Genomic DNA, 144,179 nt, shown 5'->3' on the forward strand with positions numbered 1-144,179 from the left:
CAGTCTGTACAGACTGTATCAACCACAGTATCAACCGACTTCAAATTTATATAGAGTCCTTTCATACGTTAAAGCAGACTCACTAATTTTTATACTCATTCATGAAAATAGAAGACATTCCTTACTGGATAAGGTAATCAATACAATCACAGCTGTAAGTGAATGTAAATAAGATAAAATTTTATCTACTATTTGAAAAAGCTTTCTTCTAGTAACAAAAATGCTTATTATAGTCCACTCATTTTTTTTCTTTGAATAGTGATAATTTAGTTTAACTTTATCAATGGTATTGGCCTCTGGAAAAAGGTATGGAAGGATATACCAAAATTGTTCCAATATAGTCTCTTAAAATAACTTTTTCGTTTTGAAATCGATATATAGTCGCTGTTAGCAACAAGCGTTTGCTGAGCTCTTTGATGGCAGCAAATGGATCCCAGAAACACTAGTGTGCAAGAAGGGCAGGCGTCGCTTTGGTTTGTGGTGCAGAGGAAGGGGAAGGCAGATGGGGAGCTGCGTTCAGTGCCCAGGCTGGAGCAGGCAGCAGAGCCGAGAGCAGCAGGCAATATTCTGCAGCGGTACCTCATCATTTCTCCTGGCCACATGGCCTTATTTTTTCTGGCAGGCACAACGGGTCATGTGCCCAGGGCTCCAGCGCTCACTTGCAACTGCCCCAGGGTATCACATCAGACTAACCAGTAACAACACGTATGGAAAGTAATCCGCCCATGTAGTGCTGGAACTCCATATTGGTTTATTTCTGACTATTCCAAGACACCTTCACTGTATAGCTTCTGTCTACTGACACCAAGAAGTGCTTTAGGCATTTTTCTAAAAAGAGAAGTCAATTTTGTCACAAATATATTGACTATAAAGCAGCTCTGAAAAAGTCCAAGTATCTGTATTCTGTACGTGGAATGGAAAACAAATTAGGAGAACTTTGACTAGAGAACTCAATATTATGTAAAACATATCAAAAATGACACATTCCTGCTTTTTTTTTCTTTCTCCAGTATTGCAGAACAGTAACCTGTTATAACTATAATGTATTTAAAATCAGTCCTATTAAGTCACTTTTTAAACTGTAGATTCCACTGTCTAGGATGCAGAAAGAGAAATAAGTTAGATCATTCCATATATGAGATTTGAGCCAGACAATCTTTCATAACCACTCCTTGTCTGAGAAGATAACAGTATAAATTGTCAAGGTCTTTTGGTTGGTTATCTGGTTGTGTTCCTTTTTGTACTTGAAAACCTCATGCCCCAAAACTCAAGTTATGCAGATAAATATCTACATTAAATACAGTATCTTTATAGAGGGAAATATTTGGACTTCCGTAATCACAGATGCTTCATGTTTTATACAAAATATTCAGTGTATCAGTATTTAATAGGCCTTAGTGCATAATCTGTTGTGCCCACTGGGCCTGTCCGGCAGTCCAAACCATGGAGAGGTACCGTGTAGAGATGATCACCCCTGCTGATGAGTTAAGCAAACACTTAGTACAAAACCGTTGTTCATTTCTTTGTACAACAGACAGGACCAGAGACAAACTTTGCATGTGTCCATTGCCTATACCATGTTGGCCTATTTTTGACAATATCCTTGTTCTCCACTCCAGTTTTAGGGTTTAACGTCTGTAGCGTTAGCTACAGGCTTGTCTGTAATAGCTCAAAAAAGTCTCCCTTCCTTTAAGTCCAAACTCCAGTCAGTTAGTTTATAAAATAAATTGTTTATTTTGTTTTTGGGATCACTTCCTGTTGCAAATACATCACTAAAATGCTTTTAAGTGCAATGTTTTACATATTTTAAACTATTCCTTCCATAAAATGACATGGAAATAACAATAAAATCACATTATGACTTTGATTTCATTAGTAGTACTTTACTATCAAGGACTGAAAAATTGTCACAGTGTTGAAACAGCGTAAGACAGGGCTAAAGGGGGGTAGGATGTAAGGACGTACACTGTTCCCTTGTCAAGAGGGAACACGCCTGGGTACCACAGAATACCAGCGGACAACCAGAAAGAAATACCATACCTCAACTGAGCAGTTGAAAATGCTGTGTTTAGTTTTCATGGAAATCGGCATCTCTTTCTGTGGTGCATAAAAACAGCAGCTGACTTTGAGAAACGTGTTAAAGCATGCTGTTGAGACGTCACTGTTATCATTATAAAACTAATTGATAAAGATGAACTGATTTGCAAAGTCAGGATCAAACGTCACTGTGCTACCTATCTAACGGTCTCATAATGCTCCTCTAATTTTTTACTTGTAACAATTGTTTTATCTTTGTTAAGAAAAAGCTTTCCTAATAAGAATCTTGCAATGGCTCACATCTGTTGGTAAAATGGAGCTCCAAATCAAATTAATTCAAAGCAAGATTTTACATTAGAAATGCAATCATAGGACAGCTGAACAGCAAGACGCCTTGCAATTCACTTGAATTTGTTCCCACTTCTCCTCAAAAGCAAGGAAAATTTGTTCCTGCTTCTCCTTTCCTGCTCCTATTTTTAGAACTAGAATGACAAAGACCTGATCAGGCAGCCTGCGCCCCATTTAAATTAAGGAATATCAGGTTCAGAAGTATTTACTAGATGGAATTGAACGGTTATAAATGACATTTTTATTCCATTTTTATTGTCTTTTTAATTTAAACTTCAAGAATGTCAGTTACCTGTTCTTTGTGCTAGACAAGCAACCATTTGTGCTATTGTAAAAAATGGTTATATAAGTAATTACAAGTAATAGTATAAGTAATCTCTAGTTTAAGGCCTAGCTTTTCAAAACATTCATTTGACGTTTTGTAATGTTAATAAACCATAATGGAGACTCAGTTAAGCAAGTCAAAATGATTCAATAACATTATTCCTGTTTGGTTAAAAAGTTGTCTCTGATGACAACTTGTTGCAACCTAATTTGATTGCGTACTTTATCTTTGTGCATGTAAAAATGGTGATGTCTTTCAGTATAAATTAAAATATCCTCAATAGTGTTTTTACAAAACGCCACATCATCTGTTTCTGCTCAGTATTTAACAACTTGTAACAGTTCCTTTTAACAAATGATCCTGGAAGAGCAACACTGTGTGAGCTTTGCAACTGTAACGTTTTAAAATCAAAATCTTTGTAATCAGCATAAACTTAACTGCCTTTCTATTTGCCATGTCTGGACCAGGCCACAGTTCAGAAAGCCTCTCTGCACGGGAAAACCGGTTAAGTAAGTGTTTGAATGATTTCCTGACTCAAGGCTAAAAATCTCTCTCAATGATTTATACCCTGTAGCAGTAAGAATCATTCTTGTCTTCTGCTGTCAAATCAATCACTGACAGTCCTCACCAGACAAAAACTGTCTTGGAGAAGAGTGAACTCCGCTGGCTTCTTGCTGGCTGACTCTTGAAGCTGCATACACATTTAAAAAAAAATATCCTTTAAATCTGGTATTTATCTCCATGGGCTTTTTCTGCATCTCACACTACAATGCTCTTCCAAACTTTTCAGTCACCCTAAGAAAATGAACCCGTTACCAATTTTCTCCAGGGAGAAGAGCAGCCCTTTTGAGCAGCATCCTCGTCTCTCATATCAGCCTCTGCTTCCTTGGGATTCCACCCTTCTGCAATTTTCCTCCCCAACAGACGTAAGGTTCTAAAGAAGGTACTCCAAATCTCTTCCTCGTTCTTTTAGAATTTTTGTGAAATACTCTTGAATAAACGGGGACTATTCTTGTTATTGGCAGCAATTTGGTAAACAGGTAGGATCGGTGTATCCTACTGTTTTAGTGATTTGCATTGGGCTGTAGCTTGCTGCTTCAAAAAAATCTGAAAGAAGAGGAAGCGGAATTGTTATTTTTTCCCAAAAATAACTTTAAAATTTTGCTAAATATAGGCAAGGAAGATTCTTAGCAAACCAAATGCTTATAAGTACAGATTCATTTGATTTAGTTTTATTAAAAAATTTAAAATACTTCCATCCTTAGGCATAGTAAATTCAGACAGGAAATTGCATTGGCAGGGAGCTATGAAAATGGCACATGTTGCAAATGAAAATCAGTGCTCACATCAAACTCTTTCAACTACGATCATATCAGGAGGGAAAGCCCAGAACGGCTGAAAAATTATATAAGGGCTTTAAACAACTACTTACGTGACCTGTGGAATGCAGAAAAATCAGGCTGGAAACTGCAATGTTTGATTGATAGCCAGATCTAGGCTGAGTTTCTACAGGGATTAAAATCTGTGGCTGTATCACGGGCTAAAAAAATTCAAGTTGGGCAATCCAAAGTTTCTTGAGTTGTTCTAAATGAGCTGTGTACCAGCATAAGGCAGAAACTTGGGGAAATGCATTTGTGCTCCAACCAAACTTGCTTCGTTTGCGTCTGAACACAGACCGGATCTGTTTCACATCTCTGAAGCCCCTAAAGATGCAGAAGGTTAATTTTGGCATCTCTAAGCCTTCCTTTTGTTGCTGGGAATTTGTTGAAATAAAAATCCAAACGTTTTTGGCTAGTGACAATTACACGTTTAGAGAGAACTGTGTAAACAGATTGGTTAACAGTGAGAACCCAGTGTTAGATGTGCCAAGGGGTTTTAACAGCTACAGCTTTCTGTGGGAGGAGATATTTCAGCTACAGCCCCACAGGATGATCTCAAAGGTCTTTTTCAACCTAAATGATTCTGTGATTCTATGACTCTATGTAAGGATAACTTTCTCTTTTCATAAGAACCTCAGAGCTCTGGACATACGCAGTCACAAACCACGCCATGTGTATTAGGTACCAACCCTCTCCTAACGTCAGAGGGTACCCATACATTAACGTCTCAGTTCAGATCAGGACTCTACCTTTGAAGTGAACCTCTGTTCCTTAATTTCAGATTGCTTTTTTTACATTGCAGGGTTTTTTACATTGCACTTCTCAGTGAGCCTCCCTGCGAGCCCTCACATGATACCTTCTGCATGGCCTGTGCCTGGGACACGGGACATTTGTCTTCTGCCTATTCTGTCTGCTCACAAGCTTCAAGACTGAGAATGTCAGGAACCCCATCCTGCAGAATATGAATAGAAGAAGGAGCCCCATCTCGTCACCGTCTCAAATCCTTCTGTCCCTGCAGACTTCAGCATATGGCAGAGTCTCCTGTGGGGAAATCTGTGTCCCTAGCCAGATCAGATCAAACAGGGAGTAAGGGAATAGCGGGGTGACAGCAGAGAAGAAAGAGGCCACACATCTGCTCTCTGCAGTCATCTGTTGGCTCCTAGTCCAACAGATGTAGTGCTAGTGTGGCATGTAGTAACTCCACAACCACTTTTTGGCACCAGTGTTGCAAAAGATTGAAATCTTGTGTCCCTGCAGTATTCAATAATAAATTATTTTGCAAACATAATTCTAAAACTAAGGCCCTAGATGTGTTGGCTTACATTCTTTTCTGTCCTCCAGTTAGAAGAGATTATGAAATACCTAAAAACCTAGTCCCGCTACAATGGACATACTTTCCAGCAGGGGACCTCTGTTTCTCTTTTGAGACATGCCAACACATTTCTGAAGTTAAGAAATAATCATAATATCTGGTTCTGTTAATAACAATCTCTTGCAGAGAGCGTGAGAAAATTAAGCTTTTCCCCCTCAAGTCTGTAACTTTATGTTTTATTTGCATGTCATCTTGTAAATACAAGAGGAAACTTACACAAAATGCTGGGCAAACCTAACTTCCCCATGGGACTTCTGCAGGTATCGGGCTGACTGGACCTACCCCTTAACTGCAGACTAGGCAGGAACAGGGACTGCTTTTACCTTCACACCCTACTCACATTTTAAAGCACTGTATCTATGCGCAGACATATTCAGTAGTTCTGACCATGCAAATAGTGGTTCCTTCCACTACATCAATATTGTGATAAAATAAGCATCTTTTTATATTGAAATTTTGAGTCAAGATTTGCCTACTGGATATACTTTCTCTTCATTAAAATCAGCAGAGGTTTATCAGGGCCATAATGGGAGGTGACCTAGGTCAAAGCTGAGTGTCTTATGAAAACCCAATCCATTTTTATATTCGGGAGCCAATAAAAAAAAAGCCAAAACAAACAGAAACACCTACTGCAAACGTCACTATTTATTCAAAATATGCACATTACTTGCTATCAGTGTAATGGTTTGAACGTCTACAAACTTCTGTGCTTAGATGATTAAATGGAATGCTTTTCTCATGGCAAGGTAAAAATGCACTTAAAACCAGTAATCTTATTTGTTAGTACACATTTGCTTATATTGGCAAGGATAGAATCAAACTCTCAGTCTCATACCTAATGACAATAATCATTACATTGTCATTGACTTCAGAAGTTACTGTTTTTTTTAACTACCTTCAACATTTCATTTCAGTTCTTTCCTACTCTTTTCTGATAGAGAAACTTGGAAAGTTATTTCTTGACATGTAAAGTATAACTGCAATGCTCTTAAAATTGTTCATACCATTTCAGATTGGCCCGTAATCCATGTGAAACAGCTTCCAGATGAGATGAAGTTGCATTTTTATGAAATGTACCTTATTAGCCCAAAGTAAGGAGCTAATTATTTCAGATGAGCTTAAGAGGAGGTGAACTCGTCTGTACTCAGGTAGGCAAAACCTTTTTTCTTAATTTCAGAACGTTATCAGCAAAATGAACTTTTGTAACAGCTCAAAAAATATGTTTTTATCAAGAAATTTGTTGTGCTGAGATACTATGCAACTCTTTATAAAAACCAGATAAAACAAAAAAATACACCATGAAAAAAGAGGAACTATTCACCTTCTCAAAATGCATTAAGAGTATATATCTGTCTATTACAACTAGAAGAGGCAGGTTGCTGTCCCGAAGAATTAAAAATGAGAAATAGATACGAAATGCAGCTTACATGAACAACTTATCTTTACTGAACAAATTGATAAATATTGAAAAATATTTAATTCACTGTCTCTTCTCGATATACATTAGAGACATATTTGTGCTTACCTGTCTTCTAGTGTCTAGTACCTGCTTCTAAATACTCCGTCTAGAAAGACAAGTTACAATATCGCGCTAGGGATGGATAGACATGGGCTATTGCTACTTTGCCCATATTTTGATATTATCTTTTGTACTGTTGCTAGCCAAGTGCTAGCAAATAAACTGCAAATGTTTATTAGTAATTTATTCATGGATGATCCCACTAATCTCAGAGGAGCTACTTAAATTGTAGGAAGTTAGATACAGTGGACCTGAAAAGCTTAGGTTTTCTTATTAAGATTTTATATACTTCTATACATCTTCAGGGAATCAGGGTTCTTTTTGAGAAGGATAGCTTAGGCTGAGAAAGTCAAACCGTTCATCTCACTACAGACAAACTGCACCTTGCTTATGGGGAACGTTGCCTGGTGCTGCTGAACGCCATCTCTACTATTTTGTTATAAATTTACCATTGTAGCTGCAGTGAGAGACACTGGAGTGGGCTGAGTTTTGAAACAAAGCATTTCAAAATGATAAGTATTTTTTTTTTAACTTTCAAAAGTTACAGTAGAAGGATCCTTTTTAGACAAATTTTGAGGCTTGTATTATTTATATAAGATTGATTATAAAACATCAAGGAATAGAAACTTGCTTTTAATGTACGTTTTTGAGAATTACTTACGTCCAGTTGGGCATACCATAGAGATTCGTGCACGTTCTGCGTGACAAATTGTAGATAAAACCACATGATTTAAATATTATGTACCTCATATTCATGGGACAAGATTTTTAAAAAATTTGTGTTCTGTGAAACAGGCTTATGTCTGCAGACTAAACTGCAACCTCACAGTAGATTTTCTGAGTATCATACCTCTGGAAAAGTTTGTAGAAGTTAATATTACAGTAACTTCCTTGTGCTGCTGTAATGACTGGAAGGATACATGAGATTCACCCTTCCCCCATCTGTCACAACTCAAAGCACAGACCAGGTAAACTGTGTCATCTCTGCGGATATTCAGAAAAGGCTAGCAGATTTGGTTTAGAAAGTTATTGCCTCCAACCTGTACGTTTTGGTGAGTCATTTGTTCCCTTTGAATTCACTTTCGTGAGGGCAGCCAAGTGCGTAAGTATTTCTGGCACCGATGGAAATAATCATCTGCAGTATCACTTTTTTCCCACGTGGGAAGTACATTTACTCTCTAACGGGGCACTGAAACAAGACTGTCACCACCCTGACTAATGGCAACACAGAACAAACAGGAAACACTTCAAGGGAAATATTTGCAAAAATAGCATACCCAGAAGACATAAGAAGCTTTCGTATTATGAACAATTACTTGAAAGTAATAATCTATTTCTTACCAACATTCATGAGCAGGGAGGGAGTCAAAATTAGTTGGATTAGGAAACACTTGTTAAGAATTTGTCACTAAGCTGCACTTAATGCAGGTAGTTGTGTATGGCGACTATAATTATGAACTGTCTATTTATTTTATATGCAGAATCTATGTCTGGTAACATAGGTGACAATAACTGTTAGTGAAATTTTTCACAGGAATTAATGTCTGAAACAACATTGACTCATACTGGAAGTCTAAAATACACAGTACTTTCTGCATCCACTGGTTATTTCAGCATCACTTACTATCTCACTCACCTACTGCACAGCAACGTTGTCGCAGGGCTTTTCAGGTTAGAAACTGGGTACTTCACATCTCCCAGTTGAATATTGTTGCTGAAGATAGCTGGTGAAAAGAATTTCTTAATTTAAGGAAGAATTAAAAAAAAAACCCAAACCAAAAATCTTGATGCCTTGATTGCTCATGGCAAATAAAGAATTCCCATTTACAGACATAAAATATGGGAAAAGGACTGGAAAAAGCAAGAAGTTACCACAAGTTCCATTTTTCTCTTCTTTTTTCATAGTTCTCTCAATAGGAAAAAAAAGCCCATATAATGGGCTTAATTTTCAGTGCCATTTATTTTAAAGTATGCACTCTGACAGTTGTGTCGTGGCACTGCAGATCACCATTATATCACAACTGAACCCTTTCTGTATACGTAGCTGTATCTGTTTACTGCATATAAGCTTTATACAACACAGCAAATGTTTGTACCAAGAAAAAGTCATTCTGTTTAGTGCTCGTCCACAACCAGGACAGGATCAGATATGATATCCAACAGTGAAGGTGTTTAAATTCCAACACAGCGCTTCATATCCCACTTTTTGTAAAATGAAAATCTGTGTTCAGGTTTTGGCAGTCTGACTCTCTTGTTTCTGAAATCACAGACTTTAATGGAAACATAAAGTTGATACACAAAACAACATCTGAAAACAGCTAAACTGGATCGTAAGTGACAGGAGCAAGCTTTGGTAGAATTGGATTATTTAGAATAACCATCACAACGCTAACAACGAGTCACTTGGGATTTACGTCCCAACATTTGTAGCAAACAAAAAGTTATCTTTAACCATATTAGATTACAAATAAAGACAAAAGTAGCGCTGATCATTTACTCTTCCACATAGAACACAACCCACAGTCTGATCGTTTTCCCAAATATAAGTCAGTGTTGTAAGCACAACATTTTTATATTTCACCTTAACAAATTCCGATGAGATCTTCCTTGTATAGTTTCATTACCACTAGAGTTTTGGACCAATTTTGCTGTGCAAGTGTTGTTTACTCATGACTTTCAAGGTAGTAGGTTTACTTGGAGTTATGTCATGGCAGTGTCCTGTGCATGGCAGTGTATCCAATTCGGAGCTGAGAGGAGGACTCCAACCCACTGAACATGACTGCAAACAAAATCTCTTTACTCGAATCCAATCTAAAAATGCTGTACAGTCTATTTTGAACTCAGAAGAGGAATTACAATTGTACAAGGTTGTACATTTTAAAATTAGTAAGATGTAGGTGATGGAAAGTAAATAGTGTCAGATGAACACTCTTGATTGCCATACAGCTTATCTTGTATCAAATTTATCTCCATTGTGCTAAAGGTACGAGAAGTTAAGACTAATAAGACAAACTCTCTTCTCATTAAGACAAGACAACACATTTTACAAGACTTCAAATCTTGAATCTCAAGTCCTCTCTTGAGTTAATGTTTGCTTCCAACCCAAGATACAGGCTTTGTTAGTGCCAAGATCATTGTAACACTTGTCATTTGACAGTCAGCTCAGTAACTTGGGCGCCTATTTCCCCCCTCCCTTCCATATATTGTTTGTGCTTCCTACTTAGATCAAGTGGTCGTACGCTAACAGCCACTATAAAGTAGCAGTTCAAGTACATTTTCCCATCCAAGAAAGCTGTAACACAGGATGGTTAGTCTAAAAACCAGCGAGAATGAAGTGAGAGGCCATTTGCAGTAAGAAGGTGCCAAATGGAACCATATGCAAAATGGCAATCTAGAAAGAAGTACTGGAACTACAACTCTTATCCCGCTTGACGTGTTTTCTGAAAGGGGAAATCACCAATTATAGTCTTCAGCATGAACAACACACTTTAGAAACTACCAATAAAAGGGTTTGCCAATTTAAAAGTTAGTTGTTGATTGTACAAAGAACGAGCCAATGGACTTTCCATTCTTTGCATCTCTGTTCCCCTCAGGAATCCATTACCTTTCACAAAGAAAATTCTAGCTATCAAACTTGTCCATAAATTTTGCCGCTGAGTGTGAAACCATCCAGTTAGCATATACACTATCATTTGCATATCTTGAAAACACAGAGTTAGTGCCATCGAATCTTGTGAGTGGAACGGGGCTCTCCTCAGGCCAGTTCGGGTATGACATGCCTAAAAATGAAAACAGATAATTTTTTCTGCACTGAAGAACCATAACTTCATGTGCAGACAGTAAGGCCCTTGGCAAAACTCCCTTCAATATTTTAAGCCAGTCCACTGGATTTTGTCCCAAATCAATTCATATAAATGATGTTTTGAAATCCCTGAAGCACAAATTCAGATGTAGGCAAAAACCCTGAAAAAATAAAGTGCTTACTTGATAAAAAATTGTGTGCGCGCACGCACATGTGCATAATAAAAAACTAGTAATTTTTCTTCTGATGAGCCTCCAACTTTCCATAATTTTCTTTTCTAACAATCACGTAGCAATATATTGCTTTGCAAGAGGAAGTTCTTGCTGTACAGGAAGTGCTCCAAGAATTAATAAACCTATTTGGGACAGGATCCAAAGTCCATTACAATGACTGAGAGTATTTCCATTTACTTAAATGGGCGCCTTTCCTTTGGCTTCAGTGAGGTTTTGGGGACACTCTCACACCCTCACCAGCGTTCCCTGCTTAATTTTAGGAAATCCCAGGAGCACAACTGAGTAAAGTCCAACACAGTCCTGAGCACTCTTGTCTCGATTCAGCGTTTAAACGTGTATTTCAGGCATGTAATTATTTGCATTGAGTCCAGTAACTGCTGCTCAGTTTAGGCACAAGCGAACACCAAAATGGAAGCAGAGCGCTCAGCACCATGTTGATCCAGCTGTACAAGCAGAGAATCATACCAGGGGCAAGATTTTCAAAACCAGAAATCTGATTTTGTTGCTTATTAAGCATTCGGCATCTGCCATCAACCTCGGTGGCAACTTTTTCTGTTACTGCATTCTTTTAACAATCTGGCCACTAAGTGCCCCAAAGCGAACGTGAGTTGGGGGAACCTATTAAAGAAAATGATAGCTAAGGTATAGATCAAAAATAGACCAAAGCCATGTTTTAATGGCAACTTTTAAGTTAAAAGATCCAACTTTTCAAAAGTCATACTGCTTGAAGAATGAAAAAAATATCTGTGATGTTAGTAAATGTCTAAAACCATGTAGAATATTTAATCAGGAGACAAAATGTAGGAGTTTTGGCAAGAACCATTTTTACTGTCCATCTCACCATCACAATATGAAAGCATATGTTCTTTTTAAAAACACTTGCTACATAATTCAATCAAGGCTTAGTACTGACATTTTTCATAATAAATCAAAGGACGTGAAAACAGCTGAGTGTATTTTCAAAATGCCCATTGTTAAGTCAATTTTCAAAGGACTTCACATGTTGATTTAGTTTGTATATAATACTTATATACAGTATTTCTACCCTCTGTATATAATACTCTGGTTTCATTCTATGATACATTAAATAGACATTTCAGCTCATGGATCCAGAATGCATTAACAGCAGCTGAAATTTAGAAATCCATCTTGACAAATGAAAAATGTTGCAGATGGGTCCTATCATTGAGCTATAGCAAAAAAACCAGTATTTAAAAAAAAAAAAAGTCTATTGCTTAAATTAGAGGTGCAGAATCTAACATACTTTAAATGTTCCTAGCCTCCCCCAACAGGATAGTTAAATTAGATACTCATTAGCATTTTATATTTCCCCTGAGAATACTTCCCTGATCTTTTTTGTTTCTTTTACTGTATGATATCTAGTCATTTTACTTATTTTCACATCCTTTTAAAAACATTTATTTTAAACACAGCTGCAAAATGACTAAAGGATGATCCTGATGCAAACTTTGACGTTTACCAAAAGAAAAAACAAACAAACAAACAAAAAAACCCAAAAGAAGCTTCCAAGCAAATTTTGATCGGCTTCATTCAGACAAGAAACACTGTAATGGGGTTACAGAGTCTGAGAACAGTGCAGAAGAAAAATCATTTTTTTTTTTTTGTGTTGCTAGAATCTAGTAAATGCATGTGAAATTCTACCATAGAGTTTGTTTTCAATCCATGTGGAAGGGAGGGTTCGAGGGAGGGGAGCATTATTACAGTCCACGAGTGGTGTCTCCTCTTCTGAGAGCCCATCATCATAAAGTAAGGAATCAGAAGGTGTGGAAGCCGCAAGATCTAAGTAGTCCTAAGAAGTGAACACAGAAAAAGCCGGGTTAACCTACATGGCAGTGTTGCTGCTTAGACATAAAGGCTAAACAAGCATCTGCTTTCTTGAAAACAAGCAACTACAGACCCCACGGCATTTGTCCTTTGATAGTACCTCTGGCACCTGAGGAGGCTCTCCCTGCCTGCCGCCATAGCATCTTGGGGAGTATCTGATTTGCCAGAACACGAGACGTGCTAGAGACATATTAATACTTCCCTTAATTCTGCACCTCAGTAAAATAACCAAGAAGTTAAAGGGCTGTGCTAACTGATTTATTTGACCTTCAATTTTTGTTATGCCTGATACATATGCATGCCTGAAATATATAGATACATAAGCGCGCTCAAAGGAGAAGGTACTCAGATCTTCTCATCATTTTACAAAAACTATTACATAAGCATGTATAAAATTAGCTGTGTAAATATTGCCAAAAAAAGCTTTTGCTGCTGCTGTTCGGCAGCTAAATATTTAGGTCAACCATAAGAATTCGTAGGTTTTCATCTACGCTGATGAACTGCTTTGATGCAAAAAACCAAATATGAAGCATTTTCAACTAATCTAAAACATACTTTTTACTTTCAAAATGGCTTTTCCTTTGGAAATTTACTGAAATTAAACTTTAAAGAGGTAAAGTTACCCAGTTTTATATGTTGAAAAATCTTCAGAATTTTTCATTCAGAAAGGCAAGAAGAAAAATTAGTAATTTCTCCAGCTCTATTTTGGATTGGCTTTGGTTTTAATTATGATGAAAATTTCAGAAAACTTGCCAACCTCTGTATGCCAAGTCTGGCACTGGACATGCAGATCATCTGCATACTGATTCCCAGCAGGTCTAAGTTAGTGGTTTAAGAGTCAGAGTGATTTAATGTACAGTCTAGACCTTTCACTTTGCCATTTTTAATTTAGAACTCATTTTTACATTCACATTCGGAATAAAATTGTTCCCATTTGTTTATTAGTCTTTTCTGCACCCAATGCAAATGCCATCACATTCTCAAATCTGGTAACAGTCGCCGTATTTCCTCTGTTTTTCATTTGTAACTGTCCCCTTCCCCTAACTAGTAGATTAAAAAACAAAAAGTTTATGTGCAAGTAGGTACGTATACATTTTATAAATATATGCAACTTGGACTTATTTTAGACCTCAGCATCCATTCTTTCAAATAAAGTCTATATGGAATTATAATAGTTTAAAAGTAACTCAGAATGGTGGAATCATATAGCTTTCGTATCTCTGTTGCTATCATGCTCTGTTGCTGATGCTAGCAGCATCATCTGCTGCTAAATCAGATTCAAGGAAATACTAGTTCTAGGCTTCCTAGGGTTATTTATTCAGGAGTGCAATTTAGGAGTAACTTTTCACAGTAATTTTTCTAATTTCTTTTTTTTTTTAATTTAAGGAAGCTAGACAGATCTGCATTTAGGCATCTGCATTTAGGATTGAAGTGACCAAAGCCACTATATAAAGTAGCACCGCTTTCAAAAACCTGAATGCATTTGGCAGAAATTAGATATTTAAGTGCTTCAAAATTTGATTAAAAGTAAATTACCTTTTATAAAAAAAATTTTAAAAATCATTACTTTTGTATATTCAAACTCAGATGATCACAAAACTCATGCTTTCCCACACTTACCCTACTCTTCACCATCATCTTCTCTAGTTCCTTGCTGATCTCAGCAAATGTTGGTCTTTTATCGGGTTCTTGCTTCCAACAGCGCAACATCAGGTTGTACCTGTGACCCGATGCAAGGTGGAAAAAAAAAATTATTAGAAGTGGGTCATGCTCCTGCTCAAATAATTTATAGCACTGAAGTTGAACTGTGGCATAAAGGCCATCCGCGAGTACATCAATCTCTGTTGTGTGTTCTGGTAAAATTCCCTTGAATCAACAACCGACATTAACAAAACGGGCTTTTATTTTTGTGAGTCTTTATGAGTTTAAATGATGCTGCACTTGGCTGTCCTTAAAGGACTGTAGTCTTAGGTTTCTTTCGTTATTTTCACTTTCTCAAAGGACCACCTCATGTGTAGGCAGCACACCAGATTTCTAACTGATTTTGTTTGCATATGACTTTGAATAAACTTGTATATCATCACTGATGTGCGTCTCCCAATCTGAAAAACTCTGATGTTATATCAGAAAGTAGAATTTTGTTCTTCATTTGTTTAAATTCTGAAAAGCTTCAGTAAACTTTTCTTCAAAGTAAAGCCTAACCTAAGACTACTTGCACAAACTAACATTCTTTTCATTACTTCTATTATTGTTATTTTGATTATAACTATTCTTATTTGGTCTTTAACTGCCTTCTATAGCACACAGCGTGGAAATGAAAGGGAGCAGAATTAAAAGCTTTATAGTCGAGCGAGTCTCAGACAGACATTGGCCAAGTTCTGGACGTGTAACTCTCTAACCTGCGCCGTTCATGTGAGTTTGCTAGCTCAAGTGTTCTCAGGATTAAGTAATCTAGTCACAAAAGTGCTCTAATTATGGAGATAGTTGGCTACAAGGACTACAGCGAGCTATTGAAAAGCACTGCATTTTTTTCCCTCATCCATGATCTCTCACTCTCTTACTTGAGGGGAGAATGCAATTTAAGAAAAATGGTCCTTAAAGTGGGCTCTCAAAGGTTGTCAGAAAAATTTCTGAGTAAAACAGAAAAAATCTAAACCAGTCAGAAAATCATGATGTGGCTTGAATAAGAAAAAAGAAACTCAGACATGGCCAACTTGCTTAACCTAATAATTATCAATGATATATGTTTCAGAAATTAAGTCTTATTCCCTTTTGAGATGAAACAAACAAAAAAATTAAATATTAAGTATTTTCTAGAGGATCTTTGCCAGTGACTCTTATAAAATTCTACCCTGCCCTAAATTCAGAAATCCTTAACGTTATTTCTCTGTATATGGTATTTAAAAAAAAATTATATTATTTATACTATATTTTCTCAGCCCAGATGTGGCCAAAGCATCCTTCATATTGAAAATCAGTCAAAAGAGATGTCATAGTGATTATAGCCTGGTAACTTCTTAAAAAAACCCTGACCATAACCAGATTTGCAGGCTGAACATCAAATCATGCCTCATCTCCAAATGCCATGGAAGAACCACAGAGAGAAGTTATTTCACAGTGACCGCGTTTTAATAAATCAGACAATAAAATATGAACTGTCTCCAAAACGAAAAGAAATTGCCATGGGCTTATCAAGTCACAGAAAATTTGTGTCTTCTAGGGTATAGATTTCTGGACCAAGGTATCCTTTCTATGTAATGCCAGGGCAACTAACAGACTGACTGTGGATGGAACATCTATCTCATTTGCAGTAAAGTACTGAAACATTTTCTTGAATATTTCAGCAACCACTGTTTTTTATGAAATTCTCCTCCTCCCCCCACCCTCAAAAGCTTTGAATATTCAAACTTCTAATTGTTTGGCAAGTGTGTTATTCGATATCCTACAAATATTTCGGATGTAGCTGCAAGCATTCTGTTGCCAATTCTTTTCCTGCACTTTACTGTTCACTAATTTCATTACATTCTTTTGAGCGTTACAAACTTTGATTATACCTCTGAGATATACAGAATAGTATTTATGTGGTATTTATTTAAACATATTTATTCAAGAGATGTTTTTTGAATCTAATCAGATCAAGAGCTACTTACATTTCTTCACTGCAGTTTTCTGGCCTCTCCATTCTATAGCCTGTTTTTAGGAGATTAAAGAGTCTTTCGGGAGCAATACCTGGGTAGGGGTTGCCTCCCAAAGTTACAATCTCCCATAGCAAAACCCCAAATGACCACCTGAAAAAGACAAAATGAGCTTTTATTTAGAGTGGTAGGTTTCAAGACCTTAGTGTGCCCAACAAATCTCTTTCTAGCGTTTTCAGAACCCAACCAAATTCAAGACATTGCTGAGCCAGAGGGGCCGAACAGATGCATATATAGGGCCATCCTTGTTCCCAGATACTATTCACTAAAAAGATTAGCAACCAAGACAGTAGAGATAAGGGATACACCTCTTTTATCCAGAAAAGCAGAAAGAGAAAGTCCTTCCCATGGTGGCCCAGCCCAAAGGCTTGTTCCTCTTCTGTACAGTGCTCCTGGAGGTGCCTCTCTTCTTCCTTTGGCTACAGAGAGAGTCTGACCTCTCTGATTAGCCCTTATCCTCCTATTCAGAAAGGATTGTCTAAATTTACACAGCCTGGTTCAACCAGTTACCAAGGGACTGGTTTGCTGTCTTGACAGCAAAGGTTGTGTGTCTTTGTATGCAGAATGTGTTTATTTCAATCATAAGCAACACCTTTGATTTCACCTTATCTGTTGGGCCATTTCAGCAATTCAAGACTTAATTTTCGTCTTAGAGTTGATGGAAGAAGAGGAAAGAATTTACTCTGGAAATGCCAAATGCCTAAAATATAGTTTAACATAGAATGGAAGACAGAAGAAACTGTTTTCTAAAACAAACAGCAGAAATGGTGACTTTTTTAACCTACTTTCTCAATGAGCTCAAACAAAAAGACTTTGCTTAATGGGTTGGAAATATTTAGATGGATTAAATTAGTCCATTTTTGGAGGGAAGGTCAGGAGAAGAGAAGCAAAAATGTTTTTCCTTCCTTAGTGGAAAGCTTTTTTGAGACACAAAGAAGCTACAAATTACTCCGAATCTGCTCAACTGACAGAACTGCCAAAATTTAGATGATCAAAATGAAGGAAACCAGCCAACACTGTTTTACTCAAAGGGGATACTCAATGGGATGCATCTGGAAGCAAAATACATACAATTTATGACAAATGTTAGCTTTTGTGCTCTCATCATTGGGCAATTTCTGTGAAAACTCCACTTTTAAGAAGATTTTAGGAAGTGTTACGCACCTAATGCCAAACCAAGCAGCAGTATCTGATTCCCTTTGAAAATTCCACCTCAAAATGTTAGCCACAAACCTCACCTCCTGTCTGACTACATTCCACCTGCGCTGCTCACATGTTAAAGAACAACTGAAACCCCAAAAATCCAGCAATAAAACTTACAAAATAGGCAGAGAAGCCAAAGTGAGTCTCATGCAGTCCTGAGTGGTATGCTGCCGTTTTGGTCCCTGATGCCATTCATTGAATTAATTTTTAATCACTCTGCACATTCTTGAAAGCTAATGAATATTTATAGCATTTTCATATACTTTATTAATATACGTCCTCATACCCTTTTTGAAGCCAATTATGCTCTGCCATCAGGTTACAATTCTGTCCATGATTAATTCAAATAAACTTCGTAGCGTGGCAGGTTTTATTTTTAAAATCCTCCTCTTCTGCTTAAGAGGAATTTATAGAATGTGAAAGGAGGGATCAGTTGAATAATTTCTTAATTAAAGTTGTTTAGTAAATGGGCATATTAGACTAGAATGCTGTAGAATGCTGCAATGCTTTCAAATCATTATACAAATGATTTGCTATGGGAGGAGAAATGGGAGGTGAAAAAATTCCCGTTGTGCTATGTTTATTGCTGAACAAAAATGTGAACAGAAAAAGCCAGGAAAGAAAAATATGTGAAGAGGAAGACAGGAGGCTAGCTTTCCACTGATGTCATTGACCTCTGAAGCAAAAAGGGATTTTGTAAACGCTGGCAAGTGGTACTGCTATTAAGCACTGCTAACCACTAACTACACAGAAAGGCTTTAGAAGGAAGAGGCTGGAAAATAGAAAACACGGAGTATCAGATAAAAAAGAGCATATTGGAATGGTTGTTGAGTACATTAATATATATTTGGTCATCTAAAATATAATTGCATCACCAAAACCAACAAAGAATATTCATAAAGTAATATTTTCAGTGAGTGTAATTATCCTAAAATAACAATAAATGCTGCAAAGAAGTACTTCCTTTATCAGTTTGCTGCTGTTGGAACGGCATTCGTGGAACCTAGTGCTGGAGAGGATTTGCTTTGCAGTTCTCCATGTGTGTCTCAGTACTGTTCTAAATTAGGAGCTGCCATACACCACTCAGATTACTTCATGTATAATGACATGAACAGTGAAGGTGACCTCACCAGTGAGTCAAAGGCACTGTGTAAGCGTGCCAGATATTTAGACCTTTTATGCCGTTGTATTGAAGCGGACCTACAAAGCACAGTGCAGTGCTCTGGTAAAAATACCTGATGCATCTCCAAGAAAGCCGGTAAATCAGCATGGCTTTACACGGAGATACTAATCCAGATCTGGGAAGCAGTAAAGCTACGCAGCCCCAGCGTGCCATCCAGGGCTTGCTCGACGCCAGCTGGGCAATCTCTGCCTGGAGTTGTGTCACATGTACAAGAGACAGGCTCCTAGGCTTAATAGCAGCCCATCAGGAAAACAAACAGGGAGGAATGGTGTTGGATCCAGAAGATCAATCAACAATCAAAGAAAAGGCAGTTATATAACAACACAATCTGTTCTGGCCCCAAACCATAGTGGCAAATCTGTTTTGCAGAAAATGAAGAAATTAAAAATACGCTAAGAAGTTTTTAAAAGAATTTTAACAATTATCTGTGAAAAGTCATTGTAGAGGAGCAGGTCAGCACAATGGATACTCTCAGGAGGATAAAAAGAGACGCAGAAAAACTTGTAGGCAAACCTTAGTAAAAGTGACATTCTCCCGAGAACTACCCCAATCTTTTTTCTTGTCTTACTCAAAGTGCAACAAAGTAAATGAAAATATTTTGGAAATTCATTTTGTAAGGAATTTCCAAGGCAAGCAAAATATTTCACTAAAACTGCTCAACCTGCAGAGAGAAGTGTAAAAAGTAAATGTAAATAATTTTAGAAGTACAAATCAAAAGGTTCCTATTTGCACATAGTGCTATTATCAAAGTGTTTGCCCCTAAAGTGAAATGTCATTGAGATTGGTATGTTTTACTCCATTTGAGTTTAATGAAATCATTACTTTAGTCAGATCCTCTTTCAAGGGCAACTTGGAAAGTATCAAATGCTAAAATGCTACCTAGCAGAAAATCAGGCATAAGTACTACTGCTTTTGCAGTCGCTTAGAGGTTTTTCTCGTAAATACATAGTACTTAGTTTTACAGTGTCTGTCATCCCAGAGAGAAAGAAATGACAGTATCCGATTGAGTTAAATGTACACAAACACTCCTCTGCCTGGCTCCTTGCCCATCAGATGCGAAACAGCTTAGCTGTGGTAGCTTTGCCACCTTATCATCACAGGTGGGGAAAGAGCAGATCCATCTTCAAGATCTCTGTTTCCCTAATCATGCAAATGAACTTGCATCTTGGCACTGGAACTGGAATATTCCCCTAAGGTCTGAGCTGGCTGTTGTTAAAATTAATTGGAGTTTTGTCATTGATTTCAACAGGAGCGAGGCCAGGCATTAAATTTTCCTTCCCTTCTTCCCACCCTATCCCTCATCTGCCAGGAAGCGTTACAGACAATGTGATGAACAAGAATTGGGAAGTTTGTACGACCATTATCTTTAGCAAAGACTAATAATTTGTGTCTATATATTCAAAGGCAACCATGTCACATAAACAGATCCAACCCTGGCTAATTTCAACAGGAATTATGTACCTAAGTACCTCTGATAATCTTTTCTTCAACACCAAAATTTTATGTATCACTGCCAGCTGATGGTGTTATCCAGGCTGTGTTCTTCATGTCTCTCTGTAAGAGTAACACCTTTGGCTACGGTGTACCTTGTTGCGCTTCCTCCCTCATCTCCTTAAACAAGTACGTAAACCATAAAGAATGCAACAATTTACACTTACACATCACTTTGTGTTGTATAGATGTGATCAAATAGGGACTCTATGGCCATCCATTTAACAGGTATCCGACCCTAGGAGGGAAAAAAAGCAACAATGCAATTACTGGTCAGAAAATTAAGTTTCCAAGTGGAAACCCAAGGTATTTGTCTTCAAAACTGTAACAGACACTCTGTCCACGCTCTAATATTTTCCAATGGTCTGAATGACAAGCATTGTCATTTCATAAGAAAAACAGTGAGAAGAGCATTTGTAAGAGTTTTTAAAAATCACTCATTCATTTCATTGCACAGACTTCAGTAATCTAATTATGTACAATAAAGTGTTGTGGGTTTTTTTTCCAGATGGTCACCAGTTTAAGTCAGATAAACTCAACTCTCCTCTTAACAAAGAGCTTCATCTAAAGAGTTATATTGCTCAAACATGAATGTCTGTCTTCTAACAGGATACATCCCATTGCTTTGGGGAAACGTGCAAATGCAAAAATGATGGGAGATGATGATTAAAGAGGAAGAGCTATCCATTTATATCAGGTATGATGCATAAATGGAAGCACCTAGATGCTAAGATACCTTTAGTTTTAGAACTGTACCTGGACAGTCATATTCAGTTACTGGTTACTAACTTGAATCTACAAGTAGCTACTTTCCACTGGCAGAAATTCACTGACAAAATCTAGAAATCTGCCCCAGATATTCATGAAAATCTAGGTTTGCAAAATTTCCAAGATGTTTCATAACCTTCACAGTATCACTAGCACTCATATGCCTTACTTCTTGTTCTCATGAAATTCATATATACGTGCAACAACTGTTTCAGTAGGATTTGAAACTTATCCTTCTCTTCCTTCCTCTCAATTTTTTTTCTTTTCCCTGCTCCCCTATGCAAGCAGACAGATGCTTGTTAGGCTTTGAAGAATACTACGGCGATGAGTGTCTCAGAAGAGAAAATATCCATTCAGTACATCACCACGCCACCAAATAAAATGGAACTGCCTTTATGTAAGTGCATCATTCTTAAAATACAGAGCAACTGGTATAGATCAATGTAAAACACGTACACCAGAAGACAGCTAAGTGAACATGGCAAAGCCCTTTTACATAAGATAATCTCTTCCAAAAGGTTTTTTTTCTTCACAACTTATTTTGACTTACAAAACGTTCACACAAACTGGCCTGAAAAAACAGGGAAAGCTAAACTGAAAATTCGCAGTATTTATGGAAATCTTTTCGTTCAAATCTAAAATTTTCACACACAAAAATTTCTGTTGGCGACTCTTCCATATTAAGTCGTAGAGGGAACTGAACCAACACTACTCATCTCAGAAAGAGTCAACCGAAAAGTAGCGTTAGCGAATGTCACAGTCTGGCCTGGGACTGACTTGTAAAAGTTCTGCTGATGTCAGTGACAGGTGGACGCAAACAGGCAGAAAGCAGGAGTTGGCCTGCTGTATTTGACAGTATTTTTTACAAGAATAAGTAAACGACAAGCCTTAACTTATCTTCTTAGTCTCAAAGTTATTATGTTCAAGCATTTCTTTTCAGGGAAGTAGTGACGTGACTCAACAACTCGTCTTTCCATCAAATTCCCTTTGCACAGTCCAACAGGTGAAACGTTACCGTACGCTGAATCCTGCCACGAGCACTGCGAGCAGACAGAACTGTATCTAGGCGCCTGACAATAATTTACTGTGGCAGGCTAAATAGAATGGCTTTAAGTAACCTCTGGCAGGTAGCATTAGCTCCTAATCTACCCCAACCTCTGATGTACCATTTTGATTAAGATTTGGTATCGTTCATACGTTTGTCAGTATTTGTAGGAGGGCTTTGATTCAAATCTTGTCCATAGATGTGCTAATTTCTGAAGTTACACAGAGATGCCAGTTCCTGAAATTAGGATCTTTATAGAAATTTTCTGAATTTTTTTCAACTCCTTGTGGTTTTTTGTTTATATTTTTAATTATAAGTAGGAAAACAACAGAGAAAAATGATGGGGTTTTTTGTTTGTGATTTCAAGCAGCGTGATGACGAACTGGATAAATGAGAGGGCCCACATCTTTTAAAAATGGGCATCTCTCTACCTTTAAAAAGGTTAATAATTGAAAGCTTCCGCAACGAAAAAAGGTGTCATTCTTCTGTATTTATACTAACAAAACACATGGTATTTTTAAGCATCTCGTGTGAACTCTCTAGCCTTAAGAAAATGAAATAATTTATCACAGACTATTTGGCACATCGCTTTTAAAAAACAGCTGATCTCATCCTACTCTTTACACATTGTCCTGCAACTTTTCACAGGATCACAGAACCGCAGAGGGTGGGCTGGGACCTCACCCCTCTGCGCTCAGAGCAGGCTCAGCCACGGCAGGTTTCTGGAGACCATTTCCAGCCAGCCACTGAATATCTCCAGAGATGGAGATTCTCTGGGCAGCCTGTTCCAGTGTTCGATCACTGTTACAGTAAAAAAGTTTTTTCTTTTCTTTAAATGCAATTTCTCATATTTAAAATAGCACCCACTGCCTCTTGTCACTGGGCCACCCTGAGAAGAGCCTGGCTCTGTTGGCTTTATTCCCTCCCATCAGGTATTTATACACATTGATAAGATCCCCCTGAGCCCTCTTTTCTCCGGGCTAAACAAACTCAGCTCCATCAGCCTTTCCTTGCATGTCAGATGCTCTAAGGCCTTCATCATTGTAGTGACCCTTCTACTTTTATTTACTTTTGCATATAAGAAATAAATCAGTTGTGTTGACAAGTCAACAAAAAGATGTGGAGGAAGTAATGGTGACTTAAATAGGATGTTTTTTTTTTTTAACACATAAATATATATTACTGTCCCTCTGATTAAGTTCATCATTTTGCTTCATTTTCATTTCTTTAAAATAGAATTATTCTAAGTTAATTACAAATAGCTATTATCTTTTTCTTCTGTGCCCAAGTCCTGCAGCCTAATTCCCACTACTGGTTTTAATATGCACTGTACCTTACTCCTCTTGACATATGAATCTTCTTCATATACATCACGGGAGAGGCCAAAATCAGAAATCTTCATTTTGCGCCCTTCTGCCACCAATACATTTCTGGCTGCTAAATCACGATGGACAAGCTTTTGGAAGAAACGAACAACAGTGATTATGCGTCTCGTGGAGGAACCAACTGCTGACATGTCCATCTATCACAAGGACGTGCACTATTACACTGCCCTACCTTCATTTCTGCAAGGTACTGCATTCCCCGGGATATCTGCCATGCAAATGAGATCAGATCTCCCATTGTTAAGGCTCTCTCATCAGGGTTATCCAAATAACTTGAATTTCTGTTGCCATCACTACCCACGTAGCTGGGTCCTACTTTTCGACTTTCCCTGAGAAAACTGCGCAAGGAGCCATATTTAGCATATTCCACAATTAAATACAGCGGGCCTGAAATAAACAAACACACTGATAAGTAAACAATTAATACATAATGATTTGATTTTATTTTTTAAAAAAAGTCTATTCTAATCAACACATTTTTTGAACAGTCAGAGGCTCTAGGCACCTCTGGCCTTTACATAAAAGGCACAGAACAGCCATGGAATCATAGAATATTTTTAGCTGACACCCTCTATGCAAAGTGAGTGAGTTTCAGCCTAAATCAAAGCAGAATTCAGCCTATTGTTACATTCCCTCATCTAGATAATCTGAGACTAGAAAAGAGACAACCTTCTTACATATCAGATCTGTGAAACAGGCCAACTTAGAGAAACTTAAAAAAAAATTAAAATCAAAATATTTTCGTGGAGCGTGTGATACTGAGCTCGCAATCATCTACTAATTCCAGTGTTGTATTTAAGGTGCCTTTTCAGAGCGCTTAAAAACATTCTGACATTTCAATCCATTAGTTTCTCCTCCCCATTACCCACATGAATAATATCCACTCAGTGCTTTAATGCTAAATACACTTGTCTGCTGTATCAAAGCCCTCCCACCCCATACGCTAATGAATTAACTTGATATTTATTAAAAGCCTGTGACTCAGGAACAATTCACTTCCTTTGGGATGAAAAAATACATTGTACTGAAAAGAAAAAAAAAAATATATATCCCCTGCCCTGCTAGTTCATTACCTTACTAAGACTCAGAGATGACTCAGTCCTGAATTATTCTCTGTCTACAACTAAAAGTGCCACTTGCAACAGATCTGGGTGGGCAAACAAGGCAGGCCTTTGCCCAAGGTTGCAACATGCACGCTGTCATTTTAGGATGCATAATTGCAGATGCAAATGGAAGAGGATGTTGCGACGCAACTTCATTTAACATGAACAGAAATTATTCATACTAATTCCTGTGCACAACAGTGAAAATTTGCTTCATTGGCAGTTTATAATACATGCACCCAAAAATTCTCCCCCTTAAAATATAGGTTTCTAAGAGCGAGGGTTTTACCAAATATTTCACAAGAGGGAGACAACAGTTTTGTGACAGAGGTGGAGAACCAGGTATCAATCTAACTATCCAGCTACATTTTAACAAAAGGATCTGTAGCTGTCTTTTTTCTTTGGTTGGTTTTTTGGTGGATTTTTTTTTCTCCCCAAAGGGAGATCTCCCTCCCTGGCTTAAGCCTCAAAGCATTGTCTTAGTATGGATAACAACAACAATAATGGAATCCCCATTAAACTTTAAATATAACCCATATTTGAGAAGACTTACTGAGCATCAACATAATATAAAAATATATATCGATTGGAAGGGAACTGGTAGTAGATTTGTTAAATATAAATAGCTTCATAATCAAAATGTGTATTGAAGAAAACCACAGGAAGAATGCTTAGTTACACTGAATTAGCATTTCCCCTTCCCTTCAAACATTGCTTTTCTGATAGGTCTCTTGTTTCTTCAGCTGGCAGCAAATTTAAAAGGTGCTCAGCAATGATTAAGCAGTGGTCCAAACCAATCAACAAACTGCTCTTTATTTCCTTGCTTGATGTTTTCATCTTAATAACGAGTTTCTAATATTTACCATCTTGACTGCACGCTCCATAAAGTTTGATGACATGAGGATGGTTCACCTGCTTCAAAAGGTTGAACTCTGAAAGTAGATCTCGCAGCTCACTCTGGGAAGCATTTTCTGCAGAAAGTGTCCAAACACACAGTTGTGGTTAGGAAAGCATTACTCAAGCGTTCTCTACATAAGTCTGAAGTATGAGATCAACCATTTCTCTTGGAATTAGCAACAGGTTGGAAAACTCCATACTTCCCCGCAGGAGAGAAATTCCCCCATCTCCACACTGATATCAGAACCAAGTGAATGGGACTGCTGCTGTTCTGGATCGTGACCTGCCACAGTCATCACTCTGCCCTGGTACAAATGGCTACAGAAAGAGTAGGTCAGCCAAGAATCAGGACCAGAGCCTGTAATGTCTTAAAAGATGCCCTGAAATTATTAAAAACCTTGACAAGTGTTCTAAAGCAATTTTTTAGGGTGAATCTTTGCAATCGAAGCTTCAGAAGCATATGAAAGCCAAGATTTTACGTTGATCAAACAAAAAAGACTCGCTGAGTTAACTCCCATGATATAGCCCTCCTCCTTCTGAATACATTTTCTGACAGAATAAAAATCCACTGATCTACTGGTTTACACTTGTAGCACACATCCAGGTTTAGCATTCAGAAACTAAATGTACACTTCAGATTGATTTTACTGGGAGACTTGTATGCAGACTTCGCTGATGTCAGTGGGAATCGCATGACAATATATAGCCCCTAGAGGCTTTCTTAGCCTTTCAAGCATTTTGTTTTTGCAGAATTCTTCTAACAAACTTCCTCTTTGAACGCACTGAGGCTTGAAGGAAATCTTTAGTCATAAAGACACCATAGGTCAGAGATAACCCCTTTTCTACCTCATCCTTAATCTCTCTGACACATGGAACCTCCCTGGATAGTCCCTACGGAGTGTTATTACTGGTCAGTTGACAAGTATGTGGTCACCTTTACTTAAGGCTAATAAAAAACAAGCTCAGCTTCTGGCCTTTGGTACTGTATTGTATATTTTTCCATAAAGGCTGTAAGCACCAAAGGCTTTATTTACTTATCCATTTAAAATACGTGTGCTAATAGTTTGCCCTGGTCATGATAATTTTTTATTCTGTTCTACTATACGTTTTTATCTGCCATATATTATCTTATAGTCTGAACCTCCGCTTAGACTTCAGAGTCTTCTACCCGAGGGAGTACAAAATCGGATGGTCTCTCACCACTGATAGGGACTACAAAAAATATGCATTTATGTAAAACAAAAATGAGCAATATCAACTTAATGCCTCTGTGAAAGTCTTATTTTTCTAGCTCTGGAACCATGTAGCATGTGCATGAACAGAATAAAGTTTGGCATGTACCATGCCTGTTTGTCTGCTGGAATAACAAACTTTGATAGGGCGCAAATGGAGACAATTAGCTCTGAAGCTTTATAGCCCTTGTTTTTTACAAATGGTGAATAATGTCTATTTACAGATTGGTTGGTATTTTCCCCTTTAATTTTATTGTAATGAGGGTATTCATATCATGCAGGAGGTCAGATTTAATTCATACAAGAAAAGCGGTAATAATGGGCTGAAAAAATTATCCCTCTGTTTCTTTACATCTCCATCCATAGCTCCAAGATTATTTTGGCTCGGCTAATCAGTTACTGCTCCTTCTTCCCTCCCCAGTACGTGATGTTAAGTTGAGGAAGTAGGGAGAGTCCTGCCCTGATCTGTTCTTAACCAAGACTGTGCCCATCTACACAGCTCAGGCAGGAGACGTGTTTTATGCAGCAAGAAGGAGGCTTTCGCCATTAACATACTGCTATACATAGCATTCCTTTTTAAAGATTAGTCAGCGTGGAGTCCCTAATACTTGGACAAATTACCCCCTTTGCATCTGTTACGGGGAAAGGATGGGTGGTGTTGGCCTAATAGCAAAATAACTGTCCTTTATGCTTTCTGACAGCATTATAGAGACCACTGTGGATTAATGCAATGTTTCTTATACTTGAGTTGTCATGTGTTAACAGTAAAGTTAAACCAGTAATGACAGATAAATATTTGCAGAATGACAGATGTTCTCCACAGCCAAGTTGGAAAATGGAATTTCAGGTGACTATCTGCAAGGTAATTTACATTACAAAGGGATTCATTAGAGCCTGAAGCATTACTGTAAATGTCAGATCAATTTATTTAAATAAGGTGCTTAAAATAAAGGGTTACTCCTTCGCATTATCAATTCTGTCAATTCTTTCTTTCATAATAGCTAGGGAAAGCTGAATATTAAATCATCTGCAAGTAAAAGCAACATTTTTTAACACTATGTCTTGGAATTTTAACTCATGTAGCATGTTGTTGAAGAAAATGTGCTAGAAAAATCAGTGACATTAGGTGCACAACTAATTATGAAATGAACTGATTGCTAAGATTATTCTATTGATATGATATGCAGGTCGTTACTTGAGTATTACAAGTAATGGTTAACTAGTCTTCACTTCTGAGAAGACTTAGTTCCTAGATTTCCTCCATATGACCTGTTCTCCACTGAACCTCTTGCAATGCAGGCATGCACTTCGTAATGCATTTATTTCTCTGGTAAAATGATGGGATAATGCAGCATCTTTGCTCTCAAGCAGCAGATGATGTGTTGTTTGGGTTTTTTTAAAACCAACCTTGCGTATAATAGAAATGGTAATAAGTAGTATAACATTTTCCTATAATTGCATGTTTTTACTTATCAGCAGCAGTGAATGGATGAGGCCATTCAGCTAAGGCTGAAAGCCTTTAGCCCAGCTAAAGGAATCTTCTTGCATCCATAAGCCTTTCTGGCTGTTTCCCCTCTTTGTCTCATATATTCCTAAGCGCCTGATATGTAGGGACTACATGCATGTATGAATTAGTACACAAGATAGTAGAGAAGGACACAATTTTCTTTTCATATCTATTTCATCTTTCGGGCTGTGGTGAATAAATAGCCTCCTGAAGGAACTGGTTTGAGCATTTCCACTGACTTCCTTCACTATCTTTGCATGTCTAGTGAAGGCTTTACTAGAAATCAGCCTCAGACATTAGTTATATAAAATCTATGCTCGTATATATAACTGTTAAGGTGGCAAAAGCCATGCATTACAACAGCATCCACCTGAAACGTACAGTAATACTGAAGACTTTCTACTACAGAGATCAAGCAAAAACATTCATTTTTTCAAGTTTTTCTTTCAGTACAATTTCTTTTTCTATATGGGAAAGAAGCAGGTATATTTGGGGCTGAAAACTACTGAACAGAGACAGGGACTCAAGGTCTCACTTTATCCTCTCAACGTTATCTAGGCATACTTTTTCTCCCCCAGCTTTAAAGTCTTGGGGAAAACTGAAGACACCAGAAGACAGCTATTCAAGCCAGTTTGGCAGAGCTCCTTGTAATTGAAAAGCAGATCAGAAAGCATAAAAATAGATGGACTTCTCAATCAGAAAAGTAACTTAAAAGGTCTATTATCTCTCTTGACACAATTATAACACATTTTATTTTAAAAGCTTTGACAAAGAAAACCGGGTAGAGAGAAAAAAAAATAAATCAGAAAGCTTTAACAAGCCGTTGCAATATTTTCTCCAATGCCAAACAAAGTTATATACGTTTAAGTTAAGTCAGAGGCTCCTTGCATATCATGAATTAGAATTTGTGGAAATTACTTTTTTGGAGAAATGTGATACTAGCTCCTAAAGTAAGAAATCTGTCAGAGTATAACAGAATGCCAGAAAAAATGGAGGCTGCGGCAATGGTCGGTTTTATCTGACCTTTTACTTTCACGCTAGCCCCTCTTAAAATCCATTCAGAGGTTACGACAATAGTTTTCAAATCATTTCAGACCCAGATGTGAATGTACCTTTCAGCATTTTCACTGCCACAGTGGTATACCCAGCTCTTCCCTTGAGTCGGAATGCTGTTGCCTTAACGACCTTTCCAAATTCTCCTTCGCCAAGAGTCTTGCCCAGAACCAGGTTCTTCCGAGGGAATTCCCACTTTGGATCTTCCTGCAGGAGAGAAAAGGAACCGTATAAGATGAAGCAAGAAAAGGAGTGGCTAGCTGCACCCGAAGCGTTAACGTTCAATAGGAGAACATTCTTCAGGAATAGGTAGACTTGTTCGTACAATGTTTGCTTGCTCTTTTTATCAATATCAGTGTATTCCTATAAAAGCTTCTGAATGTCTAGGTATTTTGAAAGTGTTTTTCCATTACCTTGAAATCCCCTAATTCAAAACAGGCTGTACATGTAGTCTATGGATAATGGATTATATTTACAGGTCTGGGAAATCGGATACAAATGAAACGTTAAGTGATACAGGATTCGCTATGAATATGTGACCTTGGACTTCACAGAGAAGTAAATCGGTTTTACCCATGGAATAAGGCTTTCCCTTAAGAGTCCATCAGAGACAACAAACCTCCTCTTATGAAATTAGTATTGTTAAGCCTTACAGTTGCAAAAGGATGACAGAGGTACAAACCAGACAAGAAATTAAAGCAAACGGAGCACAAGGTCTGTGAAGACCTCAATATCTAACAGCCACGTAGATTTCATGTTGCCACATACATTGTATAAAGCGGCAGTGTTTCTCTACCGTGTCGGTCCATGAAAACACACCAGCTGGCAGGCATCCTGGATGGTATGGGATTCCACACAGAAAAAACTAGATTAAAGGTACGATAGTGTGACTGGGAAAAAAATTCTTAAAACGTGGGTAAAACTCACACTCCAACTGACACCTACAGCCTGTTTTGTTTGAAACTCACCCTTATTGTGATACTATGGTTTATCACAGAGACTACAAACCTACTGATTATTAGTATTTAATTGGACAAAGTAAAACCACAGTACTGTCAAATGTAGAGTTACATTTAGAAAAAAAAAGTTGGCTCAAATTAGTCCTAACGTTACATTATATTAAAACATAACAAAAATAGAATATATGGTTTATCCAGTTACTCATTAAGTATTTTCAGTTCCCTGCCTGTACGCACAACTTCTGTTTTAGTTATTTGCGTTGCATATTTCTCTGAATAGATTGTATTTCCGTAACATTCTCTGCATGCATAAACAACATTCTTTAGAAATAAGACAGACACAGAAAAAGAGCATGCAAAATGACATCAGGCTTACTGGTATTTTAAAGGTGTCTACAGACACCTGGTTCTCCATGGAATCTAAAGAAGGCCGGCGGACGTTAGTGGAAGAATAACTGATGGGGTAGGACTGGGCTGGGCGCCGGAACGTCATTTCTGCAGAGGCAATAGGTGGCTTTGGAGAATTCTTGTGGTAACGATGGATGAAATAGGAGGAAAGCAGCACGGAGATGATGAAGGACAGCAGCACTGCCCCTGCTATCACAGTCTTGCACACCTCATCACATAGTTGCTCTGTGGACCAAGAGGAGCTTTTTAGAACTTTGCTTGTTGTCTGCTACTTCTGATTTGGCAGTGCACATGACACGCACAGGTGTGACAGAAACAGAACTCAAAATCACTTAAAAACCTAGAGGAAAACCTAATAGCTAATTCTCAATCAAATATGCTCACTGCACTTACCAATTCTTTTTTTATTTTGGATACCAGCAGGTAATTTTTTGCCTAATTGCCTGTGTAAACATAAGGATAGGTAAGCTTGACCTATATTCCTTATTTTTATAGACGTAGGCTACTTCTGACAGTCTTCTTTAAGACCCAGCCAACCACATATTGATCTTCTGATACCACTTACCTCTCTGGAGACATATGACTGAATTTTGCTTGTGGAAAACAGTTTACGTTACAGCCATTCAACCCCATCACATAAAATCTTCTTCAAATGTGAATTTAATTCATTATGTCAATTGTTAGACATTAAAGAATATTTACCTTCAACATTTTAGATTACAAGGAGACTTAGAATATTTCTGGCTTTGTATTTAACAAAATAATTATTTCCGAAAACATTGCCTAATGCTGCAACTGCCTCTTCAAGTAATATGCATTTTTTCCTCTCCGTTTACTACTTCCCCTTTTGCAGAAGCACTTTTAGTGTCTTACTTTGGAAACTAAGTTTCTTTAAGCCTTTGTGCCCCTAGACAGCATACTGAGGGAGTTGCTTCCAGAAGAAACCAAGATCCAAAATACAGTCCTTGCACAATTGTTCATCAAGTAATCCTGACTTCAGATACATAGTTAACTTACATCTGCAACCTGTACCCCAGAAATAAGTGGAAACAGCACAATATCTTTCTAGAATTAAAAAGAAAAGAAAAAAAAAAAAACAAAAGCAAGAAGCTTTATGTTTCCTCTTTTTCTTCTTATGCCTACAGAAAATTTACTCAGAAGAATAAACTGAGATATATTCTGAACAATTCAGTTTTAAAGGAGGTTGAACCTGAAAGGAGGGTGTAGCAAGGTGGGGGTCGATCTCTTCTCCCAAATAACAAGTGATAGGACAAGAGGAAATGGCCTCAAGTTCACCAGGGGAGGTTCAGATTGGATATTAGGAAAAATTTCTTCAATGAAAGGGTTATCAAGCATTGGAACAGGCTGCCCAGGGAAGTGGTGGAATCACCATCCCTGGAGGTATTTTAAAAGATGAAAAGATGAGTAGACGTGGTGCTGAGGGACATGGTTTAGTGGTGGTTTTGGCAGTGTTAGGTTGATGGTTGGACTCAATGATCTTAAAGGTGTTTTCCAACCTAAATGATTCTATGATTCTGTGATTCTAAAGATGCAAAATATTTCATGTTATTTTTGTTATTAGCAATGATAAAAATGTTTTCAGTTGTTGTTTTTTTCTTTTTTTTTTTTTTTTTTAGAAAACCCAAGCAGTATTTAATCCTCATCAATCTTTTTCAAACCGTGCAGAACTTTTATGTTTAAACAAAGGCCAATGAAAAAAAAGTAATCCATTCCTCCGCCTAAGACAATGGATACTGGCTGGCTTTGACATTCTGAAGCTGAGATTTTCAAAAATGATTAGGAGGCTGGAGTTACTTGAAAGTAGTAGAAGTTGTTATTCTAATTCTCCTAGCTGTCTTTGCAAGTATCAGGTGAATCTCCCTGAAATGCAAATGCTGCTGGAAAACAAAGGACAACCAACCTGTTTGTCATGTAGTAATGGATAAAAAAGAATCTTTAGCCAAGGATAGAAATAACGCTCCTCTGGAAATTCTCAGGCTCCATAGTAGAAGTCAAAGTGACAGTTCTCAATTTTATATTAGCAGTCTCTGACCAAAGATATAGCTTATTAACATGCCCATAAGTTTAGATCGTTGTATATATACAGATGGTAGATACAAACAGAGGAAAAGATTAATATAAGAACAGCAGATATTGTTTAGACTTACCCGTGATATCATCTTTCTCACAATAACAGTTCTGTCTTGGGAAGCAGTAACAAATCCCATGTCCTGACTTAATTCCAAGATTGCCAGTGCCTTTCCCATGACCACCAATAACGTTTCCACCTAATCAAATACAGACAGAAGCTAAGATTCTCACATACAGTCAAAGGAAAAAAAAATACGGCTCAAAGTTTTCCCTGAGTTTATCCTTTGACAGGGCAGCACAGTATTGTGATAAAGACAGGGATTCCTGAGAATTTGGGAAGGGTCTAAATTCTGAAATTTCTAAGATTCTGAAATGAGAGAACCTTGGACTGCTTGAACATTAGCCCTGATTAGCAGCTATTTCCATTATGGAATTAAATTTATCTATAATAAAAATAAAATAGTTCTCTTTGCATTGCATAGTTGGGATACTTTCCTAATTTCATGTACCCCTTAAAACCTTATATAGAATCCCATTATTTAATGCCAAACATCTAGCTCAAACAATCATCCATGGCTGTCCTGACTCAGTTCCCTCAAAATGCATTACAGTTCTGTATCTGTGAGGTCGTCTTAGCTTTTAAAATTCTCTCTAAAATACCTTCTCTAGTCTACTTATTTTAGTTTCTCTCCATCATTGTCTTAGGTATTTTTTTACGCATGAGATGATGTACAGTCCAGTGGTATAGGCCAGCGGTCTACAGACTTGAGTTCTGTTCCTGGTTCTGATGCCAATTTCCTCTTACCTTGGAAAAGTCAGCATACTGTTCTAGATATCATTTGTTTCATTGTCAAATGGACATAACAATACTTAATCACGTCTGTGAAATGCCACGGGATAGTTTAGTGAGAGCACTAAGAGTAAGTGCCAAGTGCAAGTGATAAAAAAACTAAATCTTTCATTGTCTAAAAATGCATTGTTTAATAATAGGAAAAAAGTGCAGCAACTCATATAGAAGTACTCTTGATTTCAAGCAGGAATTCTTCATGCAGAATAACTGCAACTCTATTTTCAAGTAAATAACTTTTTTCTGCATATATTATAAAAATGACCATTAGTTGTGACATTTTTCATTTATAAACTGTCTTTAATCACAGACAGCATCGTATAGACAGAAACCGATCGAGTTCTGCAAATTTAGCTCCCTTTCAGAAAAATCATCTTGTCCTGGTCCCCATAAAGGGATTCAAATGACAAACAAGATGAAGTTGTTTTCAATATAGTCGTCTTTTTATTTCAACTAATTTTCCTCCATCCCATCTAAGTCGATAGTAGAATGAAAAACTGTTTCTTTTACACTTCTTCGGATGTGTAACATGAATTGAGGAAGAGGATATTTTTTGGCCACATGAAGGCAAACAGCCTTTCTTAGAAGAAGTGAAACGGGGACTTGAGTATTTAAGCGAAGTAGACAGATTTTGACCATCTTTCTAGAGAGGCCATATCTACTAAATTATATGCAGCTCAGATGGTTAATTTTAGAAGAGACTCTGCTGAGTCAATGCTCCCTGAGCTGACACTTGTTGTTTGAAGAAGCATGGGTATTCCCAAAAATTTTTGATTAGCCAGCCAACTAATTGGCTGATTGACCAGCCAAATCTTGATTGACCAGCCAACTTTCTCTATTGTGAAAAGGCGATGAAATAAAAGTTTCCATCAGCCTCAGAAAAATCATACTTATTTATCTATATCTGCCTGTGTTTGAGGACCCGGTAGAAGGGGGAAGCAGGGTTGAGTAAGCCCTGTTCCAAACTGTTCTTGAGCAAAGGATTTGAAGACAAAGGGTTTTGCAGAGCAAGGAAGGTTTTTACACAGCAAGGAGTACATTTTCACTGGAGGTGTACACTGGAAATGTGGAGCTTCCTATATGAATTCCAGAGACCCAAAAAAAAAAAATAATATTTTTCATCAATGCACTGCTGGTAGGGAAATTCCAAGAATTATCAATATTGGTTTGAATTGTGTCATGTTTCACATGCTCCTGTTTTAAATCATCAACTGTTTCCATTGCCCTGTGGTGGGAAAGAGCTTTCCCTGCTTCAAGATCATTTGGAAAAAGGAAAAACCGTGGCCCTATCCCACACGCCATGTAAAAAATACAGAAATTCAGAAAGTACAAACAGCGGTTGTTGGCCAAAACCAAAGATGACGTCCAACTATCAAAACAAAAACATGTAAAGCAAAGCAGAAGCCGAAGCGCTATATATTATTTTTTTTCATTATGAGAAGGCCAAAGTTCAGAATAACCTACAAAGACCAATTATTTACAAATATTTAGCCAGATTCACACACTACAACAGCTCTGAAGCTGCTGCTTACTACAAGAAAGTCTCTTGCTTAGAATGCCATAGGTTGCCTCTATTTGATAGGCACAGCCATGGCACCAGTTGTTTCAGCTGAGTGCCCTTGAATATAATATTCATAGTGTGAGCGTGAGAAAGCAATTTTGGGACTCAAGTACGTAGCCATCATAGTGACAGATGAATAATAAAAATAAGTATTTTAGCAACTGTCTGTACTTAATGAATATCCTTATCTTAACGCATCTGGGGCTTTCTATTTATTGCTTGCCATTCCCAAAGACATGTCCCCTGCCAGTAAAAGCTGGTATAATGGTAACTCCTGCACCTCTGAGCTCCCAAAACACACTCATTTCTTTGCCTGTAAATACACTGCTTTTGGGCACCAGCCCAGGTTCTGAATTGCGTCAAATCATATATAAAATTATCCAACTCAGGCATTAAAAAGGCATACATAACATCTTGAAAGCTTGTCTTACTTGCCTGCTTCTATTATCCAATAAAACAGTATTTCTTTCAGGCTTCTGTTCAGCAAAACATTTGATGCTGCATATGTTGCACATTACATGTTTTAGCATCGTAGCCCCCGGCACAAATATTTCCACTTTTAGAATGACAACTGATTGCTGTTATTACCAATAAAGAATTCTTTTCAGATGATTAGAGAAGTTACTTGCGTTCACTTCAAGCATTTCTGCCAATTTAAGAATTGTTTATATGCACTCTAATGAAATAATTATCTTTGTGATAAAAGTAATTTACAATACACAGTCACATTCTTGCATGTAGGAAATACAAAGATGCCTCTTTATTTATTCATTTTATAGAAGAATGTAAGTCCCTGCCTGTAAGAAAACGCTACTTCCTCTAGGAATCCATTTTAACACGTAAACTCAGAGTATACAATGTCAGAGCCAGAAGAATTATTCAAAAAACATCTATGTCTTTTTTCCTGAATTAGATACTGATAGATATAAAGATCCACTTAAAAATTATCATTTCAATTGCTCAAGTGCAATACGCTGTTTTTCTAACCTTTATTTCTTCAGGGCGACTGTGAACTTGCACGTATGAGCAGATTTTGGAGTGGAATGTAGAAAGATGTGTTCAAGAAAAAACTCAAATGCATTTCAATTCTTCCTTCATAAATACTGTTTATACTAATCTCTGCCTGTATCTTTGACTAGATAAGGCACTGGATCATTTTGATGGTCATCTGTCAAATAAGGCCAGGTGCATTTAACCAAATGATCCTCCGTAAGCACATTTATTTTAAATTGAAATTTGCTTCTTCTTACTTGAACTGGAGTTCAGATAGGCATGGTTTCTATCATATTGTGCTAAAGTTTGGAAATAGGGCATTAACTTGCCTAAAACTCATACCTGTTTCAGGAAATACATCCACTGAAGAACACTACCTGTGAATTAACAAGGGGAGCAGAATGAGAATTACTGAGAAAACCTGATCTTTCCATCACTGTCAGCCAATAGGTGCTGGCTGACAGGCTTAAAAAAGAACAAGATTAGTCCCCATAACCTTAACTCCCTTGTATGATTCAAACGCAGGTATGACAATGCAGAGATGCTAAATATGTTGAGCTTGTAAAGGTATTTGGGATCAAGGAAGTGGAACCTGAACAGCAATCAGCGGTGACACAGAAAAGCCCATCCTAAAACATTTCCGTACTTGTGCAGTCCTGGGGGCACACAGCTGGATCTTTGTTCTCAATCGCATCACAGGTGCCATCCGGACAAGTCTTGATACTCGGCGTGCACGTGGAATAGTTTGTGGTGATCCCTGTAAACACAGAAACAGACAGCTGCCCAAACACGACAAGGCTTTGAAGGAAAGCTTTTTGCATCTTCTCAGCGCACATCGACACACCAAAGCCCAGGTTACTTTTCTTTTTAAAATAAACATCTATTAATATAATAAATACCATCTGCTAAAGTAACAGCTAAAAGCAATGTATATTTTTCACTACGTTTTCTGCTTCTGACAGCCCTTTGGGTATGTCACTTGCAGTTACAGTGAGCATTACTTGAAAAAGAGCTAGTTGACCATCTTGAGACTGAAGAGTGGCCTTCATAACTACGGATGTCTCTACACAATTTCACACATCTTGAAGGTTACAAGGAGTCGAAGAGAATTTGTGATATTCATGCAGTTTGAAGGGACGAAGGGCAGAGAAGTACTGTTCTGGAGGTGTCAAGAGTACTGTTATCCGTCACACTGTTTTCCGTGCTACAGACCACAGAAAACAGAAACAACAGAGACACAGCTTGTGTGCTCACTGTCTGCGGGGACATACCTGCTCAGAGGCTCTTTGGTTTGTTCCAAACTCAATTCATGGTCGCAGAGATTATCTTGCGAGCCATAAGTCACCTATTCCAGTTACACTGCTGCAAACCCAATTCACTACCTCGTGTTTTACATGTCACGTTCAACATCACCAGGGACAAGATCAAGAATCACCATTCCAACTTTCCTTCCCAGCACATGTTTTATTTGGGTACCATGATTAATTCTTTTAGTCCCAGCATCTCTGTAGTTTACTACACCATGTTGTCCAGCCAGAATAAATCAGTTTGTATCTATGGAAGTCAAATGCGCAATTATGACTAAACAGAAGCTTGATTTCGCACAACAGAAATGTACCTTTTCCACTCCCCTGTCTCCACTGGCATCTTCCTGTCAGCACTCCCAGACCACCACACTCTTCACATTCAGCACGGTGCTTGCTCACGGCACAAGAGTTAGGGCAGTCCTCCTCTTTTTTTAAAACTGTAGGGAAGAGCGTTTGCTGTCAGTGCAGGACAAGGGAGATGAATACATATGCAAGTCAGCTCAAATCGGAAGGAAAACTCCGTTCTTAGGAGTAGACAGGAAGGAAACAAAGATGAAGAAAGGAGAGAAAGACTGACTGACTCGACTATCGATAAACTTAGATGAAAAGTCCAGGTGTTTCTCTTTTGTGAAATAGAAGACAAACACGATGGCACGGTTATCTTTGCTTGATAGCACACCGCCAATGCCTAGAAGTGTAGAAATGTGCTAACATACTGGTAAGAGAAAAATGGGGACCACAAGTACTTATGGCTTCATACAAAACTTAATTGAGGGGAAAAACTTAGTACTTGGGCTAATGCAGTAATAGCCCAAAGAGCAATAGCTAGGGATGCGTGATTTCAGGCAGCACAAGGCTCTTGCAAAAAGAAAAGTCCACTGCAGACTTTTGGTTCTTCTGCCTCAACCTGTTCACTCTTGGCCTAGAAGTTGTGATACGATAGAAGGGAATGGAGGAAATTTTCAGGTAGAACTGTAAGGTTATGCACAAAGTGCAATATGGTTTGGAGAGAAATGATTATTTACATTTCCCGTGTAATCCTCCTCTGCTGTGGCTGTTGTAGAATATTTCTAACATTCTGCCCTTATGAAATTTTCAATAAAATGAAGTCAATACAATCGCTGCATGAATGTTAAGCAAATAAATTTTTTAAAAAAGGAAAAATTGGAGTGAGAAGTGGGGGAAAGATGATTGACTAAATATACCTAGGCCAGAGATTTGTGGTTTCATATACACACACACTTTTTCTTTTTCCCCTTCCACAGGAATATGTGAAATACAAAATAAAGGTCACAGAGACACACAAAATAGATTCTTCTAAATCAAATGTTATCACAAACATTAGGAATTGCATATGATATACCACATTTCTGTGCATTAGTTCTTCAAACAAACATCTGCTACGGGCAGGTCTGATTCAGAACTCAAAAGGCAAACTTTGCAATCCATATCTTGTAACTCAGACTCATTTTCATTGTTAATACCATCAGTTTGGAGCTACCCTACTAATGCATCACCTAATACTCGTACCTCTTGTAAATCTAATTGACTCGAGTACTTACGAGTTCCTTCCAATACAATAGTGAGGAGGGTTTTGGTATGTTTCCTGCTCTGCTTGTCGGTAGCTTGAATAGTGTATTGTATTTCCTTGCATTCAGGTCTGCGTAGCACAGCAGAATCGTTCACATAAAGGCTTCCCCATTTGCCTTCTTGGCCTTGAACTATGCTGACAGGATAGCAGCTTCCGTTGGGGGACAGTAACTTGTAGGTGAAGTTCACACCATGGAATTTCATACAGTTTTCAATGCAGATTTTTCCTATCTAGACTCAAACACCAACAAAGAAATCACAGACAACAGAAACAAAACTATACATCAAAAATATTCTGTGCTTACCAAAAATACGACCGTATTACACCTTGCAGAGTTCAACATTTATCTTGGGTTTATAGATTTGATATTCTGCTACCAATGCAGTATGTGAATGCTTCAAATATGGTTTATTCTCAGTAAAAACGAGAGGTAAAGTGTTACCATTGTCTTCAGACCAACAGTGGAAATACAAAAAGCCCTGACCCAGAGACTCAGCGATATTTGGTGCCTACTGCTGATGGTCAGCAGTGTTCAGTGAGAACAAGACCCTGTGATTTCATAAAGTCTGAGTTCAGTCCCTGCTCTGTCACAGTGAGAAAAACTTCGGTTTTGCTTGAGAAAGCAAACAGCTCAATGTGAACAAAGCTGAGACTCTTTTCAAAAGAGATAGAAATAGAAATTGCTAATACATAATTTTCCTACTATTACAGTTGAAATGTTTCTGGCCAGCAAAGTTGTCCAAAAGCATTAAAAGGAATAAGAACCTCATTGTTTCCCATTTGCAATTTTTTTAACGTTTTTATCTAAAAATTAAAATATGTTGGTTTGACATATTTGAACTTCTGCCTGCCAGAATATCTATGCTAGAGCACTCTTCAGTGTGAAACAGTTTATCTAAGGAACATGGGAATGTAAAGCCCCGTCTCCTGTCCAGCTCCTATAGGAACTGATCCAAAGCTCACTTTGGTTTTTCCATTTACAAGAGTGGGATTCGGATCAGGTCCAGAGGCATTGGCTTTCCTTGCAGGCAAAACCACAATGTGAAGGGTGGGGTGTTATTTAAGGGAACTTGGTGACGGATTCTTTTCAAATGCTGCAGTTAGATGTGTTTTCAAGTAACACCACTGCTGGTAAAAGCATATCTGCACATCTTGGTTTTAGCATTCTTTAATAAGAACATTAAAAACCAGAAAAAAAGTTTTTGTACTAAGACCTCTTCCTATGAACCTGGACTATCTAAAGTCATAGAGGAAGCTTTTGCAGTCCTAGAAGCATACTTTGTCATAAGATAGTCCCACGTCACCTAACTTACTCCCATTCACATCATGAACTGGTCACTTGGCACCATGGGCTGGGTTTTTTTTGGGGTTTTTGGGTGGCAGGATAACATACAAAGACTATTATAGCAATCAGAAACTAGTCCATTTCTTCCATGCTGTCTCCTCCACACAGCATGCTGGGACTGGCTGGAAGAAAAGGAAGTCAAGAAAAGACTTCAACTGTTCATAAACTGTCTAGACGCAAGGTCTACACAGATCCCTTCCAGAACCACATCATCTTAGCTTCGGTGCTGCATTGCAACTGTCAGTGTTTTGCAACTGCTTAGAGGGTGTTTCTTTGAGGCAGTAGGGGAACATAATGATGTTCTATGGCATGAACCTTTATATAGACTAAACTGTCCTTTCTGCCTACTCTGTCATAACTGCTTTTTCCAGGCACCTTTTTGATCAACAGAAATTTTCTGCAAAGGGGATGGAGAAGACCCCATAAATTCCAGGTCCCTGAAGAGCAGATTATCCTTAGAGTAGTGCACGGGCCAGTGTTGCTTTCTCTGTATAATTTGAGTAGAAACTAAAAATGCGCCCCTCAAGAAGTTTCTATGAGAAAGATGGACTTTCTCTTTTTGCCTGCTTCCACTAGGTAAAGCCCAAGCTTGTCACTTTGCCCTGCACCGCAGGTCCTGCAGTCAGCACAGCTTTCCGATGCAGCAGAGCACAGCCCCAGGGGAAGGAGGTAGAAGCAGCCAGTTCCTCTTTCTCATGAGGAGGGTGAAAAAGAGCCTGGTAATCAGGACTGACATCAACGTACAGGGGAGGAACCTACAAAGGTGCACTGGCAAGACACACAATAGTTAACACAGAAATACCATTATCAGAAATAGGAACGGAAAAATCCATCTTTTGAGCTCCAGAGTTTAATAAAGTCCGGATAAGGATGATGATAACGTTCCTCTTCACTGAATTCCAGGGACTTTTGGACATACAACCTCTCTAAAAATCTCAGCTGATGTTATTCATCATTTGTCTCAGTAAATGTCAATAGAGCTTTAAGTCCTTTGATAAGTTAAATGCCACTGGGCAAGCCTGTACCGTCAAGGCCATGCTCCTGTTATTCAATTCATTTAGCTGCTCAAATAGACAAATGGCATCAGCCCAGCAGTTAATCATTTCTTCACGCTCTTGTGTTTTCCTTAGGGCAAGAGACAGTTCAGCCTTCATATTGATTTGGCCCAGTACTTTTCCTCACTGCTCTGGCACATCACGGCTAATTACGCAGACGACTTTAATAATGTGAAGTGCTGAGGACTAAGCTGCTTCCATCGACTTGCGCTCCAACCCAAGCCCACTGTAAATTCAAACCCAGCCTCAGAAATAAGTGGATGACAGTAGCTGATCGAGACCATCTCCAGAGCCAGGATGAGTTTTGCATTTTGCTGGTCAAGAATCAGAACAAAATCTCTTTATGAATTTGTGCTTAGGCTGCACAAAGAGAGATCTCTTCCCACAGACTTGGACTCCGTCTTGCCAGAAACAGTTTTTGCTGCTACTGCTGCCACCCAGTGAAACTGCAGAGTTACTGGGAAGCACCATTGTTTCCAGAAACCCTAATATTCCCTTTCAGACGTTTGACTGTCCTGACAACATGCAAAACCAGCAGCTTTAAAAGTTAACTGGTTTTTTATTTGTTTCCTTTTTGGCTTTGCATTCTGGAACTAGATAACTATATACTCCCAAACTTCAAACAAATGTGTTCAGGCAATCAAGGGTATGCACAGATAAACATGGTTTAACCAAATTTAATTTGGAATTAATTAATTAATTCATAAGATTATTGTATGCACCTATATGTAATATATATATACACACACACACATAAAAATCAATTCATTCATATATATTAATTCACAAGTAACAGTTAAGTTTCCACACTTTTTAAAATCACAGTTATGTTCTGACATACGTACAGTTGGGGCCCATTTCTAGATGCTAAGAGCTAGACTATGAGTATCTTACACATCTATGCTGTTATTTTTTTCAGGGGGAAACCCACTGATTTCATCCTATCTCCAGGCAAGAGTTTTTCCACACTGCTGAGAACAAAGCTTTCGCAATCTGATGCTACGAAAAACCCAAACCTAACATCAAAAATACTGTGATCTGCACAAAAAGCACAGAATATGAAGTTTCTAATGGACTGCAATTTTAAAAGTTGCAGCACCAAGGCATCACAAAATGTCATAAAAAGGCAGCTTTTTGTAGAGAGCCCGCTGTGTGAGCACAACTTGGTATCTTTTTCTTATTTAGGATATTCAGTGCAGACTATGAGGAAAATGTCCTTTGACTAAGCAGTAGCATTTTTATTGGTCGCGTAAAGCCTGTTCCATACTCTGAAGAGCTATCAAGCCATAGTGCATTTCATCAGATAAAATATAAGAACACACAATATATCTAACTTTCGTTTTTCTTTCTTTTTACAATTAGCTAGGGGCTTAAAGATTAATAAAACTGAATTCTTCCTTAGAAGTCTTCTAATGAATTGGTTTTCTCTGCAATTGGGATGATCATATTTTAGTCTCAATCCTCCTCTCTGCTACAAGTACAGCCGCAGTTTTATAGCTTTATTTAGTTATGAGGTATACTTTCCAGCAGCTCCCCTCAAATGGATCATCGCTGATGTTTTTAATATTAATTTTCATAACATTAATTATATTGAACCAGTTCCTTATTAATGTACATGTTCCATAGGTATTACATTGTAATTTTCACCTGATTAATGTCAGTCTGTTCAGAAGTGTTTCTGGAAGGCATTATTAATGGCAATGGTAGTGATTAAGCTAAAATGAGGGTTAAATTAGGAAGCACATTAATTACTAACTAGCCATTATCAGGAGAAAAGCCATTAACATACTGGAATACGTAGAGCTGGGACAAATTTTGTTTTTCGCCTTTGATATTTTTCCAGTTATTTATGCCTAAGCCACTCATGGTTGCAAGGCCTTCTGTCTCTATTTCTCTCTATTAATACAATGTGTATATAATGTGTATTAATACAATGTAATATAATGTGTAGCCCCTCTTCTGCTCTGATGTGATGGGAGAGCTAGTGTCTAGTCTGCCTGCTATCTACTGCACCCAGCAACAGTCATATTGATAGGAGATTTTTCATTGATTCTACTTAAAACAGCCACAACCAATGCTTTAACACATCTCGCCCCAGTGATCCGTCTACTAAGCTCCACCTCTAACACAGAGTGAGAGTAATTAACACAGTTCTTACTTGTGCAAAACGTTCAGCATTTCTGTTCACTGTGAACTGGTAAGTCATGTTTGGAAACTGAATGCTGACAGGGAGGATGGAGACATTGAAATGAAGCATCACCGATCTTTCTGGGCCATGAAATTCTGTGTCATTCACCAAAACATCCAACTGGAAGGAACGATGCTCTGTGACTGAAATGTTTTTATTCAGCACCAGTTCTACGAAAGAATAGATTAGTCTGTTACCGACCCGCATCATCTGCAAACATATATTTTGATACTGCAATCCCAACAAAATTATATCAAAATTATACATATCAAAGTTAAATCCTAACAGTAAACAGAAGGTAAATTAAATATGAAAGTATGCTCCTATGGAGTTACGCTCTGTGCCATTCAAGATGTTTGTAGAGGCCCTCTTCCTTTCTAACTGCCATGCTGAGAATCCTAAAGTCAGGACCTCTTGCTCAGTAATATACACAACATCATCCCCTACACTCCCTTATCCCAGAGATAAACAAACTCCATGTTTTCCATACCTGTTTAAAACTTGGCATTTGCTTAACTTGAAATTTCTCAGCTTTCTTTGGCTCAATATTTACCAAATGCTTCAAAAAGTTCAAGAGCTTATTGGTCAATTACTAACAAGCAACTTCTCCTTTATTTGAAGAAAGAGAGCTTACTGTACTCATGCCGAGTTCCCCTCACTTGGCTGCCATTTGGGCTGAAGTGGATTTCATCGAAGACGTGCTCTACTCGAAATGTTTCACTTATCCAGGGATCGTCGGTAATGATGGTTCCTGTGTATTTCTTTCTGCTTTCAGGGGGATAAACAGGTGTGGTGTCTGCATCATATACGGTTAGCGTTGCAAGGACAGTTCCCTAGAAGGAAATAATAAATGGCATTGCCGAATGACCTTGAAGCTTTCTTCCCCTGATACAAGGGGGGAGATTGAAATATGCGTCAAATAAAACCTTACAACTTTCACTCAAGCCCACTTTCATTTACATTCATTTTAAGCTTCAGGTCACCTATATTTCACACCTATTTGGATCTGAGTTAGAAGCTCAAAAGAATATGACACAGTGAAAAAGAACTCGTCATGAAATCATTTGAGTCTATGTCTAAATGCAGCGCTAAACTTTTGAGGCAGGAAACGAGTGCACGTGCACAGCTGATTTTTTCTTTGGTTTTTGTTTTCCTTTTAAAAAAAATAAAAATCTACGTTATTCTACCATACTACTAAGAAAGCAGATAATATGTATGCTTAAAAGACAAGGCAATACATTCAGACAGGTTAAACTCATTCCTGAAGTGACAAAAGGTGTCCTGGGTTGGCTGGCTTCTGCTTAGTCTACCTGGACACTGAAGCCACAAGGCCTTAAAAATTTTTATTAGCAATTCCGCTATTTCAAGTTCGATTAGTTACTAGAAAAGACTGAAAGTTTCCAAATATAATGCTTTTCTTTCCCCACTGCAAAATGACAGTGAAAATCACGATGTTCCGGACGCTTTGGAGGCACGTAATTTCAAAGAGAATATTTTACTTTATAAAACAGTTTTATGAGACCTTCACTTTCTATCATCCAGAGCTAAATCAAACTCCCAAGTTTCAAAATTTTCCAAAGTTAAAAGGAATTAGCTTATGACCAGGCAAATGTGGTGTGTTCGTAGGTGTCTTGTCAACACTTGCTCTAGTCGAGAGGTGGCAGCAAACTCCCAAAATAATTCTTTTCCCTTCGAGACACAAACAAGCAAAATATATTTCGAAGGGAAATTTGGCTGCAAAAAAAAAATGCTGCTGTTGTGAAACAGAAGTCCTCTCACAAAAAATGCATCATGTAGGCCCCAAAAGAAGTGTCATCTCTATACCACTGACTTATAAAGGGTTGTTGCTCTGGTGGGAAGAGCCGAAGAGCCCACCTGTTTACTTCCCTACCGTGGCAACGGCTGTACGCGTGCAGGGGACAGATACAAAAGGGGTTTGGGCCTCTTGCAAGATTGTTTTGGGGTGGTATGGGAAAAGTGGGAGGGCAACATCAAAGCAAGATCCCGGAGCTCTCACTTAACAACCTAACACTGGAAACTTTACAAGTGCCATGTTTGTCTGCAACAGCCAGCCACTCCTCCTGCCTTTCTGTTAACTGGTACAGCATCCTCATAAATGTTCTGAATGTAGTTTTGATATCTTATATAGCTTTGCATATATATGAAGGACACACACATATACCTGTTGTAACAACTGTCAATTTTAGTCACCTGGGAGAAGAAGCAACCCCTGTAACAAATACAGAGCAGAGCTCAGTATGGGGAGATACAGCGATCCTGGCCAGAGTCCTAGCAATGGTCCATCCACACCTCAGGAACTGCTAATGTGTCTTTACATTGTTTAAATCCTGACCCAAACTCTTCCTATGTTGGGATCTGAATGAAATATAACTCAGGGGACAAGAACTCTACAGACTTGTTGTTTTACAATCACAGATCTGAAGAGCATGGTGTGATCACGTGCTTGATGCTGAGATCCATTGCCCAGAGCATGGCATTTCCCAATCGTTATGCCTCCCACCACTGCGCTCCCACTTCAGGGACTAGATAAAGGAGAACACTAACCTCTTTCCTGTTGAACTCCACGACAGCATCTGCAGTGTCAGTGCCATTGGGAAGGAAGGGAGGAGAGTCATCTTCGTCTAACACGTTCACCAGGAAGGGCACCTCAACCTGCATTTCCCTGAAGCCCTCTCTCACGGTGCATTTGGCAATCAGCTCGTATCTCTCTCTCTCTTCTCGATCTAGGCGCTGCGTCACACTCACGCCGGTGGTGTTCTCATTGTATCGAAAGGGCATACCTTCAGCTGAAAAACATAGCCACAGTATAAATAGGGACAGTCACTTCCCATTGTAGGACTCTGGTAGCTTTCTTCTTTAATACCCTTGCAATCCAGTCAATCCATTTGGACATCATGATTGCATGATAAAAGGCAGACTCAGAAGTGAAACAGAAGGAAATTGTGGGGCTATTTAGGGTAAGCAGAAAACACGGAATAGATGGCAAGATCCTACAGTCTAGAAGAAGCACAATTTAAAGCTCAGGATATTCCCAATCTGCTCTTAGCATGTGCAAACTTCTAAACCCAATCTTTTCTCCTTGGAGAAGGAAATAGTCCTCCTTACCATCCTCTCTGCATATCTTAAAGGCAAAATCTTCAGGGTCAGTTCACATTTGCAATGGAATTTCCTTTATGGAATCAATCTAGAGGATCTACTACAAAAGAGATCTTAACAGTGCAGCTGCTTACATCTATTGCTGCTACGTGAGTGGCTCAGTTCCAGTTTTACCTGCCAGCAGTTTGTAGGAAATGCTGAGATTCTGACACAGATGATGAACTGAGGGTAACTGGAGCTGATGAAATGTGCCAGGTGGTTTATTCTCCTTGATGTGAAAGGAGAGATCCATTTCTGTGAAGCAAAGCTGCCTTGCTGTCAGGGAACTGCAAGCCGGTGCAGTAGCATTGATCAAGGAGAGGAAAATCGTGGGGCACTTGGGGCACGTAGCAGAGTCACATTCCTTCTCTTGGAAAGGGTGAGATGAAAGGAAGACATGCAGCCTCACCTTTGGTAATGGCATCCAGTTTCCTACAGCTTCAAAAAAACAATACCAGAAGAAATATTTTACAGAAGACATTTCTTTTACCTGTTTTGTGCTCTAGTCCATTATTCCACAAACAACCACAGTCCTATTATGTAATAAAACAATTCTTGAACCCGTCATCTGCTGGTTGGAAGACTTTAAATCTTAATCTCAACAACCCCAGTAAGACAAAATACTTTGCAGTGTGTGATACCACCAATTTTATATCGTAGAACCTCACAGAGCAGTATCGGCGTTGTGTCGCTAATACACTGACATAAAACAGGTCACTAACAGTAATCAGCTTTTTGATAGGACTGTTTTCTGGAGGGACTAGAGCAGAGTGGGGAGGCAGCAGGGAAAATGAATGTGCAAAATGGCAATAAATATTCAGGACAGTTGCACAACAACTGCTAACTCATTCGAGTCACAGTGTTCTGATAGTTTGTACCAGTTGAGGATATGCCCAAACTGTTTATGCTTAGCGGACAAATTGCTTCACCATTTTGAAATATGAAGAGCTGGTCAAAAGATAACATAGAAGTTAAAATCAACCTGTGGCATCTACTAATACAGCCTCAAGCCTTCATTATTTTGATTACCTTGCTTTGACTACAGACAGAATGATAGCAACAGATCTAACTCGCTTGAAAAGATGCTCTAGGTCACTTTGATCCACATGAACAAAACAAGACTCTCACATTCTGGATAGCTATTCTTCCTTTGTTCAGTTACAAAGAGCTATCTGATATTCATGAACAGTGAGTACCAAAAATGCAGCAAAAATGGGTGAGATATCAAGCACTCAGCACTTAAAAAATAAAGCAGTAAGTGTCTGAAGCTGAACATTTAAACATCAAGGCACCCAAGTCAAAGGGTAGTGTTGATATATGGCTCTTACAAACTCAAGGCAGTTACTACAGGCTCTCTCTCCAAAAGCAGAATTTCTGTAACTGATCACAGCGGTATGCCATTAACTCCTCACCCATTTCCTCCTCCACCATCTAATGATACCTAATTTCCTCATAGATCAAAATCACCAAAACCAATTTACTGCTAGAGCATAAAAGAAGGGGAAAAAACTGAGATAATTCATTTCTGTAGTTCAATAGTAAGCTTCTCTAACAAAGCCAAATCTCACGAGAGGGAGGAAGGTATACTTAACCATTTCTTCCAAGAGCTGTTTGGTGTTACACACGAATGTACTTTGTGAATCCACGTTACCAGAGCCTGAGGACCATTTAGATAAGAGTTTGAACTAATCCAAGTGCATTGGTCTGGGCACTAAGCGCACAGCATTAACACAGTAGAATTGTCTTAATTTGCATTAGTGGATGAACAAACTGCAAATCTCAATGTAAAGCTGTGAATTATACAGCTGCAAAATGCGGAAAAAACATTTCAAGTAATGCAACTTTCCCACTGTATTGGAGTGCACGGTGTGAGCAACTGGCTCTGTCCCAGGGCAGTGTTTGCTTTGGCACACGGTTCCCTGCATTTGCTGTGGGTTTCATTGCATCTGGTTCCTCTTTTTAAAAGGGCAGATGTGTATTTTCTAAATTTGATGCTCATATACTGATGGATAAATCTCATGACCTGAATGTATTTTAACAACAGATACTTCAACAAGAAAAGCTAGTCTTCTCATACTTACACAGCATGTTAAAGTCCTCTCTATCCAGGCTTTTGCTGAGGTAGAGAAGTCCTGTTTTTTCTCTGATTTGAAACCAATGATTTTCAAGGTGTCTTACTCGAGAAATTATGAGATTCTGGCACAGACGAAAGCGGGCCACTTCCCCGTGTGAATCCCTCAAGGCGTGGATGCGCAGGAGCGGCGTACCTGCCGGCTGATCAATGTAGACGTTCTCAAAGTACTCTTTCCTGGGGGAGTAGAGACCAAAGGCAGCTGCAAAGGAAGGCAAACAAGAGGAGAGTTGCTCCCAGTTAAATGATGTTTGCACTGGCATTTTCTTAAGAGACACACTTCCAAAGAACCAAAGGCTTCATTCTCTAAGGATTAAAGAAGCATTTAAAAAGGTGTGGGAAAAGGCAGATGCTCATCTGGTGTAAATAAATATAGTTTTACTGCACTCAAGCCAGGACATGGCCACCAAAAATTTGGCCTATAGTTTATGTTCAAGTTACAAAATCATCTGCTTTTTGAAAGCAAAACTGCTTTGATGTAAACATGGCCCAGTTTAAGCAGAACGCTTAATGAAGCTCCACTGGCTGAATTTTACTTAAGTTCATATCTGGAGCTCTCAGCTGTAATTCCATTGTCTCACAGATGATATTCAAAGAAGGAAAAACCCTTTGAGGAAATCACACACTTTAAAAGCCTAAACACGCTCTCTGTTGAGAGAAAACACAGAAATGTATCAATGGCTCGCACACTTTTCTTCTGACTCTGTAAAACCTCTCTCACATATGAGTCTTTTTGTGGCTCCCTCCCTTTCTAAACAGGCCAGCATGATACTTTCGGTAAAGAAATTGGGAGCTGTTTAAATAGAATTCACATGAAAGTCTTATAAGTATTTTAAATATCACAGATGGGAAAGCTGAGAACTGACTTGCCTGAAGCAGGGAGGGAAATGTACATTTATTTTTAATACAATGACTGCGACTGACTCATTGCTCTTCTCCGATTTTCTTCCCTGCTCTGGCATTGCAGACATGTACATTAGTAGGGCTCAACCGCCCCTTGATGCCTGTGTCTTCAGCTGATCTCGTCTCCACCAGGTCACTTCGCAATGGCCTCTCTACCCCTTTCCAATGCTTCCCTTCCAATTCTACTGCTTGCAAATACGATCAGAGTGAAATGCTTGACAAGCAAGGAAGGTACAAAGCGACGCTCGTTGCACTCACGCGCACTGAAATACTCTGTCACTCTTGTACTTCACCTGCACTGACAGTCAATACTTACTCCATACTGCAGAATTTTGCATCATTTAATCTGATCTGATAAAGAGTGAGGCATATAAAAGGCTCATGCATCTGCTGAACAAATGAAAATAATAACAATTTCCATGTGTCACTAATACAAGACTATTTTAGCTTAAATCAAGCCAGATACAACTGGAAAGGAGGGTAATACAGCAGTAAAATTAGGGATATAATGCCAAAACATCTTCAAAATAGCATCAGGCTGTAGCACGTGTTTATTTTTTATTACTATTGGATCCATACACTGTTCTACTGAATGGAGAGGACCACAAACAAACTGTAAACAAGAGACCTCTAATTTCATTTGGAAATACCACAGAAACCACTGTACCTTGCAATGATTCACGACATCATCAGTATTCCTGGATGCAATTATATCCATGAGATTTACAGAGGCCCATTATTTTTTCTACATATACTTTGCAATATGTGAATAAAGTGGTAAAGTAATATAGTAGGTGAATTTGCTCCAAAGTAATTCATTCAAAGGGAAGCCAACAATAATCTTTTTGAGGTTTAGACAAGCATTAACTCCTGACATCCCCTGTCTGGAAAAAAATTATTACTTCTGATTCTGGTGCTATCACCATCTTTTTTGCACGTTAGATTCCTGAACATTCATAATAAATTTCAAATATTTTTCCAGTTCTTCTATCTGTCCTTTTTGAAGTGCAGGAAAACCTGGTGAATATGCACCGCTAGAAGTCCTAACAAACAGGTTCGTTAACAAGAGGGTGATATCCAAATAGCAAGTCCAGTCCCAGTGCAGCCAAGTAGATTTCCTTGAAGTATTTTCTATAAAATCCTGATTCTAGAATTATGAAAACTTCATCACGAGAAATTCAACACTGAAAATTCACTGCTCAAGACTAAAAAAAAAAAAAAAAAAAAGGCTTTTAACCCACTGATGCTTATAAATGAGGCCTATACAACATTAGCAATGAGACAGAGGAATATTTTACTAATTTCCTTATTTCTAAGACCGGAGTGAACAGTTCTAATGCAAGGGGTGCTGTGTGCTCAGCGTCACAAACACATCACGCGGTGCAAGAACTCTGGCACCACAACAGAGACATGAAATCACCTCCAGTAAAAGGAGTATATGGGAAGTAGAGTATACATAAACAGTGTGGATGTGTATAGTGTTAAACTGAAAAGAAAAGGGGAAAATGGAGCATTTTGAGTTGTAATTATTTATTTCCTCAGCTTAAGCAAGCGTGTTAATCTTTATATGCTTTGCTCTACAAAGCTGGGCCCACACTACATACATGCCAGCATGTACAGTCACGTTTAACAAAGCACATGAATGATTACGACTGACATTGCCACTTAAATGTCCAAAACTTCGCATGCAACTACACCTCAGCAGACGTCAGCATCCTGACCGCTCTGCATTTGAAGGAAAAAGTTAGTATTGAAGCTGCGGACTCTCTGAAATTCTTTGGCATGAGTTCACAGGAGCAGTCTTCTCCATTCTCAGAAAAAAGGGGGGGAAAATCCTGTAACATAAAAATTTGATTTCTCTGTAGATAACAGAAATGCAAACCAATGCTTTGTATTCTGAAAAGAGAGGACTCCTCCTTCATAAAATAATTCCGAACTTGTACCACTAATTAACAAGAAATATTTTTCACAAATATAAAGCCACTTGAAGAAATTATGAACAGCTGCTGTAAGAAATTTAAGTAGAAGCAAGATCTTTTTCTACCTGATTCAAACCCAAAAGCTGATGAAACTAAATTCTGTCCATCAAAAGTGCGCATACTTCTATAGTAAGGGCAATACCTAAGAACAGTTTTAAGTGACACCAGTGGAACTGAAGTACGTTCATGTTTTACTTAGAAAACAAGTACTTCAAGTGAAGAGGCTTTACAACACTGTAGAAACTTAGATGGTAAAATCTAAAAAAAAAAAAAAAAAAAAATATATATATATATATATATATAAAAATTTAATTTAGCCATGTAACAAGATTCACCCAGTGCTGCTGATCTTGAAATTACTGGGATTTTGTAAAGTGGTTTGCGCCACTCTCTAACTCCATTTCAAGCACTGAAAGAGATGAGAGGTAGGCAACACGCTGCCCAGGTCACAACCACACTCTGCATATCAATCTTTGGAGGCTGATTTTGAAGGAGACCTTTGAAGTAGAAACGCAGCACCCACTTCTCTAAACTGTGTTCATTCCTTTAAGCCCTAGTAAGTTAAAACCAGATTCAATAAACTTGCCATCTGGCAAGTATGCTGCAGGAGGAAGAGGTTCTAATCCTGGCCACAGTTCCTTGTGTCCTGAAAAAAAATAAAAATCAATTTTCAAGGACTTGTGCAAGCTTCCTATGGAAGCCAGATGGAGTTTTTATTGAATCTGCCATTTAAATAAAGAGGAATTGAGATGGTTACACTCAAAACTGGTGGTTAAAGTGCTTTTGCTTAGGAATTAAAAGCAAAGAAATATTTCTTGTTACAACCTTGAAATACACCACGAGAAGGCTGTGCTGTGTAATATACATGAGTAACATAATATATGTGAGAAAGAAAGAGACTGAGTTATTGGAATATTTTGTAATCTCTGAATTATTTTTTTTTAGAGGATGCTTCAGCTCTCTTCTATTCTACAATCAGTGCAGAAAACACGTCAGCCTCTGATGGATGAGCAATATTATGTGATAATAGAGTATCAGTAACATACAGAAGAGAAAAGTGATCACGTTTAAGCGGATGTAATGCTACTGACTAATAGCTCCTACAGGAAATAGATACAGTTATGACAGCAGTTTTCCAGTTCAGGGAGAGAAAGCAGATAAAATGAGAGTGGAGAAATGAGATTATATATACTTTGAAGCCTTCATGATCGCCTTTTGAAATAAGGCAATTTTTCATGCAGCTTTTTTCAGTCACGAACGATTAGGTAAATAATGCCTTTTTTGATACAAATTGCCTTTTTAGTACAAAACTTCTTGTAGAAAACTTCCTATGTTTTTAGTGCTTTTTACACTTACCACTATAGATTTGAACAGCATTGGTGGACTACTCTTCACATACACTATTAAACCGGCTATAGCAACCATCAGCCATGGCGAGGAGAAACATAATTTCACTTTTTAGTCAGAAAATCAAGTGGTGTGAATTTTTTTTTTATGAGTGAAGAGGAAGACCTCACTGTGAAAGTCTCCCAAACAGCGTTTGCAACCATCTTTCACGGTAAAAATCGCAGACTTCAGAAAATATGTTTTGAAGCAAATTATCCCAGTCACAAGATTTGCTCTGGGAAAGATGCACTTTGATAACTTCGAAACCACCTCAGGTCCATGCAGATGACTTGCAGAGTCTCAAAGTACACAGGAGATGGTGAGAAGAGAGGACAACCAGCACACAGCGGGGCCACTGCTCAGGAGCATCCTCTCACCCTGGTCCACAAGGCACAGGCCCCATCCACAACACCCTCTTCTAAAGAGAAGCCGGTGCAGGTTGTAGCAGCCAGAGAACAGCCGGTCAGCGAAACACAGCAACCAGCTCGCTCCTGAGCCTGGAATTGAGAACCTAAGAGCTAAACCCACAGAAACAGCGAAAGCAGGGCACTGTTCAAACTCAAGGCCCACCACCAAGCCAAACCACCTGCCCCAAGCTAAGCACGCAGGTGTCTTACATAGCTCAGAGTGAAAATCCCAAGCTTAAATGACCACTGCTTGGTTTAAGTTACACCATGTATTTGAACTAGAGGCCCGGTCTTGATTTAACAACTGAAATCTAGCATATCTCTCTAAAGTTATTTTGGGTTTCATTACTCATGTCATCCAAAAAACGTTTCTCTAACCTAAATGTTTGCTACCTTCCAGCTTCTTTTCACCAGATCGTGTTTTAAGTTACGCTTTTTTCCACTAAATGAAAACCTTCGGAAATTTCATGGTGCCTGCTGGGTGACCATGCTGTAAAAACACAAGCACTGTGTTGTGTTTTTAAGAAAACATTTTAAAAAAATAATCAGCAAAATGGAAATGGAATGAGGGTTGGTTTTCATTCAGCCAGTAATACACACCTATATAACCCATGTCTCACACAAGTTACTCAGAGCTCCCCAGATTTTGGAGGACAACACGACATTCTAGTTGAGACTAGAATGGACCTCAATGCAATCAAAATCCTTAATCAAGGACTGTCGTGCATCTCCAAGAAAAGGGGTATGCTTTTAATGCAATGATAGCACTATCATTGTAACATAGAGGATTTAACAACACAACAGATGAACATGGGAGTCTGCTGTTAATAATCTCCCATTTGTTGCACAGCATCAGATTTCAACAAGCACTTATCTGGCACGGTTAGTTTTGTGTTCCCGAAATAATTATCTTTACTTTTGATGAGTAGCCATTATGTTCCATTACTAATATTAACATAGCCAATGTTTGATTCATCAGAGAATAAGAGCAGCAAGGCACTTGTATTTTTAAATTAAAGGACTTGCCCGCTTAATTCCCTTCTAGCCCCTATATAATTAAGAAATAAACTCGTCCTTATAAACCAAAAAGTCAGTAATTTAGAAAAAACAGTCACATAATGGAAAGGTAGCATGAAACAGCATAGCTGGAACCACTATGTGGACTGAACACACTGCAAGGTATTCAAGGCAATATCCACCATTTAACAGAGGCTGATCCATCCCAAAAGAATAAAGATGTTTTTGCCAGCAATTAGATGAACGTCTCTTCAGTCAGAGATGGTTTAACACAGAGAACAATCTCCACCTTACGCAGTGAATCGCTCCAACCTTTCCTTCGTAAATGAAGAATTCCTATCATTGCTATCCATCATTGCACTGGGACTCACTTAAACGGTAATCACCGAAGATGAACTATTTCCAATAGACCTGTCTGCGCATCACCAGAGATAACCACTCAGAGAACTAATATTCACCTGGTTAAAACATCACCACGGTTTAAACAAAGCACCCTGAAAAGCTATTTGAACATCTCTGAAAGGGACCCTGTCAACAAGGAATGGCTCTGGAGCTCAGCTGGTACCTGTGGTTCCCGGCAGAGCACCAGCTGACAGGTTCCTTTTTGAAGCCAGGGTGAGAGTTTCAGCGTCAGAAACAGCAGGCAGAGGACGACCTGGTGCCGGGCAGCACCGCTCACTCATCACCGCTCCCTGAGGTCCCTGGCTGACCAGGCGGTCATGGCACGAGACAGCCTGTGCCAGACAGGGACACAGCACCCAGGGGCGGTGGAGGGACCCCAGGTCTGCTGTGCTCCTGCTACGCACCTGCACAGCCAGGCACCCGCCTACGCCAGCCTCCCCGGCCCTCCCGGGGATATACCCACCGCCCAGGGGAGACTGCTTCTTGCACAATCATAATTATTGGAAATTTCTCCTGGTTTTACCCAGAGAAGTCCAGTCAAATTCTGCCATCAGCTCAGTGAGCTCAGGCTGCAGCATGAGTGCCCAGGTATAACCCCCAGCGCATTCGAGAGTCACTAGAACAATGACAAATAGAAGAACTGGCAGACACTTAATTAACTAGCAAGCCATTAAAGCGGCTTAGCAGCATGACGTTACTTATTTTTAGGTGCGTTATTTTTAAGCTGATCATTACAGAAATTGTAACAGATGTGATATGAACCAGAGAACATAAAGAAACTGTATTGAAGGGAAAATGAAATTAATTTCTTTCCTATAAAGCTGCTTGTCTGGACCCCAGGATAGAGTGGATTGAGGAAAAAGATCACTGTGGAGCTTCATACCAGAATTTTCTGAAAGTATGCTCAAACTTTATGGGGCTGGATAATTGCTAAGTTTCACCTGTTGTGTACATTTAAATGTAGCACAAGTGTTAGAGAATGACGGAATGAATTTCAATAGCAGCAGTATCAGTGAAATACACGTGTTTTACAGAATATGATACTTCCAGAGGGAACAGGTCCTTACGAAGTGATGGTAAGCAGAAACAATACTTAGCTGGAATACATTCCAGACCTGTTAAACTGGTCTGCTTTAAGTTAATTGCCTCTCTTGTGATTTTCCTCACCAGATTCCCATGCTTATATTGAAAACAACTCTGAATTTAGACTGAAAACACAGAAATTAAGTAGGTACAAATACTAGATTAAAAAAAGCTCAATCACCTGTATTCACCTAGTTAGGAAAATGAGATCAAATTCCACAAGACATTAATAAGATAGACCTGGTAAAGCTGAAAGATGGATCAGACAAAAAGAAAGTTTGCTTCCTGTATCAAGCATTTTGAACATAAATTTTAAAAGCGTCAAGATCAAAGACAGACCCTAAATTTGTCAAAAAGAAAGTATTTCAATTTGATTTGTGGTAACTGTCAAGGTTTTCATTTTTGTCTCAATTCAAGAATGGAAAAATCTGTACAGCACAGTATCTACCGGAGAACGGGACAACGCTTCTACTACAGCTCTACTCACTGCTTCACTGACGCCCAGTTCAGAGTGAGGGCCGTCCTGTGCCTCCACTCTCCTTTCACAGCCTGTACTTCTAGGTAGTTTTTAGAAACTCACTTTTTAACTTCAAGTGCAAAAAAATGCTGGAAGCTTCCTTTCTCTTGCTTTCTTATGGTTTGTTGGGATTTTTACTTTAGCAAGAAGGCGTTTTTGACACATCATTCTTCTAAATACCCGTGTTTACTAAAACTTAAACCATTCCTCATAGAAATTAACGTGCACAGAAAGCTTCCGCAAGAGATTGCAGGGGTTTCTGAAAATTCTTCAGATGCTGATTCTGTCGCTCCTCCTTATTTGTGTGATTAAATCACGTAATTTCAGAGTTGGAAGGGACCTCTAGAGATCGTCTAGTCCAACTCCCCTGCTAGAGCAGGATTGCCTGGAGCATGTTACTCAGGACTGCATCCAGGCGGGTCTTGAAAGTCTCCAGAGAAGGGGATTCCACAACCTCCCTGGGCAGCCTGTTCCAGTGCTCTGTCACCCTCACCGTAAAGAAGTTTTTCCTCATACTCCTTTTTTAAAGTACGATTTAATTGCTTGAGGATAACTGGATATAATTTTGCTCTGCAGGAGTACAGAGCTGAAATGTAAGACAGGGAAACTGACTGACTATGGAATTGCAGCACAAATTACATTAATAAATATGTAATAGAATTTATTTACATCTGGGTCAAATTTAGTGTATTTATAAGGCAGCATAAAAAAAATGAAGATGACATAATGTTTCATTTTTATACCACTCCAATTCAGCTCTGTACAGACACGATTGATCGTGTTCCATACTTCAGTATTTCCAACGACCTCTCCGTATTTTGCTTCCACAACTACTCCTGAGTTTACAAGCATCAGAGAAACGATGTCACACAGAGAGCCTGTGCTAAAAGCCGCAAAGCTCGAGGGTTTGTTGGGACTCCCTTACAGCACGTGACAGATAAAAATCTTCACCGGTAGAGTGTGTGTATGTACCTAGTTATGAAAGTAGCAAGATTAAAATAAAATCCTAAAAAAAAAAAAAATATTAGTTGGATTAAGAATTTGTGAAAATACACATGCATACGCACACAGAGCTGTATTTTCAACCTTTTATTCTCTTTAAATAGTTCAGCTAGATAACCATCAGGACTACCTGGAGGTGACTCAGACTGTTTATACAGAAGCAAAAGGAGGCAGTTACACCACATTGTCTGTATAAGGGGCTCTCCATACAGCTCAGCTCAGCAGCCATCTTCAGGATCATAAAGCCCACAGCTGTAAACATAAAAGAAATATCGATCCACAAATCCATAATGTCAAGACATTATTTCTTGTATTACCCGATCCTGAGGTAGCATCTATAGAAGCATCTAACAATTACACAAACAATAAAAGAAACAGGATTAACGACAGGCTCAAACCGTGTCCCCATGCATAAACTACGTAGCCTTTTCCAACTTTAATACGGAAGGCTAATTGGAAATATTTTAAACAATGATTTTTTTCATTTTTGCATGAGATAATGCAAATCATGTTTCTGTAAATAAATAGCACCTTATTCAGGATGAATCTGTCTAAAGCAAAAGGAACACTAAGAGAAATTAATTTTAAAAAATAGCATCTCAATTTTCAGAGATAGACAAAGTTTTCAGCATCAGAAAGCAGGAACCAACTCTCCTGAGACAGCTGTAAGTACTTCCCCATCACTGGAAACATCTTCTACAATCTTATGTACCACTTTTATCATTTTTTTTAAAGGTAAGTTGGAATAATAGTAGCTCATAACATGCCTTCTCTCGATATATTCCCGCCCCAGCAGGAACTGGATAGGGCTAGGGGCTAACCTAGCACTGCTGAGGACACACAAATAACAGATTCAAGTAATCAAAGCTTCATTTTGCATTTTAAATGGTCCTCCCTTCTACAGGTTTGTAGAAAGGGATGAGATTATCAAGAAGAAAGGCAAACTTGAGTGTAAATGTTGCAACATCATCTTCAAAAACCACCCAGCTCTGTCGTAGACCGGCTCTGCAGCCACTGGGTCTCCCTACTCTATCACTTTTTTGGAGTCATTTTCTTTTGCTTTCGCTAGTTTCAGTGAACTCTGACAAGCCAAAACATTCGAGGTTCATTTGTGTTGCTCATATTTCTGGCAAGTGGAATTACTGTGCATTATCTGACAAGAGATGCCTAGACAAGAAGGTGGACTCAGTCTGCTGTTTTATTTCTAATTTTTAAAATAAAGACCTGTTTTTCTATTCACCCTCTGTGTGCACTATGTGCCTTCTGGAATGTGTTTATGTATTACGTATATGCAGAGATTGCGATAATGAGAATATATACAGCGATGTATGTATCACTGTTCTGTGCTAAAACTGACACACTAGCTGTAAATCTCAAAACCATAAAATCCTCAATTAATAATGTAGTGACATACAAGTGCTCTAAACTCTTGTTACAATTTAATTAGCTTTCACATATATTCACTTCAACAGTGCTGAGCTCATATGCAAGGTAAACATCATAGCAGTGATTTGGAGAACAAGGCATTGACAGCTAAATACATTTCAATTTCACAAGAAATAAAACCAAATCACAAGACACTCTTATCTGTAGAAACTGTTCAGCATACTTAATAAGATGAAAGGATCCTTAAAGATAAAGACAAATAAGCTTAAATTCATTACCTTAGTCAAAAGGACATCAGTATCACAATGCATTTTCTACATTAAGATACAGATTTAGATCACTGTGCTGCTTCCTTAATAAATATAAAATACTAAGTTTTCACAATCCCCAGTCACGAAAACGAAACAATTGACTGCTGATTTATGACAAATATTTGTATATGCACAAACTCCTGCATTCCATTACTACTTAAGCTCAAGTTTCCCCATCTCCTTTCCTCTAGCTGCACTTGATTCTGCATCATCAGAATGAACATGAGTCTTCCTGTCAATTATGACTAGATGGAGTCAGACATCAGGGATCACCTTCTGACAGCTCAGTGCAATTCCGATGCTACTGACCACAAACACCCCCAGCTATTTCCTATGCCGAAGCCATCTTCATAGGCCAAACACACTCAAGTGAAATATGTACCAATATTTCTCACAAATAGCTATTTTCCCCCCTCACCACCACTGGTTTGCAACAATGAAAAAAAAGGTAACCCTTGGCCAAATGGTTAACAGTATCAGCGTGGAATCATAATTGGAGTGTCTAATTTTTCTTGATCAACAACAGCGGGCCCTCTACCCGCGTCACGGCAAGAGGGGTCTGATTTTCAGAGAAAAGGGGCACATGGCACCTTCTCGTCCTCTAGGGAGCAGACGACTTCACAGCATCTTGATCGATTATTACTTTGGATTCTCCACTGTTGTATTGCAAAACCTATTTTCTATATTTAGTGCAGACGTGTAAAAATTAGCCTGCTAGACCTTACGCAGTGACACAGGAAACAGCTCAGCCCGAGCTGTGTTTTAGTCATATCTAATATATCTAGCTTTCCTCATTTTCTCCAATTCCTGCAGCTCGTGAAAGAAAGAGAGCAGCATCATTACTGCCTTACAGTAGGAGGCAATCAATGAAAATTTTTGCTGCTGGAGGTTGAAAATTTGCCAGAAAAATGGTAATGACATGAACGTCCACCTCTCACAAGAAAGTGCTCCGTTATTAAGAGCTGCTATTCTCTTTCCCAACACTCAAGGGAGCTATGAGCCTGCAATTCAATTTTCCAGTTCAGGAAGTGAAATCTCAGTGTAATTATGAGCTTATTTATTTATTTATTTATTTATAGTTTTGTTGTGAACTAACATACCATTTTGGTTTAGTTTATTATATTTTAGGCGTAGACTGTTATATTTTAGGTGATCTATGAAACAAAATGCAGAAGATAAGGTCTTGCCATTTTTTAATTTTTTTTAATTTTTAATTTATATTATCTCCTTCTAAGAAATACACATATATACTTCCAACAAAAAAATATGCAAAGACCTAAAATACTGTCATGACACGTCTGCATTTGAACCTCTAATTCCTTAAGACACCCTGGTGGAGAATACATTTTCTTTAGTGCTTTTACAACACAGACCTGCTTTTAAAATAGTTTCATAAAAATCTATATTACATCTGCCATCTTAAAAAAAAAAAACAAAACCTCAACCAACAAAGACAAGACATGACCCCCCACCCCGGCCCCATCCCAGCTGTGAACATCCCTGTTTAATAAAAGTGAAGAACTTTTCCTTTGGGGACTTTTAGTCATCACCGCACAGTAGCTAGTCATTATGCTGTTGTTTTAGAGCATAAGTGTTGTCAGCAAAAGGGCAGAAATTGTATTGACAAGGCTTGGAAACGGGCTGACATAACACTAATGATACACGTTTGACAACGATGGCTTTTCTAGACAGCTCTTCTCAACTAGTTTTCAGACAGACATGAACTACGCTGTATTCCTGTCAAGCTGTAGGAATGAACTAGGGAAGTCTAAAAGAAACTGTAATAAAAGCAGTAGTAAAATCTGGAATAGCAGGGGCCTTTACAGGAGTTTACAAAAGCCTTATTTTCTTTTAAGTGAACTTCTGGGCTCTAGCCCAGTCCCTTGCTACAGGGCATGTCAAACAATCCCACACTGCCAAACAAACACAGATACAAAACAATCCTCCTCTCACTATTAAAGACTGAATTTGCTTAACACATTTCATAGCTATTTCAATGCCTTTTTTACTTCAAAAACGTTTTTACTATAAAGTTAAATCTTTGCCCTATGTTTATATCCTCCATTGCCAATAGAGGAGAAGGCAATTCCTTTCTCTCTCTCACACAGTCACTTTTGATAAAGGTTTCACTAACTAGAAGGCAACAGCATTTCTGTTGGGTAACTTCTGATCACTTACTGTGTTGAATTATTAGCAGTTTCTACTACATCGAGGCCTGTACTGCGCCCTGGGTTGCACTGATGCGCACAGATAGCCCTTGATGTTGACATTTATTCCGAACTGTAAGACTTACCAGAGTAGTCATTCCGATCACACGTTTTTGATCTATCAACAAAGTGTAAGCGACAGTCCCAGAGTCAAAGAAAGTGCTGCTGTCGTTCGGCGACCAGCCCCTGGGCAACCCGACCCAAAAAGAATATTGAAGCACAAAGTTTATACATTCATATCTTTCTCAGACGCTGAAATGGATGCTTTCTCTCTGATGCTTTCTGCTCTGTTTCGAGGCTGAAAACACCTCCACTCGCAAAGCAGTAATCAGGTCTTGCTCCAGCCCAGTATTCTCCATGCATATTTTATCAAGGAATTTTGATTTTTCAACTCCTCTGCAAAGGTGCTTGCTGCACCATTTCATCAAGAGCTCAAGTTTTACATTTAAGTGTCAGCAAACCCACTCATCTCCTCTGCTTCCCCTCTTTCCTTATTGAGGCAGTAACATCCACAGGCTAAAAACTATAATGCATAACAAAAACAGAAGTTCAGATTTCAATTGAATACTACAGAAACGTAAATTCAAAGTCGCAGGTCTAGTCTCTCTGCTCAGAAATTCTTACCCGTGCCTTAAAAAACCCTCACCACAGCAAACACATCAGCATCAACACACCGAGCAGGGGTTTATGCCACGGCTAAGGCTCAAGTGCATTGACTTTTCCATGAAAGCTTTTCATGAAAAAGGGTTTCCCCGAAGCAGGAATAAATAGCTGTCTGGCTTGACGCTTTTTGTTGTAAAAACTTAACAGAGCTTAAACTTAAGGCATACACTTATTTATTCCCATTTTATCATTAATGATAACTATTACATTTCATGCCAAAAAGAGAACACAACATACAACCCTTTGTAACTTTCAGATTTCTTTCTACGCTCGCAGTAGGGTGTACCCTTCCTGTCACAAATCTTCTCTTCAGGACTTAAAACTGAAGCTAAACTTTCCAAAAATTTGTGAAGTCGGTGTGACAGAAAGAAAAGAAATGAAAAAAAAAAACAACCTGCCGGGCAGAACTCTTGGGATTCTCATGCTATTCGGCATTAAAAAAATAACGGATTGGGAAATTTCAGGTAAAAAAAAAATCCAATTTGCAGTTGCAATTAAAAAAAAAAAAAAAACGGAGAAAGGGAAGAAGGAGGAAATACAACAGGATCTCTGTAACATAATGAAATGTCCACAGCAAAATATTATCTGTATATCTTTGTATTCAAAACTTAAGCAAACCTCCAGAGATGATTCTTCTGGAAAAAGGCGTGACCTAAAGCATTGTTTGGTAACCTGAGCCTTACTGACAATACTGAAAACTCAGTTTCCGTTGTGACGTGGATCTGCACTGACTCTAAACACTATCACCATGCGTATGATGCAAAATGCACACAACAATTGACAAAGCTGGGTACCTAGGAAGTTTCTTGAACAATATTCTCCTAGTTTGGGGCTTCAGTATAAAAGGTCCACTGTATAAATCAATCTTCGTGTCTCAGAGGTTCAGCAATAAGCACTAATGCTATTTACCAGAGCATCAACTAACCACAGGTGTCAGTTTTTACATATATTTGGTACGCATTTCTTTTGCTGATGCACTAATATTTTTCGGAGTGAAGGACAGCAAAACGTACCGGACAGCTGCTCCCTTTTCTAATGAGACTTCAGCCTGAGAAACGTGACAGCAGAATTGCTTAAAACTATTTTGTGACTTTCCAATTGCTCTGCTCTGGAATGAGCATTGACAAGTTCTGCTGGCACTCGCTGGGAGTTCCCACACACCGGCTGGCAAAGATGAAAGCGGTCAGAAGGAAAATACGTAAGTGTCAGCCCCTTGCATATTTCTCCACTTTTAAAGCAATTACCAACTTAATAAACATTGATTTCAAGGGACAAGATCCTAGCTATAAGCTTGCATGAATCAGTCCGAAGGCAGCGCTGTTTCCAGTGACTATTCCCTAGTTTTTGTACGTTATTAGAAAGGGTCTGACCTCCCATATTTTTCCATGCACTGGAGCAGCTTTGCTCAGCTAGCTAATCCAATCATCTTGTGCGTTTGGAACAAAACATAGAATAAAAAACCCAAAGCCCTTGGTTTCTGATACAAAGGAACTTCCAGTGACACCTGGCACCCTCGGGCCACTCTGCCCGTTCCTCTGGAGGTACTCTGTGTAGGGCCATCTCCAACTACTTCAGCATATCAGTTCCATTTAATGCTGCAAACACAGCAGTCCACTGAGAGACAGACAATTGTGGGAAGCAATTTAGATGAAAAGTATCTGATCTGCTCCAAAGGTGTCCTCCTCACTAACATTTTAAGGGCGAGAATCACACATACAACATTTTAATGCTATGTAAAAAATAGAAATAAAATGTCAAGAGCACTGGAAGCACTGAGCCTGTAGCCCCATTTCCTGTAATGCAAACACAATCTCTCTCCCTTACTAACTGTGTGGCCTTCCATGTGCGCTTACGGACTTGCATATAAAACTGAGTGCTTCAGAAAGATGGAAGACAACTAATAGGTATCAGATGCTTAGTTACATGGATCATAGTTAGCATTGAATTGAGGATGGAAATTTGGGTGACAATACAAAAGGGTAATAATCATAGGAGTAGACCTACCATTTGCCAACACTTTTGACTAATTTTCAAGGCCACCATCTCACCAGTCTTGCTGGAAGAGGAGAACCTTGAAAAGTCACTGACTGACGACTACGTCTCAGTAAAGGACACGCAGTAGGCTCAAAAGTTTACTTAAATGCTTCAAGCTTTAAGGATCAGGTGATTTTCGTCAGCAGTCTTGGCTCTTAGATTGGAAGTAGTTTGAGAAGCTGGGTAGAAGGTATAGGCTAATTGCGTGGGAGATACCACAGTTGGCACTGCTGTGCAAGCCTGTCCAAACTTCAGAAAGGAGAGCCTGGACATACAGCACTTCAGCTCTCCTCCTCAGAGCGCACAGGTTAAATGCACGTGTGAGTTCATGCTACTGTGTAAATAACACTGAGTCTTATGCTAGACTATAGACTCAGATCAACTGATAGTGCATGCATACCTTACGAAAACAGCTATTTTTAATCCAGTCACTGGTCTCATCCAAACTCACTGAGGTCAAGAACCCCACAGACTTCACCAGGTTTGAGACTACAGGCAACACTTCGCAAATACTTGCGGACAGGATAAGACGACAAATTTTAGCGAATCCACAATGACACAAATGTGTGACAGTATGGGTTACACCTAAGGAGAGAAAGATGTATGCTTGGGGACGGCTGCATAAAAATGTTTAGCCAGTGAGAAAATTAAGAATGAGAAAGTGCTACGTTTTAATAATTTATGCTAAGGAAAATATATTTAAAAGTCTCAGCTCCTACTCCCTGGGTAATGATATATGTTGTTTTAAACTTCTTTGTCCAGAGTTTAGGTTCAAAATGGTATTTGGACTATTAGCACTATTCTAAGAGTATAATGTGTTGAATGTGTTTCTCCATAGCTGTAATTCAGTAATATTTTGTTTTTAAGGTTGAACAATATTCCCTTTTAAACCAAAATTAATGTAGCACATCGACTATAATTCTTCAATGATCCTCGTCCATTTGAATGAGCTCTACTTTACCAAAAAGCCCAGTGGAGTCAGTCAGTCTACATATCATTAAAACCACTATTTTTTATTGGATGCCATGAGGACTTTGTGAACCTACCCAACTCAAAGCTCTTTGGCTGACCCAGTTTTGCTAAAATACCACTTTTTACCGAAACCACATCGCTCTGATTCACAAAAGGGGAATGCCACATATATTTTTTGTTTTGTATTGTACTTTATACATTTGATTGGCAAACCTCAGAAAGGATCTTGCATGTTGCTGCAGTGATGATCAACAATGTAATTTTAAAATTAGATTTATTCATTATGGGTTTAATTCACTTTTCTCTGAATAAAGGCAGAGTAAATCAACTTATACAGCTGTATGAGCAAAATATAACTCTCTTCTGGAGCAAGAGACAGAGCGTAGAGTTATACAGCAGACCTCCATGGTCATAAAGCTAAGGTCCAAAATAGAATAGGCAACCTCTGTGGCCATATGGCTCGGATCCAGAGTAAAGTGGCTTGCTCACCTGCAGACTGTATCCATTTCCTCAGCATTACCCTAGTCACAGTAGACTGGTTCATTTTAGAGACACCTTGTCCATTTCTCAAGCATATCCAGTTATTGATATATTTCCCACTTTTGAAGGAAAACTGAGAAGGCACAAGCAGATGGCACTTGTTCAGAAACCGTTGTCTTGTACTATAGATTTTTAAAAACAGCGCATCAGAGAGTCACAGAATGCTTGAGGTTGGCAGGGACCTCTGGAGATCATCTGGTCCAACGCCCCTACTCAAGCAAGGCCACCTAGAGCCACTTGTCCTATTACTTAAGATAATCTCTTTTACCCTGAGCCCAAAATAATGCTAGCCAAAGACATTTTGATGACACATAGATGTTTACAGTCCTAATATTGTTCCCTAGATTTTTACCTTTGATTCAAGAAAATTTAAAAAGTTATACACAAGTGAAAGATGACCTTCCCTGAAACGTTTCATTTTACAAAATGAGAACCATCTGCCAAAGATGTAGCATCATGCTCAAAGATTAAAAGTAGCAACTTTTTAATGCAGCTATGGATTTGATATTTATAAAAGCAAACATATATAAATAAAATCCACACTTAAAAACTATACACGCTAATAGAAATAGCACTGCATAGATCTTAATTATAGTAAGAAAAAAAAATTAAATTGCTTCTTTAAACTGTAATCGTGTTTCTTCTGGAGCAATTTGGATTAAATCTGACTACTCTTAAGCATGCAGAACACCCTGTTTTCTAAAACAATTACTTTACCTTGGAAAGCTCATGAGTGAACCTGCTAGCTACGATTCAGCGTATCAATCACTACAGAGTCCAATGTTTAAAATACGTAAACAAAGCAAAGACAAGATCAATACTGCTCGTATTTCTATTCCGATTTAAACAATTCACACCTCAACACTTGAATTTCATACGGGTTACCCACAGACTAGACTATGTACCAGCACATGCTCATTCATAAACATGAATACACATCCAGGAAAATCAAACAAAAGTAGTAACACGGATACACACAAACAGACTTTGAACCCTAACCTTTTGGCTACAATCAAGAACTGTTTAGCATAACCGCTAATATGCTATTTTCTAGATATTCATTTAGTGTGTACAGATTTTATATCCGAATGCACGGCTACATCCAGTGGACCTTACAAAATCATAATTTGTTTTTCCAATGTTAACTTTATAAAAGCCTTGTTTTTCTTATAGTTTCACACCCCTCCGAGCCTCCTGTGCAGCTTTATTTCCCAAGTTTTCTTTGAATTGGCACAAGATGGGCACCCGCAGCGCTCCAGAGCTCAGGCAAACAGAAAGCCTTCAATTTCCATCTGAACCGGGCTTCTAGCTATCGACAGATAAAAGTGAGTGAAACTGGATTGTTTCCTAAAACAATGCACCACAATGAAGCTTCCAGTTCTGCAAACACGGTTCATGTGGCTAAAGATAAGCCCGAGAGTGGTTTGCCTGAAGCGAAGGAAGTTACTCACATGCTCTGTGTTGAGCTTGTGCCTCGAGGCTCCGGGACCTCGGTGCCACAGACCTTTGCCACTATTGGCAATACCAGCAAAAGCGAGCTGGGTTTAAATCGACTCTGCCCAACAGAAAGGCTGTGTGGACAACCCCGACCTGGGGTGCCTAGCCCCATACAAAGGCACTCCAGTGCAAGCGAGAAGGGCAATTACCCATCCTTTCTCTCCTCCCTTTCTCTCCGATAGAGGCTGCCAGCCAAAGCTAGGAAAACTTCCCTGTTCTTTACAAGCTGCTGCTTGCACCCAGTCTATTACAAGAAGCCAAAATATCCTGAGTCGAAGATGATCATGGTTCCAGGGGATTTTCTGGCAGTTTTTCACTTGCTCTCAAAGTGCCACGTGTTCCCTGGGATAGGAAGGGCCAGCAGCCGGGGAAGCATGTGGAGCACTACAAGGCACTGCCAACTGCGAGTTAAAGCTTTACAGTTTCACTAGATCAAGCTCTCTGGGTAGTATTTTACTGGGGCTGCAACCAAGAGACTCCAGTTCATTGGCACAACTGACAGGATTGATGAGACAGCGGCGCCGAGTTATTTGTTTGGGAGATACACGTGACTTGTCTATCTGCATGAAAAACGTATGCTAAGGTCTTTCAACGAGGACTACACGCAATGTATGATAAGAGAACAGATTGCTGTGTTACCTCTTCCACGATAATCGAGACAGATTGGCGAGCACAGACTGGGTTGATTGCATGTGTTTTTATTTTTTGCAATACCTCTGAAAACTGACAAAAGAAACACAGCAAAACCCCAATGAAAAGAGTTGATGGCTTTTGTATTTTGACATTACTTAACTATGCCTTTGGGATGATGAACTTTCTCACACATTTGATTGATGTAGCTAGCTTAACTGATTAATCAGTTTGCCTCCTAGCAGTTCCTTCCTGCTTATATCCAAGGAAACAGTCAATTAGGACTATAATTAATTCTTCCTCTCATGATGGGGTAAATTTGGAAGGTTGTGACCACATGAATGCAGGCAGTGCAGCTGGTTAATCTGCAACCCTGAGCCTCATGCTCCTAATGAACGAACTACAGCTCTTGTACTTCAAACAACAGACAAAACACCCAAATCCTCTACAGTCTGTTTGGATACCTACAAAATAGCACATGGAGGAAATGCAACATTTAATTGGGCAGTTGTACTGAAAAACTATGAATGTGCCTTTATGTCAAAGATGTATTAATGGAAAACTCAACAGAAACCATGAGAAACTACAAGACAAAACAAAATACTGGAAACTAGTAAACCAAGATGAAGCACATCCAACAGCTGGGTGCTCACAGCTAGAGAAATAGGAGTAAAACTTTTAGCTCAAAGATAACAATGGAAAACCTTATCTGGATATAACATAGATTCCCCATCATGACTTTTTTAAAATTTAAACTAGTTGTTCTAAAACAAACTCCACCGTGACAATAGACCTTGAAAAGCAGCCATTCATCCAGGGAAACTGCAACCACAGGCTGTTCAAAAGTCAGGCTACATAGCTATCACATGCCTTTCTCACCTTCAAGTAGAAGTCTTCAGCAAACATCTAAGGAGGAATTCAGAGGATATTTTAGTAGGTTGAATGCACTCTTATAATTTCCAATGATTTATCTGCATTGCAGTTCCATAACATTGACTCCAGAAAATACAGAGACCTCCTCCTCCAAGGTATCGTGAGTTTCGAGATTTTTTTAGGTAATTTTTGTGAAGTAGTTTTTGAAAACGTGTTCTAAGCATCTAAAAATTATTCTGGTTGGTCAGATAATGTTAAGTTTATAATACTTCAAATAATATAATATATTGTTACATTGAGCATAATTTGCTACATAAATCTGGTAAAGGCAAGAGAGAGGCAGATTAGCAAACTAGTGGGAATAAGCTTCTGAAATTACAAGTGAGCTAAAAAGATGGCTTAATTAAAAATTTTTGGAATGAGTGAAGAGGTGATATTGAGTTCCATGTATACAAATTTGCTCTCAGAGTTACAGATCTGGATCAGACTTCAGACTGAGAGGTTTGGTTTCCTGCCCAGATCAGCTGCAGAGCAATTTCATGAAATTACCGCAATTCAAGAGAGAGACGTGAAAAATCTTAACCCCTGTTTTGCTTCAGCCTTAAAAAAAGGCTAAATTTGCATACACTTTAATTTGGGTCTGTACATCACTCCTCAGAAATTTCCAAATGGAAATATCATCATTAACTTAATCCAAGTCGGCATTACCTTCAGATGCTCAGCTCCACCCCCCTCCTTTTATTTTTTTAAATCCCAGAAAAGGAAAAATTGCTAACAAACGTACTAAGTAACGTAGTGGTTCCCCATTGCTCATCATTATTTACATGGAAACTGCAAATAGGTACTTAAAATAATGGTAATAGTGGCTTGGTAATTTGATCACAGATTCCAGATGATTTCCAATGTTTAAGGCTTTAACCACAATAAAGTTTGATTTATTATTACGTTTTCTCTATTTATTCTCCCATGAATGGAATAAAACTGTGTCACAAAGGAGCAGCTACGTAAGACAACAATGACCTTTTATTACCCTGCATGTGCATAAACATGTGCACCCAAAAAAGCACTGGATGTACTTTTAATTAAAATAATATTTTAAATAACCAATTTTTTTTATTTTTTTTTTTTTTTTCAAATAACCAAACAGATGTCCCAATGAAATTTGCCATTATTCTTTCCAGGAGGAGAGCAGCCCTGATTTTTCCAATAACTTTAACAGAATTCATTCCAGTTCTGCTTTCCTGGACAACGTACTAGGAAAAAACGGGAAACTGCTTTCCTGAACGTTTCTTATGAGGAAAATACCATTAAATCAATCCTCATTGATACTGAGCAGGCAAGTGCCATATTCTGCATGCTGTTCTACTCAATGAATTTGGTTTTTATTTTTCTTAAAACTTTTAGGTGATTGCAAAGATTACAGTTCTAGCAGAATATCATACAAAAGATACTGTTGTACATTTAGGTGGCCACAAATACAAATCGTCAATTAGTATGCCTAAATAGAAAAGTGTCTGTGTGTCTAATCAGTATATACTACTTCAATATAACTATTCCCCAATTTTTCTATCTGTATTTTGCTATACATTCTTAAAAACATGGGAAGCATACTGCTGAACTCTTCCCCTTTTTTTTTGGTTTCAATCTCGGAAATAAATTTGTAATGACTACGAATTTGCCAGTTTTCCATGTAAGGGCAACTACTACAGCTGTTCACAGAACTGGGGAGAAAAAACACCAAAACAAAACAACAAAACAACAGTGAAACTGAAGTATTAAGATAACTTGTTGCTATTGGTTATATTATTAATGGGGGAAAAGAGGGTCAAAGTAAATGAATAATTTATTAGGATTTTTGTCAAGAAGATATGTGAGGTGCACTGGAGGCATTCTAGTAGCAACCTAAGCACCTTAGAAAATGAAGGTATCCTACTAATACATGGCTGACAGGGACGTAAGCTGGGAGACTAGCAACTGAGTCCTGATTTTATCAGCACTTAGAAATAAAGGAAGTCTACCTCCTGTCAGGAAACACTGATCACTGTTCCAAGTCACTGAGCTAACAGAGAAGGCTTCAATAGTTTGGGAAGCAAAGCCTGGACTGGGCGCTCTAACAACTGGTTGAAAAAACACTTGCTTAGAGTGGCCTCCTGGATCATCCTGCACTGTCGTCTGGATCATTTCAGTTTCCTTTGGTTGCGTACATTGTCAGGTGACTGGAAAAAAGGCAAATCTGAGCTTAAAAGTCATTCCTGCCCTGAGAATCCCCTCTAAGTATTCAGTATACTACTTCTGTTCTCAAAGAAGTAACATTCTTTGAAAGACGGCTTGAAGGTTACTGAAAAATAAGGTTTCTGACAAGTGTCTGATGGGGTACTGCCACTTTGAGGATCAAAATATGCACAAAGAATCTCAGCGTCCAAGGTCTCCCAGTCCACATTTCCTCCTGCCTGAACCCCAACCGCATAAAATGATCAAATACTTTTCACGTCAACTGGATGAGTACTCCTACGGTTCAATAACATATGAACAGTAAGAAAAAAAAAAAAGTAGTCATGTTCGTTTATGCATTGATATTTGTTTGGTGGTGCAAACAAAGTTTTTAAATCCCCAGCATATGTCTTCCATCCCTTTTCACAGACCTTAAGCTCTTTTCACATCATCTGACTTAGGACAAGAAAAAGCACTTCCAATACTGTTGATAAATATTTCCTTGCCCAATCAGCAAAGCAGAGGAGAGCGAATGTGCAGTTCTACAACAGCTATAAGCTATTCTAAGATGCAAAAGGTTTCTGCCTTGCAGAAGGTTTTCATAGAATAATGCGCTCAAATTACGTGATGTGGTTTCTGTGTGGATTAGTGTTCCCGAGCCCTTAAAAACATAAACATGAAACAATATCTCCTCGTTACAGAATCCCATCACCGTAGCACTAAAGTGGTTTCACCATGTTTTAATGTATTCCCACTTCCTCCTTGAGTTGTCAAGAATCTTATCCCCATTTTACACCTGGAGAACTGGGGCTTTGCTGGCAAAACTATGTCCATCAGGTAAAATCTCTAACACAGATGTGTCTTCAGTACAGACCTAATCCATCTACAATCTGTGCCTTTAAGGATATAATTTCCTTTGCAAAGAGGAGCTGGAAGTAGTAAGGGGGGTTATGATCCAAATACAAAGTTCCTCTCTAAGAGTGCTTTGCATTGACAGTCCTAATCGACTGCATACCAGCAGACCCAGGGGACTTAACCAAAACCACACACCCTGCTTTGTCACAGGCACCTCATTTAACTGAGGTCTAATAAATAATAGATTAAAGCCCTGGCCGCGATATCATCTATTCACTTGCTGTGATTCTTGTAAAATTGTACAAAAAGGATTTTCAAAAAAATAATTAAAAAAAAAAGTCTCTTTATGAAAGCAGACACAAAGACTTAAAAACAACAACAAAAAAGCAAAGCATTAGAGCAGAACTTTGCTCAGATGCTATCTGCTAATGGCCAAGGCACGCTCTGCAGTGAGCGCCGCAGGCATCTCCTGAGCAGCTGGAGGAGATGCGAGCACCCTGCTCCCACGCAGCACATGGAAGTAACCCAGGGTCTGCAGGGTGCTGAGGGGCCCCAGAGGCTCTACTGGTCTAAGTGACCTGAGAGCAGGGCTGCAGCAGCGGATACTCAAGGACAAGGACTGCAGCGCATACTGCACAGCTCCCTGTCGTGCTGGGAACATCATCCAATGCTGGCTTAAATTTCATGGATTAAGACAATGCAACCGTGGCGTTACTGAAATAGTTCTGAATTTGGCTCTTAGGTGTCCTTGAGTTCCAAGATTTTAACTAATTTTTTTGATGTTTATCCACAAAAATAAGAAGGGTCTGATACAAAATGATCATCGCAAACATCAGCAGCTGCTATGCAGAGATGCTACTGATATGGAGACAGCTGGGTACACATTTCTGCGGTCATTTCCTTGATGAATAGAGAGTGCACTGTTGCACATAAAAATGGTATTGTCAGCCTCTCTGAAAACGCTATAGGTTCAATCCTGATTTGAATGACCAAGACTTGTCTTTAAGAGATAGAAAGAGTCCAAAATCTGTCAGTCCTTGTCCTGCTGGCATTCCACTCCTAGGAAGACAACAGCTTTCACCAGCAACTCTCAAACCTTTAAGACATGGATCTGATTCTGCAGAGGGGCCCAAATGACATGTCACTTTGGTGCACAGAGAACACGGGTTTTAAGAAGGATACCCGTTCAGCCAGCTAGGTTCTTGCTCCAGCAGGAGCCAGAAACACACGCCACAAACTAGGAAAACTGAACTGCTGTGTGCTCTGGGCAGGCGATCCAGGACAGTTGGCAAAACAACATAGGAGAGAAAGAGGAAATCTTCTCCTCAAAGGCTGACAGGAGAAGGGGCAAGACATGGGCATGCTGAAGCCTGCTCCTAAAATGTCATTATTCAAGAGGAAGTTAATGACTCTTCCCCTCATCCACAGGATGTGTGCTCCCCCCATAAGCCATCATTTAAAGAATCAACTAGTACTAACTAAGCACGCTATTAGCTGTTGATATTTAATAATACAGGAACAGAAGCTACAGCCCTGGCCTTGCCAGGCCTCTTGATTAAGGGCAGCATTGTAACTAACAGTGCCTTTGGCACTTGGACAGTTTCAGGAGGTTAGTGCAAATTTCTGACAGGATTTGCACATCAGTGCTTCACTGAATCACCAACCAACCATTCTGGAACAAAAAAACTCCAAAACCCAACAAACACTCCTCCCTGTGGTTTCAGAAATAAATAATGAAAATTATGAAACTTTCTCAGAAGGTATTGCTCCTGACCTTTAGATGTGGTAAAGAGCAGGGCAGGAGCTGCAAATCTCAGACAGTTTAATTTCTCCATTGTATCAGCAAAATTAATATTCCGTAATTGATATACTGGTGCCCCAATCAAAAGCCACCCGAGAATGATCGACACCTCACTACCCCAATGGCACAAAGAAGGAAACTATCAACACCACAGACAGCTGATGAAGAAAAACTGAGAGACACTTCTAAATTAAAGCAATCTAGGTCAGTAAATAGAAAAATCCCAGAGCAAGGAGACAGCAATTTCTTTTGGTAAAAGCTACATTTACACCCCGTACCACACTCCGAATACTTAAATCAGTTATGGATGTCTCGGCCCTCAGAAAACAAATCAAAAACAAACAAACAAAGAAATCCCCACAACCCTACAAAACCATTTCCACAAAAGTAACAATCCAAACTACAAAAATTTTGTAAGAAGATACCACCTGCATTAACCAACTACAAGCTTTTAAAGGTTGTAAAAATACAAAAGCAGATATACATGGAAACGTATAAGCAGATGCAAAACCAAGACCAAAACCTAGGAAAAGAGTTTTCCAAGCTTCCTTCGAGTGAGATGAATTAGACCGTGGAACAGTCCCGATTGCTTGGGACAGGTTGAACCAAGTTGGACAGAACACTGGAAATGCATACTACAGGGAAACTCTGAAACCAGATGCTCTCAAAGGTCCTTTCCGTCTTTAACATTTATTATTCTGCAACTAACAGGTCTAAATTGTTACACAATTACACAGTTTCCACATTTTCACTAGAACAAGGATGAGGTATTTGTCGTTGCAAAGCTGCTTCTCACAGGCAAGCCACAGTAGCTCAAAGAAATAAGATAAAACAGTCGCATGTCAGAGCTCTCCCGCTGAGTGCTTCAGTCTGAGCACTCAGTTTAGCAACATGAAGATGTTTATGCTGGCTGCAAAGAGGACTTCAAATGGCTTGTCTACAGAAATTACTTTAGAGGAATATTATACATGACATCATCCAACTACATTAAGTCAGTTCAATTACTGCTAATCAACTTAGAATATATCTGTGTAGTTATTTTTAGAGGTTTTACTGAGGTTTATTAGGAGAACATATTCTAGCATTCCCTTTATTAAGACGTCGTGATGTTCAGCTATTTTGAAAAAGGACAATTTGATTTTTATGCCTTTTGTGTAACATTTAGATTTCGCAACAGTTTTATCTTTTCTTACGCTCTGCAGGGTTAGTTTCTTCTGAGGACAAATGTCCATCGATTAACAATGGAAACACACTGGTTGCAGACTACAGATTGCCAGGTTTAACTATCCAGGAATTTTCTTCTCCCTTCACATTTGAAGCTCGAGGAAAACACTCAAAATCCTGAGAGCAGTTGCAGTTATGTTGCTTGTTTTCAGAGTTCAAAATAATGTTGTGCAAAGGACAGGAAAGTTCCCAGTAAATGCACGGGGACAGACAGTTTTACCTTCTGGATGCTACTGGGATGATGGGACTGCTGGTTTGTTTTTCTGAAGAGAAGCTTCAAGTTTACATCTGTGCCTTACGCAGGCAGAGTGCACACAGTGGACACAGAGCCCAGTCCTTGGGCGCTGCAATGGCTGAGGACGCTCCAGCTCTGTCCCTGCAGCGGGTGTCTCATGCGCCGGTGTCAGTCACCCGGTTGCGCGGGTGCTCCATGCCCCCCTGCCGGTGCTGCGGGGAGGGCAGCTGTGCCCAGAGCCCTGGCAGAGCAGACTCAGCACTACTATTTGCTGCTGTGTAAAAGATATTTAGCAGCACACCAGTATGGCTGACTCTTCTACTGTACAACCACTACATGGGAAAACTTCTCTTTAATTCTTTTGGGAGCAGGGAAGGGGAAACCTTTTCCAGCCTCTTCAGTCTTCTCTCTCGTACTCTTTCGAGTAAGTATATTTTAAAGTCATCTTCTGCTTACCTATTCCACATGGGTCTCGTCTCACCTTTCATGCCGTAATAAATCAGGAGTGAATCCATAAAAATAATATTAAGCTAACATTAGCAGAGTGAGGATAAGTTAAAGAGAAGGCAAGTTTAAAAAAAAAAAAAAAAGTCACCTACACACTCCCTACTTCCACGCTCTCTTTAGACTAGCTTTTATTACTTGACCAACATTTTTTAAGGGTCTGTTTTGCTTTCTGTACACATGTAACTCCTATTACTGTCAGTGGAAATTATGTGTGCACATCAGTAGCAAACCAGACTGTAGGATATTTAGCTCTCTAAGGTATCCATGTCCCTGTTACAGTCATGTTTCAGGAGAAAAGCCAACAAATGTATTTGGAATTCTGCCTTTAAACAAACACCATATTACAACAGGCACAACTACCGCCTGATTCTTCCGAATGGAGGAAATACCCAAGAGAGAACCCTACTTAAACCAATGAAAGAGTGAATTAACAGCATTTCTCTTTTTCCACCATTCCCACGATGCTGCAGCGTCTCACATGATGAAATTGATAAGAAATATCTCTATAAGAGAAACAAATAAAGACAAGGTTTTCCACTCAGCTCTATAATGAAACGGTTACAAATTTACAGCAATACTTGAAAATAGCAAACGAGAAAACTGTAATATTTAGTTACTAGAACTAAGAGTACTTTTTCATTCACATATGACAAAGAGCTTTTACAATATTGGAGCTCTGTCACCATAAATCGGAGGAGGACATAAAGGGTGCAATGGAAGAGATTTGGCCAAGAACTGAAACGACAAGAAAACCATTTTTCCTAACTCCTCATTTGACATTTGGTCCTCTGCAGCCTGTCAAGCGCTTCTTGACAAGCCAGTGCGATGCCCTACTTGGCATCCAGAATCCCAAGAGATCACGTAGGTTATTCTTTTCCACATAAAGAACCCTGATATGCAAAAGCTCTGACAATAACTTGTTCCTTCACAATCTTATTATTTTCCAAAGTATGAACAAACCTTCCTTCAGATACTTACACTAGTTTTCTTTCTAAGGCATTTATATTCACGTGGCTCTTAAGTGTTCCTCTACTTCTAAGGCTAAGAGTGAAAAACGCACATTAGCATCATCATATTCATCACTGTATGCCTTAAAATCAGAGGAAAGCACTTGATTTCCAGTAAGAGCACGTCTTTTCATTCCACCGCTAATCATCTGACACTGCAGTGTTTTCCCTAAACCACACAATGTTTTTATTAAGAAATTAAATCTAATCACGAATGCGGGGATACGAACTACAGCGTCTTTGGGCGCAGACACTTGTCCTGCCCGGTTACATGCCATGGGACTATAAAAGCAATCATGGTTTCTAAAATTCTGTTTTTCCTCAATGAACTTACTGCTCTGTCTGCGTCAAATGAAATTCTGACAGGGTCTCAAAACCAACACAAAAGGTGAAATTGAACCTAATGAGAGTTTTGCAGCTGAAATCCACAAAGCTTGATCCTATCCAAAGTTATTTCACTTCTATCACAAGGCAAAAATTCGTAATAGACCTTAAGCTCCCTTTGAACACCTCTGTTTGTTTGAAAAAACAGACCCACATTAGCGGTATATTAGAAGTCGCAAATGCTAGTCTAGACATTACAGCTACAGCCTTCTCCTTTAATCTTTTCTGACTCATATATATCTGCATGCACCAGGTTGTGTTTGTCCACATAGTTTTCATGGTAATTTGAATATCTCAAAGACCCTGGCCCGAAAATTGCTCTATAAATATCCAGTGCATCAGTTTTACTTATAAAAGTGATTAATTGAAGAGTCTGAGCTGTTACTACCTTGAATAGGAAATAAAATGTCACTCGGCAAGCCATAAATCATGAAAGCTGCCAATAAAAAAATGCCTGAACCATACTACAAGTCAAAAGCATTCAAGCGTACTATCTGAAAAAAACAAGTACATCCTTGCAACAAAAAATATACTGATTAATTGTTTTATTAAACAGCTATAAACTTTTCAGACAATAGCCAACTTTGTGCAAAATATCCTTCCTGGATTTATCATGGATAATAAATTTGTGGATGCAAACATTAAAAGATGTTTTAATTTTAATTTTTTTTTTTTAAGGAAGTGAGTCATAAGGATCGATCCAAGCCCTCTGAAGGCAGCAGAGCCTGTCATAATGTTTGGAAAAAACTTAAACTCTTTTTGGTGGATGGCTATCTTATTTCCTACTAGTTCATTTATTTATTTACTTTTTTTTTCTTAATCATTTAACATACTGGCATCCAAGAAGTTCTTGATTCTCAAGTAACATATTGACTTTGTAAGGAATAAGTGCAAAAAATTAATTAATATAGTAAAATTTACTTGTAATGAAAATACATCTATCCTAACTGAAAGAGGGGAGATTTAGATTAGATACAAGGAAGAAATTCTTCACTGTGAGGGCAGTGAGACACTGGCACAGGTTGCCCAGAGAAGCTGTGGATGCCCCATCCCTGGAGGTGTTCAAGGCCAGGCTGGATGGGGCTTTGAACAGCCTGGTCTAGTGGGAGGTGTCCCTGGCCAGGGCAAAGGGGGTGGAACTGGATGATCCCTTTAAAGTCCCTTCCTACCCAAACCATTCTACGATTCTATAACGAGATTAATTTTGTCAAGCACGCTGTCAATTAGCTTGTAAAGAAATACTGGAAAATGAAAGCAGCCTTGCTGGCATATTGCATTGTTTTCCATAAGGTGTTTGTTAAACAGTGTAGCTATAGTGTGATAATGTTTTTCACTGTAAATCTGTTTATTTCATTAGTGGTTCGTTTCTCTATTTTCAATAAATCTCTTTCGCATGTGGTAGCATAGGAAGAAAAACCACTTTAGTAAGGCAACTCCTACTCCGCTTTACGATAACTGTGGAGGGATGGCATTGAATATTTGCTTTATTTATCTTTGACAGAGCTTATATAGAGAAGTGTATAGCATGTTAAAATGTATGTTCACATTTTAACACACACAAGCTACCATGTTTCTCACTTTTTCACAGTAGGAATGATACACAACTATCATTAACAGAGTTTTTGATACATGGATCTAGCAGTTTTCTAATAAATCAAACAGCCTGATGAAGAAAGATATCTTAAGTTGCATTGTTCTCAGGAAATTAAAACTGGTTCACGGTACGTGATACGTATAAAGAGTTGTGAGTAATTATAATCATAGCCTAGCAAAAACAATCTACTTCATAATTTTTATAGTGTTCGTGACTGTCGTACCTAAATGCTGCCTAAGTAAATTACTTCGATACTCAAAGATTAAGAGTGAATGTAACAGAAGAATCTGGTCTTTGCCCCTGTCTTCAAACAGAGCCTCTCAGAACAGGTGGCTCTCTTTACATTTGTCTTGGACGCAGTGTTTTCTAAGGTTTTTAGGAGTGTTTGGAATGGTTTTGCTCCAGTCTAAAAGCAGCCTTTTCACCACTAAGTTTCCTCACGAGCAAACAGTCTGATCCTGAACTTCCATGTGCTCTATGCTCTAGCTCTTGCAAGATCTTGTTCAAGAAGAATACAGTAAATCAAGGGGTAATGCTTTTGGTCTAGACTGGGCCCTAACCTAGCAGGAATCTTTTCTTGATCCCACCCCCACATCCGCAGTAAACAACATCATTTCCCTGAAGCAGCTAATGACAACAGCAACAATCTGGCTGGCTGTCAAACAAAACAACTAGCTTTTGTGCATCAGAAGCGACCCCAGGTGATGAACAAGGAAGTATGGATGGAACTGTCACATGAAGAGAGCTAGATACAGCTTGTTTCTAAATATATTACCTCTCTGAAATATCTTTCTCTGCCTTGTTATTACATTAGATTTTCTTGCTCCTTTGCTGCAGCTGTCTTTAAAAGGAAAATTTTAAAAAAAGCAAACACAGGTGTTTACTCAAGGATCAATTCACCTGCTGTTCCACTGCTCCACCTGCCCCTGCCGCCTCAGTACCCGGCCCAGCCGTACAGCTGGGATGACTCATCTCCACAGGAGTACATTTTTAAATGATGCATTTTCTGGGGTTTGTTTCTGCAAAAGGACAAGGAAGGATAAAGACCTTTCTTTAATACCACATCACTTATGTACTTTGCATCTCTCTTTTACCTTTTCTGAAGCAGCAGAAGCACAGTGGTTGAATCCTTCAGGCATCTGAATGCCAGGCTAATGTGCAATTCGCCCCTTCGTAATGAAAGGCATCATAATTCAAGGGCATCTGCATCATCCTCCCCCAGATAACAATTTACTGAAGCAGCGAAATGGAAAGAGCTTTCAAAGTTTGTCACAAAATTTCAGATCTGTGTTTGAATGGAGTTGATGGATTTCCAGAAGCCGAGTGGAGTGATCTGCTTTGAATTAGCCATTATCTTTTACATCCCTCCATGTTTCCTGTCATCACAAAAGAAGATGAGTTACCCTTTAACTTACTGTAGAATAGTCTCTGACTACCAGCAAAGGAGTAGTTAATGCTATTGGCAAGGATGATTTAGGAGACAATTTCAAACCTCAGTTAACTATAAAAACAGAAGTCATACTAAAACAGCCTCACTCATCCTGCATACCGAGCACGAGGGAAGCAGGGTTTCGTACCACAACTGTGGGGAGATGTGACAGTATGATGAGAAACAGTAGTTTCTTTTCCCACCACCTTCTCACTCGACAAACAGTCTACTATCCAGCTTTGCTGACAGGAATAGGTGTGAATCAACCGTTGCTAAAACGTTATATATAAAGTATGACATCAGTGCCCAGAACTGTCCTGGCCCAGATCTGACAGGCCTAAGTGTACAAAGAGGAAATCCTCACCTTACACAGATCAATCAGATTAATCCTTACTTACAGATTTCTTATTTAAACAAATCAAGTCACCTGACAGCTGCACACAGACCAGACAAACCTTTAGTATTTGGAACAAAGCTTGATTTTAAATCTATTTTCAAGCATATTTTTAAGCTTCCTATAATGAAAATGTCCATTGTTTCAGAGTTACTTTACAGTCCTCTTTATGTGCCCGAAGAACAGCAGCAAACAAATGCCCTCTAGTCAGTTAAGAGTCAGAAGGTTTTGTTTGCTTTCACTTTTTTTTTTATTCCATTGGCTTGTTATTCTTACACCAATAAATATGTAATATGTACACTTAAGTTTTTTTCCCACACAAAACGAGTCCCCCCCCCCCCCCCCAAAAAAAAAAAAGAAGAGGAGGGGCACCTGTGTGCTCAAAATTGTTTAACAAAAACTTTGTTATGAAATATTGTCACCTACTATAGGGGTTCCCAGAATTTTATATTTCTCTATGTCCTTCAACCCTCATCCTCTTTTTTAGGACAATATGCATGTTTTTAATCAAGGTTTTAATTGCAAGCATTACTGAAATAGTTGTTTAATATGGCTTCTCGGATCTTTACTATGGTTGACAAGCCATCAGTCACATAAAGCTACTGATTCAAGAACCAGTGTTCAAAATGTAACACCTTTTCCCATGGATATTCAGCAGCCACAGGCACGATACGGAAACACTGACATCAAAAGACAGACCACCATTTCTGGATCATGTATTGAACTCAACCATAATTTAAGAAGTACCACTACAGAGAGAGTAAAACCAAATAAAACTGCACATATTTATGTGTGGACTTGACAAGTTTACTCTTAATTTTATAATGAGAAATACAGACTCCTGCAAATGCAAAGAACCTCATATGCACCCAATTCTCCTCCAGCACTTACAAAATGACAGTAACATTATTTAGTAAGATAAAAATCAGCAAAACAGTCCATGTGGCGTATTTAATTTCCAGTATACTCATTTAATGTCAGTCTGCAACCTCCCACTTCATTTATTACCATACCACACCTTGTTATTGAAAAACAACCATAAATATTTAAAATAGAAGAGTCACTGCAAAATTTCTGTGTCTTACTCCGTTGGCAGGACCGCTAGACGGTCTTTGCCAAGGGCTTGAAGACCCTGTTAAATAGTCGCCTAACTCTGGCAGTGATCACGATGCCCATCACCGGCCATTTGTTTCCCACAACAATCCAAATGGGTAACTTGTTTATCCAGACAGCTCTACTAAAACGATCATCATGAGAGCGTTGCCAATGACCACATTTAAATGACTTTTGAAGTCTTCAGTCCTAATGCTTCGTTGAGATAACTGGAGTAATCCCTCCCTTTTTACAGCTTTTATTCCAAAATAATTTGCAAAGTCTGGAAGTTGTCACCAAATTTGGCTTTCGTTACTTGATGTTGGGAAAAGTTACAGTGGCAGAAGGAATGGAAACCAGTCTCAATGTGCTCTCCAGAAGCAAGTATAACATCTTAAAAAGAAAAAACACCGTTATTAATAATAGTGGCAATTTCATTCCTGTCTTAATTATTTTACAGTCTACAGGTTACCCGAAATCTAAAGGAAAAACCAATCTTTACTAAGCGATGCTAGAAAAGACTATGACCCCATTAAATGCACTGGTGAACCATTACATGAAAATCTTGCTCATTCTGCTTTTGACGGTACTTTCTGCATTGACAGTTTCCTGATTTCCCCTGCACTTTAATTTGTTTTCCCTCCTTAAGTAGACCTGACATTAGCAACAGAAAATAAACACGCATTTTTACACCAACTTTGCCGGAATTTCCTTAAGCAAGTAAGATAGGCACAGAAGCCAGAGTCTAGTACCTGAATTAATTCATTACGTATTTTTAGTATCTTCTCTCATCAACAACTTTTTTTTAAGCTCGTTCTTTCTAAGCAGAGGTACATTTGGGGGCTTGGGTCAACCCTAGCTACATATGGGCTTTTAACAAAAAAAGGTACAGGCAAGTCTTGGCACAAAAAACTTCAGTGTTTTTAACAGTTTACGCAATATACTCCGGGATACACGGGTGTATCTGCATTTACCATCTAGTGGTCATAATAAAGTTGCTAAAAGGAAGTATTTGCTGTGAGAAGGGAAAGATGACGTGTTCTGCAGTTTCTTCAAGTCAACTCTGTGACAATAATGCTCCTTGCTATCTTTTTAATTAATGAAAAAATAGTTAAGGCTCAAGGTTTTCATTCTGTTGCCAGACTGGTGGTATTCAGAAGCTATTCAAAAGCTAGATGTGAAAAAAAATAAATATCCCAACAAAACCTTCCTCACAGACAAAAATCACACGTCTTAAAAAAAAAAAAAAAAAAAAAAAATCACGATGCTGTGACAGTGTCTGCAGTCTTTATCAGGATGTTTGGAAAGGTAATCACGAAGCCCAGTGCAATTTCATTTTCAACGGCAGTCTCACACATTTGTAAGTTTCTGTCCAAATGCCAGAAAAGGTGACAGGGTAACGATTCTGCTTTAAATCAAGACTAACTAGGATTGAATTCAGTCCTTGGAAAGGAGGAATAATAGTCTCTTTCTTCTTCATAGTGATTTCCTGCCTCTATCTTGCATTCAGAATGGCACACAACCTATTGTTATGCCATGCTGGCACATACAGAGTAAATGAAAATCTTCTCAGAAGGGGAAATAGGATAACATTATAGGGTTGCACCATATTCCCCCTTAGTTTTATTTTGTAAAACACCTTATCAGTTCCTTCCATGAGACCAGTACTGCCAACCAACAGCAGTTAAATAGCTCATGCCCCAAACCCCATTTTAAATTAGACACATTTAAACGTAAACACTTAATTTTAAAATTATGCAGAATTACAATGAATGCATTATTGCAGTGAAATGTACTAACTGCTAAACAGAACCAACAGTGAAAAAATACAAGCTGCAGGTCTTCAAAGATTAAAATCTAGCAATATACTGCATTGATAAAAGGGAAACTAGAGAAGAATTATCAGCAGCAGAAGTCAAAGACAGATAAATGGTCCTGGCAATTGCAATTTAAGATTCAGGGTGGAAAATATTGACAGAAGGGTTATAATCCCAGCACTGATTTTTTTCCATGGTCTTTCTGCTATCATTAAATTCTCATTTAATAAGAACTTCCTACCAAGCCATAAATCCAGTTTAACTCTTAAGAAAATGGATCCTCAAATCCTGTGTCTGCTTCAACAAACATTGTCACTCCCATGCATTTACTTCTCTGTCTGGAGAAAACAGCACTCCCTCTATTCTTCTGGGTGACAAGGTTAGGCCATACATATATAGACTTTCTCAAGGCCCTAATTGGAAATGCTCAGTGCCAGCATGAAGTCCCCAACTCATTGCCTGGGATTTGAGAACGCTAAGCATAGTATTAGAACTTGATTTTTAAAACGACAAAGACCACCACATATCAAATATATGCCTGGGGATATTCTGGAAACCAGAAACTCCAGAAGCTCATCTTGACATCAAAGGCATCTAGATCCTGTCTATTCAGCTGTTGATGATTAACAATATAAGTATGTTGATATCAACTCTCAAATTGCGTTGACCACAGACTGAAGTTATCATGATCTCTTAAAGAGCCCTGATTGATCAAACACCAGGCATTAACTTCACCAGACGTACAAAGGTTGCATTTGTCCTATTTCTTACACCCTAAGCACAAAACCATAAGATGAAGTCAAAAGTTTCCAACAGAGCTCATCTAACTGACCCAAGGTAAGACCGATTATACATAAGCAACATCAATACATCACTGTCCCATCTGTTCTTAAGATATCCCCAGTGACAGAAATCCCATGGTGACTGCAGACAACTGATTCCTGTAGCTCCCTGCTACCAAAATGCTTCCTGAATCTTACTGGCTATAACATAAGCCCCATGTGTCTTGTTTCCATCATTACTCCACTGTCACCATTACATCCATCTTTATAATACTTCTTCATAAACTGAAAATTTTGAAGTCTCTGCTCTCTGCTTTCTCAGTTGTCTTGTCTTTGCAAATAAATATTGCCAATCATTTCTATTTTTCTTCAAAAACAGCATTTCCTAAACTTCTTGTTATTATCCTTTGCATTCCAAGAAGTATCAAGGTCAAAACTGGATACTGCCAGGCATCATCAGAAAATAGGCCACTGGGACAGATGGACTTTTGCTGTGACTCCATGTGGTAATTCTTCCATTATCACCACTACCAAGGATTAACAGAGGAAGAAAAAAAAAAAAAATCAAACATAAAACCCCCACTTTTGTCAGAGGGATTTTTTAGCAACAGAACATTTTATAACATACAAGTCCTTGTTACCAGTCTCCTTATTACTCTGACACATGTAATACTATATTCAAGATAAACTGAGTTTGAGATTACCAACCTAAAGACTTAAATAATGTGCTTTTCCCTTATTGTCTCCTAGAAGTTGTGCTGTCGACAGACAAATTCTGAAAGGCTACAGTAAAGAGTTGTATAGTTTCTTCTAATTTACTTTCTAAATGTCAGGTACTTAGGATGTCTATGCCATGATGCCAAGATTTCCCATGCAGAGACAAAGAACAGAATTTTTTGATAAAGTGAAAAATATTCACCTAACTGCATGATGCCAGGAGACAAAACTTTAATAAATTATTGTAAAAATTAGAAAAATACAAACAAAAATAGAGTCTGCGGCAGCCAGATTTAAAAAAGAAAAAGGAGGTGTGGGGAGCAAAAAAAGGCAAGAAGTAAAACCTTGAGCTTTCTATTCTTACTTATTTTCTTTAGGCATTTACTGCCCTGAAACTTTTGGTCTAGTTTTCATTAGACTAAAAACTAAGACGACAGAGAGTTAAATGAAGATCCTTTCTCCCAAAATAACAGGCTCGCTTAAATGCCTCGATATGATATAAACCAAGTAATTTTCCTTTTTTACAGAAGTTTTATGGGTGATCTATCACAATCTCTTACGATGATCCTGCTTGTTGTTGAATTCACAGAAACTAAGTTTTAAATATTTGGGTTAGTTTCTCTCTTTCTCTCTCTTTTTTTTTTTTAAATCCAAAAGAATCTGGAAAATGTATGTTATTATCTCTCTCTCTCCAAAAGCCCTTAGCAAAGCAATTTAGGAAAACTCTTCCAATCTTCACAGAGGCAAAAGTTTATCAAAAGCAATAAAAAAAGTTTACAAATAAAAAAGTTTATCAAAGCAATAAAACTGTTTATAATGCTTTCTCATTCAGAGGATGTCGACAATGCTGAATTGAAATGTGCAATAAAATTTATTACAGCCATATTGTTCCCCCCTCATTACTTTAAAACTTGTATGTTCAAATCCAAAATTTAAACACTCACATTGCTTCTTTTTTTTTTTTTTTCATAATAGGGATTGGGATGAGTCATTGCACAGACAGCATCTTCCTCAGTCCTTTTTATTTCAATGACATCCACAGGTTCAACTAGAGAAACCTCTACCTTGCATTGCTCAGAAAGCAGTAACAGGCAATCATAATTTCTTTATATTTGTTTCTGTACTTTTTTCCAAAGACACTGTAACTATCAAAACCCAAATGGGCTACCCAGTACATAACTCACAGTTCAAAAGCAGCACAAGTGATCCAAAGTACCAGAGCACCAGAAATCGTTGCCAAACACCTACACTTCAAGGAAGCACCAAGCCTATAGAAAGGTTTAAGGGCAGATCTCACCTGGGCTAATTCAGACTATGAAGGCTCCTCAGTAAAACTATCCAGTTAAATAAATTTACGTATACACATAACGCACAGAGAACTCTGTTCATGCTGGTCAGTGAAAAGTATCTCAAATATGTATCTTAATCACATTGAGAAAGTGGTCAGGAGCACTGTATGTAATCCTCAGATGACCAAGTAGGACAAAGATATCCCAATTAGCTCTAAACCGCTAGCCTAGATACTGTAAACTAACGCAACATGGAGCTCAGCACAAGCCAACCTCACCTACGCTCCCGAGTAATGAAACGAGCTGCTTCCAAACTAGCCCGATCTTTGTATTCTGCAGGCAGCAGCAGAAGTTTGAGATGTTACACTTACTTGTCACGCGTTACTCTCACAACAGGAAAACCTGCATTTCAGAGACGTGGCAGTTGTTAGCCTAGGTACATGCAAGGAAAGGGGAACTTTACAGCAAAGGGTAGCAAAGAGAAATCTGGCAGCCGAATGTACTGCCACAGTTTTAACTTTGGGAAATTCTACGTGACTCTTTACAGGGCTTGGATTCAGCAGTCCCACTCTAAAATGCTTTGCTGATAGGGGATAAACCTAAGCATGTGCCTAAATACCCAAGTAGTTCAGAGCTGTGAGAAGGCTCTGTTAAAGTGCTTTACGAACTCATGTTCTTAATACTGGAGGTGCCAAAGCAGCACTTCGCTGTTGTTAATAATGAGCATTGGACACTTTCTCCAAAGGTCCTGTCAGAACTTCCCAGTTATCACAGCGCAATTTCACATGACAGTATCAGAACAGCCAATGCCTCTACCAAAATCCACTCTCATTCCCCTACTTACAATTTGAATTTTTAATTATTTTTTTATTCCCTGGAAAATAAACTTCTCCTCCGCTTCCTAGTAAAATCAAAACTTTAAGCCTTTTCCTGATGAGAGTTTTTGAATCCTCTCCATTCCCCTCCCTGTTATTTAGATTTCATGAACAGCACCCTTTTGTCTTACAGTCTGCAGACCACAAAGCAATGGCAATGTAATTCAGAAATATTTTCATATAATATGCCAATGGCTGTTTTTATTCTTTGTAAAAGAAAGCCTGATTGCAGCCCTAGAATACATGCACATTTCAAACTTTCTCCTACTTTAAGATGACTGTCATAAATGTATGTATTAATCATTCTAAACTGGGCATTCACATCCAAATAGACATCATTCATTTAATAATAAAAAAAAAAATTAAATCAGCTGTTTAAAGCCATGGGCTAAATTTCAGTAATCCATAGCTTTTCTTTGACCTTATGCTCCATTTTATTTGTATTAATCCAAATTCTTCCTCCCCTCCCGCCCTGTTCTGTGCAAAACAACAGCAACACTGGTGGTCAGTATCTTCCTCCCAAACACGCAGCAGCAACACAAAGAGCCACTTTCCACGTGATGGGTAATTTCTGAGGCACATAGTGGCAGGGTGTGGTGACCATAACCAAGAGAGAATCAAATCCATTCTCACCAGTATTTTGCAAACCATTCATATTTCTTACATCTTCATTTCTCTCTGCAAATAAATACTTTTCAATGTCTACTTTCAGATAATAGGACATGGAAGGCCACCTTACCAACCAAGGCAAAAAACTCCAGAAGCCAATCAGTGTAGAAGTATCCTCTGAAGGCAGCCAAAGGGAGCTGCTCTGACCAATCTCAAAATCTCCGCTCTTGATGTAAGAAAGGTGTGGAAAAGAACTACCTGCATTTATGCATCTACTCTTCACAAAAACAGAGAAACTTCTCTGTGTCTTCAAGCCACTGTGAGATTTAAGTCTCGCCTCAGCTTTGGAATGGCACTGACAGGACTAATGGATCCTGCTCCAATTCAGTGGCAAAACTAGTCTTTAAGGGGCTTCAGAGATATGTAAAATTCTGGTATACTGATGTCAATATGAGTTTTGCCATTTTTCACGTGAAAAGAACAGATAATGGAATCATCTATATCAAAAGACTTGGTGTCTCTGAATTAGAAGAAAAACCTAGATTTAATTTTATTATCCGAGAGTGAAATTTGTCTCACTTAGAAGAAAGCTATAATGGACACTATAAAAAACATCCATTACAGCAACACAAGCAACTTTGTTATGTCAGTTAAATATAATGTTTAATTAGTTTTCTAAATGCATACACTGAAAAACCATTAGACAACCATTAGGAGTAATATACCCATTTTCTTTTTACGATCACCTGATTTAGTTAGGCAAATTCCTAAAGTAATTCAGTCAGTCAACATTTTTGGCACTCTTATCCCAGTAAAGTTTCCAATTCTCTTTTTTGACCGCAATCACAGCAATTTTCCCTTAAGCTCTAAAGCGCTGATCATCATTTCAGCAGATTTACGGAGCATCTCTTTTAGGTAAAAATGCACCTGGTATGTTTATGGTTCCATTTCAAGATCCAGAAATCTGAAATTATTCAGATATTTTTATGAAGTAATCTTTAAGAAAACAGTTTTCTGTTCCCCTTATGTGGGGGGAAAAAAGACAAAACATCTGAAGAATAAGATGGCACTAGGTATCTTTGTGGTAGTTTTAAAAACAACTGAGCTCCAAGAGGAGCAAAATCCATCTGGCTATTCACAGCTCGGCTGACTTAATATTTTATTAACAAAAACTTTCTTAATAATGTTATTAGCTAGCAACATATCTACATGAAACTTGTCAAAAGGCTCATGATGACTTTGCCAAAACATTGTGGAAGTAGCCAACGTATCTCACTGATGAAGGACAAGATCCCATTGTAAAAATAAAGCCTCTGGACAGATTTTATTCTACAGCTACCTACAGCTTCTCTGATGCTGGTTTTTCTTGATACATCATCACTGTAGAAATTCAGTAAAGTTTTCCAGTGTATTTTCCCCACTGTGGCAGCTCCAGTATGCCCTGGGATGGGGTTTTGTGATATATAATCAACAAGGCATATGCATATGACGTGCAAAGGAGAATGTTATCGATGGTGGTATTTTACAGAAAACTAAAAGACAGTGTGAGACAAAGAACAAATCTGTAGCACAGCTGTTAACTGAACTTGACTCCTGATCTAACCAAACTAATATGCAAACCTCAAATCTATCCTTCTCCTACAGTAATTGCTTTATTTATCCTTGCAATGCTTCAATTGTTTGCTTTCCAAAATGTAACCGAGAGATTTTTTAAAAAAATAGTAATTTAGAGAATAAACAACTCCAAAGTTTCTTTTGAATAATTTGGTGAATTTTTAAGCTCTGCTTCTGCCAAACCAAATGCAAGTAGAAAGTAAGAGTGAAGAGCAGACTCTGCACCAAGAACGTCCCTCAATCCTGAAAGAGCATGCTACTAACATGCACCTTGGTCACGCAGGTATCGGCATCTGTGTTGAAGTTAAGTTTTGCAACATTACTAATACAAATGCATGCACCCAAGAAGCAGTGTCGGGCAGTTTGTCACATTTCAAAACCAAGAGACAATTCCAGTCAACCACCAGCTGGCACCACTCTCAGTTCTGCCAGAGAGCTGAAGGAAGCCAACATAGGAATAAAGCAAACGCTCTCCTCACCGCAGACAGACTCTGAGTGACCTTTACAGAAAAATACTCTCTAGAAAACACTGAGCTCCTATAGTATGGATTTTTTCCAACCCATAGCATATTTGTGTTTGCTAGTTTGCAAACTTGCAAACTATCATGGGGGAGAGAGCAGCCCAGAAGGAGTGGAACTATGAATTCCTGTTTACTGTTAGTTTATCTCCTTAGTATGCATAAAACAGTACAGTTGCCAAATGAGGTACTGAGGAGAGAGCTGCTATTTAGTTTCCCTCAAACCAGTTACCTCAGTTCAAATCCTAAAAAGACTAGAATTAGCACTCTCCTCGTTACCAGCCTCAGCAGCGGTGCCAAGAATGCAAGTACAGCAACAAGCAAACAAATCCTTTCCCTCCTGCCAGGGGCCAAAGTCGGGGAGAGGGGAAGAAACAGAGATTAACAAAATACATGATTTCTCACCAGTTGTGCCTGTTGTTTCAATTAAAAAAAAAAAAAAGGAAAAAAATTAAATACTATAATGTGACATACAGATGAAAAACAATGTGGGCATGCTACTACTGCATGCGCATCTTGTATTCAGGTGCTGAACCAACAGTCATACAAACTGACTGCTTACGTTAATACTACAAGAAATCTTGTCTGTTAATCAAAGCCTAATGAATGAGTTTCTTAGCATTAAAATGCTGGCTTTTTGTAATCTTCATATTAATTTCCTTCATACGGTCTTTATGATAGTAACAGAAGCCACGAATGAAGCCAAAGACCAAGACTCCAACAAACTGACTGACGGAATTAATCAAGCCAGTACTGCATATTGCCCCAACTCACACCCTGAAAAGAAAGGCAGATAGGCAAATACAGGCATCCGAAGAACAGAAGGTAGAGCAAAAATAGCAATGGGAAGTAGAGGGAATTAAATATGACACAAATACGGATCCCATTAGCATGAGTTAAAAAACCCCAACACAGTACATTACTTTTTGTGAAACAGAAAATGCTGTAGGTTATGAACTTCAGCACAAAAGCTTGTTCGTGGAGGAACCAGAAGATGGAGGACCTCGGTATAGGAATAAAGTGAGGAGAGACATTAAGCCTGGAGGGCCGCAGGGCGCCCAGGCACCTTCCCTGGAACTCAGCAGGAGCGCTGGGCAGAGCCCCGTAGTCCATCCTGCGCAAGGGAAGCAGCAGCTTCACTGCGGGAGCAGGGGAGCGGAGGAGGGGGAGCGCGGCCTGGGGAACCGCCAGCATGTAAGGTACTGAATCTCTGAGCAGAGGAAAATAACAAAGTAGGAAAGAACCAAAGTGTCATAATTAATAGTCTTTTTCCCACCAAAAAGAGCAGCAAGGTTTGAAATTTCCTCATAACTTTTAGACCCTCTCCAAATAAGACACATAAGATCTAAGGAAGGGCCTTTCACTTTTCTCCACAGATTCCCTTTGCCTTTGCTCTATAGTCAGTTATAACCTAAACAAAGTAAAATGAAAATCCCGTATTGTCTGACCAGATCACTGCCAAAATGACAGGCACACAAACAAACTTATGTCTGTCTTTAGGCCTGGTCCCTGACTCAAGTCAATGGTCCATGCTCCACCATTTGATGTGATCAGCACTGTTTTGATCTAAAGATGTTAGTGTACGGGTGATCTTGTTTTAGAAGAATCACATAGGTATTCTTTTCCTAGGGAAAACATCCATTTTCTACAACGAAATACAAATATTACGCAAAAATCTAAACTTTGGGGAGAAGAATGTCAATATTGGCACAGTTGGTTTCTAAAGACTGTCCTTGATCTGAAGGCATGAGTTGAGCCAGGAGTCCTTGTAAATTGTAACCAGGCAAAATAAAACATTAACAGTACCCCTAGCAGCATGAAAATACACTATAAGACTCGATCCCACACAGCACTTAAATGAATATCAGAACTAATACATTCATCAGTAGTTTCACATCACAGTCAATAAAATAGAAAAAAGTTTAAACAGCCTGTATTCAAGAGCTCATTTGTTAAAGTCGCATGTTTCCCTTCCGATTTTACAAAATACGCATAGTGTATTGCTTACAAAACTTTATTTTATTCACTGAAAGTAGATTACCTCTTCGAAAGTATTCCCTTTAATAACAAAAATTACTTTCCAGAGAAGACAACCCCACACCAAGCCTTTCCCACAGGCACTCTTTTCTACGCTTAACTGAACAAGGTCCCTCTCTTCTATCAATGAGCTGTCAGAAACAAATCAAAACTCCAGTGCCAAACAGCCATGCAGTGTACAGGTAAACACCCTGAAGCCCTACAATTAATAAGATGTAAAACTTCTGAAAAATATGTGTACACGCTCCATAATAAAAATCTGCATTTCTTTTAATTGATATTGATAAAAGAGACAGAAGTCTTAATTTGAAAAGAAACATTCCTTTTATTTTCTCTGTTTCTAGGCTGCCGCGTGTTAATACCAGTGCCTGCAGGAGACTCGCACAGTGCTTACAGTGCAAAAGCAGCAAGGCTGCAGCCTTTCTGCTTCACAACAAACGGTCCAGTGTGCTTTTCAAAGCCCAACAATACAAAAGAACCAGATCTAATCCTTTCAACTAACAGCACGCTCATCAGATTGATTAATGCGGCTCACTTGGTAAAAAGCAGTCTTATTCCAAGTTAGAGAAAACCTTCGGGTTGGTTGTGAGCATGTTTTAAGAACTAGTGCAGTTTAAAGCTTTCCAAAGCCCCACAGAGTTAGATAAACCAAGGATGCACCAACAGGAGGCGAATGCACGGGCATCACTGGGTGGGAATCCTCTGCAGTGAGGCCTTGCGCAGGTGAGAGACATTCCTTCACAACACCCAGCGAGAGCAAAACGTGGTTGCCACTGAAGAGCCTCTGGCTTTCCCGCAGGATGGAGCCCACTGATGTTTCACTGCATTCCTCCCCCTGCGGGGACTGCAGCATCACACAGAAGACAAACATCCTGTTTCTGAACTGGAACTACACGCACACAGGGATTTTGCTAATACCTCCAAGACATAACAACTCATCTTTACCCCTGTTGTCAACTCAGCCTTTATTACATAAATAGGAATTAGCGTCACACATCTAAACAACGTGAAACAGTGGTCCTCCAGCAACAGACACCCATACAACAGTGCTAATATGCTAGACTTCTTGAAATAACTATGAATACAATTACCCTAAAGTGTGATCCTAAATGCATACAACTTTTCTTCCCCACAGTTTTAATAAAAACGAAGAGGAATCAAGTACTCTGCCTCACCAGTGAAAGCTGAGAGCATAAACAAAATTAATATTTGCAATTATAAGTATAAGCAAGTGGTATAAAAAAAAAAGTCTACTTGGCAGTCTATCCTACTCAAATAAATTAACTCCTATAATATTCCTCCAAGCTATGGACAGATCCAAGAGTTAACAATTTATGATCACATTTAATAACAAAAAGTCTTTCAAACTGATTTCCAGCTGCTTAGGTCTGACGCTTAAAGAAGGGTTTAGATAATCTGCCTCGAGTGGGAAGAACACACAGAGACAACTCCCTTTCCCACCCGTGACTTTCAGACTGAAATTCATATGAAATTATACAACTAGAAGTAAAAATCAAGCAATGGTCCAACTGAAAGGGGGACAATAAAGAAAAACAAGTAATCCCGTACAAGAAAGCAGCTCAGGAGTTCCCGGCACCAGTTAGTTCAGCGCGTGCAATAGCGCAATATTCTGGGGCATCACAGCATGAACAGGAGTAAGTTCATCTGTCCAGCTTAAACTGAAATCACTGAAAATCTTTTTTTGAGCAAATGCATGTGACTCATTTTGGCTAATGAAAACATACCCCTCAAACTGAAGAATTTCAGTAAATTACATTTCTCCTAATTGTGCCAAAAACATTAACGAAAATGGATTTGCCAAAGATAAAAGCAAAGTAAGCATGATAGATCATCCATTAGCAATACAAGTATGGCTAATTCTTCCTGACAGTGAAATGACTTAGGATACAACACATTCTATTTTTTTAAGTAAGTGTTTAGACGGAGCATACTCCATGTATTTTATTCCCAAACATCCTAGGTTTGAGTACCAGCGAGTTTGTATGAACATCAGGCCTTAACAATAACGTACTAGGAAGAGAAAGAATAAGGGCAAATTGAAGTATTTTAGCATACTAAAAAAAAAAAAGAAATAAAAGAGACTTTATAATCTCTGCAAGTTAAAGAGAGTAGTTTAAGATGGTGTGAACTAATACAATTAATTTGAAACGAGAAAAAACAAGTTGCACATTTTACAGAGAATCACAAGTACAGAATTAATATTGTACTTCACTCTCTGTTATACCAACTAGTGAATTACTAGGCTGGTTTGGGGTTTGCTTTTTTTTCATAAATGCGTTTTTGGTGTGCAAGGTGGTACTGCATTCTCAGGCAAACAACAACTTTGATTTCTTCACGTAAACATCAGAAATGCATTGGCAAACAAAGCCATATGGAAGAAAGAGAGATATAATGGATTTTCTGTTTGCTTTAGAAACTTGACATCTATGGATAGCATCATCTAAGTTGTGATGCAGTAACTTTTCGTATTTTGGTCATTTTCATTTATCAATCCAAACCTATTTTAATTTGATGATGCAAAAAGCTCTGTGAGGGCGACAACAGAGAAGGCATAACGTTTTATAAACTTAAAATAGGAATACACTTGAATATTCTTCCCTTTCACATCATAAATTTAAAGAACAAGGAAACTCACATCTGTTCTAACTTAGCCTAAGAGCTTAAAAAGAAGAAAAAAAAAAAAGTATTAGGGTTATTTATATCTTGTTTGCATTTTGGGAGAGGTTTGCGGCACCGGACCCAGCCGCCGGTGGCATCCATCACCTAAGCACAAGAAACTTCCCGCGGGGCCGGGCTTGGCGGTACTTACCCCCGCAGAGAAGGAGAACGCCCGCCGTCCGCCCCGCGGAGGGCATCTTCCCCCGCGCCAGGGCCGCTGCGGCCCCGCCTCGGCCGCCGGCGCTCCGGGCAGCACCGGGCGGGCTGCGGGCCGGTCCCCGCGGGCTCTCAGTCGGGCCGGCCCATGGCCCGCGGCGGCGGCGGCAGCGGGCCGCGATGGGAGGCAGCAAACTGGACAGGGACGGGATGGACCGCGCCGGGATGCCTCCTCGGGATGCCCCTCTGCCGGCTCCTTCCCTCCGTCCTCCCGGGTCCCGCCCCGCCGCCACCGGCCGGGAAAAAGCGCCCTCGTCCCCTCAGCGGTGCCAGCGCCTCCTCGGGTTCTGCGGGGAGAAGCGAAGCCGAAGTCACGGGCGAAGCCGCGCCGCGCCTCGCCTGCCGCCGAGTCCCCCGCGCTGCCCGGGCGGCGGCACCGCCCGGCTCCGGCCAGCCCCCGGCCCCTCCTCCGCGCCCGGACGAGGCCGCCGGTCCGCGATACCCGGGGCCGCCCCCGGCCGCCCCGCACTTGCCGCCCCGCCCGGCAGGCAGCCCCCGCCCCGCCCCGCCCGCGGAGGGGGCGCGGAGACAGCTCCGCCCCGAGCATCCCCCGCCGGCAAGGTGCTGGGGGCCGGGGCGGCTGGCAGCGGCAGCCCAGGGCCGCCCCCCGCGGGGTCCCGGGACAGCGGCCCGCCTCCCCCCGACCCCGCAGGGTGGCAGCGGGGTGCGGGCGGGAGGAGGAGGAAGCTGGGGGGGAGGAAGATACGCGAGCCGCGGAAACACACCAGGTGCGAGACAAAGCAGGGACAGGCGCTGCGGCACCAGGATGTATCCAAGTGGCCGCCTCCACCCCCCGCCCCAAACACATTAAACGTGTTGAATAATTAATCCTTGGGAGAGGAGACAATTTTTGCTTGATGGTAGGAGGATGCTGTAAGAGATGAGCGCTACCTGGCAGACAACCAAAGTAACCCGGAACGCAAGCATCCCGCTCAGCGGCCAAACGCCACTTTTAAACCGCAAGCGGGAAGGGGGGGGGGGGGAAGGTAGAAATGAATCTAAGCAAGCCAAACCAAAAATACACTTTAACATTAGGTCGGGCTCACTAAGAAAAGCGGTCCGAAAAAGCGGCCGCTAAGAAACAGCGCCCAGAGCATTTGGTGCGCCGCTGCCGGACCTGCCCCCGCCGCCGCTCGCCCCTCGCCTTCCCCCGGCCCCAGCCCCAGCAGCCACTCCGGTCCCCACGGCAGCCCCGGGACGGGGCGAGCGCAGCCCCGCAACACCCGCCGCCACCGCGCCCGCGCAGGCTCCGCGCTCCCCTGCGCCAGGCAGCAGCCCCCGCCCGCCCGGAGAGCCTGCACCGGCCCCTCGGCTTGAAGGAAAAGCCTGCCCCCTTCCCGTCACCTCTCCCCCCAGGGCACTTCAACCTGCTGGGGACATATTGTCCCCCTTCCCCACAGCTGATGTTGCCCCGACACAGCAGAGGTCTGGGAGCCAGGATTCAGACGCAGCTCAGCAGCTACAGCTCTCATCTTTGCCAGCCTTCGCACTTCAGAACGCCCAAGCGAGAGCAGGGAGACACGGTGGGATGATACCCAGTACGATCTCACCTAGCAAGAACTGCTATAGATTACTTAAATACAAATCAAATCGGAAATTCTCTCTAGTCTTAGAAGGACTCTGCTTAGAATATAACACTGTAAGAAGCAAAATAAAAGGAATTACCCAGTGGAACTGATAAAAGAACTAACCTATTTTAACTTTTCTGTTAGATCTCCATCAAACATTCCCATGTTCTTCGTCAGGCTTGGGAAAACAATAAGCCAAGTGCAAGAATCTGAAGGGGTAATGATGAATTTGAGGTGAACACTAGCGACCACCATAAATTAATCACATTCGAAGCTGCCTGACAGTGTAGATCAAACTTTAGAATATTTACTCACGTACACAAGTGTTTGTGGGGCTTTCACAGGTCCCTGATAATAGAGGGAACTGAGAAGCATATTTGGGATGTCTTCATAAACCAAGGGAAAGGCTATAGCAAAGAAAGGAACATGTAAAATGTTAACATTAAATCAATTCTTTGTGGAGAAATGTCTTACGTTAAGCTGAGCTTTATCTTAAATCATATTTAAAAGCTCGCACAGTATACAAATCAATATTGATGCCATCTAAAATACACCACTATCATCTGCACTGATAAATGCCAGTTTCCATCCAGGACAAAGTGACTTCTTGGAAGAATTTCAAGGACTTCCAATCTCTTCTGGCATCTCAGCAACCGAAGCCAAAGCTATACTCTTCTGCCAACTTCAGGCTCTGCTCCAGCGCATTAAAACTGGTTTTAGATGCCATCGTGTTCGTCATACAAGGAGCAGAAGGAAGGTCACCAGAATAATTTTTTCATTTGATTTCCAGGCTTTTAAGTTAAGCAGATTTATACATTTTCAGAGGATCATAGCTTATGCACAGCACACATGGGAAAAAGTTGCCAACTTGGATGAGAAAGGAACGAAATATGAGTGTCTCTGCTGTTCCAGCTACTGTGACCACCACTCTAATGTTAATGTAGTCACCATCCTTCCTTGAGCTGTTCTCCTTTATGGTCTACAGTACACCGCAAGCCTTCAACAAGTGATGGTAGATTGAGGAAATACTGTTCATCCAGGAAACATAGCCTACCATACGGAAGACAAAAATAAATTAACTGCAGCATCTCAGGAAACCCTGCAAAAGCCTAGCAAAATGGAGGCATTTTCAATTTTGACTCAGAATTCAAACTTCAGGGAGAAAAACTGAAATGCTCCCTGCCCAGCTTTGTTTCCACACCACTAAAGCAGCCCAACACAGACTGAGAGACATCTGCCCTTGAGTTACCAGAGGAATACAAGCCTACAACCACCTCCTCCTTCCAACAGCTAACTTCTGCTCCGATACGCATAAAATACACGTTCATGTCATTCACTTGATTTCTTTGCCTGAAAGCCTTTTGAAAACTGAATGAAAATCAGTGCTAGTAAATGGAGAATAAAAAACTAGGTGTCCTTAACTCTCCAGACAAGCTCAAGCTTTAGAGTCATCTGCCATCACCCTCCTAGCAAAAATACTTTGGAAATAAATTGATGCTTTCCTGTAGGCTGGTGCAATTGTGAAACTATGGCTCATACTCTTTTTTTTTTTTTTCTGCTTTGAGTCATTCATTTGGCACAGCAGACTGAGCTATTAAATTATTATATTTTTTTCTTTTATAAAGGCACCCTGAGATGTCTTGATATGATAATGTTTCCTGAAACTGATGTTAATTAATAACTGTTTCTTGGTTTCATCAGAAGTCTTAGGTCATGCTCATTTAGCATCAGGGCAGGACTCTGATGTTCCACCTTTCCATGTTTACCAAACATGCAGAAACACTGAAATATTTTCATAGACAAAACGCCTCCTGGAACATTGCATTTGAGATCCAATTCTTAATTAGGTCCGGACTCAAACACTTTTTCCCTCATTCTATGAGGCTGATTGTTGTAGAGTCTGAAGTGCTATTGTTGATCATGTTAGGAAAAAATTATAAAAATTGCTTATTAACATTTAACACTACTTTGTCATCAAACCATCAAGTCTTTTATAGTTACAGCTAGGATAGCATTGAACAGATACTCTTCCTCAGGTAGATCTAATCGTAAAAGGACAGATAAAATTTTGATCCTGACAATGATAAAGAATTTATCTGCATGGCATACGTAATTCAAGTTGTTATATACATGTTTTTCCACAATCTATGGGCTTTATCTTCTTATCCTTCTGTCTACTCCTTTCTTCACCACTTGTAACATACAGCTAACTTTTAAACTGTGCAATATCCACACCATCTATTTAATTTTTGTCCATTTGAGATCACTGATAGAGTTAAGAACAGTGTGTTTTCCTGGAGTACTTGTCCAAAAAGTGCTATGAAATGGCCAGAAACAGCCATTACCATGAGAAAGCAGTAAACCCATGCTAAGGGATGTCTCCATCGCAGCACCTAAAAAAGGGAACCAAGAAGAGATTTCTTTCATGTCAGGAGGAAAGAAATCATTCCTGTGGAGAAAGAATGCCACCAACTGTCCTGATCACACAAAGTTTAAGCAAGGGCTCAGCATTGTCCAATACATAGACTTCATGGCAAAAATGGGATTCTTGAGAAAACAGTGACAAGGGATTGGCATAAGTGAAGATGCTGTGTGAGGGAAAGCAGAACAGCAGATCATGAGCCTGGGCTAGACCAAGAAGAACCAAGATCCTTTGGTGACCTGACAAAGCTATCCCTCCTGTGAGCTGGCTGCCCGAGGGACTGCCCTCATCAGACTCCACTGCTGCTTCCTAGCAATAAGATTGTAAGTCCCTCCTACAAAGGGTAGTCTGTGACACTGTAAATATTATATAGAGCTTTTGAAAATACATTAATCCACAACAATGCCCAATTTCTGGCATTGGATTGTTTCACTGAAAGCATAAACTTAAGTATCAAAACCATCGTGAAATCATAAATCATAGCCATCTGTTTTCTTGGGCATAACAGACCTCCATGCCTGATGCCATCAGAAGTCAGTAATAAAATAGTTCTCAAGCCATTGATTTATCTGAAATTTTCACCCGCTTGACTTTATCGCTGCAGTTTTATGTGAAGCACAGGATGACGACGCCAGAACACTTCCGTGCAAAGAGGAAACAATTTCTCCCAGTACTTCGGAACAACGGGTATTTTCTTCTTTCATTTCCACTAAGAAGCTCGTGTTGTCTTGCACCTGTCTGGTTACTTTAGCACTCAAAACTAACAGAAAACTATATCTCAGTTCTCGTATTGTTGTTCTAAGGATAGTCCTGGGAGGACCATGAATGATACCTATTCTATCAATTAAAAGGCATATGGCACGTATATTCACCGTGATGCATACTGACACTCAACTGTTGTACTTTCACTAACATGAGTTTCAAAACTCAGAGTCAAATCCAGATCTGCATTTTTTATACTATTGCGGACCAGCAGGATGACAAGACTGTGATTAAAACAGGATGTAAACCTCTCTGCAATGATGCGCGCTGCCCCATGCAATAGTCTGCAACATCGCAAGGCTGATGTGCACGTTTCAGGGCATCCTGCAGAGCTGCGCCGCAGTAATATCCCCCGGCCAGTATCAAGGACAGCAACAGGGCTGATGACTCATGATTATCTCATTTGCACAGACAATCCTTTTTGCCTGGAACCATACTATAACATAATCCCAACAGTTGTAACCCACAGGCACCTTGGCATTGAGGCTCAACATTTATTCCATTACTCAAGAGGCATTAATTTCCCTGAGGTATTAACAGACATTAGTATGATAAATCTCTCCACATCAGTATGAGCAGTAAAGTTCTTCCGAACTTTGAAGACTGGATTTTTCTAGCTTTTAAACAAACATTTTAAATCTGCCTGGAAACATTATGAACACGCACAAGCACATTCACACATCCCCCATCAGAATTTGAATGGTAGGGGGTAGATATTTTTCCAGAAGTTACAGTACAGCTAGTTAGAGAGATATATTGAAACTGGCAGCTGGTAAATTAAAACCAGCTAACAAAATATAAAACATCCTTTGTTGACTCTTCTCCAGGTCCGTTTCTAGTAGATAATGTACTGCCACGATCATAACGATAAAAAGGTTATTTTCATTCTTGTTTCTTAGAATTCGGTGTCAAATATAATAGCCCACCTGAGAGATGTGAAAGCTCAATTCCCTACTTATTCATAAAGAACTTACGGCCCAGTTACGGCCAAGGCAAGCTTCCTGCTCACTGCCCAGCTAAAGTACCCCCCACAGCGACCTGGGGGAGGTGAACCTGTTAGAGAGTGATTCTGTTCAATGTACAGTCGGATCCACCCACCATGGTTTACAACTTACCAAAATCATTTCTGAAGTATGTAGATGACCCTAAAAATCACTCCATTACCAACTCTAATAAAAACAGTGACAGCCAGATAAAACTGTGATAAATATTTGTGAACCTCAGCTTTGGGGTTTTTTTCTTCTTTAAATAGTACACTTGGCTGCAGAGAACTTGAAAACATGACTACAGTATACCCTACAGGTCTCAAACCCGAAGAGTAAGTCTATGGAGTTTCAAATATGATAGTTTTAAAAATAAATAGTAATGTAGAGAAACTAACTAAAAATATACAAATGCTTGGGGTTCAATATGAAATGTAGTTAAATCGGACTGAAAAAACCATATCTTCCTTGAGCAGTATAAAATACGAGTTGCTTTAGGTTCAACAACTAAGCTCTGAAATCTTTCCAGCTTTACCTTTGCCACATTGCTAATGGGAAGAGGCGTCACTCTCCTTGCATAGACATCTCAGCGTGGGTGAGCTAAGAGACTTTCACGCCATGACACTCTTCCTGCAACCCACAGTAAGGTCTGGTACATGCCATAGTGTCACTGGCAACATCACCCATAATCACAGATGGGGTTCTGCCAGAGTCAGCAGTCTTCAGTCCTAACGGGATACCATGGTGGGAAGGAGGTGGTTGGAAAAGCACGGTAGCTGCTCACTCACCACCTTAAAGAGTTCCCATACAGATCAAAAAATCCATGACAGAGCTTCTACAGGGCCAAGGGTGTGAGGCATGAAATCGCAAATCATTCTGTCTCCCACAAAAGAAGCCACTGGCAGCAGAAGTGCTAGACCCTGCTGCTCCTGTGTATGATCTAGTACTGGAAAAAAAATTATGCACACACACACAAAAAGGTGCATCTTCTGTATCTTCTTCGTAACACAACAGCTTTATGGTAACAGCAGATAAAGTTCTCAGTTGTTGTAAACTTTCATAGGTTCAGAATAGAGCTATGGTAACTTCTATTACTGGGGGATTTGCCCCATTATCATAAGCAGAAACAGTGATCTGATAGTTTTCAGTCTTCTAAATCATCAGGTCAAATTCTACTAGGGAAGAGATGACAAAATCATGACCATTATTCAGTTATGAACATAAGCATGAAGGCACACTAAAGTTAATGAAGACAAGATCACATTCAATGGAATAACAATTAATTTTGTCGCTATAGGAATTAGTATAAAAATATCAGATTCAGGACTTACAAGGGACTTCACCTCTAAGTTAACCTGTATTGGGTTAAATGATCTACATAATCTGATTTACTTTCAGCACCGTATGTTACTGAATTGTAATCATTAGAAACCAGGAAATACGATCCTGGGCTAATCCAAGAGATCTGGATTCACACTAAAATGTATCTTTAAATATATGGTATCATGGTCATAAAAGAAAGCACTCAGTCAGGTCACACATCTTCATTCGCGCCATGGTTTATAGAGGCACGTTTTCCCCTGCATTCTATCGATCTAACAGGATGTGTTTTGCTATTACACATGCACACAGTCTCTACATTTAAAGAACATTACATTAAAAATGAAATCAAGAGCTTGCCTGTGAGGAAATGTGAGAAGGGAGATCGCCCCATACATTTTTTATTTGCTCACTAATATGCCTTCTAAGTCTCATTCAGGAACAGCTAGAAGTCAGCGTCAGAAATAGTGCCGGAACTTGTAAATTCCTGAAGTCCAGCCCAAAGATTTAACCTCAAAACAACATACCTGTAACAAACAGAGGACTCTGCTTTGTTCTTCCTGTGCATTCAGTAAGGCCCAAGACCTGTAAATGCAAGAATATGCAATTACATATACTCTAACGAATACTCTGCACAAAGAAGGTGAACTCAAATCGTAAAGTTAAACTTTGTTCCTATTTTGAGTGCTTAATACTATACCACTGTCCTTGAATGTAAGCTTTTCCAGTTTGTCATTTCCTAAAATCTTTTTCAAAATCAAAATTTCAGGATTGCATCATATGGAGCCACCCTGAGTGCTGCAAAAGTTACCACAGGAGTTTAAATGGCTGAAAACAACCATTTCAAAGGAAAATAGCAGTCTGTTGGATCAGTTACTGTAGGTAGACTTGATATATTGTAAACATACAAGATGCTAAGCATATTAGTATAACCTGGTTTTCCTTAAAAACAAAACCAAACCCAAAACAACACCAACAACACTACCACAAAAGGAACAAAGAAGTGCCATCATTCACATCTGTCCCTTATCTTTGGAATTTGTTCATAATTTGATCTTAAAAAGGAGACTAGCAAGTTCTCAAAATCATCGTGACCAATAAAAAGAGAAGCAGATGCTAAGTCGCAGCCAGCACAGTAGAGATTCACCCCGAGACAAGAGGTCCCTGACCCTCTAAGATCCTGCACAGTCCTCAGGCTCTGTAGAGCAGAGAACACATTACAGACACACGGGCCACTCTGGGGTTTTAGCAGAAAGTCTTCAGAAAATGCTGGGTGTGCAAGTTCCTTTAGTTAGGGGCTTAACACACAGGCAGATGTGGGTTGATTTTCAAGGACATGGGAAAAATCCAGTCCTCTCTTCCCTTAGGTCCCTGTTCAAAATGCCTGGTTATGACAGGTTTTCAAAGTATACACTGAAAGAACATTTCCTACCATTTCTTTCAGAAAACACACGGTTACCTACATACAAGTGCAAAATACTGTATAAGTTGTATTTTGTGGAGAGGAGAGAGGGTCTCTGTTGCAGTTACCTATTATCTAAGCACAACAAGGCTTTGACTGCCTGTTCTCTAGTACAAACAGCAACAGCACAAGGTGACAAACTAGACTCTGCCTGTAATACACATATAAAACTAGTATAAAATTATAAGTATTATTTTGTCTTGGTTTTGCAAATCAAATAACCAAGGACAGTTTTATATTTATTCTTCCTGTTTTCAGATAGAAGAAACTGTATCTGTTTTAGTGAAATTACGCCTACCTTTACACACATGCATAGAAATAATATAAGCCCTTAGAAGTTCATTCTGCTATTCCTTTGTGTCTTGACTTCCATGAACTTGAAGAGTAGAAATCAGAGCCCAGGGGAGAGAGACAAGAGGAACTTTAAATGCCTAAAGCAGATAACCAAAAGTAGGTTACCATCATATTTTTAATTTATGCCTATTACAAGATGAGATGACAGTCATATATATGTCTCCTATTATCAATGGCTAGGCAGTTTCTCTTTTAAGTTAGCACAGTCAGTTCAGCTACTTAAAGTCTATTTCTATTTGTTTGGGCTGTGCACCATCCTGTATTTTAGCTCAGAGAAACTTGCCTTGCTTGGAAGGAAGGAAACAGTTTCATATTTCTGCCTCACAACTAAACGGTAACTCAGAGTAAGACAACACAGCTGTTTCAGTTTTGTCAGCAGGTACAGCAACGTTTAACACAAACTAAGAGCTCAGTGAATACAAGCAAGGCCGTACAGGTGGTGGGTGATGTGGGGCAATAGTTACGGAGCAGGCACACCACTCATTAATTGCAAGAGAAAATTTTGGAATATTGGCCTTACACTCTAACAAAACTTACGAGATACAATCTGAAATTATCTTTTTTTCTATTACACTTACTACACTAAGACATTGCTCAGTTAACACCTGGGAGAAACTGGTTTGACTGATCCAGGTAAACAGAAATCAGGTAAGTCAATGCTCTATCAACTTGCAATCAACATTTTTACAGCTCCAATATTTCTAAGTTAAACCAGACCTCTTTGGCCCTCCTATAATACATCTCATGTAAACTAGGCACAGCTGGGCTCTCCACCAATAAATCAACTGTTGAAGGAGTAACAAAATACATATAACTAAGGTACAGACAGGACAAAAGATTGCGATTGAAAGAGAAACCGTGCAGTGAACCTAAGAAGTCAATTTAGTGAGTCTTGACATGTTTCATCAACACATACCGAGGAAGTGCTCCCGTGGGGAAGGTGGTTTTGTCTTATTTTTTTTTTATGTTTGTTCTCAGCGAATGCTTTGCATAAGGTATCTCTGAATGAAAGGGATGTCTGGTTTATTAAAAAGCTGCAATACCTTTAACTACTGATGATGGAAACTGTAAGAAATAAAATCCTAAAGCAAAGAGCTGTAGGGATGTTGACATACAGGATGTCAGCTTCTGCAGCCAGGGAATACAGTCCCCTGTTACACTGGCAGGCTGGTTCTCCTACAGGTGCCCCAAGTTGTGGTGGGGCCACAGAAGCAGCCGGGACTGATAAGGACTTCCTATATAATATAGTGTGACTCCCTATATAATAGTTACTATCTATATATTATTTTGGAGGGAATATTAATTGCAGTCTACTGACCACAATCCCATCTCTATTGGGAAAATATTGTAGAGGTGTTGTACTTGCTTTTTTCAAGGGGTACTGTACATCTACACTGAAAAAATGCTTAATGTCAAACCAAATTAAACAAAGAATTACTTATTGATGGCACAAAAAAAATTACCTATCAGACACATAGCATACATATCTTTCTATGCCACTGGCCAGAAACACAGAAAAGTGCTGGCTAAGTGCACCTGAGACTGGTTTGATAGAGTCTTCTAAGAAGCTAGACAGGAAACTGCCTTTGTTGAATCTACCTTTGTTATTTTGCATGCCTAACACAGTAATTCTCAACAAGATTCGGCAGATAAGAGGACATGAAATTAAGCATTTTGCATTGAAGTGCAATGTTAGACATTAAGCTGACAGTCTTCAATACCCACCACCTAAGAAGATAATAGGAAACAGTGTCAGAATAATTCACAAGATAGACATTCACAAGAAAGGGCCATAGATTAAGACTCTTTAACCTTGTTAAGTACACTAAGGAAACACTGGTTGTCACCTGCTGACATTTTGTTCAGCAGAAAACTGAAAACAAGAATGCCTGCTCTGTCAGAACTAATTTCCAAGTCACTGGGGACTTGAAGTAGTTTAAATAGACAGAAAATGACAAGAGGGTCTAGCCCAAACCAACTGGAACCACACTTTCAGAGCATGAAGTTTGTAATATTCAGTGCTGATGAGTTTCTGTTTAATAGCTTCTTCTAAGCTATTAAACAAAAATCCCAAATCACAACACAGAAATCATCTTAAAGGACTTACTGCCTTCAACATCTTCCGTCTTGGATTTCAAGGCTTTAACATCACCTAACAGTGTTCCAACAGATCCTGAATTTGTTGGTGTTACCTTAGGAGTCTTGCTCTAGAATATGAATCAAACTATGCCGGATGTTTTCAGACAAAGTTATTTTGCTCTGTGCATTCATTGTGAATCCAATCCAGTCTTTCTAAATACATCCTGAAATGCCATTGTACCTGGGTTGGCAGCACATCTATCCCTTTAAACTTCCCTTGATTACCCATGAGATAGAATGCCCGAGAATAGTTTTCCCTCCAGTAAATGCCTGAAATAAGACTGAAAAGAAGTTTCTATTGATTATTGTCATAAGAAACCTGCAGTGACTTCATAAAGATGACTCAGAGCTTAGCTTAGGTAGGGTGACTTAATGTCGCTACAAAATCCTACATGAACAGGAATTCAGAATATCTCCACTATGTGATCACACTAAAAATTTGTCCTCTGAACTTTTCTTTTTTGTACTTCCAGCATCCTCCATGAACTTTGCGGTATTTTTCCTGCTTGTCTACATCTTATTGTACTTCTCTGTGTTATCCTCTCTCTGCTATATGAGTCTTCTGCTAACAACTGTTCAAGTGTTTCCCTGAAGACTGTATTCTACAGACACAAGGCCACCAAGGCTAACATGAGGCATTGGGAAGGGACCTTAACTAAGGACATGCATCATTGCATAACGAAGCAGTGAATGCCATCCAGCAGGACACCCTCAGGCAGGACATACTCAGTCCTTGTCAACGTCCTGTCCAACAGTCATCTTCCTACCACAAACATTGAGTAAAACATCAGGATTGACTTAAGGCTTCTTACCTGTATAGGGCCCACTAGGATCAGCTTCCTGATGAAGTTAGTGTCCCAGGTCCAAGTCATCTCCTAGACTTTGGTACTGGGTGGCTGCAGACCAGCTGCAAGTCACAGAGCAGTGACAAAGTGGCTCAGAGCCTGCTGACAGAGCCCACAAGAGTGGCCTTGTTGCTCCGAGCTTCTCAGCATGCCTGGGAAAGTGGTTTGCTGCCACCCCGACCCAGTACAAATTGGCAAGGAGCTCACATATGGCTCACATCAGCCTGCAATCTACACAGTCAGCATCTAAAGCTAGCTCCAGGTGTTAGAGCCTGCAGTGTTTGGGGTAGGAGTGATGATCGAGTTTAACGGCAAAGGGAACAGAGTCAGGAAATTCCTTTCCCAAACAGGATGTTTCACCTGTTCAAATGTTTATCCCCCAGCACAGCACGGAGACCTCAGCTCCGCAGTTAGGAGTAGAAAGGCTTTATCGGCTGCACTGGGCTTTAGCGGATAAACCCAGTGAGTTTGCCACCAGCCGGTTGAGGCTCAGAGCCTGGCTGAGGCAGCTGTGCGGCATCTCCACTGTGTGAGTAGACGTGCTCTGAAATACTGGATCTGGCAGTGACACGTTTCCCTTTTGCACATCATCTGCTTCACTGCTTTTGCATAAGGGTCATCCAAAGCTTAGCTGGAAATATTACACATGCAAAGTAATTACGGTAATACTCTCCATTTGCAGAAAGCAGATCATTCATTAGCTACCCAAAATAGCTGAATGGCTTGAGAAACCATAGCTAACAATAGGCATTTAAACCATCACATAGCAAAGAAAAGAGCTACGATGCCTTAGCAGGGGTGGAGTATTTCTCATTTACATAGTTGCTGTGGCAAAAACATTACTACTATTTCCTATCTAGATGACAGAAAAAGAGCTCACTACAAGTATATAACGACGTATTTTCCTGTTGTTGCTACTTTGCAAAAAAGCTTATAATTTATCTTTCTGTAGTACAAACACAGTGTTGTTCATGGAAATAACTCACATACCCGTTGCTTCTAATGTTGCATGAACCTTAACCATATACTCTCTGTTCTCAGAATTATCCTTCCCATCTTGAAAGGGATTCACTGAAAAACACATTTACTATTAGAGAACACAAAGGTGGACTGTGAAATAAAATGAGTTGCCTAGAGTCAGTAGTACAGTTGGGAACAGAGCTCAGAATCAATATCTACAGACCTGTTCAGTGGACTACAGTATTTGGCGGGCAGGAGAAGACAAAGGAAAGTTTCACCTGACTACTGGAAGTTGGCAGGGAGCCCCAGGTAAGCTTAGCTGTGTATGTTCCTCATTCCCTGTGACTTACAGTCCTCACAAAGCACCCACTGCTTGACATGGTTGAAAATCAGTTGCCAGGCTGCTTCATCTTGAGTCAGTTTGATGTTTTCTCCTTTAGCCTTCATCCCTTGAAAATCGTAAAGATGTAATTCATTCGATCCTGCAGGGGTTAGTCAGATTGCTAGGCTGGTAGATGAACTGACGACAGTCTTTGGAGGACTTCAGTCACATTACTGTGTTAATTTTCTGGGTCACTAGTCTAATCAAATGCATATTTCAAGACGGAAACAAGTAAGCATGATCATTTTCTCAATCAAGAGAAACAGCCAACATGGTCAGTGACAGACACTGGAACAAAATAAAAAGATATTCAATGCTAGAACAATATAAGCCACTGAGATGAAGAAAAATAAAAGTGAATCCTGGCCCGTATGCCAGGAGAAATTGCTTTTCTTATCTGATTTACTTAGACCCTGTTTTATTCAAGGCTCACACATTAAAGCCTAGCATCATCCAAAAGTGCTACAACCCTGCACGCAGTACAGCTCAGTCCATGCCCCTTGGAAGACTTAGTTTAACAGTTTAATTTCTAAGTGTGCATTTAGATTGCTAATATTAATGGCAGCTTAACTGCTCCATGCAAGATGGGTTGTTGCTCTTTCAGAATTTCCAGGCAGTCTGCAAACTTGTTTCTGGGATACATATATATATAAAAAAAACATATTTGCCACTCCAGAGATATTACCACAAGATATAATGACATACATGTGTGGAGAATCAGGATCTTATGAGCCAAGTCAATGTCATCACTTGTTTACTGTGATGGGTCCTGCTAGCTGCAGCAAAGCCTGCCTCAGATTTATGATGAGCAAATTCACATGTACATAACTACCCACAATAACACAGTTTGCCTGTTCAAAGCGGAGAGAATGGATGCATGTGTATATATAACTGTGTTTGAGTTGAGGTGCTAAGAAAACTGTAAATAGTCATTAGGTTTAGTAAATATAAGAGTATTTACGGATAATGATGCCATCAGCGTTATTACAGAGCATAGGAGAAGTGTTACAATATTAAATCCTATCCCTTTTATTACAAAAAGGTTGATTTGTGGCAAATGGCAGTAGATTTCAAAAATATATGTGTGGACCCTCACAACTATTTCACAGAGACTCCAAATAATTTTTATCAGACTAACACCGATCAGTAGTGCCTTTAATATCTTTTTTCTGACAGATGTCAGTATTCCTTCCCCTCTGCACTCTTTTACTCCTTCGCTCCCTCAGAAATGATAAAAAACCCTCTGCATTTTGATAATAAAGTATTTAGTTCAAATGAAAAATCACCTCATAATAAAGCAAGTGTTGGCCAGATCAAAAAAAATCAATTAATCAGTGAGGGTTTTTATTAGTCAATCATGTAGCTAATTAAAACCATTGATTGATAAGAGACAACACTGCAACAAAGTTATCTTACTCCTACCCCAGCAAAATGATCTGCCTGCTGCACATACAGATAGTATGGGATGACCTGCTTACAGATAAGTCTGCAACTGCTGACCAATCTATTTTTACTTAGTGGTAGTATTTTCCCAGCTCAGCAGTTCTGACAGATCACAGCTTTGAGTCTGAGACATTTGTGAACCATCTCTTTGTTAGTCACAAATAGCAAAGTGCACATCGATAAATCACACCCTTTGTCTCTTTCTTTTCCCTCCCCCACACAGTTGCTGCTTTTTCTTGTCAAACCATCCCAGGCTGAACACTCCTGAATCATCTCTATTAACCTGTAAGAAATTCTAAAGAACAGATCCCATGTAATAGAAAATGACCTCGAATAATTAACATTTTTGAAGTGGTTTTTATCTGAATTTTGTCCAAGGTACATAAATCATCATTCATCTTTCCTCTTCCTGGCAGTGCACTTAGACATAGCAAGTCTTAAAATGATGACATCACCATCCCATGATCCTTCATTAGAAGTAATTAAAGCAATAATATGGCTCTTCTCATGCACTAGTCATCAAGCAGACCTACTCATATGAAATCTCAGGCACAGTGCACCTGAGGTGAATCAAAAGAGCACAGGACTCAATGTTTTTGGTGAACTGCTGGTAGTTCTGTGTGAATTTATTGCTGCTGAGAGAGTAGTGCATGTTAACATGCAGGGAGACTAAATTCTGCTATTAATCCATGAGACAGGCATTACAGAGGTAATATTAGGTTTCCTATCCACGTACAGTATCAAGGCCTTGAGAAGGAAGGAAGGAAGGAAGGATTTAGTTTAGTCTGTGCCTCTCCAGATTTTGGCCTTTCTCATAAACACACTGGCAAAGCTATCAACGTTAATGTCTGGATAATATGTTCAGTGACAGGGACAGTATCCAACAGGAACTCTGTTAGACACTCAAACACCTTTCTGCAAAGACTAATGATGATAAAAACTTTCTTATGCTGCTCAGAGAGCTTTGATCTAAAATCAGTAAGCTAGATCAGCTACCCGATAGCAGAATATCCATCCAACAATGTAGCCATTACACCATTACAAGTTTTTAATCTGTTATTGCACGATTTCCAGATTATTATTTTAACTAATTACAAAGTTTTAAACCATGCACTACTGTTTGCTTTCTATGTAGCAAACAATAAAGCATTTGTCTTTCATTGGCAATTACAAGACCATTAATCACATTATATTTTAATTCACATCCCACTTGGTGATCTCATCTATCTATTTCTCTTTAATAGCGACTCCAAAATACGATCCGATCTGGGGGACTCCTTGAAAAGCCCCATTCCGGCCTTAGTTGCTTCCATATATACAACAGTTTATAGTCCCACTGCCATAGCTACGTTCATACTACGGAGCGTTCTGTGTATCTCTTTTTTTCTGCCCCATTCTGGCTTCTACTGTCCTGGCATCAACACTATTTACACTACTGAGCTTAGTTAAGTGACTGCCATCGTTAGACCAAAAATTTCTTGCAAGTAGACAAGCCTGCATTGATAGTTGCAATAAGCATGATAGATACGCAAGAAAAAAAGGCATCTAGGAGAGGAGAAGACTACTGTCAAAGAATTGTTCTTTATCTATTGCTTTGCCTGTGACAAACAAATTCTGTATTACAATTAAATATTTTTATTGCTTCTGCAATTTACTGAATTAAATGATGTTCAGCATCCAAGAAATCAGGAGGACTGGCTATTCAGAACCTGATAATCTAGAATAACACCTCCTTTTTTTTTGGCTTTGGTGATTCAAACAACCCACACACCTGCCCCACACCTACTTCAGTCTTTCAAGCCTATCTCCTGCCTCCACCCATCCTGAATCCACACGATGGCACTACACCACACCCGTCATAAAAACTGCCCAAACAGCAGAGTTTAGGGTTTAGCATATAAAAGAGGAGAAGCCTCGCCAAAAATAAATGTCAGCTAGAACTTACCTTGCATCACTAAGTATAAATCTTCATTTTAACCTTCTCTCCAGCTGGGCAATGCAAATAGAGGCAAATCTGAGAGTACAGGGAGGATCCAGAGGCTGTGGTCATGGTCCTGCAGGTATCATCAGCTTCAGCAAGGTCCATCGTATGCTTTTAGGAAAACCTGTTCCATTTCAACCGGACACAATGACAAGACAGAAAAAAAAGAAAAAAAAAGAAAAAGAAAGATGAAACCATCCCATATGGTGAAAAATGATGAGGTGCATACTGACTTTCTCATCAGTTTTTTTAAACAGGTAATGCATGATTCCTTCCACATTCTTCTACAAAGGTTACACAGTTTATCCCCTGTTCCAGAGAAAGATCAGACATGACTGTCATTCCTAACTAATATCTGTCCAACTATTTCTTTAAAAAATGGAAATTACAGAGCCTGGCTAGGCTTTCTGTTCCAATGCTTCATATCCTCAATATTAGAGAATAGAAAATGTTTTTCTTTATACCAAATGTAAATTTTCCTTGCTGCAAATTAATCTGTCTTGCTTTACCAACTATATTCCCACCTATCTGCAGTGGGTAAAAAGTATCGTTTTCCTGTCTTTGTATCTGCATTCCACTGATTAGGAGATCTGCCATTATTTTGACTTTATTTTGCAGGTAAGCAAACCAGAGAAAACATTACTACAGTATTTTAAGAGCAGAGACAGAAGCGTTATAAGAAGAGCAAGCAAGCAAGCCAACTTATCAGCCATTTTCATATTTAAATAACCTCAACTAAAACCAACACACAGACAGCCTCCCCCCCCCCCCCCCCCCCCAAAAAAAAAACCCTCCTAAAAGAATATCATAGGAATAATACTACCCAGAGAGATAACAGGTTATATCTAACTTAGGATTCAAGATACAATAATGGGGTCTTTTAAGAGCAGGTATTATCAGTCACCCTTCAGTCCCGTCATCCAGTATTCAGAAAAATATATTTCCATAGATAGCTGTATTTCAACACTACCTGCAAGAAAAGGTTGGGTAGAGAGCATTTTATATTTCTGACCGAAAAGATACACAATTGGGTTTTTGCCTTGATACAAAAAATATCTTTTTTCCCCTCCAATCATTATAATCTCTTAATTAATCCAACACAAAGGGTTGCTTAATTAGTTAATTTTGCCATTTATTTAATCTATTTACCAAGCAACATTTTTCATTAAAAAATTTTGGACTGCAGGCCTTAAAGTGTGATCGTGTCTGTAAGATTAACATGTAATGCATATTCAAGTATGTACTGAAGCTAATAGATAATATTTAGAAAATATATATTTTCTAATTCTAATCCATCTCCTCTCCGTGTGAAGAACATTAATAAAAAAGGGGGTTATATTTCTTTGTTTGAATGAACATTCAGTTACAATTCTGGTTTATTTGTTCAGACTGCTGACATTTCCATGGTTTTTTATTAAAGACCTGATTAACCTGCAGAAAGAGCATGATGTTTGTACAAAGCTTATGTTCTCTAAGCCTACTTCACACCAACATATTGCCTTCCGCTAGGGGAACTCTGGTAATGTCAGCATCCCCTATCATATGACAACACCTTCAGAGGACTGACCCCTCTGTCAATACAGCATGATTTATAGCTCCAGGAACCAGAATATGAGTAACACCAGAGTGTTAGTCTGAGCCTTTGGTCAGCCATAGCGTTGCTGCTGGGCCGTGGGCACGCAGGACGTAACTGACCACGCAGCTCTGCTGATGCCTTTATCCACTTTCTGTTCTCTGTGCTGGCATCCAGTTGCCATAATAATCAATTTTCTCACAGTAGGTTTGCTATTTCTAGACAAAAGTATTGATTTAAAATAACTGAAGTCCTCTGCATGTGGCTCTCTCAGATGTGCTGAGGACAGTATCTTCCCGAGCCGATCATTCTTTCCTTCTTTTAGGAGTCTTTGAAAGTTAAAGCACTGCCTGCATGCACCTGGCAAAAATGAATACAACCAAGAAAATTTACTACATGCATTTTGAAGTAAGCTGTCAGAAAGATCTTGCAGCAAATAAATACCCACCCACCCACCCCGTGGTGTCTAAGATGTTTAATGAAACCAAATTCTTTACAGCCTCAGTATCTGTTTTTCGGTTACCTTTTGGCTCGGGTTATGACACTCATAATCAGTAGCATAATCTAACCAACAGATCAGCAATTCCTCTTTTATCTAAGTCAAGTAGTCAACAGATAGAAATTCTAAATTCAGAGTGAAATTATTAATGTGACACAGCACCACGAGGTCCACACTTGAGGTGCAAAATTGGTAACAGGTTATCAAATGCAAGATACGATGCTACCAAAGTCATTATCAACTAATTTAAGATATGACATGGTGACACTAAAGGGAAATAAAGTAATTGGGGGGGATGTGACAGGTAGAAAGGATCCAGAGTTATGTAATTACAGTCTCAAAGACAACAGCAAACCTGAACTGATTAAGCTTTCTCTGAACAACATCTTTTCTTTAGAATATTTATTGATCTATTTTGCACAGGTTAAACCACCACAAATATCTCATACTTTTAAAAAATGATCACAGTTAGGAGTTTCATTTTTCTGGGCTGGCTGCATGCTGTTTGCCTTTCACTTGTGTATGATGTTTATATTATTTCCAAACTTCATATTTTCTAGAAAAATGAAGCTGACTAGATACTCAGCCCAAAGAAAAAATTGCAGATGTAAAAAATATATACCTAGGTTTATATTCCTCTGTGCATCTTCTCTCAGTGCTTCCTTTGTATACACACAAGATTTAATATTCAGTAACTTATCCAGGTATTCAAGGAAGACATGGACTTGGTCACCTTGTGCAAGTTTTTTCTGTTTTAAGATTCCCCGTTGAATGTGATATTGTTTGTTGAGAAAATCTCTATGAAAATCTCCATGAAAATCTCTCTTAAGCGATGGGAATATAAACACAAAATTCTTCTTGTATATCCACGCCTACCCTTTAAGGTACACTGCAAATTCATGCTTCAGTAAACTCCAGCTCTTTTTTTGACTCAGATAAATCGACATTATGCCTCTACTCTTGCCAGATAGCTACGGGTTCCACTAAAGGGCCTGCCAAATCTGCACAGCAAAGGCTCCACATGACAGAAACATGAGACTTGGAGGGTGAGAGGAGATTTTCATACATTTTCTGTCTCTCTGTACGTTTCCTCTTTAAACTCCTGTTACTCCTTTTTATTTCCTCTGTGTCTGTTAGCACATCAGCTCAGCCTGCTTCCTGAGTGTTAGCAGTCCCAGGAGGCAGGAGACAGCATTTTCCAACCAGCGAGGTACATATTGACAATCCAAATCTTCACAGTGTTCTGGGTGTGAAGATTATACACACTGGAAATAGCAGGGTAGAAGGAGAAGGTTTGTCTTTCAGGATCATCAGAATAGCAATCTGTGTTACCATTCAATTGTTTAAGAACTAGTGAGTGCTGGAGTAATCGGGGGCCAAATTTTAAACAATATTGTAAAAGTGTCCAACTTCCAGTGAATACATACAGCTAAAGATCTTTCAAAAGCTGGATCCTAGATCTTTAAGAGTATACAATACCAAAAAAAAGTTAGTGGAAATTACATACCTTTTTTTTAAAGCATGACCCTTGAAAATGCTAGATGTAAGATATATCAGATATTAAACCAGAGCTAAACTTGATCTCAGCCAAAAGGGCACTTGCCTCTATTCAGTTTTCAGTAACATGTATATCAGATTGGCACTCATAGCCCATACGATGACCTTTTTAAAATTCATTTTTAACATTTAGTTTTATATAAGCTGGAGAAAACTTCGGCCCAGATCCTGCCTTTAAAGGAGTGCAGTTGTACTGCAGAAGGGAGGAAGATGGGAGGAAGAAACTCACAAGGCCACAGTTGTTATTCAAAAGAAAACAGAATGTCTATGTTATTTAAAAGGTATGAAAATCTCTCTAGGTTATCAAAAGCAAGTTCTTTTCACAGAGAGTTAACCTTAAAGAAAGAGCTGGATGTAAGTTAGAGCATCATGGTATGTTGCATACATGTGAAATTTAGCATAAAAAAGTAAGAGTTTAATGGAGTTGAATACTGAGAAGGTTTTTGTATTTATTATGGAAAGAACATGTGCTCCTAGTCCTGACTGGCCATTGAAAAGTAGAGAGATAGCAGAGCAGCTATCACTGATGTCTGGAACGGGGCAGAATTTTTTGTAGCATTTTGAAAAGGGTTTTCTTGCCCAGTGGGATTTAAATGACACCAAATATAAAGTCCTTTGGACTTCATTCATTCCAGCAAAGGAGAGAAGGGTTGGAAGAGTTTAATACCTAAATCTTAATCTAGTTGCTCTCTGTTCTAAGGATGCAGGGAAATGGCCGTTTCAATCTAATAACTTTTCCATTTCTAAATTCTGCCTCTCAGAGCAACAAAACAACAGCGTTCTTCTGCTCAGTCACAAAACAAGACTTAAAGAAATGCAATAGCAAATCTTGGAGGGTGAATATTAAAGCTGCCTGCTTCTCTGTACAGCCAGAGCTGCAGTTGAACGTGCATGAGTTCTGCTGACAGTGCCTTCATGCTGGCTCCAAGGGGCAGCAAGCGAAATAACTTAAGAAATATCTGTAGGCTTGTCATGTGCTAATATCCTTTTGATAATGCAAACTGTTAATCCTAACCCAGGTAAAGAGAAGAAAAGAAATTGGGTTCTTATCTTAAAGAGTCCACATTGGCCAGATGAACACTTCAAGGTCATCCAGTATCACTATAAACAAAAAAAACCTATTGGCTCTATTATGTTGCTAAAATCCCATCTGGCTGACAACATTTTCACCAAACACAACCAATTTATTTTTGTTTTAAGCTTTAATTAAGTATTATAGATTGAAGTGAAGTAATTAATAACTTTAAAGTACACTGACCCACAGAGAGCAAATACCTCAATCAGGTGAAGCCTGGGGAAAGGAAATGCATGAAATAAATTAAAACAGTTTTGTCCCCTCAGTCTCTCCTAGTAAATCAAAGTGAGGAATTTTTATATTAATTGGGAATGAGTCTATGTCTAGTCTGACTGCTGACACAGTTAGCCATAATAATAAAAAACATTTCAGTGGGAAGTGAAAATGCAGTTTGAATGTTAATAATGCCTTCGTTTTCTGTTCTGATAGATCAGTTTGAATACAATTCAAGCAGCAATGTCCCTGCCCCAATTGTTTATCTTGGGAAAATCATAGAAATCAAGTAACGTATGAATTAGTTGAGCATATAAGTGACTGTCTATACAGTCATTTTCATTTCAGAGACAGTTCTCAAAAAAACATAATGGTGATTAGGTAGGAAAACATTGCAGAACAAGTTTCAAATTCTGAGATTTCTCCATTCCACATTGCTTACATTTATCACAGATAGAATTTACTGAGCAAATACATTATGGAAAAGGCTATTTAGTACAATCTGGACAGTCAAATTAAAATTACTTGTCCTATATCCGAAAGAATTTAAAGTATTCAGACCACATTTTAAAAGAATGAACAGTGTAGTCTGACTCTTCCCCCCAAACCCCCCAAAACCTCAACTGAGTAAGCATAAATTAGTTATATCTCAAAAATCTGACTCAGCTTACTGATATATGCAAAAGCCAATATTGGTGAACCAAGTCTATGTATTAGGTTTGCATTTCATTGTAAAACTTTGTGCACCACATCTTTTAAATATATTTAACATATTTACATTTCCATTTTCCAAACCACTGAGGAGATATGGCATTATTAAAAGCCGTATTCTTAATCTTCTGACACTGAAAACCTGAATTTCAAGGTTTTCTTCATACGTTAAATGTGAATGACTGCTCCTCATGAAGTTCAGAGCATTAAACTTGTGCTTATGTATTTGTTAAAGGCTTCATAGGCCATTTGAGTTCTTATTAATATGGAATAAAAAGAGCTTAACATCATCCATAACACACTAATAATTCTTGTTACATTACCTGAATTATTGTTTTCATATAACAAATATTTTCAAACACTGAAGCCTAAGAAGCATAACAAATCATTGGGTATTTGCTGTTTATTCTCCTCTATAGAAAGAGGTAGTTCTTCAAAACGTAACTGCGTCTGACAGATGTGCCCAGCAGATTTGGAAAGAGAAGCTGAGCATGCAAGGTTTGGAAATTTCATTTCCTAGTCAAAAGGGAAGTAGATGCCCCAAAACCACAGTGTTCATACCTTAAAACTGCGAAAATCAACCACTTTGTTCTTCCTTAGGATTAAATACTACTTCACATACAAGCATCATAGATGAAAAATCTGAAAGAAAAAATATCTTTAGAAATTGAAACATGAAAGGATGGCATGCAGCAATTTGTAGATAAAGCCCCATTTCCCATATAGGGAAATAAGAACTAAAAGGAAATAAATCCTTGTTGTGAAAGACATGAAAACTGATAGATTATTTAAATTTCTCTTTGCTGAAATCAGCCCTGGAAATCTAACTTTCAAACGTTTAGTCCACCCCTTCTCTTGGGGCTGAGCATCAACAGTACATTGCTGTGTACTCGGAGTGTTGAATCATGACCTACTGCAGAAACAGTACATTTGGCATCACAACTTCATAAATTACAAATTGATATCCCTGAACAAATATACAATTAAGTAGAGTTTTTCCAAGTGTGTCCAGAGGAGATTTTGGATTAAGCAAAAATAGTGAGTGATTTATCCCTGACTTCCCTTGGAAATATACACCCTATTTTCTAAGTGGTTTGTGTTAATAAGCACTTAAAGTACATCAAAGAACAGCCTTTTCACTTATTTGGATGGATATTGTGGCATATTAGATGTGCAACAGGGGATTATTTACACAGCAGTTATTTTTCAGTCAGCCAAACTGTTCTGGAAACAAGCTTAGGGTCCTCACTGCCGAGCAACTCCTGCACAATTCCTTTACTTCAGCAACAGAGTAATGATTTAGTTTCAGCGTCCTCCCCAAGATAAATGAAAGGCTGGTCACTCTACCAGTTTCTCAAATCAACATCACATAACATTCGTCTCAGAAGGACAGAAAAGAAACAAATCACTGTAGTCACAGAGGGCAGAGATGGGACAAACAAAAAACCTCCATCAGATTGATAGCAGAGAACGCTGATAAGCCACCACTATTTACAGTGAACATTTAAGATTTACTTTCCCCACTGCAGGAGAGAAAAGCGTGGAAAACAATCAAAGAGCACAGTAGCAATATCTTTTTGCATTGGCGTTAAAAAGCTTGGCAAAATTCATGGACCTGGATCTTGGAGCAGGTCTAGCACAGCATTGCTGTGGTTAAGCAAATAGAATTTTGTTGTCTTCACACTTGCTAAGGAGTTGTCCTTGGAGCTGAATGCTTCAGGTTTAGGAAGAAATATGTGGTTAGCTTTAACCTGTGCCATTAACAAAGACCAGTCAAGCTCTCTTACGCGCGAGGCAACATAAGTACCAAAATTCAGGCAGCTAGCTGAAAACAGCAGATTTATGGCTTACTGGCAGCAAAGACAACAGAACTTAGACATATTCCATGTTAATGGGGACACCACAAGCAAAAATATTCACACAACTTTACAAGAAGCAGAAATACTGAAAATATTGTAAAATTCTCAAAAAGTGCTTAATTCAAATTTGCAAAAGAAAGGGAAATAAAGTGTTCCAAGAAAGTTTCAAAAAACATCTTACGAATTTGGGTGTCTGTTTCAACCATACCAACTCTTTCAGATCTTGATAAGTCCATAATTTTATAAACACTCCAAAAAAAAAAAAGCTTCAATGCGTTAAAGTTTGGATAGGCTTTAAAGTATCGCGCGAAGACAGAAGGGCAACAAGAACAGTTTGATTCTTACTGACTTTCGTGCAGGATTAATGTATTTGATTCAGAAGTACCACAGCATTAGAATAATTTCCCAAAAGACATACCTGAAATTGTAGATGGTCATTTTGTAATACTGTCATTTTATCTCAAAGGTCTTATGCTGAATTATTCTGAACAATAAAAAAAAAAACCCAAACATGCCATGGGTCATTAAATGATCTGCATGGGTTCACAAAGGTGCCAAGGTGTATCCCTAGATTTGATCTTGGGCTTCTTAACAGCAACATGGCCTTTTGTTTTCCCTTGTATAATGAAGACTTCTTGCCAAGAGATTTTTTTCTTTTCTGGGCCAAGATCAATGCATGAAATCTTGCAATCTTTAGAAAGTTATAATTATCTAAAAATGAGATATTGAATTAAATTGTTCTGAACATTTAAATGAGAGTAGTTGAAATTGCTTATGCCATAACAAAGTGTCAACTTTTCATTATGTTTTTAATTAAAGCAACGTTCAATTCTATTTTTTTTCCCCGCAGTACTGCAATATCCACAATTTTACAATGCAGAAATAGATAAAGAGTAAAACCATTTAGCTGTTACATTTTCATAAAAATTAACGCAATTACTTTTTCTTCTTATAATTAATCTAGGTAACACTCAAGAAGGTACATTTTCTCTGTTAGGATCTGTAATACTTTGGGAATCAAACCAAGATGCATACTCTCCATATCATTGCTTCCCATGCTTATAATGTTTGTTTCGTGACTCTGAATCTAACCTTTTTCCTTAGATTTTCTAGCTATCCATTTTAAACTTAAATGCTGTCATTACCAAAATGTCCAGGGCTTTCTATGATGTAAATTCATTTTTGGTATTATAAGCAGTGGCTGATTTCTCACCTGATTTTGACAGTGGATGTGAAGAGTAAGAAAGGACTAGTGTTTACTCATATATTATAAAGCATGAGGAGAATTTAGGGACAAGGAGAAATCTTGTTATTCAGAGATGGTTCCATTTCTGGACCTAAACTTTTGTGGACAGCTTTTACTAAAAATAAATACATTTTTTTAAAAAATCCTGACTGTACACATAGGGAAGGTCAAACCAACAACTCCCACAGTGCTGTCAAGACTAGCTCCAGCATGGGGTGAGATGCGCAACATCAGGGTTCAAAGGCTTGGGTGGGCAGAGGCAGGGAAAGAGCAATCACCAACCTAACAACATCCACGCAGCCCAAGTTACAGAGAAGGGGGGCAGCAGCTACAAGGACGCTTAGAGCTTTCGGATGGCAATTTCTAACAACTAGTTCAGGGAACAGTGGTTATTTTAACAACTGTTTGGACTGACCCAAAACGAGACAGTCTCCAGCATTGTATTCATCCTCAGTATGCATATTAAGAGACAGGAAAAACTCAGTAAGACAACTATCAGGCGCTCCCCAAAAATAAGGAACCAGAAGTTTGGAGACTATTAGACCTTCCAGACACGTCACACAGATGATCACCTGAAGTTCTTCAAAAGACTGCCCAAGAATTTCCTAGAGGCCAGCCTTCCCAGAAAAGCTAGAATTTTCACAGAAGCATTTATCTTTTATATCTGGAATTACCGAGTGCTTGGGAAGTCTGAAGGCTGGATCATTGTCACTACTCCATTTTAGAAAGCTGAATAAATAGCCAGGTATGCAATGACTTTTCTTAAGGCGCAAGGAGTGGGTACTTAAAACTCTTACACCTCACCACATCCTTTCTTTGCTATAACCAATAACTTATTCATGCCTTCACCACTCGTAAGTGTAATCCAGGACATGTGCCAATATAATACTTACACACTTAAGAAGCTGTGATGCACAAAATATTTCAAGTCTTTTACATTGAAATACTATTTATCATGTATAAAATATCTCTTTGTATAGAGATATTTAAGTTCTACGCAATTAAAAAAATAAATCTATATTCTGTTGATACGTCCTGTGGAAATTAAGCCTTTCACAACATGTTAATTTTGTATCAGTAGAAGTTTGCATTTCACAGAAACGGGCCACATCAATTCCATTGCTTTTTCTCTGAAGCAGTTATTGCTAGGAATTTGTTTGCAAGGTATTTGAACACAGTAAATAACTCAAGCAGGCTCCTGTCAACACGCATTAACACCTTTTACTGCTTCATTTATAAGAGGCATTTTTCCTTTCTCCCTCCACAGCATTTGTATTGAAGTTCATTGTTCTACAAGTTGTATTGATGTTGCTGTGCAAAGTTCAGACTTAGTAAAGCTGCTTATCTGCATACTGCAATGCTTTAAGTAGCTGCCTATTGATTTTTGCGTCTCCTTTAAAACAATCATGGCTTCTTCCAATATTTTTCTTGAATACCCAATGTAAAGAACTGGAAGACAGTAGTACATAAACACACCGTTTTTCAAAGAAACTCGTAAAGCCTTAAGACTAGTTAACTCTTCCTTAAGAGAAATGCATTTCCTTGTGTTTGATGAAGAATATAAAACAAAGTCAATATCTTAAATTAAATCCCCTTTATTCATTAAAGAAATAAAAATTCAAAAGGACATTGTGAATTAATATATCATGTTCTAATCAATATCACATAAAAATAGTTGATCTTTTTTCACATTTAAGGAAATTCTAGAAGTACAGTAGCCTTACTACAATTTCTAGACATAAGCATTTTAAAAGGCACATATTAGAACCATTCAATTATGAAGACAGACAGCAGTATTTTTAGCAAAACCTATCTAGCAAGCCATTTAAGATATATTACACATAGGTGCCCAGAGTCATGTCATATATCTTGAGCATGGACGATATGTCTGTAAGAATGCTGTAGTTTCATGACAATTTCTCAAATTCTATTCATGGGTTTAATAACTTGCCCATTTTTAAAAGATATCAGCTATTTTGGCCTTCAGAGTCCTGTCATTTGATTAAAAAGTTAATTTTTAAAAATGGCAGAATGGCTCTCAGCACACCGAAATCTTTAGAATTATGCTTTCTTTAATGCTTATCTCCATACTGATCAAAAAGGCGTGAACACTCGAGACAGGCGCACTCCAGCCTTCGTGGCTTCTGATAACTCTATACATGAGCATTTCTCCAACACGTAACATTAACCTACTGTCTTCTTTCAGTTATCAGACAACTGCTCCTGATTTGATATCTTACAGTACATTTACTACCTTCTAGGCACCTTTTACGTTATATGCGTTGTATTTGGTAACTTTCTGAAAGCTTTTAATTTGGCTGCTTTTTTGTGTTGGTAGACTAGACAGACTGCCAAAATTCTAATCTTGAGCACCACAAGACTACTTTCTCTGTCCAAAACCAGACCAGTGGTGAACATTACTAGCATTTTTTTCCATGATCAGTAGGCAAAATTCAGGTCCTTATTATGGTGACTGCATAATTCAGTTGTGATTTCTCTTTTGGCTAGATTCTCATTTTCTTGCATGCTTTTGAAAAAGAACTGTACAAATTGTTTGCAATGAAATCCAAACCTGCTGACAGGTTTTATTATGAAACCTACATTGGGGCCCTTTAAAAACTTTCTCCATGATCCCAGGCTGAGTGACTGTGAGCAGATTTATGATTTCGGGTGGAAATGATGCTGAACTCAGAGGTTTTGTACCATTTAATGTGAAACCAGGCAAATCTCAGCAATTTTGCATGACTTTTATTCTGTACTCTTCCAAAGGATCAAACATGAAAGTCAAAGGAAGGCCAGGGAAAGTAAAGAAAGACAAAAGACTGCATGAATCTCTGAAAACAAAGTGGTATTTTTGCCTTTCTTGAAAAACAAGTAGAAGAATTTACACAGCTGGAATACTCAAGAGTTACCAATATTATGTAGTTTGCAATTTTCACAGCATTTACTCTTGATTCTGGTTAGAGGGTATTTTTGCTCATGGTCTCCTGTTCATCTGCTTCAAGCGACCAAAATAGTCACTCCAAGCTTCTGTTATTGATGTGATGCACAGACTCCTTTTGCTTAAGTGCGGCATGCTTACAGCCTAGGCAAGCACACAGAAGGATAGTACTATTTCAGATGGCTACAGAGCATTAAAGTTGTACTTTTCTCAGGGAAGATGATGGCCCCTTCACCACTGATACATAACCAGCCATGGAATTAAAATGCATGACACAGGAGATGAGATTTGTGAGGGCAGAAAGAAAATGGAGTGAACACACAGTGCAGAGGCAAACACTGAAGAGAAAGCTACGGGGCATAAAATGCAGAAGGAAGGCAACCATAAAGAGCACACGAGGCAGGAAAATTCTGGGTGTAGAAAAAGGAGTCTAACCTGAGTGGTGAGGGTGGCCACAAACGATGATCGTAAAGAGATAAGCACTGCTAGAGAAGGCAAACTAGAGGGCTCAAATAGTGATCCACAAGAACCTTGTCTTCAACATGTACTTTAGAGGAGGCTGGCAAGAAGTTGCATAGTATGTGTACAGTGCATTATGTACTTCAACTTAGAACATCTTACCGTGACCAAGATCTTAATCTGCCACCTAATTACACGCTGGCTCTCATGAATGAGCAGTGGTTTCAAATATTTTCTGATTCTCAGCAATATTCACTTCAGTGATTCTAGATGTTTTTCTTAGCTATGTATATGTCTAGTCTTCTGCTGACATAGCTGTACCAATATTCTGTTTTGAAGGGGAAGCAATTTACCATTCCTTTCCCATCAAACAGAAAGTAATGAATCCTATAGAGAAATCTTTGAAAGATTTCTTTTTTCTCTATAAGTTCCTCCAGTGGTTTAGTGTCAAAAAATTGGAATCTGTAAATGTGTCTAACAGAGAATATTTTGATTTGTCCATAAAAAGTCTCATGACATCATTTTGAATTGTATAAGTAAAGATAAAGGAATCCATTTTTTTAAAGCTACTACTCTCTTCTGTTGGCTAGAAGCAATAATGTATTTCCCACCATTACTTCATTAACCAAATCACATCCAGTTTGATGAAGATATTTATCAATGATGACTACTATTGCTACTAGTAAAAGCACATTAATGATAAAGTAATAATAATATAATGTTTGTTAAGGACTAAAGGATAGTATTGAGGCTATTTTTAAAGGTTGATTTTTTAGACTTTTGATGGATTTCCTTGATTTCCGTGAATTGCTTGATCTCACAGGTTCATACATGTTTCTTTAGTTAAAAAGTGGATATGAAAGCCGAACATTCTGAGTTTGACAGGAGGGGATAATTTTTGTTAGCTTCTTAGTAATGTTGAGAGAATCCATATGGAGATCAGACTTATGGTTCAGAAGCATTTCATTTTCACTTCCTAGGCAAATCACAGTTAGGTCTGGAAGTGATGTGAGTTGTGCTATTTTTCAACTTAAACATTAGCAGGATAAAGACAAGGAAAAAAAAAACCAACCTGAAAAAAGACTAGACACAGCCCTGAAGGGATTTGTCAAATGCAATATCAAACCCCCATTCAACACTAATAGATACAATTTCTGGGTAAACATAATATTTTCTACAATATTTGCCCATAACTACCAACTCACATGACATGCTACTTTGTATTTGAAAGCACCCACCAGAGATTTTTTTGACAAGAATGAATCCTTGACTTGGCATGGAGTCCGCTAGGGCAGCCAAAATAATCCCCTTACGGAGAAGAACCAGGACATGGGTGCATGACAAGCAATATCTAGTGTAGAAACCACAGAAAATAAAGAGTGAGAGAAGGCAGCAGGCTTCAGCATCCATACCAAGCTGTAAGTGTTCTTATTGATTGGATAATCAAAGGGTGAATCGCTCAATAAGAACAGCAGTTAATCTATACAGTAGTGACAGGGAACCAACCCTGATTTTCGATGTGATTCTGTTGCAACATGAGAATTACAAAAACTCTTTTTGGGGAGGAATTTTCCTAACTCAGATAAACAAACTACATTGATGTAGAAAGCAAAACTAATTTGATTGTGGCACAAATACATACATTTAGCTGTAGACATTAGGTAAAAATTATTTAGAAATAGGTACTATTAAAAAATAGGTCAGTGTAATTTAATCTTAGCTCATGATTCTGTACTACTGAAAAGTCAATGCTGTTTTTCCATGTCATCTCATCTCTACCTTTTGATTCTGAAGTTAATAAACTTCCAAAAAGTATAGGTGAGCCTGTATCTCAGTGATACTCTTTCTAATTACTTCTAATTACCCAGGTTACTTTTGAAATATTAAGATACAGTTCCTACACTTTTTGACTCTTTTTTTCCCCTAACTACCACGTGATGTCTCCTTTTATGATTATCTAACACAGTAAATTATTGGGTTCTGCTTAATTTTTATTTTTTTTTCATGCTGCCTGGAATTCTAGGGTCACAATCATAATTCTAGCACTGTGGAAACATGCCTAGTTACTGAAATAACATTTTTCCCTTTGTACTGATTTTATACAATATTGTGAAATCAGAACAGCCAACAATACAGAACATTGAAGCTTTTCAGATGAAGCACAGTTTATTTTACAGTTTTGCTACTAGTGAAAAACCTTTTATTTCTGTGGTCTCAATCCATAGAAATAAGCTGGGTTTAATAAATATTCATTTATGGAAAAATAAAACAACAAATACAGTTCAGAAGATTGAATGTTTTTCAGGACTATGAAAAACACAACAAGACAAATGAAAATGAAACACAGAAAATATTTCCACCATCTCTGGCTTTATAAAGCCTAGTCCATTATTTAGTAGCACACAAAAGATGCTCAGACCACTTCTATGTACATATTGTAATAAATATTCAGTCCTTTTTTACTGCTTGCATTCTGTCTTCCACTGAAAATAATTGTTTTTATTTCCTCATAAATGCGAATCACCGAATTCTTATGGCTTATAACTGCAGCATGATCAATACTGAAAAATAAGCACTATAAATGTAGATATTTTACATTGACTTAGTTAAACTGTGCTTGGTATTTTACTAAGATTTACTCAGCATAACCCTTGCCCCTGTTTTCAGCAAGCAGCAGAGAAAAATTAAGAGAAAAAGTTTTGAAACTGTGACTTCCTCTGGATTCTCAGAGTTATGTCTACCCAGCCAAGAAGCATAATTAAACATCTCTCTCTAGCTCTCTTTCTCACACGCACACACATATATATGTATATCAGAATATATTCAACGTGGAATACTTCTGTTCTATTAACTTGTCTTATCTATTTGATAGGAAGGTTTTCAGCAGAGGAATCGTGACTTCCTATGTCTGCATACAACTGCTACCAAAATTCCTGCCCTAATTTTCCTATTTCTGCATTATATGTTAGCGTAATATAAATGTACTATTATTATTGAAACCAACACCAGGAGACAGTCCCTTATTTTGGCAACCAGCATGATGCCAAATCACAAGCGTGGATTTGTATTGCTACTGATTTTATGTATTGGCACCCATAGACTTCATTGTTCCGGACAAACAAAATAGAATTAAGATCTATGCACTTTCAAGGTGATATTCAACAAGGGTATTCAAGAAGCATATTCTTAAAATTGTTAACATCCTAAGTGACAATCTGACCACAGATACATCCATACGTCAACATGAAACATTGTGCAGATTCAAGCATCACTAGGAATGCATCAGTGTGATAGATATTTTTTTGGTGGAGAGCATATATGGCTGTTTTAACTCCAGCATCATAACACAAGGTTGAAATTACCAGTTCTGCTCCATGGCAGCACTGTTAGTTAGCAGCTTTAGGTCTGATCAGCTACTTCAAACTCGCTCTTGGCTGCTGCTTGAGAAGAACAAGGGAGGACACAGTGAGAGAGAGGATACTTTAAATCTTGGCTAGTGCGGTGGCTGAGGAAAGAGTTACACCGCTTTATCACATACCCTTTGTACAATGTTAAATCTAAATTAATTAAATAAATCAGTTGATGAAATCACCCTATAAATGTGACAGCACATCATAATTCACTGCAGCTGCAAGAGCAGGGAGCAGATGGAAGACGCTGGATTTTTCTTTGAGCTGAAGTGCCATTTTGCTGGACCCTTTCTATTTCTTTTAAGATTACTACAAGTGCATGTGTACAAAGGGCCTGATTCTGCAGCTGCTTCTTGCACAGTACTTCACTGTCAGGGAACTTTCCACAAAAACAAAGCAGCTGCAGAACTGTACCTTTCACATTTCGTTCACTCGTAGGAGGAAAATCCTGGCCTGTGTTACACTGGTGGAAGTGAGGACAAAAGTTGGCTTTAAGTTTAATTGTAGTTCATTAAGAAGCAAAATGATCCTCCCTGTTGTCCTCTCATTATGCACTGTACATTAAACAGAGTTCTTTTAACAAGGGTAATTGTTTCCTCTGAAGTTCAAGCTTCAGTACCAATAAGCAATCTGTATTTGGCTCATTGCAGGCAGCGCCTGAAACAGAAAGCTACACGCTTTAGGCTAGCTAGAACTGAAACGTCTTAATTCACCTTTACGCCATGCGAAGTGAACAAGGAGGGAAGGAAAATATTAAATAAAAATCATTGTGAATAGTCGATATGTCCCCAATAAAAATGGAGGTGACTTAGAAATAGTTTCAGGAACAGTTGATAGCTGTGGGTAAGGCGGAGCTGCCTGCCAGGCTCCCAGGAGCAGGGTGACCGCCTCGGCCAGGAGCCTGCACAACTAGACTTTCTGCACAGGGAACCGCATAGGGCTTGCAGCCCCTTCGGCAGCTTGCTGGAGACTGTCATGATGCAGTGCTGTGGGAGAATGGGAAGGTGATAGGCAACTCTTTGTCTCTATTTTCATCTTCAGGTTCCCAGGGAAAAAAAAAAAAGGCACAGTGCAGAGCAATGTGCGTTATTCCTCATCAGAGGAAACCAGCCCGCTGCTGCTCCCTGTCCTGTGGGGGGACAGGAATGCTGAAGAATCAAATAAGGTTGATTTGCAGCAACATGTAGTCTCAGCCAAAAGTGTTCCAAAGGCAATACAAATCCTTCCATACACTTTGCTGGATTTTAATTTATGGGGTTTTTTTTCAATTCTCTCTGAAAATTGTTATCAAGCTCTGATGAAGTAGCAAAGGTGATCTCCAAAACATGAATCAGATAAGAAAGGAAGACCCAGGAAACTGGAAAATGGTCATATCTAGGTGCCACACTCTGACAAATGGGAATGATTCCTGTAGAGTACAGGCTGAGGCCACTAGAAGATCTGGGCTCATTCTCCCCTTCTCACTTAAAGCTGGCCTTAGAAATAAGGATTAACAGTGGTAATATATTAAACATTCTCATGAATATCTGCCCAAACACTAAGTGCTAAAGACAATAAAAGACAGAGAAACCCACCCTTATTTTACTGAGAGCACTGCTTGATGGTGGTGGTATGTGTCGACAGAGCTCAAGCTGTGGCGCGAGAGATGGGCATTTCTTTTTCCACTGAGGCGTATGGACGCGATAACTCTACTGTGCCTCTCAGTTTCCCAGTCTGCATCCTCCCAGTTTATAGAAGGAAACATGCAAAGAGAGCTAATGCATCTCTCCTGAGGTAAACACTAATCATGATTAGAGTCGGTCTTAAAATTTCAGTTTCCAGAAGCCAGTCTAATAGAACAGGGTCAGTATAGAGCTGAAAAAGTTACATGATGTTACTCTACCTTCACATTTCATCATCTACCGTACTTTTAAACTTGATTTTTAAAGTTTAAGGATTCTGTACACCATTATACCTGCCACTCATTAGCTTATCATTCTTCCTTCCTACTCTGTTATTTGTTAGGCATATTTGAAAGCTTAGACTTATAAAACCAATCCTTAAACACTTAAAGATCAAGAGTGAACTTTAATTGACACTTACGTTACAACTTCAGAACTACAGACCACAGATCCAGGACATTTGCTTTAATATTAATTTTCAGGTCTCATAAACTTACTGGATAATTGCAGGCTATTTCTATTGGAAGTTGAATAGTTATTTTTTTTCTCTCTAATCGTGGTAGTCAACAGCCTATTTTTCAAGATCATAGTACATTCAAGAGAAAGAAACTGCTTAACAAAACCATCTGTTATGTGGTCTAGATAAGAGACCTTACTGATTGCTTCTATAAGAGAATTCTAAACTTTATCAGTTGCAGAAAAATACAATAAAATTTTTTTCCCTTCCAGTCTTTTTTTTTTTTTTTATAATGGGGTGTGGAGAATAATGATAGTTTTTATTTGCATCAATAGCCTGAAAATAAGAAAGGGTTGTGATTGAAATGGTTGATACTGACCTGTGGAAATTATACGCTTTCATGTTCTTGAGAATGGTTACAATGGTCTTAAAATCAAACCTTTAGGGTAGGATATAACTGAGAGGGAAGATGACAGGACAGGAAGATGTTCTGTAATTAGGGAATGAACAGAAACAATTTTTTCTAACAGTTCTCCATTTCAACCACAAACCTGCAAAGAAGGCACACAAGAATGGACTAAAAAGGTGACTAATTTAATGATGAGGTAAAATTACTTTTTTTGTTGCTGTTGAGTTGGTTTGGGATTTTTTTTGGCATGGTGGGGGTTTTTTTGTTTGTTTTGGTTTGGGGTTTTTTTGTTGGCTTTGTTTCTATTCTATTATTCTTTATTTTTAAATGTCAATTCAAGTAAGCTATTTTCTGTGTTGGGAACAAAAATATTTTGAAAATGCCCTTGGTTCTTAGTAGAAGCATGTAATATTCAAATAGGTTAAATGTGGTCCTCAATGGAATATCTTTTTAGTGTGCAGGTCACAATTTGGTTAAAAATTAAATAATTAAACTGATCTTGACTTCCTAAACTTAAACTTGAGATCACACCACTAGTACAGATTGTGGTACACATAATATGAATAGCTCAGACAGCACTGATATTGTCATTCCAAAAATTTCAATATCATGGCACAAAGCCTTAAGATGGTTGAGTGAATGAAAAAAAAAAACCAAACAAACCTTTCTGACTTGGGCAAGTGCTGTGTGGATATGCCAACAATGAGAACACATTCAAAACAATGCAAAGTTAAGAGCTGACCTATCTATGCACCATTTCACATTGATTTGTGGAGTTAGAAGTAGAGATCATAGTAATAAAAACAAAAAGAACAGTAAAAATAATACCACATAAAATTACTATACTCATCATCTTAAAGAAAAAAAAAACAAAACAGCAAAAATGGATCTGCTTCTATTAGAGGAGAGTCCAAGCAGCCTAATTTAGGTATGAGCTCAAGACTAGTCCTCAAAAAGTACCACTGCAAGAACAGGGAGATGCAGATCTAACTGTCTGGGTTATATTAACCTCTAAATTATTTAGTTACTGTTAACAACTGCCATGCAGCATGCAAGAGCAAGTTTTGAGCAGAAAAAGCAACTTTCCCATGTAGGTTTATCACCAAAAAAAAGGAGAAATTGATGGCCAGCTGTGACTGTGGGATCTCAGGAGCAGTTGCTCATTTTTAACTTTTTGTCCCTCTCTAGTCTACACTATGACATAATAATACATCCATTGAGGACAGCAGATTTCAGAAATGGATAAACTACCTTGAGGACCGGGGGGACAAATTCCCTTCATCACAGAATCATAGGGTTGGAAGGGACCTCTGGAGATCATCTAGCCCAACCCCCCTGACAGAGCAGGGTCACCCAGAGCAGGTTGCACAGGAACGCGTCCAGGCGGGTTTTGAATGTCTCCAGAGTTGGAGACTCCACCACCTCTCTGGGAAGCCTGTTCCAGTGCTCTGCCACCCTCAAAGTAAAGAAGTTCCTCCTCATGTTTAGGTGGAACTTCCTATGCTCAAGTTTGTGCCCATTACCTCTTGTCCTGTCCCCGGGCACCACTGAAAAGGGCCTGGCCCCATCCTCCTGACACCCACCCTTTAAGTATTTATAAGTGTTGATAAGGTCCCCCCTCAGCCGTCTTTTTTCCAGACTGAAGAGACCCAAATCCCTCAGCCTTTCTTCATAAGAGAGGTGTTTGATTCCCCTAATCATCTTGGTAGCCCTTTGCTGCACCCTCTCCAGCAGTTCCCAGTCCTTCTTGAGGGAACTTCTGGAGAGGGTGCAGCAGAGAGCATCATGTTTCAATGGTGATTTTATCCAAAAGTAGTAAGTGATACGAGATCTTTCCCTTTAAACCTTTCAGTGGCTTATTCTGCTGTTGTGACAGATGGCAATCATAGAGCACTCTGTCTTTATTTTACAAGAGTACTGAAAAAGTAACTGAAGTGAACTGATAAATCCTGTGCATGACTCTTGTTCCAGAGCTGTCATACTGTGGTGTAGAAAAGCTTTATAGTAGGCTTCCTTCATGATCCATAAAATTGAGTTTAGGTTTTTTAAATACCTAATCCAGCAGTTTCAAATTGAGCAAAGAACACTGCACCTGATTTGTGAACTGTGTTAATATGATGAATAGCTAAAAATATCTCTATCAGCCTATTTATATAAACTCTAAGCTTTACACAATACAGCTTGAACTCTTTCTCAGCTATCGTTGCTAGAAATGCTAACTGTCTTATTAACATTACATACGTCTACTCATCATCATGACAGAAAAACAACACTATCATATTTACAGCAAGAGTCACAGCTGTGGGTGTCCCTGACAAAATAAAATTAGTTTTGATTTTGTGTCATGACAATGTTCATTAATGACACGTACTCTAAAAGGGCGAGATCAGACAGATCCATGAATCATTGCAACAACAAAAAATGAGTATCTTAGTGAGGGTCCACGCACCTCTCTCCTCTATCTGACTTCTCACATATATTAGAAGGTCTTAATGTAAAACTGCTGGAATTTGACACTCTCTGCCCTTCAAGGAGGAAACCCATGGAATACAAGTATGATACAATAAATACATATATTAAACCATCAGCAAAGGCTAAACAGACCCTGTGTCCACTTGAATAAAAGTGCTACCCAGATGGATAACATGATAAAACCTAAAAAAAGCAACAAAACCTGCACATGGTCCTGTGCCTCACCATTTTTTTGAACTCATGCTAGAAATAATTCTGCTATCAAAAATCAGCTAGCTCTGAGAAAGCCCTTAACTGAATTTGCAAGCCGAGAAGCTTACATCTAAAAATAAAGTCACCTAAATTATAAGATATTTGAGGCAAGGAGCAGTTTTGCTCTGCATCTGCAAAATGTCTGATATATTCTTGGGAAATAGATAAATAATAAAAATTACTACCGTTTCTTAACTTCTCATTAAAATTTGAACATTTTAAAGTCCAGGAAAATCTACTTATCTATATGATACTGCAATAACAAAAATTACTTAATTTATAAATAGTATAAATTGCTATGTGAATCAGCAATACTGGAAACACCGAGATAGTAATAAAACTAATCTTTATAGGAGCATTGAAGGCTACAGGCCGGAGATGTGCACAAGTAAGTTTCAGTTTAGTTGCACATAAAAAAACCTTAGAAGATAAAGTTTAAATAAAATAATGTTTCATTTTAAATATCCTGTGCAATTGTCATTACTGACACTAAAAACGTAGTAAAGCTGTTTTATTTTCCTGGAGAGACAGACACCACTAAATAGTAGTTTGTGAAACGTATGTACATATCTATACATATAGAAACATCTATTTCTCAAATTACATACAGCTTAAAACAGAAAAGTTGTGGTTAAGACTCATTACTTCAATTTTATGCTGAGAAAGAACAAAAACACTGAACTTTGTATGATAAAAGGCTTTGGTAGAAGAGCAGCATGTAGTACAAAAGAGAATCTCCCAAACTTGAAGAGGACTGCAAACATAAAAATGCAGCCAGTGTCCAACCAGCCACCACTTCCTCCTCCATAGATTGAGGAGAGATGGTAATATCAGTGTCTGAATAGCTAATGTTTACTTTATACCTAATAAGACAAAAAGCTTCATGCAAGAGGTAATTGCTACCGCCCAGTAGGAGTGGATGGAATAAAAAGGTATCTGTGCTGAAAGGTTGTGCTGTCCCAGCCCAGCCACCTTATTTCATATATTCTTCTGGCAAACGAGACAGAAAAATCCATTCAGAGGGTGAGAAACTGCTTCAAGCAGACACGTGCCAGCTCCAACAAACTTGTCAGAACCACTAGGAAACCTCTAGTAGGAAATATAGTACTGGCGCAGTAATAGCACTTCAAAAAGATGGAAGAATGACAGAAGAGGAATACATGACTGTCTCTGGGGCTGTTTCACATATGTGCTCATCAGAAATAATTCCACTGAAGTCAACTGATGCTTATAAGCATAATATGAAAGTAAATGGGAAGAGCATTAGATGACTTCTAAGGGTGTAATTATATGTACATTTATCTTGGTAACAATGCATGTTAAATAGTTCTCTGCACTATTTCTTATGCTGCCAAGTGTTTATTTCTACCATCCAGAATTAAATAGTTCTTAGTGCTGGCCTCTGAAAAGCATTTATGTAAACAACTACATATGTATACGTGCTTCTACATAAAGCTATACGGCATGAAAGAGAAACCGACCTACTAAAATGATTTTAAAAAGTAAAACTATGATATTTACCAGTAGGAAATAATTAAAAAAATAACCAAACCCAGCCACAAAATAGTCACCAGCAAAAATACAAAGAATGTTCTCTATTGAACAATGATTAAGGGTAGTTTTTTGGAAGATAACCTAAAAATATATGGCTAACTTCCTCTGACAGGCTACATTTTCAATTTCACACATTATATGAGCTTGTGGATCAATGGCTCAGAAATTTTCCTGTTCACTCTAGTCAATTGTGCCCTGCAGTCTCGTTATGCTATGGCTGGGCAGGCACCCAATTCCCAGCTTGCCACCTCCTTGACAGATATTATTTCCAGGGATGCGGATAGGTTCTAAAGAAAATGCCAAATTAAGAGCACTCAGTAGTGGCCATCTTGCCCACAAGTTTGACAGAAGGAAAAGGAAACTAAAGTGATCCAGCGGTCAATCCAGAACCAACAAAGCATGTAAGAGAAGAGAGAAATGCTTTCCCAGCAGCTGAAGCAGGCGACGGGCATCCTACAGAGCCCAGGTCCTACAAGCTGCACCACGGGAGCAGCTCCTCGCCCCTCCTCCCATGCCCCTCACCCACCCATGGATTACACGCCAGTCCAAGAATTATTTAAAAGGGAGAGGGTCTCCGGAGAAAATTACAGCTTCTTTCTTGCTCCAGAGAGCTGTGCCAAAGCAGGGAGCCTTCAGCCTGGGGCCCTGAAAGCATATGAGCCTTTGAGGTAAAAGACGAGTACTTGTGATGTGTCTGACATAATCCAGGTAGGTGGACTGCTGTCACTGGTACTTCAGTGTCTTACACCACTATACTTGTAAATCACTAACGAATAAAAGCAATAAGGATAAAATAAGGTGAAAACTCTGAAGAAATAGATAACAACCAACTCATATAAAGAACCAAACAAAACTTAATCATATACCTATAACTTAAACTGCACTCATAGGCCAAACAGGTTTAGGACTTCTTTCCCTTTTGTTCAATTCACCAGGAATTAGATTTTGACTTTAAACTAACTAAGACTGTTATGGCAACTGACTGACATTCAACTGATATTTATAAATTGACACATCGATTATTTGGGTGTCCTTTCACTAAATGACCTGAAAGACCCTGTCATCACTTCCCTTCTGATGAATCACGTCAAGTTCAGGAGGAAAAGCTTTCCAGGAGTTCCTCTCCTCTGTGGCACCACTGAGAAAAGGGAAGGCAATTTTCCAAAAGAGAAGGTGGAACAAAATCTCTAGCGCAGAAATGCCTGGAGGCATACAGCCATGATGGATTACATACCAAGGAGCAGCCACACTTTGTAATTTTAAATCCAGAGTCAGAAGTCCATATTCTGAAAAACTTTCTCTCTGATACCGCTGTAAACCTTACTGCATTAAGCAAATCTATCAGACTGTCATTGGCAAGTCACTTCAAACACAATATACAAATGCAGCAGAGAGGTCCTGAATGGTGGCAGCAGAGACAACACAACAGCTGGTTTTGGAGACACAAGCAGAGTTACAGGCTCTTTAAAACTTCTTTCGGATTCTGCCCAGCTCTTTATAAAGGCACACCATGTGTGCAAGTTGTGTCTTTTTTTCTGCTGAGGTGAGTAGTGTGTTTGCCAGCTTGCAAAGATGCAGTGCAATTGATTTTAGTTTCATACTTAATGGCTGTAACGCAAGTGGCACCTGCACACCGCGGAGCAGAGCTCCCCCAGCACTGACCTTTGGCCACAGCACCCACGGGTCTAAATGGATCTCAGCAACCTACTATTTTATGGAATGGATTATTAGGTGATTACTGTGGAAATACAGGACACTAGCAGAGTATCAGCATAATAAAATATAAGCCAATAAATACAGCAGTTGCCTGTTGAAATGTAATTTCCAGTCAAGCAACTATACAGCAATTCAAACAAAACAAAACATAGAGAGTCTCTATCCCCATTTAAATATTTAGCCTTTGAGCCTTCTGGAAAATTACATTAGGGTTTTTGGTCGGGTTTGGGGTTTTTTTTATACGGTTGTTTTTTTTCCCTAGAATATTGCCAGCTTGCTTCTCCCCCCACACACAGGCTCATAGCTCTTATTTTTCCCTGACAGTCTACTAGCTGAATATCAAACAATCGGTGTTGATTAAGTTTATAAAAATGGAGTTCCTCATCTTCTAATCAATATTTTTGTTGAATTGCAACACTATAAATTTTCTTGGCCATTTACTTTATTCCCCTTCCCATACGAACTAACCCTTCCCAACTAGTAGTTAGGAATGTAACCTATTCACGCATTAAAATGATCTATTACCCAATCACCAGTGTGCTATATTCTGTAATAGATGTTTAAGTACCATACTTTATATGCACACACAAATGCACTTGAATGGATAAATCACTGAAATCTTTCTGAGGTTCATCCCATTGAAACTACACGTATTCCTTAATCCTTTCCAAAATACTGACCTTTAATTAACCTGAGCCACAAATGAACATGCAAATCAGTATTTAAATTGCTTTACTCTGAAATAAAGATGCTTTTAAAATCACCTCAACATTCCAAAACCTGGAAGAAAAACTGCGGAAGCAAAGGAATGAGTGAACATTCACGTATTGTAGCAACTATTTTCTGGTTAATATACATTACATTTTTGTCTCTATGCTGTTTCCGGTATTTTTCTATTTACGATACAGAATGAAACTTTATAAAACTTCACCCACCTTGCCGTGGTTGTATTCAGCTGTGACATGAATGGGAATGTTACAGAACAGATTGTGTTGATATTTTCCCAGAAGCATGCATCACATGAGGTACTAAAGCTTTAACTGCTCTACCTGCTCCTCCCTCCACCATATAAATGAACTCCAATCCGTATTACATATCACCAAGTTTTCTTACAAACGCAGGATTTCAACTGTGCACACAGTAGCATGCCTGTGCACTGTGAAGTCCATGACAGCTAATGACATACCTAGTCTTGAATACGGTGACAAGTACATCAACAGGCCACCAGTTTTAGCACATGGTTAGCTGAACAAAGATTGATTCACTAAATGTCCTTTTGTCCTATGTTAAACCTATTTTTCAAAGGTGCGGCAACGAAGACAGCAATATAAGCATCTGCCCAGTGCCATGACCTCTTCGTAGCTACATCAGTCAGGAAAAGTTGTATTAACTCTTCTTCTGAATGTGCTTTAAGATCCATATATTTTTAAAAATATATAATTAAAAAAATCAGGGATTTATCTTACACAGCTACAAGATGAACAGCTTCTCACATAAGAAAAAAATTAGTGAGTAAATACTGCCTTTTATGTTGATGCAATTTGATTCAGTCACCTGTACTGTATGTGCTAAGGAACTCCCTGCTGGAGGGCAAAGAGTCAAAGTGATAAGTTTAAGCTGTTGCAGAAAACGCTACCAGTGGTAAACCACTTTTTTTGACCTACAAGCGACATGTTCTCTGCTAGGATATCACTGCAGAGAAGGCTGTATGTTGTTATACTTATCAGAAACTTCATAGCTTTCCTCTATCACAGAAGTCATCTCACATCCCATCAGCAGAGTGAAAGGGAGGAAGGAGTCCAAGTATATGCAACACTATTGAAATCAGGATTAAAAGTCTAAGGCTTGAGCACTCTGGTACCTGTTATTGCTTTAATTATGTGGAATACACTCATTCAGTCCTCACAGAGCCAGACCAGTATTTTGGGGGGATTTTGATAGCTTCTGATCAGTTCTGGTGTGTATACAATAAATCAACAACTGCTTAGTTGAAATACACAGAACAGTATAAGGAATATGTTGGAAATATGCAGAATACTGTTTGCAAGGCTTAGAGAAAATAACGATCAACTTTTACAGAGTACTATCGCATGAGAAAGTGCCATATTTCATGTCTATGGATGAAGAAAATACTCTAAAATACATACATCGCTAAAATTTTTATCACAGACCTCAATCCTTAATGAATGTCCATAACACACATAACACCAGAGTAAACGTAGGCACTAGAGAACAGAAGTTATGGAAGCGAGGAATGTTTTCTGCCACATAGAGAAGCATTCTTAATTGAGAACTTTATAAAGCCTTTAAAACATTCTAAAAGGTATCAGCAGGAGGCATGGAATCAGGTACCTCCAAATATATTGTGAAAAATATTCACATGCTTAACTATGCATACTATCTATCTGCCTGACTTCAAAGTTTGTGAAGCTTATTATATCCTCAGATGAACTCATCAAATAATTATGTCTCAGATTAAGATATCTGGGTGAAAAGACACCTGATTCTCCTTCCAGCTCCTCCGTTAACTTTTCTGTGATCATTGGCCTATAATTGAGATGGGATTTGTAACAGAGCCTAAAGGAATTCCACGGGGAAATTGCACTGAAATTCTCTGACAAAAGGGCATCTCACTTCTTTACACTTCAAAAATCTCAACCATAATATTCCAGGGCATCAGTTTCACCATCTGTAGAATAATTTAGTTCTTTGACTCACAGGACTCCGGTGACAGAATTAATATTTAAAAATTACTTCAACCTTTTATCCTAAGAAGAGTATACCACAGTTGGATAAAAATGTACATGTATTTGAATACATGTATGAATAAAATTATTCTCAACTCTAATAGATCTATTTCAGCATATATGTAGAATTCTATTACAAAAGATTATCATCTCCCTAGTGCATTTCACTGGTGTCTAAAGGAGTTTGCTCACCTAGGCTAATGAAAACACAACGCCACCCTCAAAGGTTTATGATATTGGCCATGGAAAAAGATAGCAGAGGTGCACAGACCAAGGAAGAGCCACCAGAGAGGTGAAGCAGGTCAGTTTGCTGAGCTCACACATGTAGCAGTCTACTTCAAACTGAAGAGCCACCTGCAACACGTGCATTAGCAGTCAAGTACTCTCTCTATCCATGCATGGGTCTGGGATGAACAACAGAAAACTTATATTGTTGTGCCCTTATATACATACATAGTACATATAATCAATGTAAATTAGAGCTAGTCAAAATTAGACATACAAAACACAGAAAAAAATATAAACATGCTGAGTTACGTGTTAAAAAGTTAAGAAACGCCAAAACTATCGAGATTTGTAACTCAGATTTGGTCCTGTGTAGAAATATGTTGTGATCCAGTCTTTGATTACATGACTTTTCCATACATTTTGTTCCACAAGACCTGCCTAATTTATGCTGTGGGTATGTTAGATTGTAGCATCTCCTAGGAAGAAAGGGAATGGAGAAACTTTGTGATAAAAGAATTGCACATGCCTTGAAACATTTAGAAATTCTGCCTGTTTCAGTTCTGAAGCTACTTTCTCCTTTGCACTCCACAGGTGCATACTGATCATACATAAGACTGGCATAGAAGTAAGCATAATAACATTCTGATATAGTTACTTGCACTTCAGTGCCCATTAGGGTAATGGTAATTTTGGCTTTATGCTTTTAAACAGCCCTTATGATAAAGGTATTACTGAAAACTGCAGCTGACTTGAGAGTATTCACTGGAGGAAGTATGGGACTCAAAACAGACAAAATAGTCTAACAGAGCAAAAAACACGGAAATTGCATATTTAAATGACAGCACACACAAGTGTAGTTATGAGATTAGAGTCAAGGAAAGTTTGGTTGTTCTGAGTTTATATGCCCATTGCTTAGAGGAATATTTGGATGACCAGTTACGATACATAAGTAAATGGGCTAAAGATTAGAATTATTTTAAAAAGCAAAATATGGCCCTAGAGTCACATCAATTAAAATAAAACAGAATTGTTTGTAAAGATGCAGTAAAAAGCCTGCCCTTGCTGACCTCTCTGTTCAAAATTACTTCCATACACAGCCAACAGAATTAAACTTCTCCCAATAATCTCCTCTTCATTGACCGCCCAAGAAAGGCTTCCAATTTATATATGCAAACATGTGCATGCATAAACAGGTGTGCAAATACCTGCCCACACACACACGTGCGTATGAAAAACTAGTGGAGGTAATCCTTCTCTGTCAGAAGCTGTCAGAAATTAGAACAGACATTCCTGAGTCGTGAAAGTTCAAACTAAAACCACGTTATCATCCGACAAAGTACATCTTACGGAAACTGCGATTGCATGATTAACCAGTGCCTAAATCCCTGCAGGGAAGCAAAACAATTATTCTTAGCCATGGCACAGTTACTGTATTTGTATTAATGGCAGGGTCTTCTAATAGGCAGCAGCAATAAAAAAATACCGCAACAACTTAAATAAGTGCATTTTTTTTTTTGCTCTCTTAGAAGCTGTGAAATCCCTGCTTTGGACACTGTAAGACATGAGAGTGAGACTGTCCAAGTATAGACTAGTTCTGCGTTTGCTTTTAGGACTGCATGTGTAAAGCAGCAACATCGATTCCACAGGGGGAAATCAGAACGATGAGACACACACAGATAGGTGTCTATCAGACAAACCCAGAAGAAGGACCGCAGATACTTCTAGGATGAAAAGAAACTACCAAGGAATGGGAAACAGACGCTTTGTGTCTACTTCCATGAACACTTAGTTTACTAAGTCAAAAGAAGCCAATGGAAACCATGGCACAGAGCATTGGTCCTGTCTCTGTGTTGTGACCTGAAAATTCAATGACAGTTCCAGAGCTATTTAAAGCATATAGTTCACACAAACAAAAGACAAACAGCATTTCAACATAGTAGGCGGTTCACTATCCACTCTGATGTGTAAGTGCTTCAAATGTGTTTGAAACACAGCTGCTTATTACTTATTTGTAAAGAAATATCTTATTAATAAAGATAGAATGAAAAGAATGGATACAGAGATGCATGAAAATTTAGCTTACATTGAGCTAGGTTGCTACAATTTAAAACTGTATTTGATGTAGTCTAATTAGAAATATTGATTAAAATGAAGCCAGCTCACTGGAAGGATGATGATAATAGCCTAATAATAACAATTGATTTTGCTTTGATAAATGAACCAAAATGCGATCTTAAGGTACCTAGGTTTTGACCTATTTATGGCCCACGTTCCCTTTTTTCCTTTGCTTTGCTGAGTTTCTGAGATTTGCCCAGAATATTATTAGAATGATAAATCTGAAAAACACATAATTCACAGAAGGATTTGACAACAGCCGCTTCTACGATGGCCCATTTTGAAATGCAGAGTTGTTGGGTCCCCCCCTCACTGCACTCCAGCTTTACCAAATCACATGTAGTGTGTGAGCAGCAGTAATAGTAATTAAAAATAATGAGGCCTGCTAGGTCTGCTAATTCTATTATCTTTATAGCATCAGGCTTCAAGCAACTCACCAGCAAAACAGCCCAGATGAGAAATCTCTTCAGAAGGTTTAGTGGTTGTTTACAGTGCAACAGGATAATCTTTCCAGCCTGAAAATAAATAAATAAATGAATAACATCAGAAAACAAAATCAAAAGCAAACATAAGTAGACATGGTTCAGGAAAAATCAAAGGTTAATTGGTTGATAATCAGCATAAACCTATTCTATTATTTTTTTTCTCCCCACAAGAAAATCTGGATAACTAAATAAGGTGGTGTATCATTAATTTTATTTTTTTTTTTCCTTGCAAAAACTCTTCATTTTCATGGAGTAAAATGAAGAGAATTTTGCATGCTCTGACTTTCTGTGTACCCTATTAACTCAGGGTAAAAAACCACAAAATTTTTCAGGAACCTTCTGCTACTTTCAGCTTTGGTGTAACTGACAACACCCTTCTAACTTGCAGGGTACTAATAAGTGGAACTGAGGTGTGGGTCTAAAACAGGACTATAACACAGTAGGTCCTTTGTTTCTCCAAAACTATTAAACACAGAATTTTATTTTATTGCTGCTACGCTCTGATACCGCTTCCGAGTCCCACAAGCTACAAATGATCAGTAGGAGATGTTTTTTGCAGCTGACTAACACTTAATTATTTACATGACAAGTGAAACAGCAGAATTTCAGTTCCTAGATTTAACATTTGCAAAACAACTTTCAGAAGATGATTAAACATTGTGCAATCTTCCTGTTTCTGCAGGCAACCAAAACCAATAGCCTTCTGGAAAACTATGAATAGGCACCCTCTGACTCTAAAGTCTCATTCAGCAGCTCATTTGCGTTCACTGCATCACCAGCTCTCAAGTAACGTCCTTATCCACCATGACTGGAGGCACATTTTCAGTGTTAGAGGTGAAATGTGCATGTGCGTCCATGTACACACACACAGGGGGCTGGGGGAGGGAGCTTGCAGTGTTAACATATCAATAATTTTTATATCTTGTTTCACAAGGTTTATCGAAGGAAGACAGTGTGACTCTGACTACAGCATTTGGCCTCACTACAAGCATACTCAAATCTCCTTTGAGTCACAAAGGTGACCGATGTCATTAAGAAACTAAAAAAGTAGCTATTTAAGAAGATGATCACAGTACATCACAGCTTAAGCACATGGAAACTACACATTACTATTTATAAATGTTTCCCAAAACCTTGATTCTCTTGCAGCAGAGTTTGGAAGGTAATCCAAACTGGGAGGCACTGTGGTAGCAGATATTACTTGCAGACTAAGGGTGGGGAATAAAATTCAAAATAAAAACATTCAAGAAATGGAACCTGTATTTTGCATGAAAATCTAAGTCTAAATCATTTTTTTTAAATGGAACTGAGAATAGAAATACAAAAAGATAATAATTTCTCTGAAGTATATTTTCATGTTGCTTGAAACATTATACAAAATAATGCCATTGACATTAGATGCCATTTAATTTTGCTATTTATGGCCAAGCCAAAACCCCCAAATATACCGCAAAACAGATTATTTTTTTATTTTTATTTTGTGACACCACCCTCATTTATTTCAACTGTTTCAACCAGCTCCAGGTTTTTCCCCAAATTATTCTAGGATATGTTTTTTTTTTTTAAGGTACATATCTTAACAATCACACGAGAATCTTCACATGGTTCTCCACACATCTCTAAATGAATGTGGACTTCATTTCCATCTGCTTGGGAAAAAACAGGCTGGCCTTGGTTACCATGTGCAGAAGAGCAAAGACAACTCAGCATTGTGTGCTTCAAATACCTTAACGGAGTGAGATAAATTCAAACACAGACTTCCAAGAATAAAGATCAAAGTATTGGACATGCAAGTGTAGAAGTAGAATCCTCAATGATACTAATGGGAGTTTTGGGGAGACTCTAAGTTCAGATCTGTTCTGCGTTTGATTTAGCAGTGGTTGTTTACCTTCTCATTTTTTTATCCTCAATACCCTCTTACAGCGATCTCATATATCACACTCATAATTGCCGTGGATTGGAGAATACCATTCTGTGGATTGAGTGGAAACGGAAAGCGCATAGGAGGGAAGTCACAGATAATTGCACTGGTTAGCATTAGTCAGAGTCCAAGGTAGCACTGGCAGAGAAATGCAAGGAAATATGAAATTGCTTTTCAGCCCAATGCTGGAGAGTTGCTGTATGGAATCACAGGCAAGGCACTCAGGGAAAAATGTATTAAAAAGCAAGCAGTATGTTCCACAGAGGCAGCCCATCCCTGCCTCCTTTCAGGGATTTGCAATGGAGCACTGGAACTCCTAAAGGAAAAATTCAGTAATTTCAGCTATAACCTCTGAACAAACATATAAACAACTTCAATGGAATATTAAAAAAAAAAAAAAAGAAATAAAAGAAAAAAAAAAAGAGAGCAATAAACCCTTCTGAATATGTGGATTTAGGCAACAGAAGCAATCAATCAATCTTACCAACGGGGGAAATGTACAACTCCAGCAAAACAGATCATATATTCTCCCTCATTGGGAACTTTCACAGCAATCACCTGCATCATTGTTACTTTTAATTAAATGCACATTAAGACAATGGTGATAAAAGGCTTTCGTGAGATACGAGCAAAATGACATCTTACAGTACTCAACATGGTTCATTTGTAAGGAAAGCATAAAAGTAATAATTAGGAAGTTAATTATAAAATCGTCTAAATCAAACATCATTACAAGCTGCCACGTAAAGCATGGCCTTACCCTCTGTTCCCAGTTCTTGGCTCCTGCCTTGGGCTGACGCTAACGATGATGCCCCTGTAACACGTGCTGGATCAGGAACCCGATTCCACTGAAAACTTATTAAGTAAAAAAGACTGGTTCTCAGGCTGGATCAGGTCCCTTGTTCTAGGTTGAGGTCGTGATCACACAGACACTTACTCAAGCACATAGGAGGAACAGGGTGAACACCTGGCAGTGATAGGGAGGGAAAATGGGACTCTTCCTTTCAACAGCACTACAGAATTATGCCAAATGGAGCTGGCTGTATAACCTCAGCCTGGGCATCTGATCTCTGAAGCTACAGTCAGACACATAGCAGTGTTAAATAGGTTCTGCTAAACAGAACATGTTCTAACATACAAGCATCAACTGTACATCCTAAAGCACTTCTGAAATCTGCAAAGACAATGACTTCTGACCCTAATAGCAGTAAAGGCAAAAGCAGTCTTTTCTAAGTTGTGAAAGAATTAG

General features: G+C 38.8%; 1 protein-coding gene across 1 annotated transcript; it reads right to left on the bottom strand.

The window, feature by feature from the left end:
* Positions 1-5,239: 5,239 nt before the first annotated feature.
* On the bottom strand, positions 5,240-94,993 carry RET (ret proto-oncogene). Its single transcript, XM_054206382.1, has 20 exons — positions 94,685-94,993; positions 49,005-49,256; positions 47,059-47,361; positions 46,333-46,574; positions 44,402-44,600; positions 43,738-43,937; positions 39,151-39,409; positions 37,900-38,025; positions 36,928-37,038; positions 32,958-33,077; positions 30,758-31,014; positions 29,482-29,629; positions 25,597-25,704; positions 23,803-24,017; positions 23,579-23,701; positions 20,600-20,670; positions 16,511-16,648; positions 14,481-14,580; positions 12,678-12,825; positions 5,240-10,759 (listed from the first exon to the last, which is right to left on the bottom strand). The coding sequence occupies exons 1-20, from the start codon at positions 94,728-94,730 to the stop codon at positions 10,602-10,604; spliced, it is 3,324 nt and encodes a 1,107-aa protein (XP_054062357.1). The 5' UTR covers positions 94,731-94,993; the 3' UTR covers positions 5,240-10,601.
* Between the last annotated feature and the right edge of the window lie 49,186 nt (positions 94,994-144,179).

This window comes from Rissa tridactyla, chromosome 6 (genome assembly GCF_028500815.1).
Source record: "Rissa tridactyla isolate bRisTri1 chromosome 6, bRisTri1.patW.cur.20221130, whole genome shotgun sequence".
In the NCBI taxonomy this organism is placed as follows: Eukaryota; Metazoa; Chordata; class Aves; order Charadriiformes; family Laridae; genus Rissa; species Rissa tridactyla.

Bases quoted from the DNA above. Each gene is read 5' to 3' on its own strand.
- RET (XM_054206382.1), bottom strand. From the start codon at position 94,730: ATGCCCTCCGCGGGGCGGACGGCGGGCGTTCTCCTTCTCTGCGGGG. The intron at 47,362-49,004 runs GTAAGTATGAGA...GTTTTTTTGAAG, and splicing joins AGAGGACTTTAACATGCTGT to CTGTAGGAAACTGGATGCCA. The intron at 14,581-16,510 runs GTAAGTAGCTCT...ATCGGGTCACAG, and splicing joins GAAAACTGCAGTGAAGAAAT to GTACAACCTGATGTTGCGCT.